This window comes from Macrosteles quadrilineatus, unplaced genomic scaffold (genome assembly GCF_028750875.1).
Source record: "Macrosteles quadrilineatus isolate MER2022 unplaced genomic scaffold, UCM_ALF_1.0 Scaffold_9__3_contigs__length_116548681, whole genome shotgun sequence".
Lineage (NCBI taxonomy): Eukaryota > Metazoa > Arthropoda > Insecta > Hemiptera > Cicadellidae > Macrosteles > Macrosteles quadrilineatus.
In genome coordinates, this window is record NW_026542602.1 from 40,531,612 (window position 1) to 40,675,790 (window position 144,179).

Here is a 144,179-nt window from a genome sequence, read left to right on the forward strand (position 1 = left end):
TACTCCGTTCCGCACGGTAACGATTACAGTCATCCGGTAAACAACTATTTTCAGGACTAGTAACGTAATATACTATTCTTATATATATATATTAGTTTTTATTTTCCGACTACGTTTGGCTCTTCTACTAAACCGATTTTCATGATCGAGTTATCAAATTGAAGGTATGCACGCACAGATTTGCCATCAAGCATCGGCATCTAATTATCTATAGTATCACTCGGTTTATACGTACACGAAATTTGCCCTCCATGTATTTCTTATGGGAGTTAAATTTGGTTTGTCTTTGCCGAGTTCGTTTGGCTGGTCTACCCATTATACATCGATGGGTCTACCCAACCGATTGTCATGTTTGAGGTCTCCAATCGAAGGTATGCACGTACAGATTCGCCATCAAGCATCGGCATGTATTTATCTGTAATCCCACTCGGCATATACGAAAACGAAATTTACTCCCCATGTATTTCTTATGGGAGTTGAATTTGGTTTTTCTTTTGCCGAGTTAGTTAGGCTCTTCTACCCGACCGATATTCATGATTGAGGTCTCAAATTGAAGGTATGCACGCACAGATTTGTCATCAAGCATCGGCATGTATTGATCTATAATCCCACTCGGCATACACGTAAACGAAATTTGTTCCTATTTTTATTTCTTATGGGAGTTAAATTTGGTTTCTCTTTTCCTAGTTCGTTTGTCTCTTCTACCTGACCGATTTTTATTATTGAGGATTCAAATAGAAGGCATGCACGCCAAGTTTTCTCATAAAGCATCGGCAAATATTTACCTACTGTATTACACGACCATTACACATAATTTGATTTTATTCTAATTCTTACTTTAATTTAAGATGTACCTTCACCAGTTATAATTTTATAATCCTTTATATTTTAGTCTAAGAACTTTTAGTGAAATACCAGCTTTCATCTAAGCTATTATTTATTCAAATCGTACGTGTTTCAAGCAAGACAAATTATTAAATATTCACTCTGAAATTTGTGTTTTTGAGTTTTGTTAGTTTTATCATTAAAGGACAATGATTTTAGTTTGACATAATCAATGCATGTATATTATATCTCTCTTGGTTACGAGTTATTAAAATAATCATTCTACTATTCACGATAATATTATTTATTTAGTACGGTAGGACTACTATTATTATAAACGAGCTAAATATTTTGCCACAGTAATATAGTTTAAGTGGAGTGATCCACCAGGCAGCGACCACATAGTATAAATGTACAATGTTGTTTGGAGGCTTACTATGTGGTGGCTGCCACCAGGGAAGTATTATTCAAAGTAAATTATATAATTTTATTATTCCAAGCCATTTATAATTCATTTCCAAGTAAATCTACTATTCCATTATTCCACTCCCAGAGGGGAGGTAATTGCCCGGTGTTGGAACCGGCACTTCAGGTAGACCACAAGCTATGGACGACTGGACAAGCCAGCCTCTTTGGGTTTACCCAAAGTGAGAGTACCCAGTGACATTCCCTCCATTCAGGGTGGTGGGGTGTTCAGCTCTGCTAGTGTTGATTAAGTTCATAGATCTTTCACCTGCCTGTAGCTTGTGGTTGTGACTGAGTCCTACCTGTCGTGTACGACTGACATTTTGTGAGGCATATCCTCGACTTTGGAAGTAGCCTCGTCCTGGGAGGTGAAATACCTAGCCCCCAGAGGGGAGGTAAATGCTCCGTGTTGGTATCGGCATTTTCAAGTTGGCCACAGACATGGACGACTGGGCATTGGGTCCCAGTGACATTCCTTTGTCCAGGATGGAGGGGTGTTTAGCTCTAGGAGAGATGGAAGTACATCATAATCTCTAACCTACCTGTGTCTGTGGTTCTTTGGGCTTCGGCCTGCTTGTTGTGTGCGACCAGCATTCAGTGGGCAAATCCTCGACTTTGGAAGTAACCTTTCCTGGAGGTGAAAACGGGCAAGTACCCGCAGCTCACGGGGACACTCAAGGGCAACGTAACTTTCCGCAGTGTGAGGGCAACGGTTTGTAGGTACTTATGCAAACCAATCCCTGTCTCTGAGCACGGACGGTATGGTTATCTTGAGTGTGGGGGGTTCTTCCCGGAACCTCAATTGAGTCAAGGGTGTCGCCACCTCTGGTGGATAGGTTCATCCGGGTGGGTCCCACTTCTATACCTGCCTCCTTTTGGGAAACCCTGATGGCCTGGCAGTGATGTTGGGTCTGACGGGCAAACGAAGTAGATCGGGTGCTGGGTCCGAGTCCGCCAGGGGTATCTGGGGATCTATCGCTCTGGTTATCTCTGGTTTCCCAGCAATGGGTAAGGCCTCGATCGGGCAGCGGTGTAAATGGGAGGTTGGGGTTCCCCCCGAGCGTGCTGACGGTCCCCTTCCTCCTGGCTATTGATGGCGGGTTCTGCCTGTCAGGGATTAGATAGGTCCCGAGTGTTGCTTGCACTAAATGCGTCAGGGCGCTCTACCATGGACCTCTAGGTCTCGACCTAGTGGAACCCAGGTGGAGTGACGCTTAAACAAGCAGCCGGAATCCCTGGTTAGGATTGAGGGGCAACCCTCCTTCCGAAGGGTCTGCTTCGGCAGCCGGCGAGCCTGATGACCTTAAGTCATCCGCCCATGATGTGCTAAAGGTTGATGCGTAAGCTTCGGCCTACATCATGGGGCCCGGGTATGTCCTAAAGGATAGGTACCGGGTATGCAGTCAGGGGGCTTCGGCTCTCATGACAAAACGAAATGGAAATGGAAAATGGAATTCCATTATTCCAAGTACTACACTCGGTACAAATATCTAAAGGTGGGTAGAAACTACTAAGTTGGTAATCCTGACAAACTTCCAGCAACCATTGAGGTGGACTTGTCATCACTGCTCCTGAGGCGTGCCGCAGGGGCAGGGTATAAGAGGGGCCAAAGACAGATTATATATGTACATGGAATTGTCTTCGTCCATTCTCATACGCGAGTTCGGAGCGTACTCCAAGTTTTATGTAAATTGGAATTCAAAAAAACATTTTCAATCAGTTGTTTTAAATTTACCAACTGTCAAAACGACATTCAAAGACAGACCATTATTCACAACCACGAATACTAGAAAAAACCTTCAAGTATTCGTGTAACAACAATTATAACATTTTAGCATTGACTTTAAGTAGTGTAAATAAACATCTTATATTGTCATAAAGAGCAAGTAATGATAAGTGTTTCGTGTTGATGACTCAATGTTTCACTTTTATTTAAGGATAAATTTTACAATTTTGTTTTATAGTTAACATAACAATTGCCAGGTTTAAATTTAAATCATACAACATTGAAATTCCTTTGGAATTAAAAATAAAAGCCAAAATTAGTTGTAAATAAAACGTAAATTTCCCTTATATTGCCTCTTATAATCGAAATAAGCCATACCGAGCAACTTGGTGCCCTGCAACTTGTTCTTAAATGTGGGAAAAGCTCATTTTTTTTATTTTTAGTTTCATAATAAAACCATCAAAATGTGACAGAAGACAATAAGGAGCTTACATTCCACTCCATTGGTTCTCATATTTCGTCGGGGAAAATCTAATATCCTACACATGCGCTTTTGATAACACTTGCGTTGAATTTGGTGTTTTTTTTCAATAGTCAGTCTGCGACTGAAACATTAGTTATTTTGAAACAATTTCAATGTTCCTTGTCACGGTGCAGTTTCTTCTTTGTGGGAATACTATTTAACAGGTGGGTAAACAATTCTATAAATTGTGTTCTTGCATCATAAGTGAAACAAAATTGTAAGCCTGTACGTTTAACAGACAATTTAGGAAAATGTGTGTTCAACTGTTCTGCAAAGCTCAAATCGTCCGTCTTGTTAGGAATATGCTGTTTTACAAGTTTACAAAGACACGTGTGAAGGTTTTTTTTGGTCCTAGGACGCTAGGTGCGAGCCCGGAATTGTTTTTCACATTACTTTAGGCTAGATCTAGGGGTTGTGGCATTATCATATAGATAAAATCCATTGGTGATTTGGCGGCATTTGAACCTGGGACCTCTGGAACCAAAGTCCCGCGCTTTTAGCACTAGACCAGCTCGCTCCCCCGAATATCTGCCATAGTATTGATGTACGTTTGTATATTTACTAAGAAGCTATTAATTTGTACTTCGTTTTTTGTAGAATTCACTGAAAGTAAATAATGATTAACAAATGTATCGTATTATTTCTAATCACTTATATGATGTCTCTCATTACAAACCTTGATGCGTAATATTAGTGCACACGTCCCGGTAATTGTGTTATATCCATTATAAGGTAGTTGTTGATTAAGTTATTGCTAATTATATTATACAAAGCATCGCACAGTTATTTGATTCCGCGCATGCTAATCAACAAAGCAATATCATGTAAATTGATACTTGATATGGAAGCATCAACCACCATTGGGAACTACACACGTTTAATTGTAAACTCAGATTATATCACTTCAAATGCTTATTGGTTGATTAAACTATTCCATTCTCAAATTACTTTTACCATAATAATAGCTGATATCCCATCATTTTTTGGTGTTCATAATTAACATTGACTTTACATAGAATATACTTCCCTTGTAATGTAAAAAATTGAAGCCAAAAACCTGGTGCAATCTGTTGAGATAGTCAACTAATGACAATATTTTGTTTCAAGTGATAAATCAATTAGCTGTTTGCTATAATACTGCATTGATTTTATATTTAACCTAATACACTAGTACCCTCTAGTGAGATGGCCCGAACGTCTATTTTATTGGCTTAAAATTATAACAAAACATGGGAAGTCTATTCTGTGTATAATTTAGTCAATGGTATCAATCAATAAGTAGGCTAGGAACACATTGTTATCATCAACTCAGATACAGAATCTTAGGGTCAATACTGTCGTCTGCCACTAATCAGAACAAATTACGATCGTTATTACCGCCTGGGAAGAACCAGGCTGATAAGAGTTCAAGGTCAACATCAAAGACTTTGCTCTCATGTCTTGGGTTTTCCTGGTCGGGAACCTCAGTATAATCGTAAACTTACATTGACGCGATGTCCAGTGAGTCTTGATGTTGTGGACAATGCTGCGATCGGTTTACCCGATTTTCTGTTTAGTATTAGGTAGGCTTTTATGTCAATTTTGCCACATTTTACTACAATAGTCACAGTGATAGATTTAAAAATTGCCTTATAACATTATTATCATACTATGCTAGATTTGCTAAGCTGTGTTTATTTCCTTTTGGTTAAACTGAATGGATTTTAGGTCGATTTTGCTCCCTTCTTAGTGGATAAAATTGTGTTTGAATTTGTCAGTTCAAAAATATTTATAGGTTAGGTAAAGATATTATTTTTTAAGGTAAATATTACACTGTAAAGAAGTAAAATCAAGGTAGTCTAACAATACTGTGCTACAGCAAACATGTCAATCTTTGATTTTATTACGGATTTTATTGTTCTTTCCATATACATCAAAATGCATTGAGTTTAAACAAGCTTACTGTTTTAAAACTAATTATAAACTTAACAATCTCTTTTGTTTATGTGTGTTTATGTGTGATTTTTATCAGTGGTAGCAGAACCGAACTCAACAGCCTCTAAGCATGGATTTATTAGGACCAAGAGACAAGGGTAAGTAAATCAATCTATTTTTAAATAGCTTATCAATCTTGAAACACACTACTAAACGAAGTCATAACCTTTGAAATGGATTATTCAGTGGTTTATCGATAGATTTTTAAAGTTTCTCCTCGTATTGCGAACACTAAATCAAAATGGTTGAGACCCTGGTTTTGAACATACACATTAAATTATTAGGCGCCTTAAAATAAGAAAATAAATAGCAAAACCTAGAAATAATTAGAACACAGATGAAACCATTGTTGTTCGATAGTGAAAAGTATTGTGAATAACATATCAAAAGTCTCCAAAAATATCTTTGGTGGAACACCACCATTTTTCCAAAATGGCGGCCAAATCCAGTAGTTTTTTGCTTTTTATTGAAATTCTGACTTTCCAGTCAATATTGGTGAAAAGTCGTCAATACATTTAATGTTCCTCCTGAAAATACCTTTAAAATGATACCAAATACATGTACCTACAACAAAAAATAAACCCCGTAGAAATAATAAAATATTTCAAATAAAAATATTTGTTATAAATTAATGTAATAGTCCATAAGCAAACTAAAAATAACGTACACAGGGATCGTATAAAAATTTGCAAGTAAACATTTTATGGTTTTATTTTTATTGTTGTGGTGTGCAGAGTGACATACCAAAAGTTGCAAAAAATCAGTCCACCGGAAACCCCTATATTAAGGAAAAAATGGCGGCTTATCCCAATATTGGACAAATTTTGCAAAAAAAAGATATCACATGTTTTTTGCACATTTTTCGAGATATTGACTTGGAACCACAACCGATATTTTTTTGGATGGTCCGTACTTAATTTCAATAGGGGACGCTTTTTGGGCCACCATCTTGGATCAGCCATATTGGATCTGCCATATTGGATATAAATATTTTTAAATGTAATTATAGTGTGACACATCATCATGAACTAGATTTCCACGCTGATTTCAATGCTGAAATCAGTTTTTAAATGGCGTTTTACGATTTTAAGATATATAAAAACGAAAACTCTCCCCCATACATTTCTTATGGACGTTTCGTACTTTGACAATTTAAAAACACATTGAAAACTACCACGGCCTAAGGGTGTACCATCAGGTTCAAGTATGGCGTGGAAACAGTTCACCAGCAGATCCAACAGATTGGGAGTGGTGTTGACTGATGGTACCTATAACTAACTTACTTATAAATAACTGTACTTATAAATAACTGTAACTGTGTAACTTGGAAATTATATTTAGATAAACATAGGATATGGCCTTTAAAAAATTTCAACAAACGTTTTATGGTTTTATTTTGTAGTGTTGTGCAGAGTGAAAAGGGGAAAAACTCGCCATAGCTATTCGTTCAAGTATTGACATTTATTTTAGCTATGGATTCCTTATTGGGAGTTATTTAGAATTGGGGATAAATGTCTTTAACTAAAGACAAATTTCAAAATAACAATAATTCATTCAATAGTTCATTGAAGGTAGGCCTACATGATTCGTTTTAAATTTGTCATGTGTCATTTAATAATCAATAAAATTAAAGCCAAACATTTACTGAGTATACTTTGATACCAGAACGAACTTGTTAACATATTAACAACTCATATAAATCTTTTAACAGAAACTGATAAAAAAAGTTAAATTTAATTTTGTGTTTGGGTTTGTGCCTCGTCTACAACTAGTCTGTTTTAACTATAAATAAAACAAAATGAAAGCTAACTAAAATGACAGCTCTTTTATCACTGAATATTTTAAGGCTAGAACGAACTGCAAGCATTAATAATACATGGAGAAGAATAATCCGAACACATTTTCAAAGTACGATACGTCCATAAGTGATGTATAGGGGAGAGTTTTCGTTTTAATATATCTTAAGCAACGAAAAAACCTATTTAAAAACGGATTTCAGCATTGAAATCAGCGTGGAAATCTAGTTCATAATGTTGTGTCACAACACTATAATTAGTCTACATTTAAAAATATTTAAATCCAATATGGCAGATCCAAGATGGTGGCCCAAAAAGCGTCCCCTATTGAAATTAAGTACGGACCATCCAAAAAAATATCGGTTGTGGTTCCAAGTCAATATCTCGAAAAATGTGCAAAAAACATGTGATATCTTTTTTTTTGCAAAATTTGTCCAATATTGGGATAAGCCGCCATTTTTTCCTTAATATAGGGGTTTCCGGTGGACTGATTTTTTGCAACTTTTGGTATGTCACTCTGCACACCACAACAATAAAAATAAAACCATAAAATGTTTACTTGCAAATTTTTATACGATCCCTGTGTACGTTATTTTTAGTTTGCTTATGGACTATTACATTAATTTATAACAAATATTTTTATTTGAAATATTTTATTATTTCTACGGGGTTTATTTTTTGTTGTAGGTACATGTATTTGGTATCATTTTAAAGGTAATTTCAGGAGGAACATTTAATGTATTGACGACTTTTCACCAATATTGACTGGAAAGTCAGAATTTCAATAAAAAGCAAAAAAATACTGGATTTGGCCGCCATTTTGGAAAAATGGTGGTGTTCCACCAAAGATATTTTTGGAGACTTTTGATATGTTATTCACAATACTTTTCACTATCGAACAACAATGGTTTCATCTGTGTTCTAATTATTTCTAGGTCAAACCATATATTCAGGGGCCTATATATGAGCCTAAAGTATCGTTGCATCTGATATGAGGTGTAACTCACAATTAATCAATCCAGCTTGACAACATTCACAGCTCATGTTAGTAGGCCAGGAATCTCTCATCAGGCTTGCTAATCAGACCAGACGGAGACGGAGTTTAAACCCTCAATCCACGAAACGCAACACATTACTCAGTCATTTATCAGACCTTACGGTTTAACAGCACTAATTTGTGTTTCTAGGACATTAGGATTCTTAACATGTTTCATAACAAAACCGTCGATGGTTCTGGACAACCGCAGTTCCCCGTTGGGTGTTCTAAAACTCTTACACGAAGTGTTCTCCTATGAAGCATAATTTATAACTCTTAAACCTGGTACACCATACCAATGCAAAGTTTGAACTCCAACATCACCGATGGAATTCGAATGAATGATAATTGTTTAACTGTCCCACCTTCACATCCTAGAACACTAGGTTATAGCCCGGAACTGTTTTACATATTACTTCAGGCTAGTTCCAGAAAGTCGAGGTATTATCAAATAGATAAAATCCATTGGTGATTTTGAACCCGGGACTTCGCGCTCCAAAGCCCCGATCTCTACTCTTAGACCATCTCGCTTTTCAACAATGAACAACAATCAACCTTGGAGCTTGAATAATGATACTGGACTAAGTAAATTGCATTGAGTGGGAAGTATTCACAGGATTGAGTTAAGGTCAGCCGATTTTGATCACTACCTAAGCTTTCTCCGCCTTAATCCGTATTTCCAAGAATAACAAAATAAAAGTTTCCTACTTGTGTATATCGTGCAATAGGCATAAAATGCATGGTTTACATTTACAAAGGTAACACAAGAACTTGTAATCCTGCGTCCCCAACTAAGATTCTGATGTTTCCATACATCAATCATAATAAAAACATTAAAAAAACCGCTGATATAGAAATATCTGTTATCAGTGAGTAGTATATGGTTAGAGTGAGTGGAGTTAAGCTTTCTTTATATAGCTAGTTTAAAATAAGATAGGGGCCAATAAAGGACATTATAACTATAAAGTAACACATAAACTATAAAACTATAAAATAACATTGAGGACGGGTGATATTTCTTATCTAGTTTTTTACTATTTAATTGTACTATAGGGCGTCCAGTGGTCGAAAACTCGACCAAAAATATCTAATGTACAGACATGTCTATTTTCACCCCACGCTGTAAATGAAAGATGTGATTGAAATTTCTTCCATTTGTTTTTATTGTCTATTTATATTTCGTTGATATTTAGTCTCCAGCATGGCAACCCATAAGTCCCATGTTATTTTTTAAAATGTTAAAATCATTTTTTGTGTTCATTTTCAGCCTGTTTTAATTTATAAAGGGATTCTGTACACCTACGGGAAATATCTGTCTAACAGTATGCCTAGATTTTGCCTATGATGCACAAGAGCTGAGAAAAAAGGTTTCAAATAAACATGCTTGTCTATTAATACAGTACTAGTGGTCGTCCAGTGGTCGAAAACTCGACCAAAAATATGTAATGCACCCGTATTTAGAATTGTATACTGAAGTAGAAATTCCATTTATATGGACCAGTTGTTGCCATTTTTTTAAAATTAAAAACATGTAGTTAAGTGAACCAATCACAGTATGCGTGTCTAAAATTATATTTTTTTCTTATTTTTTTTTCTGACAAAGTTGATGGGTCATAACAGTTTGCTATAGCTAACTCTTAATAAGTCATTCCATAAATTTTACTTGGTAAAAATCGTCGTGTGTTCGAGATAAATTAGTAATTTAGATCAGCGCAATCTGTTGGTGGCCCACATCAACTACGACGAATTTAATTAAAACTGGTGACAACTTTAACATGGGGAAGAATGTCTAGTTGTTAGTCAAAGGTAGAGGCTTCTCTATTTTCACCCCACGCTGTAAATAAAACATATGATTGTAATTTCTTCCATTTGTTTTGATTTTCGGTTTATATTTCTTTGTTAATTCGTCACCAGCATGGCTACCCCTAAAGCCAATGTTATTTTTTTATTTTTGTGCTTATATTTGAGCCTATTTTAATTTTAAAGAGATTCTGCACATCTAAAGGAAAATATCTTTCTAACAGTAATCGTAGATTTTTACTGCGATGCACACATGCTTGCCTATTATTATATAGATAGATATAGATATAGCGTTAAGTTCTGAAAATATACGTTTACCGGATGAGTGTGGTCGTTCCCATGCAAAATGAAGTCGAGGCCCTATAAGTTAAATGGGAGTTTATTTGATATCTAGTCCTAAACTTATAGCCATCTTAAGGCAAACATAACTAAAACCTAACCACGGAGATATAAATATAAATTATATAAATATAAACACTCATCCTCTGTAGGCCTAAAGCTACTTACTTATATTTTTTTGGGTTAGGATTAGTACTTTTTTGAGAGAGTGTCATTATGTACTGAACACACTTACTTAGATGAATTAGGGTAATTAGTGATCCATGAAATTATTTATTTATAAAAAGCAACCTAACCGAGTTACCTTAATGATGCATCCAGTATTTAATACAAAAATTAAATCTTATGCCTATGTATATTAGTTTTATAACGGAGTAGAATAAGAAACTTATAATCTAGATTAGGCATTTATTAGTGTTAATAAACTAAACATGGATGAACCACTAAGTCAAGCTACCAACTCAGTTGTTTAGGCTAGGCTAAACTGAGTCCTGAAAGCATCCATTTTAAAACGGCCAAAACTTAAGAACAGATCCTAGGGTTTGATTTATTTTAAACCTTCATTTTTCTAAAATAGATAGCTTATCTGTCCAGTGCAATCATCCCACACTGCTAATAGCAACACTTAAACTTAGTTAGGTAAGCTAGTGGTAGGTTACAACTAATTATTATATCTGTGACCGATTCAGTGTAACATCTGCCATCAAGGTCGATTCACACATATCAGTTCAGTCACGGTTCCGTTACAGTCCAGTTACAGTTCAGTCTCAGTTGCGTCCGCAATTTCTCAGTCAATTGTCCGTCAGTTGGTTTCAGTCAATCTTCCGTCTCTAATATTTACAGTAATTTACAGTAAAAAGTTTTAAATTATAAACCTATATTCTATCAAATTACCTTTGTCCATCTTGTTTATTGTTACAAACAGTGCTCAAAATATAAACACAACCATTTAAATAACAATAACACTATTTTCTAAACTCAAAAAGTTCCGGCATGCGTCCGAACAAACAAAAAATATCGGTGGAAAGAATTCTGAAATTGACTGACGGATGCCGGCATAGAGACTGACGGGACTGCAACGGATGAGTGTAGATAGCGTAATAGAAAATCCTTTAAAGAATATTTTTGTTAACTGTGACGTGCCTGAAGTGGCTGGACTGGGACGTGCCGTAAAGCCGGGTTTTCCTAGGCGCGGAATCGGCGAGCGGAGAGAGGAACGCGGAGAGCGGACTCCACTTGTCTTAAGGCAATTTAATGTTACTGTTTTCTTAGAAGCGGAGCGGAATGCCATGTTAATTTCAATTCCGCTCTCCGCTTCCGCGTCTAGGAAAACCCAGCTTAACTGATGTCTGTGAATCGACCTTCAGTCAGAATCAAACGACATTATTGACAACGACACGACTCGACAACCAACGAAAAGAGTAATTTAGTGATGATAATTATTATTAAACAAGTTCATGTTTCTTTATAGATCTTGAATATCATATTACGTTTTTCCAATTCACTAAGAACTGGTTGCAATTGACTAATACCCCTAATGTTTCTGGTATTTTTAGATCACATACTCAATTAATTACGTAAATAATTTTTAATTTGCGCGTGTGGTTTGAATAACACTTTGTAAATGTTTTCTAAGAAATATTTCCTGTTATTTTAAGAGATAATAGCAGCCATATTTCATTAAAAACTTATTGTTTAGGATGTTTCTGGATGTTTTATCTGAGCACGTCATCAATTAAGGAAGTCCCTAAAATACCAAGATTAGTACACCAGTTTACCAGGTTTGCTTTGGCTGGGCTTGTACTAATCGTGTTATGTTTCAGTAACTTTCTTGCCTCAAGTTAGAAGATTCCAGATCCCAAAACGTCACGAATGCCTTTGTTTTTACTCATCTACTAATAAGCTTACCATTACCAAAATATTAACTTTGAATGACAATGATTGCAGCAGCCCAGACGAGAGGAGCTGTATTCTCCCACAGCCAATGGTCAATGGCAGATACTCACCCAACATCAATAGATGCCCTCCCCACGTATCCAACGCCGCTTGCAAGATAGTCCCCGGGACCCCAGTACCCTCGGGGTGGGATCTCTACTACGAATGTGATGATGGGTTCTTCCTCAACTCTACCGATACTGTGTCCTTCTGTACGGATGGGAACTGGTCTCCGTCTCTGCCAGAGTGTATAGGTAAGACATGGTGTGGAAAAGATCAATAACTGTATTGCGTGGACTTTTTACTGTCTCACCTTTACACACTACTACTACTACTAGGCTAGGATACTACGCTCTATCACAGAACCATTTTACATATGTTTAAAAGATAGGCTCATTAGGTAGCGGCTTTATTACTTAGATACAATCTATTGGTGACTGTTGAGATTCAAACCTTTGACATCGGGGACCGAAGTCCCACGTTCTATTACTAGGATTGCTCGTTCCCCCATAGCTCTAGACAGATCTGACTGCAAGTCATAATTTCAATTTTGGTTTTGGAATGTTTACACATCTTTAAACCACCTTAGATATCACCGCTTACTCTTGTTATATCGTCGATAATGTATATACATATGTTTAAGATCATTTAATTTGTCCGCTTTGCCTCACGTAAGCAACGTTCATGCCATCGTACGGTCACTTACATCATGTATTATATTCAGCAGTAACTGAAAATTGTCGTTGCATTAGCATTGTTCACAAACTACTTTAAAAAGTTCGTAATTTAACTTTTGGTTTTATTATGATTAATGAACTAGGTTTGGATATAGTTTGGACCTGTAATTCTTTAGTTTCTAAAAAAAATTGTTAAATGGAAAGATGAGAGATTTTCAAAATATAAAGAAATAAATCTTAAAATGTTATTCACGTGCCTTTTGTGAAAAATGCCCTTTTTAGTGAATTTCCCTATAGGGAAGTAGCTATTACCGTAGGTCTCATGGTAAGACCTATAGGCCTACCCGGGACTGATTTACTTTTCCGTTTTTAAGTCCCTAGAGGCCAAAAGCACAATCCGTTTATTATTTTATAATACATGTATTTTAGAATAGATATTTAAAAGTACTCATTTTATTTTATATATCGTTTATTAATATATCTATAGGCCTATACATGTTTATTTACCTATTTATTTGCCCGTTAGCACGATAACTCGAAAAAATATCCGATTTTGATGAAATTTGGTACAAACGTGTAAACCTACGTTTATTCAAACGAGTTCACGAACTGGCATAATGGGATGAATGGAACGGGGGTTTATGAGGGGTTTAATGGAGTAAAAATAGATTTTTCCCATTTTTCACCAAAAAAACACAACATTTCATAATTTATTTCCAAACCATTTTGTAGAGCTTAAAAAAATAAATAATTTTGAATATTGTTGTATGCCTAAAGGTTACGGAAATAATAAAATAATCGTAAATTTAAAATGCCCATGTTATTCTTATGGAGAATAAATAAACTGTTGTAGTTGGCTTGTTTATCGATGTATTTTAATCAAATGTAGCCAATTTGTTTATTTCAAACACTAAGCTATCAACATTACAATAAAAAAAATAAAAAAAAACACCTCAATACCTTCCCTGTAGCGGCAAACTTAAGTACTCACTAAATTTAATGTCATTTAAAGCTATATAAATAAAATTCGTTTTTTTCTGTACATTGCTTAGAATTAGGTATATATTTATTTTTGGTTATTTTTACGTTTTATACAATTGAAACAAGTTTCATCTCAATTTCTGTCTGTCTGTCACGGCCCAGAAGGTATTTTATGCGGCCTTCTCCTGAAAAACGAGAGTATCTATCAAGATTCAAATCATTTTAATGTATTCATGAGATTGGCGAAAGTATCTTTAGTCATTAAAATATGGCCTCACTACTTTGTAAATAAAATGATGGACGCTCAAAAACCCAATTTTGTGCGTTTTCCCCCCAATTTCCCAAGTTTTGTAATAATATTTATCATATACGTCATCTATGAAATAACGAACAGCTGTTAGTTTGGATCAAGGTTATTTTTTCTAGCTGTCACTGATATGTTTACATTATGTTGTTTACAAATACCGCAAACATTTCCGATTACGTTTTGAAAGAAAATCCAAACCAAGTGAGATAAAAAAAAGTTGTTCCTTACATAACGGATTTAATTAATTGCAAGTGCAATAATGTGTAACCGTAAATTAAATTAAATAACTAGGCATCATCCAGGTCAGAAACCGGAAATTCTTTGTGTCTCACAGGGGGCACCTGAAAAAGCCAAAACATTCAGGTACACGCTTGAAAAGAGCCCGGTCTTTCAAGGTTCCTCCCAGGACGGTCTGAAAAGGGCCCGGGCTCTTTCCTAGAACTTTCACAGCGGTTCGTCAAAGGAGAAATAAACAATAACACAGTTGAAGTACACTATTTTTTATACAAAGATATTTACATTATTGAAAGATAGGCCTACATTTGAGGTGGGGATTTATGTCCAACACATTTTGTAAATGTCATAAGATCGATCTGACATATTTTAACTGCCATAGCTTGTTAGTTATAAATTCATGCTGGAAACATTTTTTTATACTTCTGTTACTTCCAGCTTGATAAGCACTATCACTATGTACTATGTACTTATCTATGAATCCACTTGAATAGAATAGAAGTAACAGTTTTGACAAAAATAAATATATTTGGGTGTAGCGACGGGAAGAGTTGGATGGCAACTTTCGTTTGTAGTACGCCACACATCCGCCGAATCTGCAGCCTAAATTTGCTGGGCGGGGGGAGAGGGAACCATGATCAAGATGATTTTCCGTTAAATAATCCGCAAAGCTGGTTACTATTTTAAGACTAGGCATGCAGCCTCAGGTCCGCCAATTGAGCGGAGTAAGCAAGCATCGATATAAAAAAATAACCTTCTTTAAAAATACAATTTTTTTTTTCAAATATATTATGGATTACAACATAAAAACAAAAGTGAATTTTATTGATCAATATAAACCTCATTATTCAAGTCTACAGTTATAAGCAATTTTCTTGAGTCTTCCAATCTCTTTTTCTTTGCTTTCCATTTGCTGCTCTTATTTATGCTTTCGACTCTCTCTATAGAAAGTGTATCGATCAACAAGCCCTCTATGGTTACTTATAACTCCTAATGCTACATAAGTCAAGCCGAGGGAAAATTATGACTTTCCTAGGTCCACCACAGCCTGATATACAGTACCAGTATGCAGCTTGGCTGCGATGTACCGATATCGCACAGGCAAGATTTAGTGGAAATTGCCTTCGAGAACGTTTTAATTTGACACCATTCAGTTTAAAGAAAGTAGTTGAGTTGTTATGTTTATGTAAAACCTGTTGGATTGTAGTGAATATCCAACCTGACATCAAGATGCCAGCATGCTTGTTCTGTTGGCTGCAATAATTAATCTTACGGGTAAAAAGAAAAAGGAGGAATATCGATTATCATATGACGCTTTAGTTATAACTGTACTCCCGTACAGGCCAAGCAGTCTAGGCTAATTAATTAATGGCCTACTTTTCTAATCGTACTTGAATTTCTTTACAGACGACTATTTATTCATTAGAGCTAAAAATAGACCTAATACAAACTTAGTTAAACATTTACTTAAATAGTTTTAACTACTGAACTTCTGTACAGGCCTACTATTCTAGGCTAGTATGCCCAAGTATCGTAATCGTAACTGTACAGGCCTAGCCAATTATTTGCACACCTTAGTTAAAAGTGGACTTCTATATAAGCCTAGTTATTTATTTAATAATTACTATAGTCGCAACTTGACTTCTGTACAGGCCTAGCAACTGTATTTATGTAGGATAGGCTACTGTCTGTTTATATAGGATAGGCTACAACATCCACCAGCATAGACGGCTGCTATACAAATTTAGAACTAAATAGAATAAAAGTTTCAGCTCTCGAAAACCCAATATCAGATCACCACACAATTGTATGCGATATATTGGATAAGATAACAATTCAAGGATCCTTGTACAAAAGTAGTAGAAAATACACCGACCATAATCTAGATGAATTGGAGAACCTACTAAAACAGATTGACTGGAAACCCGTTTATACTTAAAACCAAATTGACAACAAATACAATGAATTCCTAAAAACCTTGCTAATAAACCTTGACCAAGCTATCTCCAAGACCGTCAGAAAAATACAATACAGGAAAAACACCATATTCTGGAACGAAGACACCATCTCAAAAAGAAAACAACTGCAATATGCGCAAAACATATATAAACAGTGTGGCTGTACTCAAGATAAAGAAAATTATTATAGGATAAAAAAAAGAATACGACCAACTCATTAGATCACAGCGCTAAAAACACGCAATAAATAAAATTGAAAAATCAGACAACAAAACCAAGGAGATATGGAGAACCATAAACGCAGAAAGGGTGAAGACAGTTAGAAACCAAACCAACATAACCCAGTAGGGTTATAGTCCAGTAGGGTTTACAGGACAACATGAAAATTACAAACCCAACTGAAGTTACAAGTATTTTAAATGATTTCTTTATAAACCCAATAGAAGAACTAAATCATAACAAGTGAACTGCACTACAGACATTGAACAAATTGAAAACACAACCAATACACCATCTCTATCAAAATTCAAATGCATATCAGAAGATAAACTAAAGAAACTTTTTCCCCAAATCAAGTCCAACAATGCTGCGGGCTACGATGAAATCACGGGAAAGCTGCTTAGGTACTGCAGAGAAGAAGTAACGGAATCTTTACTCCACATAATCAACACCTCACTCAACAAAAATCAAATACCTAAAAACTTAAAAATATCTAAGATTCACCCAAAATTTAAAAAAGGAGACAAATAAAATCCTGGAAACTATAGGCCCATATCTAACCTACCAACAATATCCAAACTATTAGAAAGAGAAATATACGACCAAATCATTAATCACCTAGAAACAAACAACCTACTCACAAACTGTCAACATGGCTTCCGGAAGAAACGAGGAACAAATACTGCAATTGCAGAACTCTGCGAAGACATAACAACTATCTGGGAAGACAGAAAAAATGCATCGGGACTTTTCTTAGACCTTCAAAAAGCGTTTGACTCATTGGACTGGGATATACTTCTACAAAACTCAAAAAGTACATATTGAAGGAGAAGCATTGGCACTAATAAAGAACTATCTTGACCATAGGTACCAATATGTTGAAACCGATCAGCAAGTGAACAACGTAATAATAGCATCCAAATCACCACTTAAACAGAATACAAAAGGCATTCTTTAAGGCTCCATACTTGGCCCACTTTTCTTCCCCATATACATAAATGATGTACCGGAAAAATTATCAAAAGAATTTAAATGTATTTCATTTGCAGACGATACCACCATAATGGTACCTACAGATAGAAATCAAAATAACCAACAACTCATAACCGCAGTAGTAGAACAAGCAACAGCAATATGCAACAACCTAAGTCTAAAACTTAATACCAGTAAAACTACACACATCAATTTTAAACCAAACAACAACCTAGAAGATAAAAGCGACTAGACCAACATCAGTATCACAACGCAAGAAACCAATAAATTCCTGGGAATAATTGTTGATACAAATTTATTCTGGCAGCAACACATCGAACATCTGTGTAAAAAACTGGCCTCTGCACACTATGGCATCAAACGAATTCGCACCATAACCGACGAAGAAACCTCCAGAATAGCCTACTTCTCGCTTTTTGCTTCTCACCTGAGTTACGGAATTGCAACATGGGGATCATCATCTGCAAACAATATGGACAAACTACTTATCCTACAAAAGAAAGTACTACAAACGATATGCCCGGACACACTATCTGGAACATTGTAGACCCCTATTCATCCAGCTCAAAATCCCCACCGTTTTCTCACAATATATCCTAGAAACCATAATTCTAGCAAAAAAAAATCAATCCAACTCTCCGGTCACATTATCACAATCACAACACCAGACACAAAAACAATATAAACCTGCCACAACACAGACTAAAAAAATTCAGCAACACCCCAACATACACAGGATCTAAATACATAAATCTTCTGCCAGAAAAATTTAAAAATATTTCAAATCATACCACATTTGTAAAGACACTAAAAAATTACCTTATAAACAAAACATATTACTCAACAAAGGAAAACATACAAGAACACACTTATACACACTTACATTTGGCTAGCTGAAAGGCTGCCAAGAAGATGAAGAAGGAGACATTTTGACGACTCCCCGATCTGAGGATTGTGGCGAAGAAAGAAGAGGTAAAAGGTGTTATCAACATTTAAAAATACTGAATACCTAAAAAATACTTTTTATGTATGTAAATGCAAGATAAATAAAGAAATTTGACTATGACTATGACTACATGCTTTGGAAATGCAGTTTCTATAATTTTCAATAATGAAGATTTTATTTTGCTGTTTTAAGCAATATTTGCTACAAAACTAATAGAAATAAGAATCAACAAAAGAAATAATTTGCTTGTATAAGGCTGACAGTAATTAGTAATGCGAATCTGTGTACTGCATTATTAATCAATGCTTAATGGTATTCATCGAACTGCCCTTTTCTTTTGTACTGTCTTTTGTAATTACAAGCAGTTACCCCAGGAACTGCACCTAGGCCATCTGCGCATGTGCAAGCTGAGGTGCCCATGGGTACACAATGTCGAGTCGCATACGCTACGATTCTTTGTTTACATCTACGTTGTTATCTCGTAACCAACATGGCAACCCATAAGACTAATGTTAAACATTGCAAATTTTATGTCAGTCTAAAAGTGTACAGTATTATCAAATTGAAATTTGTTTGTTTAGTAACATCAAATATATTTGTCGAAATACCCCTGGTAGGTTTGGATTCAATATGTTCAGCCGTTATTGAGTTAATTGATTACATAGTTTGCATAAGGTCCGATCTCAAAGAGCTTCGCTCGCTCCGCTCAACACAACACTATTTACTACAACACTACCATATTACACACTATTTAAAAATTAACTAACTCTTTCAATCCCGGTACCGATATCCGATACTGTTATGAAATTCAAAGAAGACTGCAGAGTATGTATAATGTAGAGGGAAATAACGATGGTACAATGTATATACAACTACTAACGGGGTGTGGTAGCTGCCAGTTGCAAAGTCGCATGAGTCAGCGACCTTCTCCTCAGGTACTCTCGAGACCCGGGCTCTTTTCAGGCGTAGGATTAGTAAACCCTTTTGAGGATTAAAATTTCGGGCTCTTTTCAGGTACTCCGGTCTCAAAATGTACTTGAGTTTTGATAACCGGGAAAAAGACCTTGATCAGTGTTGTTTATGGCTGGGAAATTTAAGTCTTTTTTTTAAATCATTGTCGACAATAGCTTACAAAAATTAGGTTTCCACTAATTGACGGCGCTTACTAATTTTATGTGTACATTGCTATGGTAAAACCGTAGCAAATTCCTTACTAAATTAAATTCTGTGTTTTTTGGGTGTATGTCTGTTGGTGACGCATTAATGTCTTTATTTCTCAGTGTTTCACGAAAAAGACAAGAGCCCTTTTGTTAGTAAAAATGTCAACCAGAAAAAGTTAATAATAACCACAATGGTGAGGTCGAGGTAGTATTTTAACCAGTGACTTCAACTGACTACACTATCCCCGTGCGTAGAACGGGCACACAGCTAGTAATATATAGATTTGAAGGGAATATTTTTGTAAAAATCCAGCCAGGTAAATGGAAATTTGCTTAGTTTGCAGGTTTGCTTCGGTGGGGTTATTCATTTAGATACTTTATCCAATAATTGCTGATGGTAAGTTACTTATGAAAACATTTTCTGATAATCGTTTATTTTTCAGCTGGTGTGCCTTGTTTACCATTGAAGTCTCAGTACCTCAACATCAAGTGCTCGTTCCAAGGCAAGATTGTGTCTTGCGACCAGCCTATGAAGCCAGGAACGATAGCTTCACCGAAGTGTAAGAGCAACTACAAGCCTGCCTACCAGATACCATACTCTTACATTACCTGCCTCGACGTTGGATACTTCGACAACCCTTTGTTCTACTGCATTCCAGGTATGTAGCCAAATCAGAGCCCCATGATTCTTTCTCCAAACATTTAATGTGCAAATAAAAAAATGCTTAGTACACATATATTTGTCTGCAATCTCTTACGCAAAACATAAGGATAAACTGATTGTGGTCATTCAATGAAAAATGTTCTACAAGTAGACGAGGTTATCAATAGACTCAATCAGAAAACCCACTAGTCCAATGCTCTCCGACACGACACGTTACGTCAAGTCTCCGACACTTTCCGACGCCTTCCGCAATTTTAAGGCATTAACCCATTGGTCCGACGGGCTCCGACAGTAGGCCTCCGACGAGAAATACACCACCACTCCAACAGTGCCAGTTGCAATGGAACATGTGATCACATACTGTTCACAAGCAGTAGTTAGGGAGACAAGAGCAAATAATAAAAAAGTCCATAACATTTACGACGATCTCTGTTAGTATGAGAGTTTACAATGGTCAAGGACCGACCAACCTTGATAATTCCGGTTACAATTACTTTACTACAGGGAAATTTGCAAAAAGTACAATACACAACACACACAATAATACCTCCGGGGCCGCAGAAAACCTGCCGACTAGGCGAATTTCTATTTACCTGAATTGACTTTTAAATTAAATGTATTTAGGCTAATTAACATTAGGTTTTATGAGTAACTAGGCTTGCTGCTACAGGGAGGGTAAGCATGTGGTTTTTAGTAAAATATTAATCACTTAGTATTAAATAAATAAATTTACCAAGTTTGATCAAAATATATCTATCAGAAAGCAAACTACAATATTTTACAATATTCTCCATGAGAATAACATGGGAATTTTAAAATCACAATTTTTTGAATTTTCTCCGTAACCAATAATTGTACAAAAACATCACACATTTGTGATCACTTTTTCCATATCTGTTCCACATATTGTGATCACACACAAAGCTAGACAGTGACTAAATCTAGGCCTGGTGCACGCAGAGTGGAGAAATGACGGATCCGACATCCGACAAGAATTAGGCCCATATTAAGGTCGATTCACACACATCAGTCCAGTCACAGTTCCGTTACAGTGCAGTTGCAGTTCAGTTACAGTCCAGTCGCAGTTGCATCCGCAATTTCCCAGTCAATTGTCCGTCAGTTGGTTTCAGTCAGTCTTCCGTCTCTAATATTTACAGTAATTTACAGTCAAAAAAATTAAATTTTAAACCTATATTCTATTAAATTATCATTGTCCATCTTGTTGATTGTTACAAACAGTACTCAAAATACAAACGCAACCATTTTAACAACAATAACACTATTTTCTAACCTCAAACAGTTCCGTCAGGCGCCTGAAGAATCAAAAAGTATCGTTGGAAAGAAATCTGAAATTGACTGACGGATGCCAGCAGAGTGACTGACGGGACTGCAACGGATGAGTGTAGATAGCGCAATAGAAAATCCATCAAAGAATATTTTTGATAACTGTGACGTGCCTGAAGTGACTTTACTGTGACGTGCCGTAACTGATGTGTGTGAATCGACCTTTAAGCAGGAAACCCACTAGTCCGACGCTCTCCGACACGACACCTTCCGTCAAGTCTCCTACACCTTCCGACGCCTTCCGCAATTTTAAGGCATTAACCCATTGGTCCGACGGGCTCCGACAGTAGGCCTCCGACGAGAAATACACCACCACTCTAACAGTGCCAGTTGCGATGGAACATGTGATCACATACTGTTTCACAAGCAGTAGTTAGGGAGCAAATAATGAAAAAAAATCCATAACATTTATGACGGTCTCTGTTAGTATGAGATGTTAGTATGATATTATGGTCAAGGACCTTCCTAGACCCACCTTGATAATTCCGGTAACATTTACTTAACTGTACTACAGGGAAATTAGCAAAAAGTACAGTACAAAAAAGTAAACAATAATACCCCCGTCGCAGCAAACCTGCCGACTAAGCAAATTTCTATTTACCTGAATTGAGTTTCAATTAAGTGTATTTAATTAACATTAGGTTTTATGAGTACCTGGGATCGCTACAGGGAGGGTAAAAAAGTGTGGTTTTTAGTAAAGTATTGATAACTTAGTATAAAATCAAGAAATTTACCAAGTGTGATCAAAATATATCCATCAGAAAGCAAACTTACAATATTTTATAATATTCTCCATAAGAATAACATGGCAATTTTAAAATAAAAATTCTTTGAATTTTCTCCGTAACCAATAATTGTACAAAAACGTCACACTCTTGTGATCACATGTTCCACATCCGTTCCACATATTGTGATCACACACAAAGCTAGACAGTAAATCTAGGCCTGGTGCACGCAGAGTGGAGGAATGACGGATCCGACATCCGACAAGAATGCCCCAGAGAGCAATGTAGTCGTGACGTGTCGATCGGAAGGTGTCGTGTCTGACTAGTGGGTTACAGTCCATTTAAAATAATGCAAAGTAATTTTGTCGGAAGGTGTCGGAGCCTTGACGGAAGGTGACGTGTCGGAGAGTGTCGGACCAGTGGGTTTCCTGCTTTAGACGAGGTAGCCTGGTGACGTCGCCAGCGACCAAACTGGCTACTCAGCTTGTCAAGGGTCATTGATTCTTATGGATGTTATTACACGAGGGTAGCCAGCGACGCAGCCACACTTTGGCGACCGACTGGCTACCGAGCCCCGTCGCCACTGCGGTAGCCACTGGCTACCCATATTGGCGACGCTGCGTTGTAGCATATGGAGCTTATTACACTAGGTCGCCAGTATCACGTCGCCACTCGGTCAGTTCATATCACGGGGGTACTTGCACACTGTTGTGTTGCGTTCTGTTGTGTTGTGAGTGTGTGAATTGTTCACTTCAGTTGATAAAATGTCTATATCATCCTTTATGAGACCTAACAACTCGAAGAAACTGGATTGTGACATACGAAAATAATTGAAACATTTTGTATTGTCCGCACAGAGCTCATCAAAAAGGGTGTAATATAACACTTTCGATTCTCTTGCACTAAGCATTGGATGAACGTATATTTTTCTCTTCCTTTGCCTCCTTTTCTTCAGAAGTAACAGAAGGAGAAGATACTTATAATCACTCATTATTCACTGTAAACATACCGCTCATAAAAAGTACAAGTACAAGATAAGCACTCACAACAAAATGAGTAACAGCGGTAAAATTCTAGCTACTCAACTGGCTACTAGGTTTGGTGGCCAGTGCGTCGCCAGCTACTGTCGCTGGCGACGTCGCCAGGCTACCTCGTCTAATAGGGGCCTTAGAAGGGATTCGTAAACGGGTGGTTAAACGGATATTGTTGCAAATGCGGCAGGCAATAACCAAGTTAAAGCTTGTAGTGTAAATGATGCAGAAAGCGGATTTCTTGAGATTTGAACCAATGTAAATAGCGTAAGTAATGTAAAGTCTTTTTCATCACTATATATTCGAAAATAGCCCATTTCTATGCAGCTGAGATCTTTGAAAACCTTCAATTTCTATACACAAAAAACAAATAGTGATCAGCTGACTTTTCCTGATACAAAAATTACTTTCGCTACATAAACATTACTTTCGCTACACAAACAATACTTTGCTTGACATAAAAAAAGTTACAACTGAAGTTTTTAAATTTTTTAAAGTTTGACGAAGTATAGTTTTTTCAGCGTTATGAAAAGTTTCGTTCAATACAAATCACGAAAGTCCCATTTCGGGGCGAGGTAGTGTTTTACACTATCGAAAACCCGAAACGGGTCACTTTCTTGACTGGTAGTGAAATATACTATTTCCTACCCCTGCATGGAAATGATAACATTGCTATACCTGTAAACATTACGCAAAATAGCTCATTGCTGCTCTAGCCCTTAATTTGACAGCGTGTCATTATTGGCACATGAGAATTCAAAAAAATGTCACATCCACCTGTTAACTTCTTAATTCCAACAAACGGCGTCCAAAGGTTCTTTGCCTATTGCTATTATGGTTTAGTGCACTATAGTGGATGTTTTGGAAATTACTATCACTTTAGACCAACGTATAGAAAAGGAAGTATGGAGGCTTAGTGTAGAAGGTTAGTAAATTACTTCTTATTTCAATATTTTAGGCTGTTTACTTATATATCTAAGTGATTTGCACAGATTAAAGATGAGAAAACATAACCCAGGTCAGTAATTAGCTTAAATATGAATATTGATTTTTTTATAAACCAAACAATTTGAGTGTGACAAAAATGGCACATTGCCAAAGAACCAGGGAACTATGAAAATGTTTGGGCGTGCCAAAAATGGCACATAACCAAAGATGCAGTTATTTATTTTAGTTTATTGAGCACGCCTAAAGTGGCACACTGTTTATAAAACAGTGAAAGGTATTTATATTTGTAAATGTATGTCTCTTATTTCCACAAATTGTAAAATAAAAATGTTTTTGTGAGGAAAGATTTTGCACTAGGCTGTTTAGAAAAGACTTTGGCTTTACAAAAAATCCCGACCATCCATGGCAACAAATATCTACCAAAAAGAGTTTTCCTGAAAGTGAATCTTCTTATATGAAAGTTGATTGTGCATTCCAATAAAGACTTTGGTATTTACAAATATTTGCTCACCGTATCGACATATCGTGGAATAACGCATTGCTGCCACGTTGAACATAATTAAACTGAAAACCAACAAGACAATATGTCACTAAAAAATTTTAGTTATGGGATTTTTGAATCGCTAACCAAAGAAAGGAGTAAAAGACAAGATCTAAAAGACAAGGATTTACTTCTTCTCACACCAGCTGCTCTGATGTATGTTGAAGATGTACACTTTGATGGTGCTGGACACTACCCTTTCTTTGTATTCATCAAGAGGTCGATGCAGATTTTGCAACAATAAAAAAATCGTCGATAGAGTGTTCAAAGTGCAATGCGAGGCTGTAACTGAATGAAAATAGCAATTGTTTTGTGGGGTGTCACCAAAAGTAGATGGCGTTTCTTGATGGGCATACTCTAATGAAATTTCAAAAGATTTTCCTGATGGACATGACTAATGAAATATCAATAAATTATACAATAATGTATTTTTTTTTTGTAATCACATAGTTTTGTAGAGGTTTTACATGTGTATACATTTTAGTTCATTTTTTATAATGACGTTTATACAATTTTATATTGGTTTAATAACTTTTGTGGAGAAATTGATTTTTTTATATCTTACATATAATTATAGTTATACAATTTTGATATCCAATATGTGATAATGTCGACTTATTCAACCCCTAAAGTTTATTTTTAAGTGCTATACAGATAAACTTGTTGTATTTAATTCAACATGAGATTCCTAGAGAAATCTCCGCATCTTTGGCAAAGTGCCAAAAATGGCACACATGAAAAAATTGTGAAAAATAATTATAAGAATTTTAAAATTATTTTTTTGAAGTTCCTTTGGACCATTTTGATTGAAATATTGCAAGGAAAATGTAGTTTTCAAAAAAAGATTTGTTTGCCAAATTAAGGGCTAGAGCAGGAATAAATCATTCCCGCTTGCTAATCAGCTGATTTCATCGTTGGTGTTACTGTCCAAGTTTCTGGACAGCTGTGGATCCGGTACGTTAATAACCAACCGGTAAGCAAATATCATAACCTTAAAAAATCTAACAAAGAATAAATGGCATTTTACATACATTTATAAAGTTAATCTTTGTGTTATTATAAGTTAATTATGGTGGTAGAAACAATATTGTGTGTATTACGAGCACAAACATTCATTGGCACTCTCGAAATGTATGGCCTACCAATTCTCGAGCGGCAATTACGTACTTTGCACTCTTAATACACAAATAATAATGACAAACAATTTATAAAATTGGTTTAGTATTGAAAATGCTAGTCAAATGACCACGATTTAGTTTGGTTCAATTAGATTCCCTTTCCAAAGGAGGGGCTGATACGTCAACGTGTCTTAGGCTCAGAAGACTTGAGAGCTCAGAAGTGTCCTTGATCATGAAAGATGAAGATAATTAAATACCGTTACGTAATAAGTCACATGTGGTGATAATAATGACAAGATAATACACTTGATGGTCTTATACCAGCAATGAGTTGCGTATAGCCTGTATCAATGCCATTATTGTGGTGTTATCTGCCAAGATATCTATATAATCAATACGATACATGAAACTTTCTCGGTTGAACTCCTCCGCCATTTCTAAACCGATTTTATTCTTTGATGTCTCATTGGAAAGAGCGTGTCGCGTAGATTTAAAAACTGACCTTACATTTTTAAAACAGTCCCTTGGGCTCTGCCTCAGTGGTTGTTAAAGGTCCCATGTTATCCTTATGAGAACATAATTGTTTACATTTTGATCAGCTGTATAATTTAATTGCTGTTATTTATTTTTTAATTCAATGAAACGCATTAGGTACAATTACTGATTTTGTTTAAATTAAATATTTAATATCTTAATTACAATGTAAAAAATCGAGAACGTCTAAACGATTTAAATTATTTTACCAAATAAGAAAAATGAATCGACATAGTACTGTATTTCTTTAGAGATCATTGAAAGGGCCGATTTGTTAACCATGGAAACATAGCAAAGTCATAGAACGCCACCAAGTATAAGAAATAGAGATTTAAAAAAAAATACTATCGTTATCATCCTATATAATGAAGAACACCTACAATATGAAGATTCCCACAAACAATGAACAAAGATGTTAGCCGAAGTGCTACTATTTTGTAGGAAACACGAAACACGGACTTAACTTTACGATGATTGGCAAAGGAAACCCCTCTAAGGCTGAATCAAACCGGTACGGCAAGGACATTAAATATTTGCTTTCATAAAAGTCAAGTGATTTTAAAATAATATGACTACATCCAAGAAACCTTATTGAAACTTTCATTGAAGGATTCGCATTATTCACTTGATTATTCACATTTAAGGGAAACAAAAAAACATCTGAACAACATTAGGCCTTTTACTTTTGAATTTTTTCAGGTAAATATAACTTACGTTAACAGTAACTAGCCAAATTAATGCCAATTGAAGCAAATAAAATTGTGACAGAGAGGTTATGGAGAAAATCAGGCAGTTCTTAAGTAATGTAAACAAAATGTTATTGCTATAAAAAATTACTGAAATTTGTAAACGTAGGTACTGGCGACAATGGGTAGTACCATGCAGACTACATTATCATTGACGAAGATCAACATGGACAACCTAATGCGGCCATAATTGGGCAACATTTGTAGAACACTATAAAATAAAACCAGATCAGCTTTTGAAAAATTATAAAGTATTTACAAGAAATGTTGATTATATGGAACTGTTAGGTACGTAATCTATGAGTTAAGTCTTTTAAACTCATCGGAAATTATGACTTTTATTCGTTTTTAAAAAAGTTATTTGTTTTAAAAACTACTTTAATTTTTTGCAATTGCTCGATTTCGAGCAACATGTTCACTAGTAGTATATTAATCAAACTGTATATTTATTTCAGAAAAGCTATGCCCGCCACTGAAGGCGCCGAACAATATGAAGGTTCAGTACATCTACCAAGGCAAAGTCGTGAGAGACGATCAGTTGAAGCCCGGTACCATTGCTATACCCAGATGCAAATACAACTACAGACCTGCCTACGAACCGGGGTACACCCACTTGACTTGTCTAAACAGTGGCTCATGGGACCAACAGCTGTTCTATTGCACTGCAGGTAACTACGCTATGTGTACTCTCTAAACAATCATATGTTTACGGTATCGTTTTAACAATCAAAACATCAATCTTTTCAAAATTCTGAATTACACTTTGTCATCTTCATTTCAGAGAACAACGCATAAGTGTGGTGGTGTGGCAATTTTCGTAAAGAACACAATTCAATTTGAACCTTTAAAATCGAAAATTGTATAAACCTTGATTTTGAAGTCACTGCAATTAAAGTAGAATAATCCTTGTACGGACAAGTATTCATTATAGGTCTAGGTCTATACAAATCTCTAAACAGCAACCATGATCACTTTTTTTGAAAATCTAGAACATCTCAATCAATCAATCAAGAAATTTATTTACACAATAATTACCAATACATAGGTTACAAAAGTGCAAACAAAAGTCTACAAATGGTTTGTCTGCACTAAAAATATTGTTTCTTATATACCATACAGTGTTGTCAGTTTAAATCAGTAGCATGCAGTTTTGTGTGTCCTTAATTGTCTCTTGAGCAATTAATAACAAAAAAGACAACAAAGATACATATATCTGTAAAAATTCAACAGTAACAAAAATAAATAAACTATTGGAATAAATAACAATAATATATTACTTGAACTTCAACTAAAAAAGTAAATAAATTACTGCAAGTGCATATTATTGTAATACATTAAATTTGTAACAAATCATTCCAAACAAGTTCTTTTAAATAATTTTTAAACGTACTATAACTATTTACAAAAACCATATGACTTGTGAGGTTATTACAACATTTGGGAACAAAAACTTAAAGTTTTCTACTTCCATACTTATTCCTGCGGTGGGGCACACGGAAGATTTCTCAGGTGCCGTTTGACGTCACTAATTGCTGCGTCTGAAGAAACAGACAATTTTATAATTTTCTATTATTAAATTAAACTGTCATAACCTAACCAACAAACTAACCAAACGTGCTGATAATGGAAAAATCGAATAAAGGTTTACTAATCTAAGAAATAGTTTTGTTCATAAAATAAAATTATAATTGCCTAAAATTCAATTTTATAATTTTTTAATTATAAAATTAAACTGTCATAACCTAACCAAACCAACCAAACTTGCTGATATGAAAAAATTGCTGATAAAATGTTATTGCCGCCGGCAGGATTCGAACCCGGAAAATTCGGATTAACAGCCCGCAACGCTATCCATTGCACCACCGAGGCCGATGGCTCAAATCGTATCGTTGCGGTATTGGTGTTCCCTCCAAGTGACGTCAGCAGTTAGGGACGTCAAACGGCACCTGAGAAGTCTTCCGTGTGCCGTTTCGCTTATTCCTGTGCTTTGGTACAAAATAATAATTCCTTCTAACATCATATGGGTGATTATTGACTATTTTCAAGCTGTCATCAAATAAATGATCAGTGGGTATTTAAAAACATACAACTTACTAACAGGTTGCAGTCTAACAAAATGAAAATTTTTTATTACTGGTAACTGCATAATGTGTATTGGAACAATACATTTGAGCGCTTGCTCCTGCAGATGCTAAATTTTCCTCAGACAAGTCTTTGAAGCATTGCCCCATGCTCTCACGCCATATCATATAATGGATTCACCCAATGACTGGTAAATGACTGGCAGAACACTTCTTAAATAGAAAATTATGCAAACGCATACCCTGATTTTTTTACAAACATAATGAACGTGTATATCCCATTCAAAATTGTGGTCAACATGAACCCCTAAATATTTAAAATCATGCACATTCTCTAAACTCTTACATTGACAACTTTTTGGGATAAGTGAGGGATGAGTTGGGATTGCTCACTGTACCCTGTCTCTACATCTTGGATGTGGCCATGTACTTTAAGTATAAATGCTCACTAATGCAGGGCCGAGACGTCCATGATTATGATACTAGGAGCAGGGACGATTACCGGACTCTGCAGCATAGAAGTGTGGCGTTCGAGTCTTTGCAATCGCATATTGGTATCACAATACTCAACAAACTTCCTGCCAGCATCAAACACGCCGAATGAAAAAGAAAATTCAAAACTCGGCTAAAACGCCTTTTGAAATCCTATTTGCTGTACTCGGTTGACGATTTCATGATCAACCACTGGGATATCTAAATTGTAGGAAATACCGCGGAAAAGATTCAGGCACTGGTGTAAAAAAAACCTGACAAAATGTAAATAATAAATTGTAATGTTTTTTTCACAAATATTATGCCAACTGACGTTTGTAATACAATGTATTTTGTCGACTAGAATAAAAATATAATTACAAACTATTATTGAAAGACGTAGACAACAAAACTTGTACTAACTTTCAAACACAAAGTTCAAGTGGTAGTTAGTTAGATAGTTACTATAGAGTGTTATAGAGTGTTACTGCCATACTACCATCGATATTTCACACTCTTTCTCAAATTTTGTCAAGTTGATTTCGTTGTTATGTTGTAAAATCTGACAGATTACATAAAGTAGATACTCGATACTTACTTTCCGTGTCCGGAAATAAGACTTCGCTTTTCAAAAAATTAGCTACCGATATGGCTTCGTCATTCGCTTGTAAAAGATCATCTAATGTGCATGAATGGTTTAGGCGTGGACAGATCAGCAGATGGCCAGGATCCTGAACAGCACCACACGCGCACAAGATGTTTTATTCGTCTGGTAAGAGACCCCATTTCTGCATGTGTGTCTTGCATTTTGGTACCTCGACCCTGATTCGATTTAGGGTCTTCCACACCGTGTAATGAAGGCCTCCCCCAGGAGCCAGTTCCTCCCTGGCTGGTATGGGAGGGCTAGTTAACGTGGCCTCCCACCTTGCCACCCGATTGCTTGAGAGTGATCCATCCAGGACTCGTGTCTGTGATAAAAAGCTCTTTCTGGACCGAAGCCGTCGCTCTGCAGGTTGGTGGCCGTGTAATGGGTGACGAGGGTATGTCTCTTGCTTCGTCCTTTCTGCGTCGGCAGCAACATCACGTCGGATTGATGGAGGGGCGATCCCTACGATAGGATAGAGTTTGTGTACTGGGGTTGGTTTCGAACACCCAGTTACAATCCGAGCAATGTCATTGACTGCAATATCAACCTTTTTTGCATGTGACGAGGCATTCCATACTGGTGCAGCGTACTCCGCAGCCGACACACTGAGCGCTATAGCTGAGGTTCTGAGGACATTAGGATTAGCACCCCAGCATCTCCTGGTGAGCTTCCTGATGATATTATTCCCTGCTGAGACTTTACCTCTTGTCGCAATACAATGCGCCTTAAATGTCAGTGTGCGGTCCAGTATGACACCAAGATATTTGGGTGTAGGACAATGCTTAAGACGGTCTCCCCGCACCACACATTCAACTCGTGGCCTGCTTCTGTATTGTTTAGGTGAAAGGCACAAACTTGGGTCCTTAGCAGGGTTCGACTTGAGGTGATTTGCGTCATAGTACTGAGGAAGTTCATTTAGAGTCATAGTCAGCTTCTGTTCCACCTCTTCAAAACTCCTACCTTGTGCCGCCACCACCGTATCATCGGCATATATATACTGACGTGTAGCTTTTGGCAACGGTTGGTCGTTAGTGTAAATGTTATAAAGAGCTGGGGCTAAGACGCTACCCTGAGGCAATCCATTTCTTTGATTCCTCCATCTACTTTTCTTGCCATGAAGGGACACGAAAAACATACTCGGTGGTATGATGGGACTAAAGCGGGGTTGTTTGCCAAAGTAGCTGTTCATTTTCGTCCATTGAATCGGTGAAAAATTCTAATTCCTATATAACATCTCCCTATTTTTCTTGCAGTTTATGATTTGAATCTATAAAAATTATTCATGATGATCACCACCGATAATCGTCTAAAAGTAAACGCCTTGCTTTAAGAGGTATTTTAAAAAAAGATTACGTCCTTGAAGAACTCAGGCTGATGTAATAATTTTTAAAGTCTTCAACTGCCGTCCTTGAAGAACTGTGGCTGATGTAATAATTTTTAAAGTCTTCAACTGCCCTTTACATTGACTCCAAAGTACCTCATAGTTTCGTACCACATTCCCCGTCCAGTAGTGCAAAACTAAAACAAACTCTTTGACTAACTAACTGTCCAACAACAATATTAAGGTTAGTCGGGATTGAAAATTGACTAGCTTTGAAATACTACACAGCCTATTATGACAGCAATTTTTTTTTTTTTTTTTTTAGCAGAAATCATGTAGCCCATGTTAATGTCAATTATTGTACAAATGTGTAGTTTTAATTTCTGTTCAATAACTGTTGAAATAATCTATCCTGTTATTATTGTTATTTAGGTTTGATTTATTTTACTTGTTTCAATTTTATCCATACTGGAACTGTCGTGTCTACTTGTTATTTCAGTGTGTGGTGCGTCGAACGAGGTCGGCCAACTGACTCCGCTGATCGTGGATGGAGTACAGGCCAATGTTGGTGCCTTCCCTTGGCACGCAGGTCTCTACTATCGTGATTTTTACAAAGGAAGAGAGATATGGGACCAACGATGTGGTGGAAGTTTGATAAATGACCAGTTTGTGTTAACAGGTAATGATACAATTATAACTTTTAAATAAGAGTCTTTTACAAAACGGCATCCTGTTACCAGAATCATAGTTTTCTTTTTTACCGATTCATTTAGTTCCAGGCGTTGCTCCGAAAGTCACTGCTTTGAAACACATTCTTAGAGTAGAGCGTTTTAAAGCAGTGTCTCAAAGGTACAATTCTTTTAGGACATTGTTTTCTGACAAACGTTTTTCGAAACAATTGCTTGCACCCATTTATAAGATTTGAGGAATTGTTGTAAATGTACGGAAGTCATCAGTACATCTCTATATTCGTCCGTTGGCAACATTTATGTATATGTGTTAAAACTAAGTAAACTTGATATTATTCTTAAACATATTTTGTTTTACTGAGCAACTTTATCAATATTTTTAACTTTTTAGCGGCTCATTGCGTGGCAAGGGTTCGAAATGTGGCCGATCTACGAGTGGCTTTGGGCAAATATTTCAGGTCATGGGATATCCATGAGCACACTGAAGAAAGACGCAATGTGAGTAGACTTTGTTCTCAAGTTCAATATTTTTTTTATAAACTTTGGCCTAAAATTTTATAAAAAGGTTGCATAAAAGATACATGACTTGATAACTTAGATTTACGTAGTCAACTGGAGGTAGAGTCAGTAATAGTGGTAGCCAATCATCATATTGCATGGCAATATTATTGGTTTGAAAACCCTTTGGTATTAAAATAAGTGTACCTTGTTATACATACAAGAAAGCAACTTTAGTTTGAGTAATTTTGGTAGAGAGTGTATCCTCTTAAAAAATACTATAAGCATATTCAATCGTGAAAAAAATAGTCTTTAATATCCGTAAACTTATCTGTTTATAAAGACAGAGAAAGACAGAGTTTGTATCCCCTAAAAAATCGTTTAATCAGGACTAATATAACTGGTTAAATACGTAATACTGTTTACAAATATAATCTATATAAATAAAATTAGAGTTTTGTCTGTGCATTGCTCAGAATTGTATATTTTTAGGTTATTTTTACGTTTTATACATTAAAGAAGCAGAAACGAGTCTACAACGTACGCTCTATTTCTGTCTGTCTGTCTGTCTGTCTTTCTGTCTGTCTGTAACACTCAAGATGGCATTTTACGCCATCTTCTTCAGGAAAACGAGAGTACATATCGAGATCCAAGTTATTTTAATGTATTCACTGGATTGGCGAGAGTGTCTTTAGCCATTAAAATATGGCCTCACTACGTTGTAAATAAAATTACGGACGTTCAAAAATGCAGTTTTGAGCGATTTTTGTCAAGATTTGTCAAATTTTTATTACATTAATCATCTATGAAATAACGAACAGCTGTTTTGATCAAGATTATTTTTTCCAGCTGTCACTGATATGTTTACAAATGTTGTTTACAAATACCGCAAACAATTTTGATCACGTTTTGAAAGCATATCCCAACCAAGTGAGATTAAAAAGTTTTTCTCACATAACGGATCTAATTAATCGAAAGTGCAATAATATAGTGTAACCGTAAATGAAGTTAAATAACTAGGCATCATCCAGGTCAGGAATCAGAGAATCTTTGTGTATACAATTGTTCTTGAGTTTTGGTAACCAGAAAGAAGTCCTTGAATCAGTGTTGTATACGGTTGGGAAACTTAAATTTATAAATGATCGTCGCCAATAGCTTAGAAACAAGGTTTCCACTCATTGACGACGCTTCAATGGTGGTTTTGTCAAGTGTAAAGTAAGAAATCACAACTGCAGTGGGTGATTGTAACAGAGGTTTACGGATGATGCTAAACTCGCTTTTCTAAGGTGTTACTTTCTGTTCCTACCATTGATTATATATATATTTAGTCCATGAGTCAAATTATATATAATTTGTATATATAGGCCTATAGTCAATAGTTAAATCGTCTATAGTAGGCCTACTTCATTTCATATAGTAAGCCGTCATTTCGACAGCATTTTGGGCCACCTTCGGTCCAAGCAAATATTAAATTGTTATGATAAAATTTGATGACATTAACAAAGATTTCAAATACTAATTTTATATATACTTTGTTATGCTTAAAGTGTAGCAAAGTCCCTGGTTAAGTTCTGTATTTTTGTGTGTATGTCTGTTGGTAACGCATTAATGTCCTTATTTCTCATTGTTTCATGAAAAGGACAAGAGCACCTTGTTAATGAAAATGTCAACCCGAATAAAGTGTTGAATTGTGAGGTTGAGGTAGTACCTTAAATACCTTTAACCATAGCGGAAAGTAACTTTAAATTATAGGCCTACCTTAGGGCTATTGATCATAGATATATAAAGCATCTTTTAGTTTATTCATTGGATTTAACATATAGACCAACACGATCCGGGTGACATTAAATTGCGAATCCATTTGTTTTGGCTTAAAAACTTTTAGATATTGTATTTGCGAAGGTTTATATGTAATAGTTTTGTCAGCATATCTGAAAATATGCAAACCAACTGATATTTTAAATATAAAAAAGGTTTCAACTGTCTACGATAAGATCCCCGTGTTTAGAACGGGCACACAGCTAGTTTGAATAAAATATTTCTATCCTAAGCTGATTGAAAGAACATAATTTATAGAAGGTCACAAAGCTTTTATATTGGTATATAAATAAATAGTGCTGTATGTAACATTTCGCTACACTACTGTGAAATTACCTGTTTTTTTACATGTTTATAACCTGTGAAAATTCATCATTACATTTTTTACTACGGAAAACGAACTTTTACTATGCGAAAGTAATGTTTACTATCCTTTTTGGATTTTCCCAACGCAAACAAACAAAGATTTGTTATTGTTTTGTCAACTGTTTATTTTAAACAGCCATAACTGTACAACCAGAGTAAAATACAAGTAATAACTTTGAAGGAATAACCTAAACAATTCTATGAGTTTTGTAATGTTCCTATCTTTAATAAAGAAATATCCAATGTCTGTTTTAATTAAGAAAATAATTAGTCTTTGTAGTGTAGCGAAAAGTAAAGTTCACAACACGAGTGAAAGTGGGTCTATACATACTCTCGACCATTTAAATACTCGATAAATCTCGCACTTCCAACATGGTCTCAAATATCTAATAACTCACTTTCTACTCTTGTTATAAAATATACTATTTTACATTGCATGCCTTTTACAAACCTATCCTTGTACTTTCTTTATAGGGTGTGATAGTTTTGTAGGTCTATATTAATGTGAAACTTGATTTTTACAGGTTTCGATGATATTATTCCCTTGGGAATTCAACGAGATAACTTTTATTTTCGACATTGCGCTTTTGATGCTGGATGTGAAAATTAAACCAGGAGGATTCATAATGCCAGTCTGTCATGGATTTTTAGATGGTTTAAACTACATAAAAGACAAGAATTTGTTTGTAAGTACAATAGAAATTAAGGTATACAGTATAAGATACTATAAACCAATTTATAAATTAATCTTTATTGTGGCAAGTAATAAAACACCATTGCAATGTACAACTTGGCTTCTGCCAATGCGTGATGAGTTCTCACTGCCTCCATATTGCATAGATGATCATGCAGATTGTAGCCACATTAAAACTGCTTATACTTCTTAATCTGCTTTAGGAATTATTACATCTATTTGAGGACATTTTACTTATAGAATAAACGGTACAAATTTGATACATCAAAATTATAGCCAGTTGTTAATATTTCTTTTAGCTTTCGGACAGTGGCAAACACAAATACTTATTTTGGTCAAGCTATCAGCAATACGTTGTCATCAAATATTCCCTCCTATTTTCTTCACACTGTTCTCACCGTAAAAGCTCATCTTTATGGGTCAACTGTTAATAATACATTATTTTATAGGGTTTATCCTTTTAAAATTCATACTAATGAACTTAAAGTATATTTTGTTACTACACTAAACCTTGTGTTCATTTAAGCATTTTAACGAATAATACAGGGTATCCATAAAATAACTGAAACATTTTAAAAGAAAATACTGATACCAAAAAGAGACTATGTTTATTGTTTTGTATATGTATTTAAAGCTAAAATTATTCTCACTTTATTGGAAACTTAGTAGAACTCGATATGAGCACCATTAGTAGTCCGGCATAAATCCAAGCGAAATTTGACCTCCTCCCAGGTTTTGGTCAGTAGGCCTACATCAGGGGATATTGCACCAACACATGCGATTATTCTCTGTCGGAAGTGATTCAGATCCCGAATCTGCATCGTGTAGACACCATTCTTTACTGACCTCTAAAGGAAAAGGTCCGGAGGAGTCATATCTGGACTCCAAGGAGGCCATTTGATGGGCCCTTCCTTTCCAATTCACCAATCTTAAAAACGAAAATCTAGCGCTTCTCGCACACGCAAACTGTAGTGTGGTGGCGCTCCATCCTGTTGAAAATAGACAGGACCATTTTCCATTTCAATGGCATGGCATGGCTCCTCTAACATGTCACAATAATGTCACCTTTTATATCCCCTGAAGTACTGATAAAAACCTTGGAAGAGGTCGAATTTCACTTAGATTTATAGTGGAATCATTTTATGAGAAAATTTGACCTAACCCCAACAAAATTGCAACACAAGCAATTTTTTTGGTAATGATAGCTATGAGTGTCTTTAATAACCCCTCAAAAATCGCCATCAATCGTACCTTGGCAACAAGCCCAAAAATTCAAAATGGCCGCTAAGAGGGATGCCAAAATATATATTTTGGCATATATCTCGAAAACGGTTAGTTTTATCAAAAACGTTATTTTAGCAAATATGTAGCTCTTTTAATGCCAATCAGTTTTTATATATGCATTTTGTCTGTCAGACGTATGGTATGGCCGCAATTTGAAGAGCCGTACTTCATTATAATCTGCCTTTTTCAAAAAAATTCAGAATTTTCATTTTTTTATGACTTAATGTTAGAAAATACAAATTGTACGTCAAAATAATTTAAAAGTTGTTTGCTATGTGGTTTCCTACTTATTTTCAGTTTTACTTGGGATTTTATGATTATGAACAATTTTTTTGCATGATTTAAATAATCTCCCATTTTAAGGGATAAGTAAGAAGCCAGGATATGGATATGTAATAAAAAAATATATGTTATTTAAATCATACAATTTTATTCAATACTACTAAAAAAAGATCCCTACATACAATATGTATAACATGAACATATAAACGTAGTTTTACCATTGTGTTAACATAATTTTGCCAAATGATTTAAAAGTTAAGTCAACATTTTCAAAAATACTAATCTCATCGTCTTTTCTTTGTCCAATGAAAACTGGAAACTGTTTTCACTATTGTTTTCTAAACAATGACCACAGGAAATAGTGCAGTTAAATCCATTTTTTTACACACACATCTCATTGAATTACAAGCAGTCTTGCAATTGCATCTAATCATTTTTAACAATGTCTCTGGTGTTGCTGGCAAATCCATCGTTTGGGGCACATACATGTTGTCCTGCAAAGTCCATCATCAGTCTGTAGTTATCATACTATCTTCTGCCCTTTTCCATATTTGAATTTGTAAATAGGCACGCAGACTGTGAAACTTTACTGCTGACTCTGTTGAAGGAAGTTGCTGAGGCTTTTCAAAGCTTTTAGCTTTTTTTTTAATTTTGACAAAATACTTTTGTATCTACATGTGTTCATTGATTTGTTCTTATTCCCATTGAACAGACTAACCATTAGTTTCAGACCGATTTCTTCAACTTGATCTGGACTCAGATTTTGTGAGCTGAAAGATGACATCAGACCCTGAAAATACTCGTCTTCTAATGTTCTGTTGAATACAGATAGTTTTCCGATGTGAAAAATCCTCGAAGTAGTGTCGCACCCTGTATAGGCGTGCAGAGCTAATAGAGATTTAGCTAAATCTTCTCGAAGTGAGGATCTAATTTTTTTAATGGTATAAACATGATCTGAAAGTCGTTTGTCACTTCTGAATAGCAAGTTGTAATTTGTTGTAATATTACACCAATAGATAAGTAAAATAAGAAGCTGTCAGCGACTCTGTAAGACTAAAGGAAAGAAAGCGACTGTGTAAAAACTAAAAATAAGTAGGAAACCACATGGCAAACAACTTTAAAATTATTTTGAGGTACAATTTGTATTTTCTAACATTAAGTCATCAAAAAATGAAATTTCTGATTTTTTTTGAAAAAGGCAGATTATAATGAAGTACGGCTCTTCACATTGTGGCCATACCATACGTCTGACTGACAAAATGCATATATAAAAACTGATCGGCATGAAAAGAGCTACATATTTGCTAAATTAACGTTTTTGATCAAACTAACCGTTCTCGAGATATATGCCAAAATATATAATTTGGCAGCCATCTTGGCGGCCATTTTGAATTTTAGGGCATGTTGCCAAGGTACGATTAATGGCGATTTTTGTGGGCTTATTAAGGGCACTCTTAGCTATCATTTAAAAAAAAAATTGCTCGTGTTGCAATTTTGTTGGGGTTCAACACTAAAATGATTCCACTATTATGCCGGGTGCTCATATAGAGCTATACTAAGTTTCTAATACAACTTGAGAATTTTTTTTATTTAAACACATATATAAAACATAGTTTTTATTTTGTATAAGTATTTGACTCTCAAATGTGTCAGTTCTTTTGTGGACACCCTGTATAAGAGATCAAAATTGAATGTTGGGTACTATTCAAAACTGTTGAACTAGAATTATAGAAAAAAACCTACTGTGTTTGATTGATAAAAATAAATAATGTAAATACTTTTCAATGATTTGGTGTACCCACATGCATATTGCCAGCTTAATTTCATACTTGATGGAATACCTGTAATATTAAAAATCTAAAACTGAAGATTTATTTTAATAGTTTGATATTTTGACATACACCGGTATATCGTTTTTGATAACTCTATTGTTTGAAATGTTTTTATGCAGGTTGTAGGTTGGGGAAAGAAGGAGAACGGGATGATTAGTAAAACCCTTCTGTACAACGATGTTACTCCGGTCCCGTCTTACGAGTGCAATCAGCGAGCTCCTTCTGGTTTCCCAACCTTCGAAAAGTTCTGTGCCAGTAAAAACAGTTCAGGTGATTATTTAAGATTAACACATTTTTAGGTAAAAGGCTCCCAAATAATCACTAATTCTGCACATGCACGACTGCCTGTTTAAATTACGGTGGAATTTCGACTGAATGGATAGATATAGAGGGATGGTGGATAACTGAGAACCGGTTCAACAAGATTTCAGTAGCGGCAACTCAAATTCTATGTTTAAAACACAGCCCGTAACTAGTCTTTCAATGATTATGGCTACAATATGGAAGCATTTTGACATGACCAGGCTACTAAACAATGATTACCTTTTAGCATGAAAATTGAGTCGTTTTATAATTGTCATGCTTTAAACTCTGGATATGTTTCAGAGTTATCAATCGCTCAACCAGGCGATAGTGGTGGGGGAGTTACGGCTGTCTACGAAGGACTTCACTATCTCTTTGGCTTGATCAGCGTAAAATTTGAAAAGACAACGTACTTCTCCAATATCACATGGCCTTATAACATGATATGGATGGAAGGCGAAGTAAAAAAGTATCATCCAAGCTTTACGTGGGTTGAACATGAATTTTTAGACAATCCTGATCAACCAAAGTAAGTAAAGGTTTTTATTTACTAAATTTGTGATTCATGATACATTCATGATTTTTAAACAAACAGTTTCATTAAGTAAACATGATCATTCTTCTGAGTCATTTACCCAAAATATTTAGATAAATGTATTGCCCCAACAGTAATTTAAAAAAATAAACATTATATTATATTAAAATTTCATTCAAAGACTGTTGATTAGCGATATAAATAAAAGTAGGTTTTAAAGAGCTTGTATGATTTTTATTGATGGATTGTTTATTCATTTACAGGGTGACCAGATTCCACTTGGACAAACTTTATTACATTATTCAGGAGGTCAAAACAAACAAAAAATGCAATAACACTTCTGTACTATCTCAAACAGTTTAATCTGTATGTGTTTTTCCAAAATATTAATAGCCCCTTAGTTCACTGACGACTTTAAAGTATCATGAAGTCTCAGATGATAATAATACCCCCGCCGCAGCAAACCTGCAGACTAAGCGAATTTCAACTTGTCTGATTACATATTTACTAAAATATTTCCATAAATAAGAAATATTTATTCCCAATTTAAATAACATTAGATTTGACGAGTGCTTAGGTTTGCTGCTACAGGGAAGGTAAACAGTGTTTTTTGACAAGATGTCAATAGTATAGGATGAAATAAATAAATTTACCAAATTTGATCAAAATATATCCATAAACAAGTCAACTACAACAGTTTTCATTTTCTTCATAACAATGACATGGGAATTTTAAATTTGCCCTTTTTTGAATTTTCTCTGTAACCATTAGGCATACAACAATGCTTCAATATACTAAATTATTTCTTTTTTTTATGCTCCACAAAACGGTTGGGAAAGAAATCCCAAAATGTTATGTTTTTGGGGTCTAAAATAGGAAAAGCCAATTTTTACCCCATAAAACCCCCCATAAACCCCCGTACCCATGGTCCGATGATGCTGGTTCGCGAACGCGTTCGAATAAATTTAGGTTTACACGTTTATACCAAATTTCATCGAAATCGGATGATTTTTGTTCGAGATATCGCGCTAACGGACACACACACACACTCACCCACACACACACACACACACATATATATATATATATATATATATCTAAATATATAAATATACATATAAATATATAAACATATAAATATATAAATGAATTTGAACGGATAGTGTTTTTGGCCTCTGGGGACCTCAAAACAAAAAATTAAATCGGTCCCGGGTCCAGGTCTTACCATGAGATCTACGGTAATAGCTTATTCCCTATATGGGAAATTCGCTAAAAGGATGCTACAGTTGATCAAAACATTAATTGAGATCCATCATTGAATTGTTGGTATTAACAGTCAAAGGTTCCATGAAGAAGAATATTTTATGTAATATTTTAGTCACCTTGATAAAGGTTAGTCTACATTTTTTTAATGACTGGTTTAATGCATTTGGAGAAGTTAATTTCATTTTGTTGCTGTGTTTTTAAGGAATGTAAAATGACAAACCATTCTGAAATAAAACCATTTGATGTTCAAGGCATAAAAGTTGTATGCTGCCGAGAGACTCTGACAACAGGAAGTTTTGTTCCTTGGCAGAACATTGTGACAGCTGTGACGCAAGATGCATTATTCCGGCGGGATCACAGGCTACTAGAGTCAGAGTCGTCTGCAACCCAGGCTACAGTCTGAGAGGAGCTGTTGATGACGTGTACAGTGGAGGAGACATAGCTACATGTTTGTCAAGAGGCTCCTGGTACCCTCGCATACCGGAGTGTATAAGTATGTTGAATAACATCAACCGTAATTTATACTGTTTAGGGGATTTTAAAGTTTTATTTTTAACTTGTACATAAACGAATTACAGTTCCAAGGGCTTTTGTATAAATAAACAAAGGAAGCAAACCAGAGTCATAGGCGTCACAGGTCCTGTAATTATATTGCCCTGCACACCAACATCTTGAATAGTTGCCACCAGTTTTTCAGGATGTAGTTTTACGATCTCGTCACTCTAGTCACCAAGTGGTTGAACCATTGGCTCATTATGGATGAGGTAGTTTCGTAATTGTAGCAACATCTCCTGCAGCAACGGTCATTGCTATACCCATCCTTGACAGTCATTTGGTGATAGTCCAATTAAACTTACTAGGTATAGGAACTTCAAGTCTGTGACTCTAAGGGATCACACCTCGTGGAACATGTTGTTGACCATTAGGAAAGTTGTTGTGGTGACCCACTACTCGCCTTGGGCTGTCTTCCTGGACTGGAAGTAGTGCTGTAATGGCATAGGCAGATGGAAGGATAGTTGATCTACGATCGACAATGGTTATAGAGCCTGTTACGTGGAGCTAAAGGCTCTCGCCGTGTCCCCAGTGAGGCTCGAGGGCCTTCTTCGAAGCTGTCCAAAGGACCTTCCAGGATGAACTTGGGCATAAGCATATAAGGGCGATTTACAATACTGCCCCTATTAAAATAAAAAGGAGGGGGAATTTAGTACTGGTGTGTAAGTTAGAAAGAGCAACATTTTCAAATTTTCCAAACGTTTTGGTCTTCAGACCAACAACCACGAACATTAAATGATCTAGAATTTATATACCTGAGCCAGTAAGTAGTTTCATAAAATATAAAATAGCCTACTTTACATTGCAGATAAAATGATTTTGCGTAACATTCTAAAGAGTGTGTGATAAAATACCGTCTAGAACAGGTTTAAATTAGGTACTCCTCGATCTAGTCCAGTTGCTCCCGCATGATGCCAGTCTTGTGGAGGTCAGGTAGATTGATGAGGTACACTACTGTAAGTTGAGAGGACATATACAGTGGTGGATACTGGCCAATTTTCAATCTTGAGGCTCCTGGTACTATCGTAGCCCGGAGTGGATTAGTACGTTATAATATACACAACAATCTGCAGCCTATTTCATATACACTCTAAATAAGTCGTTCAAAATAGGATATCAAAAGTCAATACTTATAGGGCAGCTTCTTCCTAAACTCTCATATGATGTTATAGGCGTACAGCAAAATACACAATTTGTATATAACACAAAACATCCCATATGAAACGGTTGTTTGTTCTGTTTAATCTAAGTACCTGGGGACCGAGCTTTGCTCGGGAAACTTTATCACTACACTATACTCTGAGAGTATTCTTTGGTCAATGTAATTCTATCCCAAAAATAATAATTTGCGGTAGGTATATTTTTTCTTGAAACCTATTTAACTTCCATAAAAATAATAATATCATAGTTTAATGAAATGATGAGATAGAAGAGTTTTTAAATTTTGTTTGGTTCCCCTAAACGGCCCAAACTATAGAAATTACCCAGTATTTTTCACGAATTGAATGAATTCGAAAAAGGCTATCAGCAGTAAGAAAATCTTCTCACCTTCCTTCCTTTGAAGTATTGGGTGAGGTGAATAAAAGGTAGTATTTGGTAGTACGTACTTCTTTTCGAAGTATTTACTCGGTTTTCGGTGAATAAACATGCTAGTTGGTACTAGCCTCTAGTACAAACTACGACTTGCAGGTGAATAAAATGCTAGTTCGTACTACCCCTAGTACATACTACATCACATAGGGAAAGTAGTATCTACTAGGCCTTTTCGGTGAATAAAAACCAGTCGGCGTAGTAGTTACTTCATTTTTATGTAGTACGATCAAGGGCATGCTTCAGTTTGGTCGTTTGCGAATATGGCGATGTTTTTACAAGTCCGTAACAGGAAAACATACCTTGAACGAAGAAATATTGGTAACTGTAAGCAATTACTGCGATTTGAGAATGATAGTGTTGATTTTTTTACCAACGAGTTTTTGCCTGGCAATGGTGAAGTTGAGAGAAGAGGAGGGGCACTGTCATCTCGACAGAAAATTGAAGTTTTATTTTGTTATTTTGGTGATCCGGGTAAGTTGAGCTATTTTTAGTACAAATTAAAATACCTTCTTATCGGTCGTAAATAAGATTTAATTATATAATAACAAAGTGTTTAAATAAACGATATTTTTTAATTGGATTGAACATTAATTGCATATTAGGAATTATGTAAAATTGCAAATTAATTGTTTATTTTTTATCTCGATAGGATTGTTGCGTTTGGTTATTTTCTCTTTTTAGCGAATTTCCCTATAAGGAAGTAGCTATTACTGTAGGTGGCATGGTAAGACCTAGGCCCGGGACCGATTTACTTTTTCATTTTGATGTCCCCAGGGGCCAAAACACCACCATTCGCTCAAATTTGTAGCAATGCTACTTACTACTCACTCAGCACGTCTGATACAACTGCAGGCGCTGTCAGGAATTACCAACGGAATAATGACAAACAGCTGATTATCGCCGCGCGCCTGTTTTGGCTTGTTTATTAGTGAATAACTCTAGTAGGTACTAGGGGGTAGTAAGTACTAGGCAGGTAGTACTTACTACATCACATAGGGAACCCCTAGTACTTACTACCTAGTTCTAGCTAATTCTTATTCACTTCGATTTGAGCAAGTGCTAGAACTATGTAGTACGAACTATGTAGTATGTACTACATTTTATTCACCTCACCCATTAAGTATTAGTCACCGCAAGAACTTGGACTCGCTCCGAAACCAGAACCAAAACCTTTAATTTACCCTTAATTTTTAAAATGTAATAAGTTACAATTTTCCGGAAACTCAGGACACTTTCTGTCTGAAAACAATTACGGTTGATCCTTGTTGGTGAGGACCAAAAAGGAAACTTAGGTATAAACATGGTTGTATATTCAAGTTTGGTTGTCCTCGATATAATTGCACTATTTCATTGACACTGACAAATTATAGGCTAGGCTGCCGTACAAGTTAATTGGGAGTTTATTTGATATCTAGTCCTAAACTTATAGCCATCATAAGACAAGCATCACTAAAACCTAACCACAGAGAAGTAATATAAATATAAACACTCATCCTCTGTATGCCTAAAGCTACATACCTTTATCTTATTTGGGTAAGGATTAGATTAGTACTTTTTTGACAGTGTCATTATGTACTAAACACACATAGATAATGTAGAGTTTTAGTGATTCATGAAATTATTCATTTATAAAAAGCAACCTAACCGAGTTACCTTAATGATGCACCCAGTATTTGATACAAAAATTAAAGCTTATGCCTATGTATATTAGTTTTAAAACGGAGTAGAAAGGTACGTATAATCTAGATTAGGCATTGATTAGTGTTAATAAACTAAACATGGACGAACCACTAAGTCAAGCTACTAACACAGTTGTTCAGGCTAGGCTAAACTGAGTCCTGAAAGCACCCATCTCAAAACGGCCAAAACAGATCCTAGGGTTTGATTTATTTTAAACTTTATTTTTCTGAAATAGATAGCTAAACTGTCCAGTGCAATCATCCCACACTGCTAATAGCAACACTCAAACTTAGTTAGGTAAGCTAGTGGTAGGTTACATTGTTTATTATCCCTGTGACCGATTCAGTGTAACATCTGACATCAGTCAGAATCAGACGACATTATTGACAACAATGACAACGACAAGACACGACAACCAACGAAAAGAGTAATTTAGTGATGATAATTATTATTAAAACCTTTAAAAATATAAAAAATACAGATATATCGCTAGTTTATATTGGCAAAAGTATTGAATAAACAGTAATAAAGCTGAGGATAATATAAGAATAGTTTTTTTTTAATGGATTAGATACTCATTTGTGCCGTGTGTATGTGCTCAATGCTCAACGGCACTGTTAATTTGTTGCGTGGTTGGTACTACTGGCTGCGTTCTGCTGGACGTTTCGTTCGTTTGACGTTGTGGCTCCCGTTTTCTCCGATTTTGGGTTTGAGATTGTTCCAAGGCTACGGGGTTTTCTTCCGGAAGAGTTTTCTTTTGTGATCCCTGAAGTTTTTACCTTCATAGGCCCCTTTCCATCATCGTCAGCATGACGTACTTTGGCTAAGAGTTTTCATACCACGGGTAAGTTGAATTCGCCAGGCCTAGTCCTCGCTTATTTCATTTTGTTTCATTTTTCACTGTTTCACTATTGTTCAGAAATGTTTTATAGAGTCATTTTGATGTTTATTGTACTGTTTTCTGAGAGTTTCGAGTCCACTAGATAACACAATGTGCATGCCTCGTTGAGTTAACTTGGTCAGTACAAGTGATATTAAAAGTTGAGCCAATTTCCATGTTTAAGGTTAAAAGACCAAGTTAAAGTGTTAACGTAAATTCTGTGTAATTTTTTGAGTCATTTTGTGTAATTTTTGTGTTTAACTGTGAGCTGGTCTGGACCCAATCATGTTAAAAGTTTCTAGGCTAGTTATAATTTTGGTTGTGCTAGTAACTTTAGCTAGCCTAAATTGTTGCTCTGGTCAATTACAGTAGCCTAGCCAAGATAATAACCTTTTAAATATCCATTTTGTTTGTCCTAAACTTGTGAATAGTAAGCAAGCACATTCATGCACTTTTATTCATGTGAGATCATGTTACTATTCTTTAGAAAACCATGTTTGATTAGGCTAGACACTAGAACAGCTTTTGTAAAAATGTGGTCGCTGACTGCAGGTAAAGAGAACGTTTTACGCCCTTTTGATTTATTCAGGCCTAGTGCAAACTGAATATATGGACTCTGAGACATGTTAGCCCTAATTAGGCCAGGTCAGTGATCTATACTTTGTATCAGGGTTGGCGACTCCACCTGAAGCCTGCCACCATTAGATGCTGACTGACTTAACATGAGCATTCTCCTGGACTGCACCGCTGAGACTGATGCGCCGTGCCACTGCCAGTCCTCGCACTTCCACTCGCATGCGGTACTTGCTGATGGAATTACCTACACATCTAGGCCTACGCCCACTCCGGCCTAACGCCGTGCTGCCATGTCTGGGGAGCGGCCATCCTGTACTCGGCCCTACTTCTACTTCTGCTTCCTGGATTTCAACAAGGTTTACGGTCAGGTCAGTCCAGCCCTTTTGGAGAGTCTCATCCACCTGAAGAAATCTAACTCCACATCAACGTTTTCATTTAACTTATAAAATAAAACCTGTAATCTTTTTACCTGCAATTTTATTAATTAGGCTTTCATTCTCTAAATTTAATTTAACTTTAACTTTCTTTCAAATTTTTAAATTCCATTCTTTTATTCTGTTTCACACCCCTTGATTGAGGGTAAAATCTTTTTTTCCTCCCTTGACGGTTATTTTACCGCTTGGAATATATTTTGGAATATATTTTATAGTCTTTGCGAGGCGACCACATTTGTTGATAGTGTAAATGTTTTCATGTTTGTAAATGTAAATAAAAATATTTATTTTAATGTAGGCCTAGGACCAAAGGTCTTAAATTAATTGTTTTTAAATGATTTTTATAAGGTGGCCACCTAACCTAACTTAAGTTAATTTTGTTTTAAAGGTACATTTAAATGTTTTCGCTTTATGGCAATTTTAGGCCTAACTTGAATTTCTAATTTTTGAATCAAATTGTTTTTTTAGTTAAAGAAAATTTTATACTTTTTAAAAGCTTTAATTATTGTCTTGGCTAGGGCAATGACCATTCATTATTGTTATTTATCGTTGTTTATATATATATATATATTTATTGAAATGAATAAACTTATATTTGTGTCCAGCCAGCTCTTGTGTTGTCATTGTTGGTCCTCCACCTCAGCAATATTGTGCCGGAATCCCACCATTGATTTTGCGCTTCCAAGGGCTTCACCCTTTTGATCAATGGAGTTGGGAATTCGGTCACAAATGGTAGCAGAGCGTGGTTGGTCCAATTTACTGTGCAGGAGGTTGATTAAAGTAGTAAAAAAAAAAAAAAAAAAAAAATTTTTTGCACAGTAAATAAAGTTTGTAATTTTTCAAATGAAATTTGTTGAGGTTAGGAGGACATGGCATTTGTGTTTAATCATAGTGGTTCATTTGTTCTTTGCCTGTTAGTTATTTATTTGTTTTTGTGGTCGTCTTATGATTCTGATTTTTGGCCTGTTGGTGGCAGGCTGATGTTGATTGTTGGCCCCGTGGTTGTGTTCTCATCTGTGAATTAGAGGTCTTAGGTAGGTAATTGTTATGTGTAGTTTTGTTTTATTTGTGTTCATTGTCCTTTCAAATGTGTAGTCAACATGACTGGTCCACACCGAACTTCGAAATTTTCCCCTCAGACCCACATCTCCCAACTGAAGGCTTTTCGGGGACAACCAGATCTTAGGTTAGGTTAGGTTCCTGCCCTGTAGGCCTGATCACCCTGCAGTGTAGGAATGTGAACTGCTCTGTTGTGTCGAATTTGTTTCTTTGCCATTGCTGGGCCCAGCAAAATCATCCCCTGGAAGTGAGTTTTCCTTCCAGAAGACAGAGTCGTTGACCTGGTTTTTCTGTTGTTGCCCCGGGAGGTTAGGTTTTCGTGGGGGAGGTTGTGCCGTGTGTATGTGCTCAATGCTCAACGGCACTGTTAATTTGTTGCGTGGTTGGTACTACTGGCTGCGTTCTGCTGGACGTTTCGTTCGTTTGACGTTGTGGCTCCCGTTTTCTCCGATTTTGGGTTTGAGATTGTTCCAAGGCTACGGGGTTTTCTTCCGGAAGAGTTTTCTTTTGTGATCCCTGAAGTTTTTACCTTCATAGGCCCCTTTCCATCATCGTCAGCATGACGTACTTTGGCTAAGAGTTTTCATACCACGGGTAAGTTGAATTCGCCAGGCCTAGTCCTCACTTATTTCATTTTGTTTCATTTTTCACTGTTTCACTATTGTTCAGAAATGTTTTATAGAGTCATTTTGATGTTTATTGTACTGTTTTCTGAGAGTTTCGAGTCCACTAGATAACACAATGTGCATGCCTCGTTGAGTTAACTTGGTCAGTACAAGTGATATTAAAAGTTGAGCCAATTTCCATGTTTAAGGTTAAAAGACCAAGTTAAAGTGTTAACGTAAATTCTGTGTAATTTTTTGAGTCATTTTGTGTAATTTTTGTGTTTAACTGTGAGCTGGTCTGGACCCAATCATGTTAAAAGTTTCTAGGCTAGTTATAATTTTGGTTGTGCTAGTAACTTTAGCTAGCCTAAATTGTTGCTCTGGTCAATTACAGTAGCCTAGCCAAGATAATAACCTTTTAAATATCCATTTTGTTTGTCCTAAACTTGTGAATAGTAAGCAAGCACATTCATGCACTTTTATTCATGTGAGATCATGTTACTATTCTTTAGAAAACCATGTTTGATTAGGCTAGACACTAGAACAGCTTTTGTAAAAATGTGGTCGCTGACTGCAGGTAAAGAGAACGTTTTACGCCCTTTTGATTTATTCAGGCCTAGTGCAAACTGAATATATGGACTCTGAGACATGTTAGCCCTAATTAGGCCAGGTCAGTGATCTATACTTTGTATCAGGGTTGGCGACTCCACCTGAAGCCTGCCACCATTAGATGCTGACTTACTTAACATGAGCATTCTCCTGGACTGCACCGCTGAGACTGATGCGCCGTGCCACTGCCAGTCCTCGCACTGCCACTCGCATGCGGTACTTGCTGATGGAATTACCTACACATCTAGGCCTACGCCCAATCCGGCCTAACGCCGTGCTGCCATGTCTGGGGAGCGGCCATCCTGTACTCGGCCCTACTTCTACTTCTGCTTCCTGGATTTCAACAAGGTTTACGGTCAGGTCAGTCCAGCCCTTTTGGAGAGTCTCATCCACCTGAAGAAATCTAACTCCACATCAACGTTTTCATTTAACTTATAAAATAAAACCTGTAATCTTTTTACCTGCAATTTTATTAATTAGGCTTTCATTCTCTAAATTTAATTTAACTTTAACTTTCTATCAAATTTTTAAATTCCATTCTTTTATTCTGTTTCACACCCCTTGATTGAGGGTAAAATCTTTTTTTCCTCCCTTGACGGTTATTTTACCGCTTGGAATATATTTTGGAATATATTTTATAGTCTTTGCGAGGCGACCACATTTGTTGATAGTGTAAATGTTTTCATGTTTGTAAATGTAAATAAAAATATTTATTTTAATGTAGGCCTAGGACCAAAGGTCTTAAATTAATTGTTTTTAAATGATTTTTATAAGGTGGCCACCTAACCTAACTTAAGTTAATTTTGTTTTGAAGGTACATTTAAATGTTTTCGCTTTATGGCAATTTTAGGCCTAACTTGAATTTCTAATTTTTAAATCAAATTGTTTTTTTAGTTAAAGAAAATTTTATACTTTTTAAAAGCTTTAATTATTGTCTTGGCTAGGGCAATGACCATTCATTATTGTTATTTATCGTTGTTTATATATATATATATATATTTATTGAAATGAATAAACTTATATTTGTGTCCAGCCAGCTCTTGTGTTGTCATTGTTGGTCCTCCACCTCAGCAATATTGTGCCGGAATCCCACCATTGATTTTGCGCTTCCAAGGGCTTCACCCTTTTGATCAATGGAGTTGGGAATTCGGTCACAAATGGTAGCAGAGCGTGGTTGGTCCAATTTACTGTGCAGGAGGTTGATTAAAGTAGTAAAAAAAAAAAAAAAAAAAAATTTTTGCACAGTAAATAAAGTTTGTAATTTTTCAAATGAAATTTGTTGAGGTTAGGAGGACATGGCATTTGTGTTTAATCATAGTGGTTCATTTGTTCTTTGCCTGTTAGTTATTTATTTGTTTTTGTGGTCGTCTTATGATTCTGATTTTTGGCCTGTTGGTGGCAGGCTGATGTTGATTGTTGGCCCCGTGGTTGTGTTCTCATCTGTGAATTAGAGGTCTTAGGTAGGTAATTGTTATGTGTAGTTTTGTTTTATTTGTGTTCATTGTCCTTTCAAATGTGTAGTCAACATGACTGGTCCACACCGAACTTCGAAATTTTCCCCTCAGACCCACATCTCCCAACTGAAGGCTTTTCGGGGACAACCAGATCTTAGGTTAGGTTAGGTTCCTGCCCTGTAGGCCTGATCACCCTGCAGTGTAGGAATGTGAACTGCTCTGTTGTGTCGAATTTGTTTCTTTGCCATTGCTGGGCCCAGCAAAATCATCCCCTGGAAGTGAGTTTTCCTTCCAGAAGACAGAGTCGTTGACCTGGTTTTTCTGTTGTTGCCCCGGGAGGTTAGGTTTTCGTGGGGGAGGTTGTGCCGTGTGTATGTGCTCAATGCTCAACGGCACTGTTAATTTGTTGCGTGGTTGGTACTACTGGCTGCGTTCTGCTGGACGTTTCGTTCGTTTGACGTTGTTGGCTCCCGTTTTCTCCGATTTTGGGTTTGAGATTGTTCCAAGGCTACGGGGTTTTCTTCCGGAAGAGTTTTCTTTTGTGATCCCTGAAGTTTTTACCTTCATAGGCCCCTTTCCATCATCGTCAGCATGACGTACTTTGGCTAAGAGTTTTCATACCACGGGTAAGTTGAATTCGCCAGGCCTAGTCCTCACTTATTTCATTTTGTTTCATTTTTCACTGTTTCACTATTGTTCAGAAATGTTTTATAGAGTCATTTTGATGTTTATTGTACTGTTTTCTGAGAGTTTCGAGTCCACTAGATAACACAATGTGCATGCCTCGTTGAGTTAACTTGGTCAGTACAAGTGATATTAAAAGTTGAGCCAATTTCCATGTTTAAGGTTAAAAGACCAAGTTAAAGTGTTAACGTAAATTCTGTGTAATTTTTTGAGTCATTTTGTGTAATTTTTGTGTTTAACTGTGAGCTGGTCTGGACCCAATCATGTTAAAAGTTTCTAGGCTAGTTATAATTTTGGTTGTGCTAGTAACTTTAGCTAGCCTAAATTGTTGCTCTGGTCAATTACAGTAGCCTAGCCAAGATAATAACCTTTTAAATATCCATTTTGTTTGTCCTAAACTTGTGAATAGTAAGCAAGCACATTCATGCACTTTTATTCATGTGAGATCATGTTACTATTCTTTAGAAAACCATGTTTGATTAGGCTAGACACTAGAACAGCTTTTGTAAAAATGTGGTCGCTGACTGCAGGTAAAGAGAACGTTTTACGCCCTTTTGATTTATTCAGGCCTAGTGCAAACTGAATATATGGACTCTGAGACATGTTAGCCCTAATTAGGCCAGGTCAGTGATCTATACTTTGTATCAGGGTTGGCGACTCCACCTGAAGCCTGCCACCATTAGATGCTGACTTACTTAACATGAGCATTCTCCTGGACTGCACCGCTGAGACTGATGCGCCGTGCCACTGCCAGTCCTCGCACTGCCACTCGCATGCGGTACTTGCTGATGGAATTACCTACACATCTAGGCCTACGCCCAATCCGGCCTAACGCCGTGCTGCCATGTCTGGGGAGCGGCCATCCTGTACTCGGCCCTACTTCTACTTCTGCTTCCTGGATTTCAACAAGGTTTACGGTCAGGTCAGTCCAGCCCTTTTGGAGAGTCTCATCCACCTGAAGAAATCTAACTCCACATCAACGTTTTCATTTAACTTATAAAATAAAACCTGTAATCTTTTTACCTGCAATTTTATTAATTAGGCTTTCATTCTCTAAATTTAATTTAACTTTAACTTTCTATCAAATTTTTAAATTCCATTCTTTTATTCTGTTTCACACCCCTTGATTGAGGGTAAAATCTTTTTTTCCTCCCTTGACGGTTATTTTACCGCTTGGAATATATTTTGGAATATATTTTATAGTCTTTGCGAGGCGACCACATTTGTTGATAGTGTAAATGTTTTCATGTTTGTAAATGTAAATAAAAATATTTATTTTAATGTAGGCCTAGGACCAAAGGTCTTAAATTAATTGTTTTTAAATGATTTTTATAAGGTGGCCACCTAACCTAACTTAAGTTAATTTTGTTTTGAAGGTACATTTAAATGTTTTCGCTTTATGGCAATTTTAGGCCTAACTTGAATTTCTAATTTTTAAATCAAATTGTTTTTTTAGTTAAAGAAAATTTTATACTTTTTAAAAGCTTTAATTATTGTCTTGGCTAGGGCAATGACCATTCATTATTGTTATTTATCGTTGTTTATATATATATATATATATTTATTGAAATGAATAAACTTATATTTGTGTCCAGCCAGCTCTTGTGTTGTCATTGTTGGTCCTCCACCTCAGCAATATTGTGCCGGAATCCCACCATTGATTTTGCGCTTCCAAGGGCTTCACCCTTTTGATCAATGGAGTTGGGAATTCGGTCACAAATGGTAGCAGAGCGTGGTTGGTCCAATTTACTGTGCAGGAGGTTGATTAAAGTAGTAAAAAAAAAAAAAAAAAAAAATTTTTGCACAGTAAATAAAGTTTGTAATTTTTCAAATGAAATTTGTTGAGGTTAGGAGGACATGGCATTTGTGTTTAATCATAGTGGTTCATTTGTTCTTTGCCTGTTAGTTATTTATTTGTTTTTGTGGTCGTCTTATGATTCTGATTTTTGGCCTGTTGGTGGCAGGCTGATGTTGATTGTTGGCCCCGTGGTTGTGTTCTCATCTGTGAATTAGAGGTCTTAGGTAGGTAATTGTTATGTGTAGTTTTGTTTTATTTGTGTTCATTGTCCTTTCAAATGTGTAGTCAACATGACTGGTCCACACCGAACTTCGAAATTTTCCCCTCAGACCCACATCTCCCAACTGAAGGCTTTTCGGGGACAACCAGATCTTAGGTTAGGTTAGGTTCCTGCCCTGTAGGCCTGATCACCCTGCAGTGTAGGAATGTGAACTGCTCTGTTGTGTCGAATTTGTTTCTTTGCCATTGCTGGGCCCAGCAAAATCATCCCCTGGAAGTGAGTTTTCCTTCCAGAAGACAGAGTCGTTGACCTGGTTTTTCTGTTGTTGCCCCGGGAGGTTAGGTTTTCGTGGGGGAGGTTGTGCCGTGTGTATGTGCTCAATGCTCAACGGCACTGTTAATTTGTTGCGTGGTTGGTACTACTGGCTGCGTTCTGCTGGACGTTTCGTTCGTTTGACGTTGTGGCTCCCGTTTTCTCCGATTTTGGAAAGTTTTTTCTCACATTACTCTGGAAAGTTGTTTACTCTGGAAAGAAGTAACTAACCTCGGAAAGTACTTCAAGAGTTTTCTGCGCATGCGCAAGCTGAGGTGCCTGTGGGTACAGAACGTCAAGTTATGTCTTAAAATGTAAACAAATGACAAAAATGACGGAATGTTTTCCTAAAAGGCCCATGTTAAATTTTCAAAAGTTTGTACTCAAATTATGGCGAAAATGGATTTTTCCTGGCTATACCACTGGTCTAGAACTTATTTTCGACACAGAACTTAGTTATTCCGTAAATATAAACGTTTTTGTTAGGGCCGATTCCCAGATCGAGTTGACAATTATACAAACTTTACTCGTATTATATATAGGATTATAAAAAATATATGTGCATGTTTTTTTTGTTTTTTTAAGGAGAGGAGGGAAAATGCTTTTAGGCACACAGGTAGCCAGCCTTGTTTGTCACATTACTTCAAGTCAGGCCAACTCGTGACCTAAGCCCTCAGGGCTCTCACCGTTTCTGGCATTTAGATAATTTATGACATATGCCGCATCCCGGTCAAGGTCGAGCTTTTTGGCGTGGAGAATAGCCTTGGATGTAATGTGACACACAGGTCCAATTGTCCTCACTAATTGTCATAATCGGAATGACCGTGTCCACCGACAGCAGTCCTACTAACTGTTAAGCCTCCAGGCGGGGCCTTTCCCAACGCTGGCAGTGTAGAAGGGTATGTTCCACGTCATCTGAAATTGCCTGGGCAGTATTATGCAATCGGGTGACCTATCAGAAAATGGATGAGGTAAAAGGATTGACTTGCTGTATCAGTCGTCTGGTCCTGCGTTCCCATTTCTTCTGTTCCTAGCTCTCCTGCCACAGCTGGTAGGTGCGGGCGCGTTCCACTGTTTCTGCCTGGTCCTCCCAAAGGGGCTGATAAATTGCCTTCCTCTCCGCCGCTAAAAGTTTGACGAGGATGACTCCAGCAACGACCAGGACGGCGGGTTCGGACACTGTTCGGTAGACGGATGCAACTCTTAGTGCTGCCTGACGCTGCACTCGGGCGAGTTGCATCCTATATACCTCCTTATTGAGAGCGTCTGCCCACACCTCCACACCGTACAAGAGTACGGACTGGACAGAAGACATTAACAGCCTTCTACGGCTGGACCGAGGCCCTCCGATATTGGCCATCAACCGGCAAAGAGAGGAAACCACCCTAGCGGCCTTGTCCACCGTACGGAAAATCTGATCCCGCCAGCTAAGCTTGATGTCCACCATAATTCCAAGGTACTTGGCAGAACGAACGGTCTGGACTTCGACGGCCCCTACCCTCAACAGGACGATGGTGTCAATCCGTTTTTTTGTTAATATAACGATCTCAGTTTTGCTCAAAGCGAGCGAGAGACCGTAGTCTGCCATCCATGCGTTTATGGTACGCAACACTCGGTTCAACTTTAGCTGAGCCAGCTCAACGCTACGCGCAGCTAACAAAACTGCAACGTCGTCTGCGTACCCAACCAAAAAAGTTTACTCAGGCATTTCAGACCTCGGAAGGCTGTCATACGCGACAATCCCGAGACCTGGGGCGAGTATGGAAACCTGGGCAGCATCGGAAGTGACACTCATCGTCCGTGGGCCTTCTGTAGTGTCATACATGAGGAGGTGGAACTGGAGATAATCCTCTATGATACGCATGAGGTATGCCGGAACGTGGAAGGTGTTCTCCAGAGCATCCAGCATATCGCACCAGATCGCGGAATTAAATGCGTTTCGAACATCAAGTGTTACGATCAGAATAACCCTACGAGAGTAGTGGTTAAAATCCTCAGTTCTCATCACGGCTTGCTTCACCTCCTCAACAGCGTCAACCGTAGATCGCCCCATCCTGAATCCATACTGACGAGGGGACAGATACCCCGCAGTGACCACGGTTAAATTCAGCCGGGAACGGATCATCTTCTTGAAGACTTTGCCAGCCATATCCAACAAACACAGAGGTCTGTTGGAGGATGGCAGGTCTGGGTCTCCATTCCACTTCCCAACAAGCACAAGCCTGTCTTCGATCACGAGGGGAAAACTCATTCGGCTAGGCAGGCGTTGTAGGCCTACATGCGCAAAAGGATAAGGTGTTCGTAGTCAAAACCTTTTTGAGGACTTCGCCGGGTACCCCATCGGGTCCAGGAGCCTAATTGTTCTTCAGGGGTAGGACGGACACCGCTATCTCTCCAAGACTGAAAAGTGGTACGTCATCCATCCTTCCTAAATCTTGCAGTGGGCGCAACGCGTGAGCCGGGAAGAGGGACTCGACTATCCTCTCCATAGTGGTCCCAACCATGACGGAAGGTGGAGAGCGGGTTACAAGTTTATTGGTTACAAGTTTGTAACCCATGTCCCAAGGATTGGAATCGACATCGTCCCTTAATGTATCCCAGCAACTGCGTTTACTCCGGTTGATGGCTCGACGAAGAGACCTCCTAGCCACTCTGTAAGCATCCGACTTACGACGTCTGTCAACAGGTTCTCTGGCCCTGGTAGCAAGTCTTCTGGCTCTCAATGCTGTTTGACGCAATTCTGCTATCTCGGCAGTCCACCAGTACACAGGTCGCTTATTGCACCGGGATCTCCTGCGAGGCATAGACTCATCACAAGCCGAGACGATCAGTCCCATAGTGGATGTAACTAACGCCTCTGCATGAGCCACGCTAGTTGCAGGAGGAACCACCGGCGTCCCTCGTAAGATGGATTCATTGAATTTTGCCACGTCCAATTTTTTTTAATATTTCATCGAACGGGCACTTCACGAAACGCGGATTTGTCTCTGATGACCATTAACCTTTATTAGTTAATTAGTTAACTAATTAATTATGTAATGGTGGTCACTGGCCGTGTAATCCTCCAGGACTCTTCAGGCTCTGATCCTTGGCAAAAGAGACTCAGATGCAAGGGTAATGTCTGGGATCGTTCCCCGCATCCCAGGGCACCGGAAAGTGTTGGCGTGTTGCCCTCGTTGACGACAACGAGTCCGGCTCTGGCAGCAAAATCCAGAATGTACTTGCCCCGGGAATTGGACGTGTCCTGTGGTATCGCTCACGCCTCTTCCAGGCGGTCTATCTAATGTGCATGTTGTAATCATATATACTATTAAGGAAATCCTGTGATAGGAAAGCATGTTTCTAATTAGTTATGACATTTAAATATTAAAAGATTCGCAGAGTTAAGTAGTGATCACTATAACAATCCTTTGTTTCAGAGGTGACTGGGAAGAGATACATTGCAGGCGATCCTTGGATCCACGTAAGTAATTTGTCTACGGCAATTTTATTCATGTCTACATGGAAACGTGGTTGATACTCTTCAGGGAGTATGTAATATTCATTGTAGATAATGGGGAAAAGTGTTTTTCTTTAGTCTTTAAATTTTTAATAGAAAACGGTTGTATAATTGTATATTGGTATTTCAGGGGTTTGGAATATTAAAAGAAACTTTTTTTATTTAACATAAAACACATTTCAGGTATCTTGGGAACAAGCCAAGCAGAACTGCATAGCCAAAGGAAGACAACTAGCGGTTATCAAAAGTGAAGATCAACAAAAAATGTTTGAAGATGCTGCCAACGAGAAATTCGAGGAAAATAGTAAGATGAGTTTAAAGCAATAAGAGCAATAGTTTATTCTTGATTTTCTCCTTATTTGACCCAAGGAATCACTCCGTAAATTATGCTCCCATCAGGGGCAATATGGCAATATGAAGTCACTGGAGACGTTTTTTCCCATAGGAATAACATGGGGATCATTTTTAGTCACTTTTTCAAAAAATCCTGATCTTTGCCTACATATCCCTATATAATTGTCCAACCTTATTCCTCACTTATTCCCTATAAACGTAGTGTGTAGTAGTGTAAAAACGCTATTCACTGGTGCAGGAGGAGGAGCAATCCTAAATTGTACCATAGCACCCCCACCATGTATACAGTTGATATATGTTAATTGAAGTTTCTGACGAGCTAGAGACATGAAATTTAAAATATAGCTCACAAATGGATGACAATACAATATTATATAATTTCATTTTCATATTTCCCTTGGGCTTCGCCCCATAGGCTTCCAAATTTTCCATGTTTACATTTTGAAAGAATATAAACATATCAATAAATTTAAGTCAGCTGTAAATACTTAAATTTGACAGTCGAAGAGCAGAGGTACAGGTTATGCTCCCAAGAGATTCTTTATACCAACAAACATTTTTAATAAAGATAAACAATCTGATTGCAGATATAAAGGTGTTTGTTAATAATGCCAATTGTTATTTATTTAGTACTAGCTGTAACCCGCGGGCTTTGCCCCGTTTAAGTTCTTAATTTTCAAGATTACTCGTTCGCATGGCTCAATCACGTCCTGGTTGACGTTCGTTCGCTACGCTCACTCACCTTTAGGTTGGAGCTCGTTCGCTGCGCTCACTTGCCTTCGGGTTAGCTCGTTCGCTACGCTCACTTGCCTTCAGGTTAGCTCGTTCGCTACGCTAACTCGCCTCCAGGTTGAAGATCGTTCGCTAAGCTCACTCACCTTTTGGTTGCAAATTAGCTGTCGTCATAAATCTAAAAAAAATTATAGTGCTGTACCCTGTTGGTAATCCTTGTAACTTTAATGCTATTGAACATCATAGAACAGAACCAACTTGTTTAATTGAAACAGCTGTTAAGATTCATTAATTCCATTTCTCATAAGGTTAAAATGGGAAACTCCAGAGCCACTGGGGCGGAGCTGATTGGACGGATCACGAAATTGATGGTGTATAAACCTATTCCATGAAATTCTACACGTATGTACCAAGTTTCGTGGCAATCGGTTCAGCGGTGTCTGAGTTTATCACTGCCAAACAAATATATATACAAACAACCTTTTTTTATACTTATAGATTCTATAAAGTAAACAATAAATTAATTAAATAGATTGGTATATTTATTGTTAGTAGGTAGGCCATACATTCAATCTAATACATAATTATATGAAAAGAAACTCAAATAAACCTTAGATTTCCCACATGCCTCTGTCTTAATCTGATATAGATGCTTGAAATAGATTTAACATCTACACACATTAAAAACTTAAAAGTAGAAAATAATTTATAAATATGTGAAGAGTAAAAATACTTGTAAGATTTAAAACGAAAAACGTGGGGTGAATGCAATAGATAATAATATATTAGTTCAATAGGTGAAGGTAATTGTAAATTCTATTGCATGCACCTCACGTTTTTTGTTTTAAATCTTACAAGTATTTATACTCTCCACATATTTATGAATTATTTTCTACTTTTTAGTGCGTTTAAAAGAGGTTTGTTTTAAAAATGTTTTTATTTATAAATAATTTAAACAAGGTAATTTAAATTTAAAACGTGTATATCACAATCATGTTGGTAATGACTTTTCATTTGACCAATTCAGAAATCCCTGTCACCGAAGTTGGGATGAAACTAAATATGGTTTTTTTTTGTAATAGACAAAGAAAGGAAAAATATTTATATTGACAATTTTATATTGACCAGTAGGATGGAGTGAAAGACTCATGTTTACAACATTTGCATTTATTTAGCAGCATTGACTATATCTACACATACAATTTATTGATCCTGGGTCCGTAGTCCATGTCTCCGGGTGTGGCAGAGGCCGGAGCAGTCCTAGCATACGTCCTTACTGGCTATGTTTGATCAAATTTATAATGACCAATAGCAAGCGCATTGATGCCATCTTCTAGAAAAAACCTCTTATCATCATCAAAAGCTAGTACTTGTTTTATTCATGGTTAAGGTTTAAAAGTGATGGTTTGTAGATTTAATTCTTGTCACATTCTCGTAGTAATCTTGCCCAGTTGCAAGACAGTTCAAATAATGCTGATGTCTAAGGAGATGTTTAACTGTGGCACAATCAGCTCCTTTAGTTTTCTTCACCTCTAAAGCTTGCTTTTCATCTTCATATAACCATTTTAGAGGAATGTAAGAATATAACTTTGGTCTTAAACCACAATATTCATACATAATATGACCATCTAATTCGTCTTTAAACTTGCCAGTGCATTTTTATTTTTACCAGAGTATAAGAAATGGTCTGTACTATATCCAGACGTATCGAAATGGTGCAATTCACATTCTATTTCCTTGTAAAAGTCCTCTGTAACTATAGAATACATTAAAGAATCGTGGTCTGTCATTAGAAATCTTTTGTACTTAAATTTTGACAATAATTATAGTGAAAATCATACATCATTACTTTACTGATATCCAAAATGGTAAGGCTTAAATATAAAGGGTTATTAAACTTTACAACTAATTTATTTAAATGTATAGCATGTAAATTGTTATTAAACTTTTTACTACAATCAAACCTTGGATTAGTGACATATTTTGTTAATAGTGACTCATCCTTGAGATATATATATCACGAAACTTGCTATGGTTCATAATTGTTTGACAGAATAGACTATTATTTAACAATTTGTAAAAGTCTTTTTCGAAATCATTTTTAGCACATTCTCGTTTTTCAATATCAAAATGAATATAGGGCGCAAGCCATTTAGTCTGTCAAAATTTTAAAATTCTGTGGTTTTTGTAACAACTAATCCCAATTCCTCATATTTTTGTAATGCTTTATTATGTAAAATATAGTTTTGTCACTGAAATTAGGTATTAATTTGCCATTCATTTTCCCTGGCGCTAATGGATGGTCATTGTGTTAATCATGTAAGCTTTTATCACATTTTAAATCAACTTCTAAAATGTATCGAAACTCATCATTTTAATTATTTTTGTAGTCTATATCATTCATCCAACGGAATTCATCCACGGACGATGGCTCGAACATTACAGTATAGTATAGCGAGTTACAATCTAAATATATTAAATACAAACTCTCTTGATTGGGGTCATAGTGTTCGCCCATATACTGTATCTATTGTTGGATTTATTATAGCGTGTAGAAATCATACTGACTCCTCCTCTTATTGAATTTTCTATGAACAAATGCATGTCAATATGACGAAATAGCTGTAATTTTATACCGTTCATTCTGAGACAGGCCTCCCATGTTAGCCCAGGAAGTGAATACACATGTACGGGGTCAAGTTTGTAAACACAGGTCTCTAAAGGTCTCAAATACATCAGCCAGTAGCAATACATCTGTTTTAAGATATAAATATGATATTCTTATAAATATTTTCTATTAAAATGGCTCTAGACATGTTTAGCATGTTCATATTCATTTGGAGAGATATGTTCTTTAGTTAGAGTACTGTAAAATGCTTCTATTGAAAAAGAGACTCTGCAAGCTTATCTGGTCCCGTCATGTATTCATAGAGAAATACACCTTTGCGTTGTAGTAGTGGATTGTCTATAAATCTAAATGTATTTAAATTGGAAGCTAATTTGTATATTGGGGCTTTAAGTTGCTATTTATAATATTTAAATTGTAATATATTTTGTTTAGAAATTTCCCCTCGTTGGGCATCAAAGGTTTTACAATATGTTGTGTGACGTTCTAATTTATCATTAGTGTAAAAATTTTGTAAACACAATTTACAAAAATACTTCTTATGTTCGTATTTTATAGAGTGTAGCATTAGCTTATCAAAAATTACGAATTAAACAGTAAAGTGATTTACTACCTTGTTGTAATAATAATAGACCAATGTGAGTATTACTATTTAGTTTGGTTATTCTTAATGGATATATGCATTTCTCATCTTCAACCCCAAATACATTAACACTTATATTATTTTGGTTTTCAAATTTATTGATAACAGAAGATATTTTCACGGGATACATTATATTTGTCATATTCAACCAACCTTCATAGGGTACATAATTAGAAACCCTGAAATCATTTTTTGACAAGCTAAAATTGACCAAAGGAAGCATTTGTTATCAACATTTTTTATATTTTAAACTGCTTTTGTCAATTTAATACTTTCTGGTGTGGGGATATATTGACTTTGGAGTTAGAGGCTTATATTTATAAACAAGCAGCTGCCAATATTTGGTATGGTCATATATCCATCCACTACCTTGGGCTTCATATTTGTGCATTGACGTGTCAATCTTAAAAGAGCATTTCCAATTTGGGGTATTAAATCTATTTTCTCAATAGTTATAGTGGTAAGGCTTCTAAAATCTACAATACATTCTTTCTTTCCATTTTGATCCACTGAATATTATATATAATTAGATTCTCCTTATTAAAGTCCATTTTATCGGTAAAGGACAATACTGAAGAGTGTTTTTAAGTTCAGTTCTAATCGATTCACCAACAAATTTAATCATTGTATATGGACATTTGTTGCAAAAATTTACGTGTCTTTTAAAATGTCCAACAACATTTGTTTTACAGAAATTGCAAGTCTTGTGACGTTGTAATATCAGCGATTTTAGAACCATCTTGCTATCACAGATCAAATCACAAACTTTGCACAGTTTCAGCTTCATTTGATGTATTAACTTGTAGTGGCGAATCAGGTTGCTTTTCTTGGAAAAAGAAGCAGAGCACTGTTGACATGTGGTCTTCATTTTTATATATAACTAAAAAAATGTTGGTGTCACCTCTACATATAGACTTTTTGGAATTTTAGAAATTTAACAAGATAATGCCCACCCAGAACTCAATCAAGAGTGACCACTGGAGACAAGAAGCGAGGAACAAGCCTAAGGGGGGGGGGGAATTCCCTGCTCCCAATCACAAGCTATCATTAGAGACAAGAAGCAAGAAGCGGGAGCATGGGTTGGGAGCGCGCCCGAGTTCGCGTTCAAACCTCACACTGTCAAGTTGATGATTTTGAAAATATACGTGCGAATGGGTGTAATCCCCTGACATGGAGTAAAATATCCTGTACACATGGTGGAGTGCTATGGTACAATTTGGGGTTGCTCCTCCTCCTCCAGTGAATAGCGTTTTTACACTACTACCACATGGTGGGGTGCTATGGTACAATTGGGGGTTGCTCCTCCTCCTCCAATGAATAGAGTTTTTACCCTACTTCATCTATGCTACTACTACAGACAAACATATATCCTACTGTAATGGATCCACCAAACAAGTTACCTTTAGTTGCTGGCGGTAAAATATCAAAAACTATAAACTGTATACACGGTGGGGGTGCTATGGTACAATTTGGAGTTGCTCCTCCTCCTGCACCAGTGAATAGCGTTTTTACACTTTTGTCCCCATATGGTGTGTTTTGGTGTAAAAATAAAATTTTCTAATTTGTTTGTTTGTGTTATTTGATGTGACATTGAAAAAGCAATGGTAGAAAATATAAAATCTTTTTAATTAATTAACGTTCGGATAAAATTTGGCATACTCACCAGAAAGTAATCATCTGAGCACTCTTTTGGTGGTGCAATGGAACAATGACAGTTTTAATACTGAAACTGGACGCAGTTTTAACATTCGAATGTTTTGTAAATATTTTATTGGTAGTTAATAATATTAACCAGAAGGTACACATTTTAACATAACGCATTTGATTTATTGTGTATCTTTTTTCAGGAGAACATTCCAGGTCTATTTGGATCGGTCTGAGGGACGAGGCTGGATACAGAAGTTTGGCTCTAAGGTTTGTTTGGATCGACGGTCAGCCGTTGAGGAAGGATGATTTCTCACCTTGGCGGGAAGGAGAACCTAACAACGCCGGCTGGCACGAGGATTGCGTAATAGCAAAACCGGAAAATGGCAAAGACCCAAACACCTCATATAAGTGGAAAGACGTTTGCTGCTACCATAGGAACTTCTATATATGCAGTAAAGGTAAATAGTCCAAGTTCAAATATGTATTCAGATATGACATGGCTCCATACAATTTCCATACGATTTTTATAAGAGGGATGGAATTAAATGTTACAACGCAGGAATATGGTTCCAGTATTTCCTATATCTATCTTGTATTCTATCTTGAGGTCTATCTGTGCTACATTTGTCTTTGTTGAACAACGGATTGTCTTTGCTAAGGATACCAAGAACTAACAATTTCAACAGGCTATTGCCATTGTTAGATCATGGATCCAATGTGCATCTTATAAACGCGTAGCCAAGAAAAGTTGTGCATCCATGAAGAAACACTAATTCAGTTAATGTTTAAAAAAAGGTTGGACCTCAAACACATATAAATTAACAAGAAAGTGTGCAGTAAGAATCGGCTTGACCTGAAACGCATGTTGATTCTATTTGAACTACATTTTGTATGAACATTTAGCTAGTGTAGCCTAACAGTTAAGCTCTAAAAGGCTATCGGCCAATAACCGCGTATGTAGCCGTTGGTCTTAACGAAATAAGTCTAATAATTATTCAAAAACAAAATATCACTCTTGATTTAACTTAAATTAATTAACAAGTTAATTTTTAACATTAACTACAATTAACAATTGTAGTGGGTTAAAAATATCATGTTGCAGTAAGTTGATATTGTGGGAATTTACAATAGGCATAAATTATTGTAATTCAACTTCCAATACTCTTAAAAAGGCAAAATGTTTTTTGCTAGTTTTTTTTTCAAAGTTTGAATGGTGCTTAAAATAATACTATGGTTTTATCCCCAACCAAAAAAATACCAACTTAGCTACTCTTTGGTTTAGTCATTCTTACATCGACACCGTTTCTCGATTATGCACACCTTGTAAATACTGTAAATAATTTTTAGATGGTACGGCTAACTTTAACTCAAAATAAGTAGGTAAACATTGTTAAGATTTTTGGATGTTGGTCTCGTACATCAAAACAAAATCGATATATTCTTGGGGTTTGAAATAAAAATAGCTAGTGGTATTTTGTAGTTGCGAAAATCAAATATATTGTAAGGCAGGTGGTCTAAGCTTCTCATAGTTTTATTAATATAAAGCTTTATTAATATGACTATTATTAACAATAATCAAACCCACCCCTCTCGCAGCAAAGCTCGAGACGTCAACCACTAAGCAACAAGGGCGTTTGTTTACATCTTTAATATTTTTACTTACAACCATACTTCTATTGTTTACCAAAAGGACAACATAGCATTATATTAACCATGAACCACTCACTAAAGTTCTACTTTACTTTGTCACACCAAGGTCTTATTTTGAATTTTTGATAATTCATTATAACTATCAAAGACATGAATTTATAGTAGAATTTTGGCAATTCTTTCCTTTAATTCGTGTTCATTCATCAAACAATAACAAAGGTAATGCGTTACGTTTATTTACATGTGCTCATGGAAGTTGTTGTATTGCTAAAATAATAGTTTTTGTTTCAGGTAATTCAGCGAATGACTATGTTCCTGGTGAACCTTGGGTTAAGGTAAGTCGAATTATTACTTTCTTCTTATCCTGTATTGTATAAGACTATATAAATACCCCCACCGCAGCAAACCTGCAGACTAAGCGAATTTCCATTAGCCTGATAGGATTTCACATAAAAATTCCTCCTTAAAAATATCATATTTACTCCCTATTTAAATAGAATTAGTTTAACGAGTACTTAGGTTTGCTGCAACAGCGAGGGTAAAAAGGTGTTTTTTTTATTTGTTAATAGTTTAGTAAGAAATGAATGTATTTTCCAAATTCAATCAAAATATGTTCATAAACAAGTAAACTACTACAGTTGACTTATTCTCCATAGGAATAACATGGGGATTTTAAATTTACAATTTTTTGGAATTTTCTCCGTAACCATTAGGCGCACAATAACGCTTCAATATACTATATTTATTTGTGCAACTAGTGAGCAAAGTGAGCAATTGACTCACTCAAGAGAAATACTTACTCACGAGCCGTAGGCGAGTGAGGAATGGTTTCTCGAGTGAGGCAATTGCACTTTGCACTCGAGTTGCACATTATATTTTTCCTACAGATACCATAAAACAAATAAATTGGCAGAGAAACATAACATATTTTTACACAGAAATGAACTTTTAATATGACATTTAATGATACAACAGTACAACAGCTGACCAGCTGATTTACAGCCAGTGCTGCCAACGTATTTCGCACGCATACGACCTTGTCTGCATATGTTACACGCTCACTATTTTGTGCCTTCACGTTGCAAATCTGGAGTAAGACAAAGTAAGTAGAGTGAGACAATGTTAACATTGTCTCACTGATGAGCGAATTGGCCACTTTGCTTTCTCAAATCAGACATTGTTAGGTAACTGTAGGAAAAATTATTTGTTTTTTAAGCTCTACAAAATGGTTTGGAAATAAATTGTAAAACTTTTTGTTTTTAGGGTCAAAAATGGGAAAAACCTATTTTTACCCCGTAAAACCCCCCATAAACCACCGTTTCCATAGTCCGATCATGCTGGTTCGCGAACTCGTTCGAATAAATGTAGGTTTACACGTTTGTATCAAATTTCATCAAAATCGGATCATTTTTGCTCGAGTTATCGTGCTAACGGACATATATATATATATATAGGTATATATATATATATGAATTTGAACGTATGGTGTTTTTGGCCTCTAGGGACCTCAAAACGAAAAAATAAATCGGTCCCGGGTCCAGGTCTTACCATGAGTACTACGGTAATAGCTTATTCCCTATATGGGAAATTTGCTAAAAGATTTTAGAATAAAAATAATATAAATTTAATAATGAGAACAGATTTTCAAAGATGAGCGTAAAAATACAAAATTATCTCAGGTGTTTAGTATTGTAGTATAGTTTAGTAATGTATAGATTTTAAAACTCATTTTTTTACTTCATACTGTAGTTGTTTTTCTAAACCACGTTTAGCTAATCAATAAAAGGTTACAATTCCTGCAGACTGCCTTGTGGGTTTTGTTGCAGGTATTGTAACCTTTTATTGATTAGCATTTTCTTATTATTTTTGTTGGTATATTGACATACGTAGTATGACGGGAATAACGGGTGTTTCAATCTCCTTTTTAAACTTAAAAAAAATAATGCTAACTTAAAGATTTACAACAAGTACCACGATTACAAGTTGTTTTCGTAAAATGTGGTTATCTGATTAAAAAACAGTAAAATGTTTTTGAAATGTTAGGATAAGAATTTGAATGGTGTTTAACGTTGAGGTTTCTTTATGACAAGTAAAGTTTGAAGAAAATTTAAAAACTCATCTACTATTTCAGGTAACTTGGAAAGAAGCAGATGAACTATGCCATATGAAGGGTCACCAATTGGCTATTATAAGTAATGAAGGACATAGTCAAGCGTTTGCTGCTACTGCAGCACACAAGTTTAGAGAAACAGGTGAAGTGATGATTTTTATTAACAAATACATTATCCCTTAAATAGTTCCTACCTAAATTATATTCATTTTAAACGATAATAGTTTTAACTGTGCAATAAGGAAACACGTAACCAGTAGAGGGGGCATTAGGATCAAACACATATTTTATAAAGATTGCAAACGAAAACAACCCCTAACTTAAACTTTGTCGAAAGACCAACAATTTCTTGAAATATTTCATCAATCCATTACGATTTTTTAAAGAGAAGAATACTTCGCATCCGCATTGATAGATAAGTTAATTATTGAGAGAAGAGGAGTGTTACATCCACAACTATTAAGCACGAGGAATTATTATACACCAAGACAGAATGGCAGATGTTTGAATTATAAACGAAATGAGAAAATCTAAAGGTAAATAAGTAGTCAATGAAAAAGACTCGGTCAAAGTATCGTGCTAAACAGGAAATTGAACTTACTGCAATAAGGAAACACGTAACCAGAAGAGGGGGCATTAGGATCAAACACATATTTTATAAAGATTGCAAACAAAAACAACCCCTAACTTAAACTTTGTCGAAAGACCAACAATTTCTTGAAATATTTCATCAATCCATTACGATTTTTTAAAGAGAAGAATACTTCGCATCCGAATTGATAGATAAGTTAATTATTGAGAGAAGAGGGGTGATTCAAATGATTCAAATGATTCAAATGATTTATTTGGCCATTCAGTTCATACAGGACAATAGGCTACGTCAACAATACAATAAATAATAAATAACATGCCAAGCTTCTTCTAGCATTCTTGACTGACAAAATAAAATTAAAAGCTGAAAAAAAAACACATGCAGGATCTCAATTAATATAAAACATGCAAAGCAATGCATGCAACTAAAAATTAAAAGAAAATTCAAACTACATGCTCCAAGCCATGCAAGGCAGAGAAAAATAAATAAATTTACATTTTTGTAATACCTCTACTGGACTACTGTGGGTTCAACCCAATAGTAACAAGCTGTGCATTCCAAAACTCTTTTATGGAATAGAATGGATTGGCAAGCATCCAAGCTTTTAGTGTGGTCGCAAACTTGTTCGGTAAGAGTTGTCTTACAGTTATGGGTAAGGCATTGTAGAACCTTATTCCTGCAACAGGAAAGCAGTTGAGAGTTAAATCTAGTCTAACTCTATCTCTAAAGATATTTTCATTGTTCCTAGTGCTATAATGATGAACATTATTAACCAATGGAAAAGCTGATTCATTGTTCTTAATCTCTAACAGGCATTGGTAAATAAATACATTGTGTACAGGCATTATACCATGCTGAACAAACAGAGGTTTACAATGCTCAAGCTGATGGACTCCACACAAGACCCTGACAGCTTTCTTCTGTAGTTTGAGGACTTTTTGCACTCCAGGGGAGTGACCCCAGAGCCTAGTGCCATACAGAATGTGAGCATGGAAAAAAGCAAAGTACGCAAGTCGAACAAATTCAAATGGCATGTCAGCCTTCAACCGTCTGAGCAAATGGATTACACGACTTAGCTTACCACACAGGATTTCAATATGATCGTTCCAATCAAGCTGAGGGTCAAGGGTGAAGCCCAGCAGCTTTACAGTGTTTTCTTCCCTCAGTTCCCTAGAAAGACTGAAAGTGATGTTTTGAGTTTTGGCTTGGTTCAGGCATAATTTATTGTTGCGAAACCAGATAGAAGCCACATCTAATAATTCCTGCACAGCAACTTTAGATACAGAAAATTCTGAGTGACTAGAAAAGAGAGTTGTATCATCTGCATATAGCAGGACATTGCCTGCAACACTGTGATACAAGTCATTGATTGAGATTACAAAAAGGAAGGGACCCATAATAGACCCTTGCGGGACTCCATTGTTCACCATCAGAGGACTGGAAGAGTTACCATTCCAAGTCACAACTTGAGACCTCCCTTCAAGATAAGATTTAATCAATGAGAGAGCATCGCCTCGTACCCCGTACCTTTCGAGCTTTGACAACAGGAGACTATGTGACACACAGTCAAAAGCGCGGGATAGGTCACACATTATAACAGAAGTAGAATTTCTAATCTCTAGACCATTTAAGATTTCTTGAACAAGACAGTCCACAGCCTGAACGGTGGACTTTCCTTTTTGGAAGCCAAATTGAGCGGGCACAATAAGGCGATGCCTCTCAAAGTAGCTGTACAGCTGCTCTAACATGACTGCTTCAAGCACCTTACCAAAGATGGGGATGATAGATATTGGTCTGTAACTTACAGTACTGTCCTTTGGTCCCTTTTTGTACACAGGTACAGTCCTACTAATCTTCAGAGCCTCAGGAAAGACTCCTTCTCTCAGAGATTTATTTTCAATATCTACAATGATAGGCGCAACTACATAGGTACATATTTTTAAAAGTTCAACAGACATGTTATAAAATGCTTAATAGTGTTACATCCACAACTATTAAGCACGAGGAATTATTATACACCAAGACAGAATGGCAGATGTTTGAATTATAAACGAAATGAGAAAATCTAAAGGTAAATAAGTAGTCAATGAAAAAGACTCGGTCAAAGTATCGTGCTAAACAGGAAATTGAACTTACTGAATCAAGGTGACCCATCATGTGATCCCTGGTTCTCTATGTTAAATGCTTTAATTGGTGAAGGAAGCGAGCTGGTCTAGTGGTAGAGCTTTAGAGGCCAAGGTCCCAGGTTCAAATTCCGCCATTCCTCAATGGATTTGATCTATGTGATAATGCCGTTACCCTCTAGACTAGCCTGAAGTAATGTGTAAAACAGATCCGGACTCGGACCTAGCGTCCCATGTGGTACATACAAATATTGGTAGGCGTAAAAGTCCTTAGAAAAAAATTGATCTAAAAGATTTTTTTATATTTTCTCATCAGGTAGTGAGGCAGAGGAGCTGTGGATCGGTCTGAAGACGCTAGAACGGAGGTTTAAGTGGGTTGACAACTCTCCTCTGGGCTCCTACACCAACTGGCTGCCTTCAGAGCCCACCAATGCGGGGGGTGGAGAGCTTTGTGTCAAAGCGGAGGGGAGGAGAGACGTGGAGCCGTTGTGGCCAAACGCTAAGCCATACCAGTGGAACGGCGTGTGGTGCACTGCCAAGCGATCGTACTTCTGCGAGGACAAAACAGGTGATTAATATTTCAATTAGGACCATTAAATTTGGTGCTCTAATTACATAATGCAGAATGTAACTGTGACATTTATTTAACATAATGTATATGTGACATAACCTAATGGGAATTTGAAATTTTAATTAGTCAATTTTTGAGGCAATGTTAATTGTGGCCGACACGGTTTTTTGTAATTTAATAAACATGTTTATTTTTGTATTGACGTTGGCCCTACTTGCAACATAAAATTCGTAAAAAAAGGATTTGTTTTAAATTTGCTGTTTAGTTTATTGAAAAAGTGTGTTTTGATTCGATGTGAGGGTTAAAGAAACAATCCAAGGAAGGGAACTGCATTTGATTAGCCACTGCACATTGATATGCTTTGTGGAACTATGCTATGAATAAAACTATGGTATAAATAGAACTATGGTTTAAAGGTTGAACTATGGTTTGCTCTGCTCCTGGAACTGATAGGTTTTGTAGCATATTCTCGGATTAAAGTTTGAATCAAAAATTATATACACCCAACAACCTATGGAGCAGTTGCGCTTCCAAAGTTATCCTCTTAATTCATAAACAAGTCTCACGAGAACATATTGGATTCGCTAGTAAATGTTTCACTCCGTAATATTTTATTATTTTGGTATGTTTGCTACTACTTTTTTCCACCGTTTGGGTGAAATTTGCTTCAATTATGTTTATTATTTGGATAAAGCTTTTGATTTCCAATATATTTTAAAATTGAATAGTAAATTTTACAAGCTGCTTGTGATTATTGTTTATGTTTGTTTAATCGTTACGACTTGTTATTGTTCAGCTATTGAAATTTATATAATTTATGGTGTTACATAGTGTTGTTTATTTAATAATACGAATGTGAAAATTAGGACAAGAGGATATCCCAGCAAAAAAAAAAACATAAATAGATCCATCTAGGACCACAAACACTAGTGCTTTAAGAATAAATCATTCAACCAATTTTTTTCAGATTCCACAGAATCCAACATTGCTCCTGGGGACCCATGGACTAAGGTATTCAGGACTATAAGTGTAAACTCATTTAGTCTCTTTTTAAACTACATTGATTACCTAAAATCATTCTAAATACACTAAGAATGACCTGTATCTATATGAATGGAAGGCTACTTTTAAGATTGGTTTAGAGTTGGTAATTTATGTCTGTAATAAACCAAAAGCCCCTATAAAATATGATAAGTTTTAAAAATATTTTATTATATTTCACTAGCCCTAGCTATAATTAATGTTTAAATTTATAACGTAGTATGGATAAATAATTTGAGAGAAATCATTCCTTAATAGTAATAAATGTTGACATATCTTATTTGAAATAAGAATACAATGGAGTTCTGGCAATCTTAAACACGACTGAATTATGTCATGTAAAGTAGTGTATTATTTTTGTGTCTTTTTATGTCTCCTATAAAGGATTAGCTTAGCTCAACTAACAATTACTTTGGGATATTATAGATCATAAAGATACTTAAAGTTACAAACAAGATTCAATTTACCTGGCTAAATGTTCTTTATCTTGTAGGTAACGTGGCACGAAGCGAGAAAAAATTGTGATGAAATTGGAAAGAGACTCGTCGTATTAAAAACTAAGGAAAAGATACAAAGATTTAAAGAAGCTGCTGTAAATATCTTTAGAAGCAAAGGTAATTGATTGTATAAATGTTATATTTAGTTTGCATTACAACGATGGTCATGGCATTCTTCAACGCTATAAACTGCTAGATGTTATGTTGATACAAATGTTCTACAATATTATTATACTGCATTTGAATAGTATGAATATATAAAAGAACATAACCTACTATTTCATTCAAATTCAATTAGCTTTGGAATAGTTTATGCCTATATATTTATCTCCTATTTATTTATATAAATAATCTGTATTTACAGATTATTTTAATTCTAAAACATATAACAAAAACATAAACAATACTGGAGCTATTGATTTTTTATCATAGAAAGTCCTTATAGTAATAATTTGTATGTTGGTTGTTTACCTCGCGTTTGCTTGAAACTCGTCTGATTTGAATAACTAATAGCTTAAATGAAAGCTGGTATTTCATTTAAGTTTCTTAGTCCTAAACATATAGGATTATATAATTATAGCTCGTGAAATACTTCCTAAATTGGAGTAAAAATTTTGAAAAAAAATCAAATTTATGTATTTTGGTCAAGTAATACGGTAGATGAATATATTCCGATGCTTGATGTGAAATTTGTGCGTGCATACCTCAATTTGAGACATCAATCATGGAAATCAGTCGGGTAAAAGAGCTAAACGAACTCGGAAAAGAAAAACCAAATTTAACTCCCATACGAAATACATAGGAAGCAAATTTAGTTTACGTATAAGCCGAGTGTTACTTTAGATAAATATATGCCGATGCTTTATGTGAAATCTGTGCGTTCGAGCCTTCAATTTGAGACCTCAATCATGAAAATCTGTCGTTTATAAGAGTTGAACAAACTGTGCAAAGAAAAACTATTTTTTTACGTATACGATACTGTGATTTCATCTCTAGGAGAATCTCCAAGTTCGACCTGGATAGGACTAGCAGACTGGGAGTGGGAGGGTCGCTTTACATGGCTGACTGGTCAACCTCTGAGGGGATGTGACTTCTCTGCTTGGGGGACCAACGAGCCCAACAACAACGGTGGTCATGAGAACTGTGTACACGCTATCCCTGAAGCCTACAAAAATCTATATAACCTATTTTTAAGCCTAATAAAGCCTAACGACGCGATCACCTGGAATGACGACTTATGTCGGCTCAAGAAATTCTACTTCTGCTCTGAAGGTGATAAGATTATCATTGTTAAGGTTGATTCACACTTCAGTCCAGTCACATTTCCGACACAGTTCCGTCACAGTACAATCACAGTTCAGCCACAGTTCAGTCACATTTCAGCCACAGTTCAGTCACACTTCTGTCATAGTTCTGTCACAGTTCAGACACAGTTCTGTAACAGTTCTGTCACAGTTCTGTCACAGTTCTGTCACAGTTCAGTCACAGTTTTGTCACAGTTCTGTCACAGTTCAGCCATAGTTCTGTCACAGTTCAGCCACAGTCCTGTCACAGTTCAGCCACAGTTCAGCCACAATTCTGTCACAGTTCTGTCACAGTTCAGTCACAGTCCTGTCACAGTTCAGCCACAGTTCAGTCACAGTTCTGTCACAGTTCAGTCACAGTCCTGTCACAGTCCTGTCACAGTTCTGTCACAGTCCTGTCACAGTTCTATCACAGTTCAGTCACAGTTCAGCCACAGTTCAGTCACAGTTCTGTCACAGTTCAGCCACAGTTCAGTCACAGTTCTGTCACAGTTCAGTCACAGTTCAGTCACACTTCTGTCATAGTTCTGTCACAGTTCAGACACAGTTCTGTAACAGTTCTGTCACAGTTCTGTCACAGTTCTGTCACAGTTCAGTCACAGTTTTGTCACAGTTCTGTCACAGTTCAGCCATAGTTCTGTCACAGTTCAGCCACAGTCCTGTCACAGTTCAGCCACAGTTCAGCCACAATTCTGTCACAGTTCTGTCACAGTTCAGTCACAGTCCTGTCACAGTTCTATCACAGTTCAGTCACAGTTCAGCCACAGTTCAGTCACAGTTCTGTCACAGTTCAGCCACAGTTCAGTCACAGTTCTGTCACAGTTCAGTCACAGTCCTGTCACATTTCTGTCACAGTTCTGTCATAGTTCAGCCACAGTTCAGTCACAGTTCTGTCACAGTTCTGTCACAGTTCAGTCACAGTCCTGTCACAGTCCTGTCACAGTTCTGTCACAGTTCTGTCACAGTTCTGTCATAGTTCAGCCACAGTTCTGTCACAGTTCTGTCACAGTTCAGTCACAGTCCTGTCACAGTTCTGTCACAGTTCTGTCACAGTTCAGTCAAAGTTCAGCCACAGTTCAGTCAAAGTTCAGCCACAGTGTAGGTAAAGTTCAGCCACAGTTCAGTCATATTTAGTCACAGTTCTGTTACAGTTCATTTACAGTTCTGTCACAGTTCAGTCACATTTCAGCCACAGTTCATGCACAGTTCTGTCACAGTTCAGCCAAAGTTCTGTCACATTTCTGTCACAGTTCTGTCACAGTTCAGTCACAGTTCAGTCACGTTTAGCCAAAGTTCAATCACAGTTCAGTCACAGTTCTGTCACAGTTCAGCCACATATCTGTTACAGTTTTGTCACAGTTCATTCACAGTTTTGTCACAGTTCAATCACAGTTCTGTAACAGTTCTGTCACAGTTCAGTCACAGTTCTGTCACAGTTTAGTCACATTTCAGCCACAGTTCAGTCACAGTTCAGTCACATTTAGCCAAAGTTCAGTCAAAGTTCAGCCACAGCTCTGTCACAGTTCTGTCACAGTTCAGTCACAGTTCTGTCACAGTACAATTACAGTTCAGCCACAGTTCTGTCAAAGTACAATTACAGTTCAGCCAAAGTTCAGTCACAGTTTAGTCACAGTTTAGTCACAGTTCAGTCACAGTTCTGTCACAGTTCTGTCACAGTTCAGCCACAGTTCTGTCACAGTTCTGTCACAGTTCAGTCGAAGTTCAGCCACAGTTCGGTCACATTTAGCCACAGTTCTGTCACATTTAGCCAAAGTTCAGTCACAGTTCATTCACAGTTTAGTCACAGTTTAGTCACAGTTCAGTCACAGTTCTGTCACAGTTCTGTCACAGTTCAGCCACAGTTCTGTCACAGTTCTGTCACAGTTCAGTCGAAGTTCAGCCACAGTTCGGTCACATTTAGCCACAGTTCTGTCACATTTAGCCAAAGTTCAGTCACAGTTCATTCACAGTTTTGTCACAGTTCAATCACAGTTCTGTCACAGTTCTGTCACAGTTAGTCACAGTTCTGTCACAGTTTAGTCACATTTCAGTCACAGTTCAGTCACATTTAGCCAAAGTTCAGTCACAGTTCTGTCACAGTTCAGTCACATTTAGCCACAGTTCTGTCACAGTTCTGTCACAGTTCAGCCACAGTTCTGGCACAGTTCAGCCACAGTTCTGTCACAGTTCAGCCACAGTTCTGTCACAGTTCTGTCACAGTTCAGTCACAGTTCTGTCACAGTTCTGTCACAGTTCAGACACAGTTCTGTTACAGTTCAGCCACAGTTCTGTCACAGTTCTGTCACAGTTCAGTCACAGTTTAGTCACAGTTCTGTCACAGTTCTGTCACAGTTCAGTCACAGTTTTGTCACAGTTCTGTCACAGTTCAGCCATAGCTCTGTCACAATTCTATCAATTTGTCATCATCCATCTTGATGATTGTTATAAATAATACTTAAGATATAAAGATATAAAACACAATTTATGTATTGATAGTCAAAGGTCAAACACATACATCGCACAAGTGTCAGGGGTTCGAATGTGACTGAATTGTGAGGTGCAGAAACTGATGTGTCTTAATAGACCTTAATTCATTTTGGTTGAACTTATCATAACGTCTGAAAGAAATATTAAATTTTTCACGACATAGTTTAAGTCATTTAATAATCTAAAATTGGCCTAAATGCCTATACAGTATCAGCATTTCCAAATCTTAAAATTGTATTTCAAGGGACAACAATTTTATCATATCAAACTTAACATACAATACAATGTTAGTTTCTTGAAATACTTCAATTGTATTTATTACATTCAAACAGACAGCATTTACGACAATAATTATTTTAATTCTTGTACTACCACAAAGAATAGTCCCAAACAGAAATAAATAAATATTTTTAAATTTAAACCTAACCATCAAAATAGCCAACATATGAAATTGTATGCAACAGAAGTATGAATATTCCGAAATAACTTTTTATTGTTCAGATTTACAAAATATAAATGAATGTTACAGGAGGAACGGTGGATGGTAATTATGTCCCAGGAAATCCATGGACTAAAGTAAGTTGTTACAAAGGTTAATTAATGAGTAATTGATGTGATTAAAGAAAATAAATTCTTTAGCATTCGAAATATTAGTTATAATATTTGTCAAGCAACAATATTGTAAGCATAATAAAAGGATGATTTTTTTTCTATAAAGGAAGATGGTTTTAATTGTTAATTTATTTCTAGGTCACGTGGCAAGAAGCAAGTGACAACTGCCAAGCTCAGGGACACAAACTAGCTGTTGTAATCAATCAAGAACAGCAGAAAAAGTTTGAAGAAGCAGTCGCAAGATATCTAAAAAGTTTGAGTAAGATAAAAATGCTATTTTATTTTTGATTAGTAGAAGTGTTAATTTCAAAAGCTAGTCTAGCAGTTACATATGACTAATAACTTAGCTTCTGAGCGAATTATAAAACGATACTTTCAATGTGGTATCATAAATTTGATATTTTTATTACCCACCCCTTTTAACATATTCTCTAGGTAATCTTTCAGGTATTGAGTATTCAGAAATATTTATCAGTATTTACTAGCAGGGGCACCTAGTTTTATTCATTGATCACAGAAAGCTATCTGTATACGAGTACACTATAAACATCACGATGATCGGTAAACATCGATTTATCAATCATTGGAAACGATTTCAGGTAGACAGACAGACTAGGTATTAAAGCGATAAAAATGTAAATTAAATTTCAGTAAATATAACCATATCAAAATAGCCACTGATGGAGGATTCTTCTTTGACAGTCTAGCCAACCAAGCGTGTTTTGATCCAAAATGCAAGTACTAAACTTTACCTCCGTACTTATTTAGCCCCATGATAAACGTTATACCGTTGTGGTTTATCCCTACAATTTGTTCCAGAAGACTGCACCATTGGTTTATCGCTGTGGATTGGTTTATCGTCTGAAGACAGAAAGTTCAAGTGGATGGATGGAACTGAGCTGGAGCTGCCTGATTGGTTGCCTGGAGAGCCTAACATTGTGGGAGGAAGTGAGAACTGTGTGGAAGCCATACCAGAAGAGAGCAACCGGCCTAATTGGCCCGGCGGCAAACCGTATCAATGGAACGACGGCAACTGCCCTGAGAAGAAACGATATTTCTGCCAAGAAGAAATCCTCGATCGTTATTAAAATTTGAAATCTTGTTTTTACTATTTCAACGATGAAATAACCTATAAAAGATGAAAGCGTAATTAATTAAATGTATTAAACATAGCAATAAATAGTTGTTTTATCTGTGATTTAATTTTATCTTTTATCATTGATCCTATATTTATATGCACATGTGAGATATTTTTAAAATTTTTGAACTAATTTTGAAAATATACATAACTCAACGTTTCAAATATGTTTGAAATTTCCCGCTTTGAATTTGCTTTACTAAAATGCTTCTTTCCAGCTTAATCCGTAACTTAACTATTCCGACTATACCATTGGTTGTATGTTTTATTTTAACGTTCTGTCTATTACATATTTCAACAGTCTTACACGTTTTTGTTTTGTAAGAGAAGCGCAGAAATCGTTGTATATTATAAAGAAATAACATATACTTTTTTTTTGCGTAAACCAGTCTTCCTATACGATTCAGTATCCACGTGTTCAAAACCTATAAAGTGATATAGTTGGAATTTCGATCTAAAAAATGTAAATTTACAATATTAATACTGTAACTGCATTCGTTTTTAATTGTTTTGTGTGTTTATACGCCAGTGGCATTTTTAAGCTTTGAAAGGGAACGGTCCAAACGCTGGTCTTGTTGCTACCTACGTCAAACGTTCTGTTAGATAGCATCATTCATAGCCCAGTTACAAATAGCATCTGGGTCTGGAAACGATCTCGCAAGGAATCGAACCAGCGACCTTCAGATTTGAAGGCGAGCACTATAACCACTCGGCTACCCAGACAATCAATTGCAAGCCTGGAATTAATTAGTTTGTCCATCATTAGTAAAGTTACTTTATATTGTATTAAAATTTCTCAATGTTTTTTATCCTTTTGTTTAAATCTTTATGAAGACATTTTCCAAATATAATTTACTAAGTTGGACGCACATTAGATTTACGATTATTATAATAATCATAATGCAAATGGCAATCGAGCAGTTAATATTAATATGCCTATATTGACAACAAAAAATAAAACTGATATGTACATCCGTGATAATTGGGTTAGGCAATTAAATTACTATACACTTAATTATATGCAATCTCGTAGCCATATTTCAGATTGCTTCGATATGTCCTGAGCTAATCTCTTACTTACACTAATATTATACTTTCCGTGTCCGGAAATCAGACTTCGCTTTTCCAAAAATTAGCTACCGATATGGCTTTGTCATTCGCTTGTAAAATATCATCTAATGTGCAAGACTGGTCTAGCGTGGACAGATCAGCAGATGACCAAGATCCTGAACAGCACCACACGCGCACAAGATGTTTTCTTCGTCTGGTAAGAGACCCCATTTCTGCATGTTTGTCTTGCATTTTGGTACCTCGACCCTTACACTAATATTATAATCTGTCATATATCTCAAATTTATCAAAGCCTTTTTGGATCACAACATATTAAATAGTGAAAGTATGAATTTTACTCATACGTATCTCAATTCTCTCGAAAGTATCTCATGCCACACATACGAGTATAACACTACATAATTATGCCTATGGTTTGTAGCTATGGGAAACATATTCATTGAAAAAGTAAGATTGCCAAGTATTGCTGCTTGTGTTGTTTTAAACTCCAGGAATGTAATATTACAATTTGGTGCTCACTTAATCCCTCACCTCGCCTTGTAAAGACTCAGTTCTCAAATTAAAAACAATTAGTTAATTTAAAATGCTTATGTATATTATATAATCTAAAATTAATCAATTTTTTACACAAACTCCATTTAATATTTAAATAGCCCTAACCTCTTATAAGGATCATTCGTATTATATAAAATTAGAAATTATCAACTCCCAAGAAAATGTCTATACCAACAACTTTCAAATGCATTAAACCTTAGCTGTGTAGTTTATTATAAGAATACTATTGAATATTTTTATATTTTATTATATACTATTATTATAATTATAATATTACTGAATATTTTATAATGTTCTACTATGTAGAAACGTACTGTACTTATAAACACTGAACACTCTTCCTCCATGAAAACTTCATTCTATATCCTACTCGCCAAGTAACAAAATTCACCAAATTTATATATTAGATATTTAATTAATCTATATATTAAAAATATCGGTTTTTCTTTTCCGAGTCTGTCCGCCTCTTCTACCCGACCGATTTTCATAATTTTGGTCTTAATTAAAGGTATGCACGCGTAGATGTGCCATAAAGCATCAGCATTCATTTATCTACAGTATTACTTGACCAAAAAACAGAAATTAGATTTTTTTTTTTGTTACTTCAATTGAAGATATATTTCCTCAGTTTACGTAATATATCTATTTATACTATTATAAAGAAGAGGTGGTGTCTGTGTGTGTGTCTGGGTGTGTGTTTGTATGAGATAATCTCAAAAACTACTGAACCGACTGGGCTCAAATTGCACACAAATGAAGCTACAGCTCTGAAGATACATATAGAACTATTCCCGCTTCGATATTGTCCTAGGGCTCTGCCCCATGGGCTTTCAAAAATTTGAGGTGAGAGATTTAAAAGTAAATATTGATTGATGGTATCCATGGTAACAAAGAACAAACCTACAAGGTTTAAAAATGTAAACAATCAGAACTAATCTGTCAATTGCATTTTGATTTCACTATTCCACACAGCTGGTTCGAACATTTATTTAAATACTGCACGAATATTAGAACAGAGAGGGTAAGGATCATATTTAAAATAATGACGTCACTAGCCTGAATGTAAACATTATTTAACATTACTTAAATGGAGCTGTCAAACCATATGTTAATGTCATTTCATTATAATAGGATTCTTTCAGTTACATAATTTGTTTATGTCTATAATCAATTATACTGAGTCCCTTCTAATATTTGTGATACGCTGTAATAATATTTTACACTGAATATTTCATTGTAAAAAGGAATTATTTATAGATATAGGAAATAATTAAGATTCTACAATCATTGCCGTATCAACCTAGGCCTTTATCCTGAGTTGTATGAGTATTATGTTTTGGATTTATTTTTGAGTAAACAGTAATTTAATATCCCTGCTGCAGCAAACCTATAGACTAAGCGAATTTCCATTTGCCTGATTGTCATTTCCCTAAAATATGTTAGAAAACTACACTATTGACAGGTTTGGAACTATTGTGATAGCTTTTCGTTTACAGTCCAAACCATTAAACAGGTTCTTTTATTATACCTTAAAATATATCATTGGTTTTGTATCCTAGGTAGCCTAAATAAGTATTCACAGTATGCGTTGAGTATATAAAAAGTACTAGACCTATTACTATTATCAAGCTAAGTAGGCTAATACAGTTCAATTTCGTTTCTAAAATAAATGGTAGGGAATGAAACCATTTGGCATTTATAAAGACCCAGCATTAACTCTTTTGCATACAGACCCCGTTGCAAGGCACGGGTATATCTGCTAGCGAATACGAATAGTAGCGCTGGTTGCAGTAGCACCGGTCAAATTTTTAAGCGACCGACGCTACTACTGTATTTGGGACCGACGGGATTGATTTTTTTAGTATCTTATATAACTTAGAGTTAATCATGTACTACCTCAAAGTCTATTTCTACATAAATTACAATTCCATAATACCCCCGCCGCAGCACACCTGCAGCCTATTTTCAATTTTTTAGTATCTAGGTTATGCTGCTACAGGGAGGTTTACGAAGCGTGATTGTAGGAAAATACTATTAGCTTATTATAGAATAAATAAACTTGACGAATTTGATAAAAATATATCCAAAAGGAATTAAAGAATTTCGTCAGCTGTTTCAACTGCACAAGTTAGTTCTATTATAGCATTAACAGGTTTTAAGGTTTACATACAGGGTGCAGCACTGCTATTTTGTTGCATTTATAACAACAGCTAATTTGAACCAACTGTGGTACACAATGAGACCTTTACTTTTTTCAATGGTTCAGGGGCAGTGGTAGAACAAAAGAACCAAACTTTCTTAAACCATGTCCTCACCCATAACTGCAATAAGCATTTTATACTTATAACCCAAAACCCGTACGAAGGACGGGTACTCTGCTAGTCCTATATGTTTTGGTCTAAGAACCTTCAGTGAAATACCAGCTTTCATTTGAGCCCTTGATTATTAAGATCGGACGTACCTGAAGCGCGCTGCTGAATTCCAAACAATAAAAAATGTAATTATTATTATCAATAACCCCATTTTTATTTTAGTTTGTTTATATGTTTTGTTCTTAAAATACTCCTAGAAATAAAAGCTTTCATTTGAGATATAGATCGTCCGTATCAGTTATGTTCAAAATACTGTATTACTCAATCAAAAAACATCTTATATATTTAAAAAAATTGGTTTTTCTTTTCCGAGTTCGATTGGCTCTTCTACCCGACCGATTTTAATGATTGAGGTCTCAAATTGAAGGTATGCACGCACAGATTTGCCATCAAGCATCGGCATATATTTATCTATAATCCTACTTGGTTTATAGTACGTAAACGAAATTTACTCCCCATATATTTCTTATGAGAGTTAAATTTGGGTTTTCTTTTCCGAGTTTGATTGGCTATTCTACCCGACCGATTCTCATGATTGAGGTCTTTAATTGAAGGTATGCACCCACAGATTTGCCATCAAGCATAGGCATGTATTTATCTATAATCCCACTCAGGTTATACATAAAAGAAATTTGCTCCCCATGTATTTCTTAAGGGAATTAAATTTGGTTGTTCTTTTTCGAGTTCGTTTGACTCTTTTACCCGAAAAATTTTCATGATTGAGGTCTCAAATTGAAGGTATGCAAGCACAAATTTGCCATCAAGCATCAGCATATTTTTATCTTTAATCCGATTCAGCTTATACGTAAACGAAATTTGCTCCCCATGCTTTTCTTATGGGAGTTATTTTTTTTCTCTTTTTCGAGTTCGTTTGGCTCTTCTACCTGACCGATTTGCATGATTTAGGTCTCAAACTGAAGGTATGCAAGCAAAGATTTCGCATCAAGCATCGACATATACTTACTGTATTACTCGACTAAAAAAATAATTTGATTAATTTTTGTATTCTTACATCAATTTAAGATGTATTTCGCCAGTTATAATTATATAATCGTATATATTTTGGTCTAAGAGTTTTCAGTGAAATATCGGCTTTTATTTAAGCGATTAAGATACTGTATTACTCAATCAAAAATCATAAATTTGATTTTTCCCCGGATATTATATCTATTTAAACGCTGCAGAGCAGCATGGGTCCTCTAGTTAGGTTTTAAAATACTTGCACGCATTTAAATTATTTAAATGATTTAAATCTTTAAAGATAGTCTTGACGTTTATAAAGTTGATTTGGTTTGTGAATGAAAGACTTAGAAGTTAGACGCTTTTCACGATTTCTTTTACAATGTCACATTTGCATTATAATTTGAATATTATGTAATTACAACTTATATTATTATTGAGCTATATTCATCCATTAGTTCTCTAAGAATTCGAATATTTATCGTACAAACAATAAATAAATTTGTAAAGTCCCGAGGTTAACTCTAACAAACACTTGAAGTCAGATTTGGAGTTTATGGTCAAAGCAATTTCGTACAAATGGTTTTATTAATACAAATGGTTAAGAGATTAGCATAGCTAAAGTTCTGTCAAAAGCTAGATAATGCATAATATTTGTATTGTTAAGTATAATTCTATATCCCTAAGTTTACATGTATTTGCCTCAAATGTTGCCTTTCCTTAGCACTGGCTAAACTAGTTTATTGTACTGCGGTTAAATATTAGTCGGAAAAGCAGTGATATTAATATTATCTATTTATTAATACTCTCAATCCATTATCCTGTAAGAACTAGCAAACATATTATATAAATATTGAGTCAATACTAGAGCTAATTTAGATACCATTTAATGAGTAGTACAATGGATACATGAATTAATAATATGGAGATCAACATTAGATAGAATTTATACTATATTTTGTTGTGTAAAGATCATGCATTGCATGTTAGTATAGAACGTACTTTGATTTTTAATTATGATTCTGGGTTCAATCACTGGCTAAAGAATTTCAAGAAATATATAATAAATATATTTAAAGTAATTCTGAAATTAGAACAGGTATAAATTACTCCTAAGCTAAAAAAAAAATCAAAATAATAATAACAAATCTTTATTGTCAAAGAGCAATACCAATAGTACATGGCATTTCTCATGTTGAGAATGGAAACCTCATAATACAATGACAATCGTGTAGTCTCTAATTTATCAACAGCCATAATTCTACGGAAAGTTTAAGCTTGGTAATTCAAGCATATCTTTGCCCTTCTAAATGTTAAAATCAATTTTCACTTACTAGCTTTGTACTGTATGCTATTTCAAAAACCAAATGTTGGCCAAACGTTCCATTGAAGTATTTTGTTGAAAAGCTGGGTTGAATTCCAGCCGTTATTGAACCAATCATGTGACAGAGGACCTGTAAAATGTGACGCCATGCAAAAATACTGTCAAACGAACTGTGTTGTATAAATTACTTTTTAACTATCAATGATTTATTTTCTTTGTGTGTTTATACACCTTTGGAATTTTTTTTCCGTTTTTATATCTTCAGTTTATATTTTTGACAAATATGTATTATAAATGATATTTTGGTCCATGAAAAAATACAGCGGACATTTGGGCTAAAAAAAACTACTTTAAAATACTGTAAAATTGTGTTAAATATTGTAGGTGTGTATTGCATAGTGCTGTTAAAATATTAAAAACATAAAGTGTTTTTTTTTGTTTTTTTTATAAAAACGTGGTTTTATGCTATTTATTTTACTGTGTGCGTTATTAGCTGGATCAATGTGTGAATAGATATTTATTATGGTATGTTACTATATTTATACTCGCAACTAAGATATATACCAGCATAAGATTAAAATTTTCTTTTACTACACCAGTTTTTCTTAGTACAGTAATATCTGTAAAACTAATTCGAGATAGTTTGGAATTATTTAAAACTGACAACTAACTGTAATGGTTAAAGTCAAGAATGATTAAGAACAACTTATAATATTAAGTGTGTGGGATCGGGTCTTTTTAGCGAATTTCCCTATAGGGAAGTAGTTATTACCGTAGGTCTCATGGTAAGACCTAGGCGCGGGACCGATTTACTTTGTAATTTTGATGTCCCCAGAGGCCAAAAATACCATTCGTTCAAATGTTTATATATATGTACATATATAAATCTTACCTATGGTAATATATATATATATATATGTAATATATATGTATATGTAATGTATATATATAAATTATATAAGTAGAGTGATAAGGCCCAGTATAACACCCTCAGTTGGCTCGTCACAATCACATCACGTTTGTTGGGAAATCAATGAAAGCTCTTGACATAATCCTGCTCCATGTGACACACCTGAAAACACTGCATTCTCATTTGTAATAAAGACAGGGACTGAAATAATAAGCGCATTTAAATTGTTTAACACTATTTAATGTTATAGGGTTTCACACTAGAAGGCACCATTTCATTATTATTCTTCTTTTTACGTTTATGACTGATACACAGTTCACTTACCAACTTTGATATTTTTTTTCTGGTCCACTGCTATAAAGTGCAAGGTCCCGCCCAAGTTTCTCCAATACTACCCCAAGCCCGCAGATGAGGGCCACCCCAACTGCTATTTGAGGATAGTCAGTCACAAGAGCTTCTACCCCACCAAATTTCCCTTCAACGAGTCTCCCAGCAGCTAAATCTGCCCCTTTTTCTTCTGAAACCACAATACAAAGTAATGATTTGATGTCACTGATAAATTCAAGCGCTAACTATATGTTTATAGACATGAGATAAGCCCCCAAATATTTACTTTCTTGCCGTTTGCATAGTGCATGCAGAAAGTTTTGTTTCCGTACAAATTTTCGAGTTTGAGTTATGGGTGTAAATGAATTGTTTATTATAGAGACCGTATAACCAAAATTCTTTTCGATAATGACTTTTTAGTATATTAATATGAGTAAAAATTTTATATCACTCCTAGCGCAAAAAAAGAAGATGAAATATCCTGTTTTTCAACACTAATATGTTTAAATTTTGCCTCTTTTAGGTCAACTTTCAACATTATGGAGATTCTTCGAAGAGGCTGACTAGAAATTCATACAAGTGCGAAGGCTGTGTATCCGAAAACTCATCGACGAACAGCAAGATTGGTCTCGATCGCGATACGGCGACTATACTAGATGCGATAGCCACGCTACGTAAAGACACTAATGAATCTTTCATCGGGCTACGGAAGGAAAGTTCTGAAATGTGGCAGCAAACACAAAATAAATTAGATACAGTCGAATGTGATATAAATATCCTAACAGCCTACAATAAAAAGCCTCGGTGAAGTTAAACTACTATGATGAAGTGAAGAGTAAAATAACAGCTACAGACATAAATGTAGAGAAACTACAGGAAGAAAATATAGAACTACAAACCAAAATACAAGATATGCAGACTGAAATCGAAGAGATGCAGATTTAACTTAACAAAAATTAGTAGTAATAGTAATATAACTTGCAATATAAGTAACGCATTAAACACAAATTTGCATTAAATAATTATTTACAATAGTACGTAGTTATAAATGTAAATGTTTACCCTGATAAAAGGAATGTGTTAAGGATGTGTTTTTAGATAAGACTAAGATAAAATTATAATTATCGGAAATTAATGTTGGTGATTTTTCCAATCTCCTTGGCATTGGAGGATTATATGTTAATTAAATATGTTTATATGAGTGTATTCATAGCAGAACATTCCTATATGAACAATAATTAATATTTAGGTTCGTAATAAACAATAAAGGAACACGACTTGAATCTGTAAAATTAATTAGGCTGGATGGTTTCGCGATAGGGACCGGGTATGGACATGTTTAACGAGAAAGATTGTAACGAATTTCCAATTAAAAAATGTAATGTTTATAACGATATAAGTACTCTTAATTCTTGTTTTGATTTATCTCAAAGTATTTTCGGGCCAAGGCTTAGAATAGTCCATCAGAATATAAGGAGCTACAATAAAAATGTTGACGAATTTTGTGCGTTTCTCCAAGGAAAAAAAACACATTTTAATTGCATAGTTCTAACAGAGGCATGGTTAAAAACAGATTATATTTTAGAAAGTATTCCGGGTTACAATATTTTTAGTTCAAGCAACAATCTTAATCAAAGCGATGGTGTAGTTGTGTATCTGGATAACTCTTTATCTGCAACCTGTAATCAGCTGTTGATCGGCGGCGTGGCCACTGCCTTATCTCTGACCTTCGACTGGGACGGACAACCTTGTGAATTACTAGCAGCTTACAGGAGCGCTAATTCTAACCCTCAATTGTTTCTTGATGGTGTTTATAACTATTATAATTCCACTTCACATCCAGAGTATGTTCGTATTTTCTGATAATTTCCTGGACAACTATCAAAGAGGTATCAGGTAGACCACACATCCCCGCATCGTTCCCGGTGGAGGCCTTCTGTGACGGAGGCACTGCTACTCCTGACATAAAAAATATCAGCCAACAATTCAATGACTACTTTGCTAATGTAGGCTTCAACCTAGCGCTATTAATCCAGTGGGGCCGCCCGAGGTGGAGGATCATCACCATGCCTTCCATTCTGTATTTGAGCTGAAACCGATCAATCAAAAGAAACTAATAAATATAATTAATAGGATAAAAGGATGCTCTGCTCCAGAATGGGATAACATCCCTGCAAAATGTATTAAGACCTTCTCAAATTATCTTGTTCAACTCCTATTAAATCTGATAAACCTAAGTATCCGTTCAGGAGATTTTCCTGACCTTTTCAAAATTGCAAAAGTCCCTAAACTACAAATCTGGTGCCAAAGCTGAAATGAGTAATTTTAGACCAATATCTTTACTAACCACCATAGATAAAATTCTAGAAAAATGTGTAAAGATCCAATTAACTAATTATCTTGAAACAAATAAAATTTTATCTGAATCACAATCTGCATTTAAGAAAGGGAAAAATACTTCTGATATTTTATTTGACTTAACCAAATTAGTAAATGAGAAAATCAATGGAAAAAATAAAATCATGTTAACTTTCCTAGACTTAGCAAAAGCATTTGATTATATAAATAGATCTAAATTATTACAAAAACTTGAATTAATAGGGACAAAAAATAACACACTAAATTGGTTTTCTTCCTATTTCAAAAATTTTAACAATATGTTTGCATTAAGGGCATAAATTGTGACCCAACGATTGTTGACTATGGCGTGGTTCAAGGAAGTACAATTGGACCTCTTCTCTTTCTGGTATACATTAATAACATATCCAAATTAAATATAAATGGATGCTTATTTCTATTTGCTGACGACACAGCTTTGGTCTCATACGGAAGCACATGGGATGAGGTTTACAATAAGGCATCCTCTGACCTCATCAAAATAAAAAACTGGTTTGATCACAATCTACTTTCTGTCAACGTACAAAAAACTAAAAGTTTGCCAATAACTATTAGAGATAATTATGGTCCAGGACAGAGAATCCTAAAAATGCACTGTTGTGGTGATCCGTATTCCGTCAACTGTGGATGTGAAATCATTGAAAAGGTTTTAACTTATAAATATTTAGGTATAGTCATAGATCAAATATTATCATGGGTACCACACATACAGTACTTAAAACAAAAATTAAGATTAAGAAATTAAAATGATATATGCTTTTGGGTAGTTGAGCCATGTGCTCACTCCGGAGCACTGCAGGAGTGTGTACCTCGCCTATGTGCAATCTGTAATGCAATACGGGGTTCTGGCTTGGGGTGGTGCCTCCTCCGCCGTGCTGGAGCCACTGGGGGTGACACAGCGCTCTATAATAAAAACCATTCTAAAAAAGGGACAAAGATATTCTATTGATCTGCTATTCCACGATTTTCTTGTACTCAATATTAGACAACCATTTATTAAAACCCTTCTAATAAAGACAACAAACACAATATTTTCACACAGCCAACTCACACGTATATAACAAGAAACCGATTAAACTTTGGATACACAATACCCAGATTAGGTTACAGAATAGAGCTTTCTAATCCTTTTTATATTGCACATCAATTATACCGAAATATTCCAAATAATATCATTGAGGCAGAGAGTAGCAGTGCAGCCGTTTTCGGGAGAATGGTTGGAGAGTGGCTGTTACACGTCGGCCCCACGGCATCTGAAAATTTAGTTCATTCACCATCCGTTTGAATAGTAATAAAAAAAAAAACAATAAAATCTACATCTTATCCGCTAACACATGCCTATGTCAAAATTGTTTAGACCGGATTGATTTTAGTTTTTAAATTGTAAAAAAACATTTTATTTTGAGGGGTCATTACATTACATTTAATTAGCTCTAACTTAACAAGTGTTTATAACTTATATTCTGATGGTTCTATGTTGTCCAGGACTAAGATATTTGATTTCATTTTTAATTTTAATAAATTTGTTATATTGTTAACTAGAAAAGTTGTTTTATGTAAGTGTATACATTTTTTAAAAGTGACGTCAGCGAGTGCCATGGACTCTTCCTCACACACAGACGTGTAGTCTTGTGAGGAATATTTTTCCTTTCATACCATATGTCACCTTCTTTTTATTGTACATAATTGAAAAAAAACCTAAAATATTGATGATTTTTTTTTTTAAATATGCTTAAATTTCCATAAAATTGTCCCCATAACAAAATAATTTTAAAATATGTCAAAATTCCAATATTTTATTCAAATTATTCAAATCTAACCAAAACAGTTTCTTTATCTTTAAATGTTTTAATTTTAGTAATAATTAAGTTCTAATATTTTTTATTTAATTCTTTAGTTGTTTTTTCATTAAAAATACCAATAAATCTATGAGGTAAATGCATTTTAAATTTTTCTAATTCAACAATAATTTTATTATAGGTCCATATTTATCTTTAAATTTTTCAAAATTTTCAATCATAATTTTTTATTTAATTCTAAAATTTTATTGGTTTATATTCTTTGAATTTACATTCTCCAATATTATTAACCTCTTCTTGTAGATCCATTTATTATAAAAAAAACTTTTAAAAATTTTATATACTAGTTAATAATTAAAATATATATAAAAATATTTAATTAGAAAAATCACACACCAGTTTGTTAGAAATGGTGTGTGATAGATGAAAATCTTATTTATTTAATAATATCTGATGTAGCCTTTATGTTATTAGAAAAATCATTATGTTTATTTTTTGTAAATGGATCATTAATGGTTGATAAATAATTTACCAATCTTAAAAAATCAATCAAAATCTGGGTTTATATAAAAAACAAATTCTAAAAATCATTAGTAACAATTTCTTAAATGATATATTTCTTTTTGTAAAACTGAAATATGCATTAAAAATTATTGTCATTTTTTCCTTCCAGGTACATTCTGTGCCTAACCAACACCTCACCCTTCACCTAGTACCTTCTGTACTAGGATCGTCAGATTTTTTTCAATCATCTTAATTTGTTCTTTCTTTCCTAACATGTTTCCATTTAAAATTCCAGCCTGTCCTTCTGCATTTTCAAATTCACGCTTTTTCTTTCCTAATGTGTCTAAGGAATAAGTCAGCCTTAGTCACTAACAACACTACAAGATCGCGTCACTCATCCTACACTCATCTCCATTCATACTTGGCTTAAAATACCTACTTTGTATGGTCACCATTTCATTAAAATGTATAAAAGTATAAAAGTATCCTTCGGTACAATCTGGCAAACGTGGATTCTTTACTTCACAAGAAGTTGATCTTCTCCCAAGCCCATGACTTTTGTCGAAATAATTCCCTCATACCACTTTTTTCTTCTTCGTAGAAACGTGTTGTGACGTCTCTAGTTATCCTCAATGAGTGCATCGATCATCTTTGACGACATTGACACTTTTTAGCTTGGCCTTAAAGTTACCGTGTCCGCTGACGAACTGTGTTGCGTAGTGATCGGTTTCCCAATGGACTTCCTTTCTGAACCTCACATCCAGAACGAACGCAAAGGTTTCCCATCCTTGTGTGCTTGACTCCCACCGTCTCTGCCAGTCAAATAGTGTTTCTTCTCTTTTTATCCTCTTACTATCCTTGCTGTCTACACCTTCTTCTCTGTCCCTTCTTCTCTTAATTCTTTCCTTTAACCATCAAGTCTAGTGGGATTACCCCAGCAATCCCTCGAACAGCGTCGTGAGACATCGTGCTGTATCCCTTGATCACACCCAACAACAGTCTTCTCTGCAGACTCATCAACTTAGACTTCTCACCCTGTCCCCTCATTCGATGACCCCACATCTTACAGCCGTACATCACCATTGATTCAAGCGCAATGATGTGCAATCCTCTTAAGTTCTCGCATCTAATGCCGTTGTTTGCCTTGACCAGTTCCTTTAACTTCCCGAATGCTTTCATGGACCTGTCGATCACTTGGTCATAATGTCCCCTAAACTTCAATCCACTTCTTACTACAACTCCTAAATACTTCGTCTCATTTGAACACAGGATTGTCACATCCTGCATGTTTATACGGATGAACCTTTAACTAACCTTATTTTCAGTAGAATCATCACTGCCTCTGCCCTCTAGAAGGTCATCTTCCTGTCTTCCCTCTACTTAGTCACCAGGCTCTTGGTGCTTTCCTTATTAGATAAGGGTATTGGACTCCACCAAAAGCAGTCCGTCATCCGCATAAGCTCTCGCGGAGATACTTTTCTCAAAAGGCAACCGCAAAAACCTATCGAACAGGATGGTCCACAACAGAGGGCCCACCACAGATCCTTGGGGCACCCTTTCGTGATGTTCTTGTTCACCTCTCCGTTGCCAGCTCTTAACGTCACGGTTCGGCCTCGGAAGTAGTATCTTACCAATCGGTAGATGTTATTCGGACATCGCCATCTTCTCAGAACTCTCAGAATCACTGGCCACCAGGCGGAGTCGAAAGCTTCAGAAATATCCGGGAACAAGCCTACTACGTACTTTTCTTCCGTCTCTTCAAATTCTCTTCTCATATTCAGAAGTGCGTCTACAGTTTTAACCCTTTCCATGAATCCATACAGAAGTGGATATGCCTTATTTTCCCTATCCATCCATTCTTTCATCCTTTTTTACAATAGGTATTTTGCCTAGCTTTCCTAAAGCCGGTAAGAGGGTCACTGGCCTGTATGATTAACCTTAATTGGACCCTTTTCCTCGCTCTCCAGAAAAACTTTGACGTAATTTTTTTTCAAACGTCAGGTGACCTGCCTTCTCTCAGCATCTTGTTGCATGCACAGGTTCAAAAGCGTCCCCTTGATCCGTCCAAGCATTCTCCTAACCACTTGGTTCTTAATTCCATCGACACCTTGGGCTTTCATATCCTTCAGCAGTGCAACGCTTGCAGTTAGCTACCCTTCCGCGAAATCTTCCTCATCTGTTCCATTGCTTTCATCCGTCATCTTACTTCTGATTCTAGACTTTTACTTTTTCTCTGTATAATCCTCTTCCCTATCGTGTGGCAGCAATCCTTGTATCATTCTCTCTAGGGTCTCTTGCACTGTCTTAGTCATTGTACTGTCTTCTGTTTCCAGGCTAACCAGCACAGTATCCTTTTCAGCTTCTCTGTAGCAATCTTATAAACCTTTCCCTAGGGGTCACCCTCTTCCTCCGCAATTAACTTTTCCCACATCATCTTCTTTTTCTTCCTGATTCCCCAAACGTAATCTGTCCTTGACCTATCAAACACTCTCTGGTCGTCTTCCCTCCCTGTCCTTCTCCACATCCTACCGTTCCTTCTTATCTTTACTCGTAATTCATTTAGCTCCTCTGTCCACCAGTATACCTTCTTTGTTCCTACTATCGCTTTTGGAAAATGCTCATCCATCAGATTGTACGTCATTTTCGTAATCTTTTTTAATGCTGTAGCAATTTCAATATCCATCGCTTGTACACTCATTTGTAAGGCTTCATCAAATCTTGCCCAAATTACCTTCCTTAATCAGCATGACCCTTGTTCATTCTCATGTCTCCGATTAATTTGATTGTTATAAGCCCCTCACAATTTCATTGTTATAAGCCTATGATCAATCTTCATGAACCATGCAATCCTCTATTCTTCCCGTAAAATCCCTCGTCATAATCGTCGCGTCAATGTTTGATTTTCCTCCCTGCGTGTTTTTAAAAGTCGTCCATCTACTAAATTTGTTCACCACGTGCAGATCTTAAGCAAATACGACATCTTCCACCTTTGACCCTCTCTCATCCTTTGAACCACTGAGCTACAGTATTGATCTTGCATTTAAATCCCCTCCACAAACAACTTAATTTCTTTTCTTCCTTATTGTATCAGCAAGCCGTGCCAAGTGACCTTCAACGGGTTCCGACGGCATACAATAAAGTCTGATCACTTGCATTGACTTCCTATTCTGGTCTAATCGAACACTAACACATGTTCCGCTTGTTTCCTGAGCAACCACTATGGCCCCGATGCAAACCCCCCCCCCCCACCGATACCCGAATCATCACAATAACTGCACTCCAGATCTCTTCTCTTCCGCTCCTGTCATGAAATACTCTGCAACCAGCTATCATCACCTTTCTCCCTACCACGTATAGCTCTTGGACAAGGAGGACATCTAATTTTTATTGTATACATCTTCGGAGTGCTTCATCTGTAGCAGCCTCTTCCTAGATCCATTGACCGTTTCTACAATCAATAATCTATTTTTCATTTTGTCGTCTGATTGCCTTCTCATAGGCCGGACACTTCCTTGATCCAGCATCATGCTTGCTATTTTCCTTTTTATCTCTTATGCAGTTTATACATCTAGCCTTTTCCTTCTTACCCTTGTCGAGGCACCCCAGCAAAGTGGGGGCAAGATATAAGACCAGATCTGGTTGGGTCTTGGTGGTGGGTCTTGGTTGGGGTTGGTAGGGGTACTTTGGTGAAAAAATCTTCGTCTTACTACTCACTCGACCCTACCCCCAGCACTGCAACCGGTACCCGTATGTTTTATAGTTCGGCTAGTAGCGACCCGTCTGCGCGAACAGAAGTTTTGGCCGAAATGTACGTGTAGTGTTTCTCTCACTTTCCAGTCCGTGCAGCGCTTCCGACGTTCCTGAGTGATAGTAGCGTTGACGTAGATGACCCAAGCGTCGCCGTTCATAAAACCGATGTCTCTCGAGTTAAGATTGCGTTTTATTTTCATCTTTTTGGTAAATCTTTCCAAATCTATCTTCCGAACAAATTTTACAACAATGCCTCCTGGCCAAACGAGAAGTTGAGCTGATTTGATACGATAACAAATATCGATCATTTGGTCTTGGAAATCAAAACCTATGGGCTAACTACCTCTCCTACTGCCTCAAATGGCGTATCACCATCAACGCCGCTAAGACCCAACTTTGCTTCTTCAATTTCAACTTCCGTAGGATTCAAAGAACAAAATCTGAGCCCATTCATTTCAACAACGTCCGCCTGTCCCTCGAGAAATCCTGCACCTACCTCGGAGTCAAGCTTGACTCCAACCTATCCTTTGGTCCTCATCTCCGTGAAGCCAAGAAACGAGCCACTACTCGCCTCCGTGTGCTCCGAGTCCTAAACAACCGCCGCCGCCCCTGCTCCACCTCGACGCTCGGGCGTCTGTACTCCTCCGTCATCCGTCCCGTTCTCACCTATGCCCACCCTATTCTCTTAACAGCCCCTGAACGCCTTTTCTCCAGCCTGGAGGCTACTGAAAGGCGTGCCTTGAGGATAGCTTCCCACCTCCCCCCCCTTGGACCAGAAACCAGGATTCCTACACTGCCCACTCCATCCCACCCTTTGGGGATTTCCACCTTAACCTGAAGTACCTTGACCGTGCCCGCACATCCGAGATGCTTCAACAATTTTGCCAGCCCTATTTCACCAATCGCCCAAGTCTCAGCATCACCCACCTCACCAATCTCCCTGATCAATAGTCCCTAACACGCCCACCCAAACCGTAAACAACGACAGGCATTGCTTGCCGTGACCCACTACCTCAGTCCATCCACAGTTTGCAATAGACAGTAGTGATTAGTTTCACATGTTGTATGTTTTTGTGTAGGACAATAAATTAAGTAAATGGTGTTACCCTGTTAATGATTTTGTATATGGTATTGCATTAATAAAAATTCAGTGAACCCCCCCCCCACAACTCATGATAATATGTAAACCCGCAAAACCCGACCCAACCAAAACCAAACCTCCCTTTCCGAAAACCACACTCCAACCGTAGAACTATCCTCAATAAAACAAATACCACTCAACCCAACCACAACCGGCAGCAGTGGCGGAATAGCGCTTCGTAGTTACACACCCTCTCGTTATTTACACGTCTCTGCTACTGCTGATATTCTATCCTTTCCCTGGCTGAAGAGGACTGAGTCCTAAAACAGCCTCAGTCCGGTAGGGTTTCAGCTCTCTGGATTGGAACATCACGAAGAACGAAGAACGAAACCTATGGCACGAGAAATTCTAGACACAATATCAATCACGCTCTCGTTATGCTCATATGGCACACCATGAATTTAAATAATATTCTCCTTTGACTATTGTTCCAAGTTAGACAATTTCATCTTTAGATAGGCGACTTGTAATTTTAGATTTACATTTTCTTGTTTGATTGAGCTTATTTCATTGGTAAATTCAGTAACCTGTTTAGCAACTCCATCTAGCTTTTGACTTAACTATTCTACCCAATCATAGTGTTTTGCCATACTATAACACAAGTCTCGATTCGTTTTCGCTACCTCGGCTCTAAATGACCTCATTTCAAACAAGGGATTATGACGTCAACAGGAGGATCAACCTTATCGTCGTGCGTTATCATTTGGGTAGCAGAAAGCTTATTTCTTCGAGCCTCTTCAGTACCCTTTTTTGACCCTGGTCAGGATTCTTAAAACAGTCTTTTGCATGAGCAGTCTTGACTTTTACCATACTTGAAATAATATTGTTCTTTTGTTGTTGCAATACATTTTAAATGAAAAATCGCCTTACACATATTACAAGTAGCTCGATGAGCGTTGAACGAGAAACCCTTATTGCATATTTTACAGTTTTTGGGCAATACTAGACTAGGAAATTCAATATTCTTGTCCCTAATAGGTGTCAGAGAACGTTCATCATATGTCTTGGATTTTTTACAGCCATCGCATTTCACGGTACATTTTAAATTACTAAATAATCATGATCCCTATCTTTCATGTCATTGATACATTTAAAATGAAAAATTTAGAACACTCACCAAACTTAAATTTTTTTCCGATGTAATAATTTCTGCTTTACACAGAAAGCACAATATTTTAAAACACAAGTTACGTTTTTAAGGCAAATATGACCTAGAATGTGAGTGAGAGGGGGGGGGTGGAGAGAGAGAGAATTGATAATTTATTTTATTTTGTCTGCCACAGGTTCCACTCTTCCACTGCGACAGGCTGAAAAAAATTACAACTTTTACAAATCTCTTGTGGTTCTAACTTCTTGTTAAACACATGATAACTATCACTACTTCTTTTGTCATCGGATAACTTATTCATAAGCCTAATAGAATAACATTATATGTATTATATGTGATCGAGCCATTTATGTTTATATATTTTGTAGCATTATTGTAGTTTCGCTAAGAGTTTCGAGTGAGTTTTGTCTAGAATCGCAAGGGAATAAGTGATGCTTTGATTTGTGTTTTGCTTTGGGTGTTTGGCTACCATTGATGTTTACCGTAAGAGCCTGGTGATCAATCGCTATTCTTACGGCCGTGGTGATGAAATCTCAAATTAAGGAAATAATTTGCTAAAATATTTCGGTCAAGTGGAATTATGTCTACAATAGTTACTTACCAATTGATCGGTAGGGAGCACGGGCCTCGTCGTTCTTGAGTAGGAGGCCATTTGGTGCACCTTTAGCTTGGTAGAAGCCCTGAAAGTCGCCAGGATACAATTTTTAAGTACCGGTACTGACTGTAGTACTCTATATTAATTATTATTACTAATATTTATTTGCTCTTTAGTGAAAAGAACCTTATTTAAATAGGAGAAATACCTTAAATAAAAGTCTAGAGGTTTCCACTAAATATTATTGTTTAATTTATCATACTTTTAAAAGTAATTAACAATTAATTGTTTAGAGCAAATAAAAATGAACCGATTTGGTTGAAAAGCCTAAAAGAAAGTCGGTGGGGCACACGGAAGATTTCTCAGGTGCCGTTTGAGGTCACTAACTGCTGCGCCTGTAGAAACAGATAATTTTATAATTTTTCTATTATTAAATTAAACTGTCATAACCTAACCAAACTAACCAAACGTGCTGATAATTGAAAAATCGAATGAAGGTTTACTAATCTAAAAAATTGTTTTGTTCATAAAATAAAATTTTAAATGCCTAAAATTCAATTTTATAATTTTTAAATTATAAAATTGAACTGTCATAACCTAACCAAACCAACCAAACTTGCTGATATGAAAAAAAATTGTTGACAAAAAGTTAATGCTACCGGCGGGTTTCGAACCCGGTACATTCGGATTATCAGCCCGCCACGCTATCCACTACACCACCGAGGCCGATGGCTCACAAACGTATCGTTGCGGCATTAGTGTTCCCTCAAAGTGACGTAAGCAGTTAGTGACGTCAAACGGCACCTGAAAAATCTTCCGTGTGCCGTTTCGAAAAGCAAGTCTCTTTTGTTTATTTTTCTCTTCCTAGCAACCAAAATTCAATAAAACTATTTAAAACATCTGTCAGCTGATAGATTTGTCAGCTCACTACAACTCTATACCTTGTCTCTAATAAAGATGCATCATGTGTGCAGTTTTTTTTATGAATTTGGCATTCTATAAAGTATATTTTATATATATTTTATCCAGGGGGTGGCTAATCTCTCTCAAGTTGAAGCGCCCTGACGGTTATAACATGGCATCAGTAAACATTCTAGTGAAAACAAATAAAAAAACAACACGTTGGTGTAATTTACTGTATTTATTTTGTTTGCGTATCTATCTCAATTATGGCGCCTTAATAAAAAAAAATCTAGCATGCATTTTAGAATCACTAGGAAAATAGTATTCTTGCGTTTGCTGATGATGTAGGGGTTTTTTCACAGAACAGAAATAGTTTTGTGACCCTAAAGAGTTTTAAAATTGACCTTGTTGATGAGTTTTTTTATATATATCATAATATATATAATCACAGACACCACAATAAAAAATATAAATGAAATCCAAAATAATTTTGGCCTTATAAAACCTACTGGCAGAGTACCCGTCCTTCGTACCGGGTTTATTTTTTTAAGCAAGCATTTTTCTTGGCGGAGTCATAACTCGATAACCGCTGGATAGATTTTAACGTTTGAGGTGTCAAATTAAAGGTTTTTAACGTATATGTGCAATATGTATCAGAATATTAAGAAAGGGCATCACTTAAGTACAGTTAATGGCAACATATTGGGACGGTGGCGCTATTCGTCTACATTAGATCAAACGTTATAGTATTATTTATATTAGCTTATAATAGTACTTTGTTTACAACTAAACGTGTGGGCATGGTTTGAAATAGTTCTTCTTAAGATTAATCACAGATTACAACAGGACTCATTACCAATGAATACAACCCCTTTTTTAAGGGTTTTTATCCATTTTCATTACTTCAATAGCAAAGTCGGAATTTTTATTTTTATTTGAACATCTGTTTACTAAGTATCGTTCATAAATAAAGTATCTCCTAGCAACACTTGACGGACAATTGTTTTTGATAGTTAAATTTATTTACATTACATCGTATTTTACAGAAAAAATATGTAGTGTTGGCCATACGGTACCGTTCGGTACCGTATGATTAAGTGAATGTTTAAAAGTGCTTATTCACAGTGCAGTTACCCCGTTACCTTACCATTTTATCATGTAATTTACAATGTGTATCAACATTTCTTTGTAGTATTGTTTTCTGTTCTTTGGTTAACTTTCGTATCTTAAATAAGACGAAGAACCGTGAGTGGCCGGAGGGAACGCGGACGTGACTGCTTGCATCAGTGTCATACACGGACAGACGTTCCAAGTAGACTGCGCTGTAAGAGCACGATATTCCACCATTTTCTGGTTCGTTGTATGAGCACGTAATCCTTGCATCACCCTCCCAATGGAACATTTGACGGATACAGAGTGGCAGTACAGTATTGGACCACCGTGGTGCTTCATCCAACCTCGGGCAAATGCATGTTAAATATTTACATTGTGCTGGCTTACGTTTTAATTTCTTAAAAAGAAAGGAATACTTTCGAAAATACTGGCCAAGAGAGTTCAGTTTTTACTCTTTGTTGACATAAAGGAATGGTTCGTTTACCTCATTTGAGGAATTCACCATACTTGTTGGAAACTCCTAGTCTGAAAGCAGGGCTGCGATACCTGGATCCAGAATATTTGGATAGCTTTCGTCAATTCAATTCCGCCAATGCTATTGTCAGCTCCGAGGCTCATTTAGAAGAGAGAATCACGCATGGGATCTACAATTTCAAGATCCGTTACACATTTTACTATTGAATAGGTTCTCTGATTCCTCAAGAAGGTCATGATCTTAAATACGCAGATTTATATGTACGGCGGATACACTGGAACCCAACAGCGCATGAAATATAATGCAAACAAAAAATGTAATGGCAATCTTATGCAGGAAATAGGGCCAGACTTTGAAAACACCAACCCATTTTACAATTTTTGAGAATGTGGCAGAGATTTTTAGGGAAGTGAGCTTATTTTAACTGACTGTAGAGTGACTATCGATTGAGGTCTAGCTGTTTTCTTTATTCATTTATTACAAGTTGCAGTTTTGCTCGATTTCGAGCAACAGGTTACCCTGTATTTATGTTATACAGCAAGTATAACATGCTTATTTTGCAGTTACACTCATGCTTTGCATTTGCAATGGGGATCGACACGGTTTGAGAAAAACTGCTTCTTTAAATTTATGGAACGCTATAGTATAACACTTATACTATAGCCATAATGTTCTACCACGGTAACTAAAACAATAAAAATAAAACCATCAAACATTTGTACAATAACACAAATTATTTATGAACAATCCTACTTTGACAGTTCTCATTGTGTATCACAGTTTTTGTTGCTGCTTAGTTCAAATGCGAAATGCTTATGGTAGTCAGTCGCCGTTTAATTATACAGGGTAAACAACTTTATTGTGCTATAATAGGCAATGAATACAGAACCTTATAAGAAGCGAAACTTCGCTTGCCATAGGTATCTCAGAAACTATTAGATTTTGAGAAAACATTAAATTGGGGGACTCAATTCGTTTCATAATGATATTCAAAAATAGGAATTCCACTTTATAAAAAATGACCAGTTAATGCGTGATTGAACCCCAAACAAACAAATACACAAACGTTCACATTTATAATAACTAGATGAAACCGGTCGAAATCTTAATAATGAATAAATCAATTAAAATATGGAGTTTCAATGAAGGTTCTTAGAAAAATATATGGGATAACGCAATTCCAATTGAGTAGATATATCTAAAATTCAATTCCAAATTCAAGAAATAATAAAATTTATGTTTTTGATCGAGTATTACAACTCTTGAATTTAACTGATCCAAACAATCATTATCTCAAACGAAAGCCGTTATTTCTAGTATTTTAAGACCAAGACGTATAAAATAACTAAAATAAAAATGGAGTTACGTTTAATTGACTGAAGATAAGTCCTAAAACGATCATTATTATTGTTGATTCGTGATTGAGCAGCGTGCTGCAGGTACGTTCAACCCATCTTATTAATCAACAGCTCGAATGAAAGCTGATATTTCACTGAAGGTTCTTAAACCAAAACATAAAGGACGAAAGAGTTAGAACTAGTGAAATACATTTAATCTGAAGTAAAAATTGTACAAAATATATATAATTTGTATGTTTTGGTCGGGTAATAGTGTAGATACATAAATGATGATGCTTGATGGCAAATCTATGCGTGCGACCTTTAATTTAAGACCAAAATTGTGAAAAACTGTCTAGTAGGAGAGCCAAACCGACTCGGAAAAGAAACGCCAATAAATGTTAATACGCAGATTTATAGAATACTAGCAGAGTACCCGACCTTCGTAAGGGGTGGCATATAAGTATAAAATGCTTATTTCAGTTATGGGAGAGGACCCGGTTTAAGAAAATTTGTTTCTTTTAATTTATACGGTATGCTATAGTATAGCACATCGACCAAAGCCATAATGTTCTACCACTGCACTTAAACCAAATAAAAAAGTAAAGTTCTCATTGTGTACCACAGCTTTTTGTTTCTAGTTGGTTAAAATTAGCTGTTATTGTCATAAATGCAAAAAAATAATAGTGCTGCACCCTGTTGGTAAAATTTATAACTAATGCTATTTAACATCATAGAACCCACTTGTGCAGTTGAACCAGCTGCCACAATTCTTTAATTTATTTTAAACTCATAAAGTTGACATGGGTTAACATTGTTAACAAAGTTAACAACAAACAAAGTTAACATTGTTGAAAGGATTTTTGAGATAAGAATATGTCTAAGTTAATCGGGAATGTGAACTATCATCCTACCAAATTTCAACGCTGTCGGTTTAGTATTTTTCGCATTTACTTGCCACAATACTACTCACAAACACCAATCCATACATCCAAACTTTCCCACTTATAATATTAGTAGGATAAGCTACTCTAGTCAAAACTACGTTACGAGTGCTAACACAAATAAAATCATCCAATAATTCACCTAGTACACTGTATCGATTATAAATTTGAGCAATCAATAGTCAAGGGGTGTGAACGAGAACCAATAATGGTCCAGTAAATGATGAAGAAGGCTGGAAAATCAGGAAAACCCGAGAATATAAATTATCAGCATATATATATCCAGAATGTTTTGCGTTTTGCTAAAAACAGAATGCTGAAATGGACAGGTTATGTATGGAGGTAGGATACTACTTCCATTATTTAAATAAGGACAAACATTCCAGAAAGCAGTAGACTGCTTGGCAGTCCGAGGCTAAATAAGAAGTAAAATTGCTAAACGATACTGAAACATTTAGACAACACTTGAAGTAGACGAGAATAGAGAAGAATGAACGGTTACCGTTTACGTGGCAAAATAATGATCATGTTTCATGTGATGTTAGTTAAGGTAAGTTATAATGTATCCAAATCCGTGCACAAATTTTAACTATAAGGTTATGGAGTGTTTAAAAATTTAGCAATTCAGTTTACATAAATTACTGACACAAGAAAAAGGGTGGATAAGTATAAACTATTTAAAGTATTCCAAAAGCTTAATCATTATCTGTAAATGTTTTCTTTTTAGCGAATTACCCATATAGGGGATAAGCTAAAGTAGGTCTCATGGTAAGACCTGGACCCGGGACCGTTTATTTTTTCGTTTTGAGGTCAAAAACACCATCCGTTAAAATGCATATATATATACTCGCCTTTGGCTCGCTGGGGGCTCCGACTCCTAGGCCCCAAGGGAAATGCCTCGGGGGCAGGATGTTTTACGGGAATGTTTTCTGCGTTAAAAACTAATGATAGCTTGGTAGTTGCAAAGTATTTCATATGTGAGTTGTTTATTTATCGGGGCATCAAACAAGTCTTGACAGAGTCCCGATGTGAATGTTATGCCATTGACTATTGGATTAGTCAAATGTATGCTCTAATACTTAAATTCTCTAAGGCACTAACTGTAAAACTTTTTCAGTTCGACTAGTATAACAATAATGATACAATCTCAGGGGTTAGGGTAGTAACAATATTTTAGATTGTCTGAGGCCCCCTTGGTGGTGAGGGGGGGGGGGTAATATCATCGGTATGAAGAAGAATGGGCCTCCTTTGGGGGCTGACTTCGCTGCAACAGAATTTTTAAATATCTTGAACGTATATGAACAGTTAAATATATTTTTTTTAAGGGGGGGGGAATCAACATGGGATTCGTCACTATCTATTTGTTCTATTGATTTATGCCCATGAAGACTCACTTTATTACCTCCCCTGTAGAAGCTGATCTAAGTACAGTACTCATAAAATTAAATACTATTTAAATTGGGAATAAATCTTGCAATATTTTGAACAACAACAATAAAAAAAATATATAGAACGTCTAGAAACAGTTAAACACGATTTTCTTTAAAGGGGAAGGGTCTAAGATGACGTCTAACTTGTTTCTGTTGATGAACGGCCATAACCAATCCACTCTCATAATTTTATCAAGTCTAGTCTGCTTGTCACTGCATTCATATTCTCCATAAGAAATAAGTTTAAAACACACCCAAAAGAGAAATAAACATCAGAAAAGAGAAATGGGAAATCTAAAGGATTTTTTTAGGGGATTGAAATATGAAAAGGTATCTTTTTTGAATTTTCCGGGTGGTTTGGGACCAAGACGGACCTCCACAAAAATTTCAGATCCCTACCTATTCTATAAGTGTGTAAACATTTGTATACCTGATCAGTGAGTTACATACTAAATGAGTGACATATTAGATATATATTTCTGTTAGCACGATAACTCGAACAAAAATGATCTGATTTGGATAAAATTCGGTATAAACGTGTAAACCTACATTTACTCAATCGAGTTTGCGAATCATCATGATCCAACCATGGGAACGAGGGATTATGGGGGTTTTATGGGGTAAATATGTTTGTTTTCCATTTTTGACCCTAAAAACAAAGAGTTTTGCACTAAACCATTTTGTGGAGCTTAAAAAAATAATAATTTAGTGTGATGAGGCGCTGTTGTATGCCTAACAGTTATAAAGAAAATAAAAAAGTGTAATTTAAAATTCCCATGTCATTCTTATGGAGAAAATGAAAACTGTTGTAGTTTACTTGTTTATGGATATATGTTAATAAAATTTGGCAAATTTATTTATTTTATTCTATACTATTGACGTATGGTCAAAAACACGTTTTACACCTAAAGCAAACCTAAGCACTCGATAAATCTAATGTTATTTAAACTGGCTGTTACCCACGGATTTCACCCCGGTTGACTTCATAAGTTTTAATAAAACTATTGATTGGTTAAGTCAAGCTGAAATAATAATAAAAAATTAAATAAAATAAACAGAATACGGTAATACAAACAAATAATCACACCTGATTTTAATAAGTTGTAATTTTAAAGAATAACAAACAAATAAGTACAGCCTGGGTATTTTTAACATTAGGTATATGTAATACAGTTATATGTAAAGTTCCCTTTAGAAAGTAGTTACAATCTTAAAGGGCAATTATTTATGAAATAATGGATAGTATTGCGCAAGGTTTCTTGTCATGACGAACATTTTAAGTATATGGTTTATAGGGGTTTGACTCGTAGTTTTCTCAAAAGTCCATAGGTACTTTGAGATTTATATATGGATTGTGAATAAATATGTCTTATTTATGGAAATATTTTAGTTAAAATTTAATCAGCCAAGTTGAAATTAGTCTGCAGGTTTGCTGTGGCGGGGGGTACTTCACTTCTAATCTACTACAAAGATTTTTTTCTTTTTCTAACTAACTATAGTTAACATAAATCTATGGCTGTAATATTTACCAAGATCACAACGAAAGAAGAAACTAGAACCAAACGAATCATCTTGTTTTGGTGGATCCAAGACTTGTACTGTGGAAACTTTTTTTAATTTAGGTTGAACAATTATTGACAATTTTTGCTCACACACTTGTCATGTTCCTATTGGTTGTAAGAGGTAATACACACTTGTTATGTTCCTATTGGTTGTTAGAGGTAATCGATCACACTAATCATTCAACTAAACTGTTTTGTTAATTACTGTTATGTCATTTGCAAACAACATGACAGTTTAAACTGCCTGACTATCTACTTTTCATAGAAAAATAAATTTAAAAACGAACATGTGAAAAATATAATTTTTTATTTTACTAATAAAAGTTACATGTATAAAAAATACATCTATTAACACTGTAGATGTAGGCTATGTTTCAAGAGTGATGTTAGACGTATCATTAATTTCTCTTTGCTTGAAAACGTTTGTATTAAAACGAAAATTTACAATGTTCCATGTTTCATTTATCATAAACTCTATCAAGACCTCCTCAAGAATAATATATATATATATATACGCACGATAAATTGAGTAATTTTTGTCCGATTTTGATAAAATTTTGTTTGAAGGTGTAAGGCGGGATAAACTTGAATGAGTTCGCGAACCAGCATGATTGGACCAGGGGAACGGGGTTTAACGGGGGGTTTTATGGGGTAAAAATGGTGTTTTCTCATTTTTCCCCTTAAACACACAATTTATAAATTTTTCTCCAGATCTTTTTAAAGAGCCTAAAAAACTAATAATTTAGTATATCAAAGTGTTTTTGTACGATAATTGGTTACGGAGAAAATTAAAAAAAAATGTTAATTTAAAATTCCCATGTTATTCTTATGGAGAATATTATGTTGTAGTTGGCTTGTTTATGGATAAATTTTGATCAAACTTGGCGTTTTCATTTTTTTCATACTAAGCTATTGATATTTTAATAAAAAACACACTTTATTAGTTTCCCTGTAGCAGCTAACCTAGGTACTCGTTAAACATAAATGTTAATTTAATAGATTAATAATTAAAATTCAATCCAGGCAAATGGAAATTCGCTAAGTCGGCAGGTTTGCTGCAGCGGGGGTATTTTAATTTATGATTTAGGTTAGGTTTAGTTGAAAAAGTAATTGAATACCTCAGCTCCAGAAATGTATTAATGGATCATAGGCTACTGATTCGAACGCTGAATTCAAGCAATGACCAAATATTTTCTCCTTTTTCATGTTGACAAAAAATATCTGTATCTCGGACAATAATTTCAGTATTTCTTGGCACAAATAATCTACAATATTTTAAAGTATGGTTGTGTTTTTCAAATGCATGTATTTAAGGTTTTGATACAAGTATTAATTTTCTTTGAAAAGCACAATGTATTTGTAAAACATTATTCACTACTTGCCATAAGCTTGATGTGGGATGAGTGATCTACTTGATATACCCTGTATTACCTGGGTCGTCCATCATTGCACGAATGACAAGCTCAAGTATGAAGTTACTACACACACCCAGCCACAATATTAGAAGCTAAAGGGTGGTTTTTATAAGAGGTTTTACCAAAATATTATTGTTATAAGGATTTGTTAAACAACCTTATACATTGGCACACTTACTTTAGCATATTTCTTTAATCTATGTCTGTTATTGATTTCGCTGTAAATACATAAGGTTTTAGTATCTTATCTCTTTGAAAGGTAAAAGTACAAAAAATGTATTTAGCTAAATATTCATAAACTAGAATTTGATTAATATTTTTTGTGCTGGTTACCTAATGCAACAAACTAAGCCTAAAACTGCAATGGAGCTTGGAAACATAATGTATAAATTGTTAAACGTTCAACTACTAATTTTAACAACTATTCGATGGCTGCCACTAAAGAAGGGCAATAATACAAAACAATTAATAATGGTCTACATTTTTAGTAAGAAAGACAATTTGAAAATTATTACAAAAGTAAATTGAGTGTTTATTTAAAGCACTCCATTATTTCGCTAAGCAATATTTATCACAGTACAGAAATATTTCCGAAAAATAGTTTGATGGTAAATTTTATGTGTTGAATGGCATAAAATTCCACTACTCATCTAGACTGAAGTTAACTGAGATAGAAGCAGATTTAGTGATAGCCCAGGGGAGTGCTTTGTGGACAGCAACCACGTCTGTCCCTTATCGAAACCTCTGGGCTTGTCGCTATAATTTCCTTTATGTGGATATTACAGGAAAGGTGAAAACAAATAATGAAAAAAACATTATCTTCTAACTAATGTATAGAACAAGATTTTAGTTTTCCAACAAGAAATATACTAAAATAAATATATTAAAAAAGTTTCTTCGAGTTTGTTATCGACATCTTCATGACTTGTACAAAGAATAAACAATACGAGTCACCATTTGTGTATTTTTTAATGTAAAACATCTTACTATTTGTTTACTATTTAGTAAATTTAGTTGTCCTAAATAAGATTTGTATGATAATAAGTATAATAAAAATAACAAGGCAGTACTATCCTGATAATTAGACTAATTCGTAAATTACAAGGAAAAAATGTGGTTCGGATTCCACTATAAACTGTAGGTCCCTTAGTTGCCATTAGCTGTATGGGCTATTAATTAACAGCTGTGTCTAAGGAACATGTCGGCCTTAGTCACTAACAAGACTACAAGATCGCGCCACTCATCCTACACTCATCCTTCACTCATATTTGGGTTAAAATACGCACATAGTAGCGTCCCCATCTAAAATAATTGATAATTGATAATTGATAATTGATAATAATTGATTATATACCAATATAAGGATCGGTAAATTCGACAACGAAATGAACACTTTGAAGATGGTTTCAAGATTATTGAGCAATCGTTGTTAGTGTGAGCAGAGTTTTTAAGCAATTCAAACATAATTACATAATGTTAAATTTGAGGCAAAGATATCTTTTTTGACATATTGCTGTGGTAATCACAGGGCTAGGAGACTAATATTGTTTGATTAATGTTTTGTGTGGTTTGGTTGGATAAATCCAATGGGCTAAGCATAACTGCTGTGGAACAACAGAATGTATGCATTGTTAAACGTTCCGTTACTAATGTTTCCAACTATACGGACATTCAACGCCACTGAAGTGTTCTGACAGTAACAATATCTTTGTTAGTTTGATCACGTAAAAAGCAAAAATATTCTATATATTATTCAAGAATCAAGAAACTTTATTTCCACAATATGCAAGTTAAGATTAAGGGAAAACGTCATGCTTAAAACAAGAAAAAGCGTGCAAGGTTTCTTACCAATATAAACAATTGCATGAAACTCTCCATGCAGAGTAATAAGATCAAACGAAACAGCACACTTCAGTCGGTTTGAAAACAACCAAAAATCTACTTACATAGGCTTCTTCCAAGTAAAAAAATTATCCTGTACAAAGGGTTTGCCAAAAGGAGCTCCTCAACCCATTTCCTGAATTTTGGGTCTAGCAGGTTCCTAGCCTTAAAGGGAGTTTAAATGGTAACTAAATTCCCTCACCATTAGAACATAAAAAAAAGTTTGTTGTTTGTGTAACCAGTGCTCGTGTTACACATTACATGTTTTCCTACAGTTACTACAAGGCATATAAATAGATGTCTTTCAAACACTAAAAAACACGTATTAGGTTCGTTTAAATCCAAGCGTTGGACGAAAATAGAATGTTGACACAAAACAACAGATTAAACCGTAGAATAAATACTCAAAGGCTGTGAAACACTGAAACAGCTGATAGTAGTCGTAGTATTTTTAAGTGCTGCGGTAGATATAAACTCAATGGTGCTGCCAACTTATTTTCAAGCGTACATGTATTACATGCCTTCAAAAACCCACTGTCTTGTGTTGTTTGATTGGAATACCGTAATGCGGCAAAGTAAAATGAGTGCGTAAAAAGTAAGTAAATGCAACAATTAGCTACAAAGGGGTGCTATAATCAGTGCAAGGAAGCCTGCTTTGTCAGGCAACTTTAGGAAAAGTTATTATAGTCTTAAATATAACATGATTCGCGTACCTTGCTTGATATTAAGTGTATTTGCATGACACTCCAAGCTTACTCATAATGCCTAATAAAAAATCTACTGCAACCAAAAGTAAGAATTTGGTAGAAAGAAGTTGTTTAAATGCATCCACAGCATTTGCAGCCGGTAAAGACAGAATAAGTTTAAGATAAAGAGATTTACCAGATTGTGAGAGCAGACGAGACGGGACTACAGAATGAGCTTTTACTTCTCGTGGAAGTGCCCCTGTGGGTATCATATTTATGAATCTAATTAGTATTTATGATTTCGTTAAATTGAATGAAAAAAGCCAGACTGTAAAAATAATTCACGGTTAATAGAAACATATCCCTGTTTCATTTACAATTATTTTTAGTTTGTATACTCGTTGTACGTAATTCATTCATTCACGAGCATAAATAACGTCTCCAAAAATAAAATAAAATAGGGACAAAATGAAAATTTTAGAAAGCTGTTTTTAAAATTTGCTGCGAGCTAAGGCGAAAACTTAATTAATTTACATCACAGCTTGGTTAGGTTCCATAATCCTTATATAATATATTTTTCGTTGATAATAAACAATATTGGCCAAAACACTTTATTAAAATAAAAAATTTAACATATACTCGTAATATTCAACAATTTTATTCTAATGTAATGTACGTACAGGACAGGGTGGCTGAAAAGTAACTTGCACCCCTCCCCCTTAACTTTTCAACCATTTGAGATATTTCAAATCTGTTTGTGGCAACCTTCTTAGCTATGAGGGGCTACAATAATTATGGTCAATTTTGAAAATTTTGCCCTTAGGGGTAGCGGGGGTAGGGGGTAGCTCAAACTTTTCAAATGACAAGTATAGTCGAGTTTGGTATCATTTTACAGGTCTGGACAAAACATAACAATTGACATAAAGAAAATCAAAATCAGCCCACTAATAACAAAATGGCACCCTACAACGTTTAAATGTTAAATGTTTGTTATTAATGGTCCGATTTCTACTTTCTTTAAGTTAATTGTTATGTTTCGTCAAGACCTGTAAAAAGATACCAAACTCAACTATACTTGTTATTTGAAAACTTTGAGCTACCCCCTACCCCCACTACCCCTAAAGGCAAAATTTTCAAAATTGACCATAATTATTGTAGCCCCTCATAGCTAAGAAGGTTCCCGCAAACAGATTTCAAATATCTCAAATGGTTGAAAAGTTAAGGAGGGTTCCAAGTTACTTTTCAGCCACCCTGTATAACCTGTGTATTATTATCCTTCATCTTATATTTTGTGTTTTAAATGTCAAGTTTCGTCTCATAGTGATTTAAGTCAAATAGCTTACACCAGGCTATAGCATGGTACAGATGCGGATTTAAGTAAAATGTATAATTAAAAATACATAGTAGTAGGATCATAGTCGTAACAGTATTTTATCCAGAAAAATTATCTAAAAATGACCAATTTAACTGGTATATAATGCCAAAACTATTTGGTGATAATGATAAACTAACTTGGTTATCAACTTAGAAACTAGAGAATCAAATCAAATAGTGCCTAAGAAACTGCTCTGCATATCTTTTTATCTCGGGGTTAAGGTTTCAATTCAAGTTGTTTTCTTATATTACCATCTCTTTATCAAAAACCTACACCAAATTTAACGATACAATGCACAAAAAAAAACTATTTGATTTACAAATATAACCTAAAGTTTTACAATTTTAAATGTAACAAAGTTAAACAATTTCTGGGAAAATAGATACACAATTTCTGAATAATAATGCTTAATTATGTGATTTCTGATATGATATAATATCCTTGTGTTTGAAATATAAACCACATTTGTTGAATAGAACATAACGTATTTGAAATTCTAAACCTCAGTTCCCCAGACAGCCACAAAACACCCACACAACAAAGACTTGGATACTACACTGGTGTTATAAGCTCTGGTTGTATGTGAAGAGCCATTGTTTGTGGTAATTTAGAGACAATATTTTAATGGTTTCATATAAAACTAGAATATTAAAGTCCACAAAATACCTGAATTTTTTATCTCTTCAAGCTTTAATGACGTTATTCAAAATTTATTTATAATTACGAACTCAGATTAAGCCTTAACCACAAGTAAATAATACATTACTAATGTTATAGTACGCTTCAAGTTCTTGGAATTAATAGTAACCACAATGGAACATATCATGTTTCACCGCTTGTCACCGGAATTGAGTATCAATAACAATATATCAATGGAATATCACTTATGATGATTCATCATAAAATACAATACAATAATCAGAGTGTTGAAAATTCATAGGGGTACAGGAATGGCAGTAATTAATAGAATATTCGTTTATTTATTATTATCTTTTTATTGTTGGGAATAAAACACATGTAAGATTTTATTTTGTAATCCGCAATATAAGATGGATATTTTACCTGGTAAATTCGTAGATATGCATTTGGACAACTTGAATTGGCTATATGTTACACTCGGTTATTCCAGATTTATAACCACTCAGCTACCTAGTATATTCAGATATAGAAACTATGTATTTTGATTATGTTGTCCACTAGACGATGAAGTTGTACTTGAAAAATCGAAACACACAATAAGACAAGTAATTTGATTAAAAAACTAAAAGTAAGACTTTAAATCAGTAATTTATTCAAAACAATATTTTAAAAAGGTGTTATTATTATTCAAAAACGACTCACAGATCTAAAAACTAATTGAAATAGTGACTAGCACATATTAAATACCAGAAGTAAAACAGTTTCTATTGACCTGTATTGTAAGAGTCATCAAAAGTTAAATAAAGAGACAACATAACTCCAGTATCAGCTAGAGCAGCATGAGTGAGTGTTAGAATGTTTATGCAGTGAACGCTTTGTTGACCCACGTCCAGCGTTTGTAGAACTTTCCGCTGCTGGGAGCAAAATTGGGCCAATCGTGCAATGCTTCGGCATTTCTTTACATGTATTATCAGAGCTATAAAATGTGTCATTTGTGGCAGTACAGTGACAATTAAATTTATCAAATGCATGCGTTTATTAACTTGGACCGGTGGTATAGTTTTTTATTAAGTTTCAGTGAAAAATGTTAAAAACCGCATTAATCTATATATATAAAAGGCAAAGCCCTCACTGACTGACTCACTCACTCACTCACTCACTCATCACTAATTCTCCCACTTCCCATTTACCTAGGAGGCTGAAATTTGGTACACTGATTCATTAGGCATTAAATAGGAAAACTAAGTTGTTTTTATTCTGATCGGACTCTCGGGCTCCGCCCCAGTGCCTCTGGAGATTCCCATGTTAACCTTAGGAGTACTCATATTTAAATGGAATAAATGAATCTTAACAGCTGTTTCAATTAAACAAGTTGGTTCTGTTCTATGATGTGCAATAGCATTAAAGTTACAAGGATTACCAACAGGGTGCAGCACTATTTTTTTTTTTTTTTATTTGTGACAACAGCTAATTTGCAACCAAAAGGTGAGTGAGCGTAGTGAACGAACTTCAACCTGGAGGCGAGTTAGCGTAGCGAACGAGCTAACCCGAAGGCAAGTGAGCGCAGCGAACGAGCTCCAATCTAAAGGTGAGTGAGCAGCGATGGAACTTCGTGATTGAGCCATGCGAACGAGCTCATCTTGAAAATTAATAAGTTAAACGGGGCAAAGCCCGCGGGTACAGCTAGTGGGAGTATAAATTTATTTTAAACCATCGTTTGCACAAACTACAAAAAGTTGTAATATATTTTATCCTCTGATGGCCCTGGGTACTAAAATATTTATGAACAAAAATTTCTAACAAACGACGAATACAGTATTAATGTTATAAGGTCTTCCGAGAATGAATATAAAAAATCAACCTCATGATAAAACATTCATTTGTAAGAATACAAACAAACATCCACCACTCAAATATTTGTCTGAAACAAAAACAATCATTGCAATCCTTGGTAATCCCCAACCAGATTGTGGTTTCAAGTGATTGTGTTGGTGTATTGCCTCTCTGGATTCCGATCTCAAAAAAAGTTAAATTTCGAAACTTTTATGTAATTTTAAGGAGTTTTAAGGCAATTAACTGAATATTTGTACCAAAAATCCACGATTGTAGTTCAATATTTCTTTTTTAGATAGTTAAGGTAGATTTTTTGTTTTTAATTATAATGGGCATTGGATTTATATTGTAAATTCAAAATGTTATGCTATCATCATACGTAACAGCCTCGACAATTTTGTCTTTTTAAACCTTAGAGAGTGCAGATGTGTGAGTAGATAAAGAAGTGTTTATGTGTTTTACGTAGTTAAAATAGTGGTACAGGATTGAACTATAATATCTATATATTTAGGGTTTCTAATCAATTAAACTACCACTGAATTAAGGTATATTGAATATATTTTGTAAATGTTTTACCTAAGCTTACGCATTAGTATTATCTTTATCCATAATTCATACAATTTTGACCATACAATACTGATTATGTGGTTTGTAAAATTAGGAATGTAATAAAATTAAATGATTGTTGTAGTTAATTGATTTTATATATTCTATAATTTCATGGTAAAAAACGAATCCTTTTTGTTCTATATTACTTAAAATCGTTTTTTTGGATGAAGTTCAGATGATATTTATCTCTTAACTTAAACAATTTGGTGGTTAAACTTTATGGTCATCTTAATATTTTTACCTACGCCGTTTTTTTTTTAAAGTAGCTATTTCAGTTCATTTCTTGGAATTGAAAAGTTTCCCTTAACAGCGGTTTTCTTTCATAACAGCATAGTTTTTTTTATAACAACACGGGTAACGGACCAATTAGGTTCAAGGATTGAGAGAAAAGAAGTAAAATTGTAATCCTTCGAACGCCAACTAATCAGCTGATCAGTTACCAATTTTAATTGTTGATCCGACTTGTTACTGTTGATACTCGCGTATTCTTAACCTAAGTTGGTGGAAGTTAAAGGAAGGTAGATCAAACTGATTTAAGGATGTCAGTTAGTGAAAGTATAGTTGACGAGATGGAAATGAGAGCACAAACTGTTTATAATATTCTATAATATTCGATGCTGAGATCTGTCTGTAAATTAACTTTTCACTATTATCATTCAGTTGTACAAAAATGCAATATTTCCCTAATTGTACCTGATATAGTATTTATGGTAAGAATTCTGCTAGCAGAACCTATTCCCTGAATAAGGTAACGTATTTTTGGTACTTTCCTGTTAAAGGGAACATTCATTATTATCGATGATTTTTTTCTCGATATATCGATTTTAACAAATTGAAACATATCAGCTGACAATGACGAAAAATATTGTTCAGTATCAACAAACATTAATGAAATGAAACTGTTCTAAAATAAATAACCTAACATAACTAACCAAACTTGCTGTAACATTTAAAAATTTCGCGTTTAAAACTTGCCTTTTATATTCAAACCCAAAGGGAATTTTTAAATGGTACAGCAAGTATGGTTGGTTATGTTAGGTTAGCTTAGAACAGTTTCATTTCTTGTTGTCAATTCGTAATTGATCGGAAAACAAAAACATCGATATATCGAGAAAAAATCATCGATAATAATGAATGTTCCCTTTAACAGGAAAGTACCGTATTTTTTAACGAAGTTTTACAAACACGTAATTACAGGAAATCAGCTGATTATACAATGAGTCGTTGCATCACTTTCAGTGGCACTGACAATAAACGAAAACATGACCTCTATAAGAAGTTAAGAGTAACGATTGTTAGTACGGTATTTAAAAACCAGATTGTTAGTAATTTAAAAAAACTGTCGTAGGTAAAGTAGTGTACGCAACTCGCGTTAAAAGCCTTTAAACTCAATCGTTGCGTAAACTTCTATGACGTTTAAAAGAGCCATAACGAATACCACGTTCTTAAGAGTTGAATACATTATTTTTAGCAGAATCTATTACCTTAGCCCTAACAACAACATTTGTACGAAGAAAAATATTTGCCAGATGATGAAACATTGTACGCGCTGTGGCCATTAAGTTTTTCTCTCAGCCTATGAAAAGAATCTCAAAAGCAAGATTTACATTTGTTTCCTAACTGGCCTTTATATCTGCAGTCAGAGAACGCGTAAGAGAAGAATACGTGCATTTAGATTATATTTTTGAATTGTTTATGTTTATTTTGTAATTGGAATTCATTTTACCTCTTTTTTTATAAACATTTCTTTCTTTGGTTTCATTTAGTTATTTTTGATTACTTAGGTTACCTAGTAGTGTGTATAATATGGCTCTAATGTACGTTTGAAAATTGAATATCTATAGTATTGAATTTGAGATGGCAGGTTAACATATAAGTACGTTTACTTTTGAATTCCTACTTATATTAGTATTAGACATACTAAGCAGTGCACCTTTATATGACTTATTTTTATTATAAATGTATGACACATCGACATCACAGAACATATCACAGAAGTGGAGGGACACAAGCATGGATTGTGTGTAGCTCTTAACAAAGATCAAATGCTGAGGGTTAAATCAAATCATGTCAGGACAATGTCCAATTTGGAGAATGCCCAATACAAACGAAATGGCCAAACATTCTGCTCCTGTTTTGCTGATCTAATCTGCTGGAACCTATTACCTACGACCACGTAGTATTAATGACGAATATAGTTTTTCAAGTCCATTTTTGAGTTATATGATACTTGTTGTAAAAATGCTGGTTCCTATTTTTATGATCTTCTTTACGATTATGCAAAATTGTTGAAAACTGTTTTTTCAAAAGGGGTAAGTGATAATTGAACATAATAGATGCCTGATCCCATCATATTGCATTAATCTCTCTAGAGTAAAAACCAACAAGAACACCTATTTAATTCTCATTTTAAATTTGTATAAAAAAAATATTCTTGCTTGCTGTAGTTTCTACGCAAAAGCATGATTTTTCGTACAATTAATTACCACTTACACAGACTTCCAATTTCGTTTGACAAAAATTTGTATCATTTGCTCTATACACATAAACTAACACATTAAATAGGTTAGTTTCTGTTATGCCACTCTTTTCATGTTTCGACCTATGAAACAAATAAAAAAAAAACTTCTAAACTAGGTGGTGTACAACTTGTGCAAACTCTTTATGATATAGCTACAATATATATTCTTTATGTAATAAAATGTATAAAGGTGCTACTCCCAAAGATGCTACTCCTAAAGAAGTACTCCCAAAGAAGTACTCCCAGAGTAGTAATCCCAAAGTTCTACTCCGTAGAACTACTCCCAAGGTTGTACTCGCAAAGCAGTACTGCCAAAGTAGAAATTCCAAAGCAATACTCCCAAAACAGTACTCCCAAAAGAGTACTCCCAAAATAGTACTCCCAAAGTTGTACTCCCAAAGTAGTACTCTCAAAGTAGTAATCCTAAAGTAGTACTCCCAAAGTAGTACTCCCAAAGTAGTACTCTTAGAGTAGTACTCCCAAAACAGTCCTCCCAAAAGAGTACTCCCAAAAGAGTACTCCCAAAAGAGTACTGTTAAAGTAGTACTGTCAATGTAGTACTCCCAAAGTAGTACTCCCAAAATTGTACTCTCAAAGTAATCCTCCCAAAATAGTACTCCCAAAGTAGTACTGCCAAAGAAGTACTCCCAAAGTAGTACTCCCAAAGTAGTACTCCCAAAGTAGTACTCCCAAAGTAGTACTCCCAAAGTAGTACTCTTAGAGTAGTACTCCCAAAACAGTACTCCCAAAACAGTACTCCCAAAAGTGTACTCCCAAAAGAGTACTCCCAAAAGTGTACTCCCAAAAGTGTACTCCCAAAAGAGTACTCCTAAAAGAGTACTCCCCAAAAGAGTACTCCCAAAAGAGTACTCCCAAAAGAGTACTCCCAAAGTAGTACTCCCAAAGAAGTACTCCCAAAGAAGTACTCCCAAAGTCGTACTACCAAAGTAATTCTCCAAAAAGAGTACTGTTAAAGTAGTACCATCAATGTAGTACTCTCAAAGTAGTACTCCGAAAGTAGTACTACAAAGGTAGTACCCCCAAAAGAGTACTCATAAAGTAGAACCCACAAGTAGTCTGTATAGTAACTTTGGGAGTACTCCCAAAGTAGTACTCTCAAAGTAGTACTCCCAAAGTAGTACTCCCAAAGTTGTTCTCCCAAAGTAGTACTCCCAAAATAGTACTCTCATAGTAATCCTCCCAAAATAGTACTCCCAAAGTAGTACTGCCAAAGAAGTACTCTCAAAGTAGTACTTCCAAAGTAGTACTTCCAAGGTAGTACTCCCAAAAGAATACTCCCAAAGTAGTACTCCCATAGTAGCACTCCCAAAGTAGTACTCCCATATAGTAAATAAGTACTTCCAAAGTAGTACTCCCAAAGTAGTCCTTACAAAGGAGCACTTCTATAGTAGTACTCCTAAAGTAGTACTGCCAAAAGAGTACTCTTATAGTAGTGATCCCAAACTAGTACTCCTACATTAGTACTCCCAAAGAAGTACTCCTAAAAGAGTTCTCCTAAAGTAGTACTTCCAAAGTAGTACTCCCAAAGAGTACTCCCAAAGTAGTACTCCTAAAGAGTACTCCCAAAGTAGTACTCCCAAAGAGTACTCCCAAAGTAGTACTCCCAAAGAGTACTCCCAAAGTAGTACTCCCAAAGTAGTACATGTAAATTAATACTTCTAAAGTGGTACTCACAAATGAGTACTCCTAAAGTAGTACTCCCAAAGTAGTACTCACAAAGGAGTAATCCCAAATAGTACTCCTATAGTAGTACTCCTAATGTAGTACTCCCAAAGTAGTACTCCCAAAGTACTACTCACAAAGTAGTACTCACAAAGGAGTACTCCCAAAGTAGTACTCCCAAAGTAGTACTCCTAAAGTAGTACTCCAAAAGTAGTACTCCCAAAGTAGTACTCCAAAAGTAGTACTCCCAAAGTAGTACTCCCAAAGTAGTACTCCCAAAGTAGTACTCCCAAAGTAGTACAGCCAAAGTAGTACTCCCAAAGTAGTACTCACAAAGTAGTACTCGCAAAGTAGTACTCCTAAAGTAGTACTCACTAAGTAGTACCTACAAAGGAGTACTCCCAAATAGTACTCCTATAGTAGTACTCCTAATGTAGTACCTCCAAATTAGTACTCCCAAAGTAGTACTCCCAAATTAGTACTACCAAAGTAGTAGCCTACTATTAAAGTAGTACTTTAAATGTAGTACTCCCAAAGTAGTACTCCAAAAGTTGTACTCCCAAAATAGTACTCTCTAAGTAGTACTCCCAAAATAGTACTCCTAAAGAAGTACTCCAAAGTTGTACTCCCAAAATAGTACTCCCAAAAGAGTACTCCCAAAAGAGTACTCCAATAGTAGTACTCCCAATGTAGTACTTCCAAAGTATTACTTTCAAAGTAGTACTTCCAAAGTAGTACTCCCAAAGTAGTACTCCTATAGTAGTTATCTTAAAGTAGTACTCTTAAAGTAGTACTCCTAAAGTAGTACAGTCAAAGTAGTACTCCCAAAGTAGTTTTCCTAATGTAGTACCCCCAGAGTAGTAATTCTAGAGTAGTACTCTCAAAGTAGTACACCCAAAATGATACTCCTAAATTAGTACTGCCAAAGTATTATTCCAAAAGAAGTGTTCCCAAAGTGGTACTCCGAAAATAGTACTCTTAAAGTAGTACTCCTGAAGTAGTACTGTTAAAGTAGTACTGTCAATGTAGTACTCTCAAAGTAGTACTCCAAAAGTAGTACTCCCAAAATAGTATTCCTAAAGTGACAAACAATTCCAGGTCTGTGTCCAACAGAGTAGAGGGGTTTTTTATTGAGTATACTGTGATAGATTCAGGTGTTTCACACTACAGGCTGGCTACCTGTGTCCTTAAAAGCATTTTCCCTCCTCTCCCTTAAAATAAAAAAAAATACCTGGAAAAACTTTGTATTTGGTTTCTAACGTCGAAATGTCTTTACTTAAGTCTTTCTTTAGCTTGATAGAAGTCTTTAACTCAAGGGGTTCAAAAGTTAAGGATAAATTTCTAAAAATCACATACAGACTCAGAAAACCAGACATTTTAAACAAAATGTTTATGCGACTTTTTTAATGTTTCGACCTAGGACACAACTTGTGTCGACATCTTTATGATATACAATATGCCTTCTTTATGTTATAAAATGTATACAGGGTGATAAACTCAAGGAGGCCACCATTGGGATATCAGAAACGGCAACAATTAGAGAAAACTTTAAATGGGGGACATTCCTTTATTTTTGGTGGGAGTTTAAAATATGATTTTGGTTTTTCAAAATTCAGCCGCCATTTTCCAAAATGGCGGCCAACTTTGAAATTTCTTACGGAACACCCTGTATTTTATCATGTTTTCGGATAGAACATGCAATTTAAACACTTGTTTATAATTGACATTTTTTCGATAAACCCACTCGTTTAGGAGTTACAGCCTATGGAAAAATTACTTCCGGTGTACATTTTACATCATGTAGCACCAAAAAAAGTAAGTTTATAGCGAAAATGCGAAGAGAAAATAAGTCAAATAAGTCATAAAATTGCATCCACATTCCAAAGAGTCCATAAAATTCGTTAAAAATATGAATTCTATTATTTAAAAATGGCGGCCATTTTCCAAAATGGCGGCAAACTTGAAAAATGGAAAACTGTGTATTTTATGGTCTTAATGAAATGTGGATGCAATTTTAAGACTTATTTGACTTATTTTCTCTTCGCATTTTCGCTATAAACTTTTGGAGCTACATGATGTAAAATGTACACCGGAAGTCATTTTTCCATAGGCTGTAACTCCTATACGAGTGGGTTTATCGAAAAAATGTCAAGTATAAACAAGTTTTTAAATTGCATTTTCTATCCGAAAACATGATAAAATACGGGGTGTTCAGTTAGAAATTTCAAAGTTGGCCGCCATTTTGGAAAATGGCGGCTGAATTTTGAAAAACTAAAATCATATTTATATCTGCCACCAAAAATAAAGGAATGTTCCCATTTTAAGTTTTCTCTAATTATTACCGTTTCCGATATCCCAATGGTGGCCTCCTTGAGTTGATCACCCTGTATACATGCGTATATCAGGTAAATCAACTCCAGTTTGTTCGCGTTAGTGTAAAAAAGAGATAAAGAGACACCACCAGCTGATTGACATCTGAGCACAATAAATGTCGGGTTAAATAACGGCCGATGTAATTTGAAACTATATTTAACCTACAGTTACTCGTAAGCGGAATACTTTGGTTCTTGATTTTTCTGCCGATGTAACATTATAGTGGTTAACACAAATTATAGAGTAATTAGGATAACACTTTGTAAAATATCGTAGAAAAGCTATACTTAAATGTATTTTTCCATCACTTTGTTGGTTATAATAATTAATTAATTCAAGCAAAATGATAAAGCAAATAAACGAAAAATCTGCGATAATAGGCTATGTATGCCTACAGAGAAACATGCTCGTCGATTTATTTATCTCTTTTACTATATAGACTCATATTCTTAACTCAACAAATAATTATTTATGTTTCCTCGTAATGACAAGGTGTTAAAACTCATTGTTCATTGTTTCCTTTTTTCGACGCATATTTATATATTTTCACATATTATACCTACGTTTAATATGAGCTAGCTGTTACCCGTCGGCTTTGACCGATATAGTTTTGTGTTTTATTAGTACTAAGATCCCACTAAGGCTAAAAATGCCTTTTGCATTAATTTACTGTCTAACTGTCCTTTTACCAGGTGCTTCAAATTACTCCCACTGGAATAACCTGCATAATGTTTTCGCCAAATTCCCGTTTCTTTTACTTAGAGTTATTATAGGCCTACCCTTAAACTGAATTTGAAGACTATTCCAACTATTATTTCGATATGAATGTGTTGGGGCTATGGGTGTAGCTTCGTTATAAGACTGTCTTCCTTTTAAAAATATATTTATTGATATTTAAAATATCAGTGACACGATACGTGTGTTCTTTGAACAAAACACTGTGAAAAATAAAATTTTGTACGTTAAAAAAGAAAGACGAATTTCTTAACATGTTAGGCCTCTTATTTGTGTGGTGCGTGTTACTACCTACACAAACAATGGCTTCCATATTTTATCAAGTTAAATATATCTGTAAAATCACAAAAATGTTTAGCACTTACTGAATAAAAGATCTTGATGACGTAACTCCATCAAGTTTGTAGTTGTAGTTGCAAAATCACCAGCCATATATTATTATATTATTATATCTAATTTTATATGGGATCTTTTATATATGGGTCTGTGCATGAAATATTTTAAAATATTTAAATGGTTAAGAGGTTTTGGCTAACATCCATGACTTACGATAGTTAATGTTAACGACAAAAACCAAAAAAAAACACGTTTTTACTTGTAATTAATTTTTCACTTTATACTTTTACAAATAAGTTAAATTGTTGTTAAATTTATTTAGGACCCAATATTTTAATCATGCACATTTTCATTTTTACCAAACGTGTTTTTAGAGAAGGATTGGGTTTTTTTTTCAAATTGATAGCGATTTTAAGTTTTGCACATAGTTCTATTTATAACGGATGTTAAAAAATACAAATATTTTCGAATTACCATTACAAGTTTGGCTATTGAAATACCCAATGATTAGAAAGTTTATAACCATTTTCCTAAAAATTTTCCTTATCTAAACATTTTATGAATAATATAAAATCCTATTTCTCAACTACACTGAAGATATTCAGAGAGAATTAGATTTTGTGATTGCCCAAGGTGCGGGCTTGTGCTCAACCTTGCTCGTCCCTTTATTGAAACTTCTGGGCTTGACATTTTAATTTTCTTTTGTGAAAGAGGGATTTAAAGGCTGTTTTTGAAAGTTTTATGCATAAGGATAAGTTGACATAATCCCTTTCTTATTGCCTTACTTTAGAGACTGTTTTTAGCGTTTCAAAAAAGCAATTTTGAAAGGATACAACAACCCATCAGACATTTACGTCATGATTAAAAAATGAGAAAGTAAACACAATTAATCGGTGCCTACATTATGGATCTTAATTATAATTTATTTATTTATATGTGTTTTTGCTACTAAAAAGATTTTTTTACTTGATACTCTACAGATGGATCAATTAAACATTAGGATGGATATTAATTTCTCAAACAATTTATTTTGGATCTTAGTATCTCCAGGTACTGTACCTTTATGTCTATCTGAAAATTCCATAATTTCCTTACTTAAATATAAAAAATAACTTACTTGAGCAATACTTTACACTTAAATATTCCTTTAATTGGAGAATTTTATATCAAGACCCCCAAGGGATCAATTACAAGACTAAAACATTTTTTAGTAAATTTATTATCCTAATATATACAATAATATTACATAGAGAATACATTATATAAACATATAGAAATACACATTAGATATTGTCTAAAATACGTGGGTGTGATATGTTAGGATCAGAAGGAAGGTTTCATTTGGATGCAGATGGTGGAAGAAGTATACTTAGAAAACAAACGTCTCTACTGAGAAGAATAATGATTAGATGGTAATACAATTTGTTTGTATTTTATTTAACGGCAAAACTCTGAATACACAGTAATTTCCAATAAACTTAATTTGATGGGTGCCGTAGTAGTATTAAATACAAAAATAATTAAGTCCTTTGTTTCACATTTTATTCATAATCAAAAGAATAATTTGTTAGAACATTACAACTGATTAAACAAAACATAGTATGTATTTTATACATTTTACATTTGCAACAAAATTATATAAAGTTCAAATGTATTGTGCTAAAATTAAAAATAGCTGTTTAAATTTCATAACTGACTCTTAAATTGTTTTGCAGTTAAGATTTGAGTTCTAAATATAACCACTAAACGGTATCCTTAAATGTACACCACTTTTAAGAAAATTATTAAACAGCCTTTTACATTTTGAAAAAGAACTAAAAGAAATATCAATAAATGATCCCTTAGATAAATATTGTTTGCAAAACAACGATCAATGTTTAAAGTTTCTTCTTCATTGTCTCCTTGATTTGTTTAACTTGAATAAAACATCAGTTTATTTGAAAACGAGACAGCTTTCTAGATATAATTCAATATATTTTCAAGTTGAAGTAAATAGTCATTATAAATAAATCCATACAATTTCTTTTACATACGCTTTACATTATAACTTTGCTTATACTTCTATAAAATTTCTTGATATTTCTTAAGTTTAATAATTAAGGAAAGTTAAGGAACTTTGATAAAGCTGATTTAATGTGGAGCATTTTGTGTAATTCAATTAAAAATTTAATTTGTAACTTAAATGTCTTCTTAACACCCCTAAATGGGCTCTGATATGAATCTTCGCTTAAAATTAACTTTATAGGCCTGTTCAAAATCCTTTAAACACATCCTTGTGTTTATTCGTATCCCTAGGACGGTTGTTTATATAAGTAATGATAAGACTTTCTTGTTTCATACGGGACTCCTCCGATAAATTAAATTTGGACTAAAGAGTGAACAATTACAACGTTGAACAATGTATGAACAGGTAACAGCCTAGGTGGATCTTCTTGCAAGTATTTTAGGCCGCTATGTAGACAATGTTAGGTATTATACGACGAATATGTTTGGTTCTCAACATCTAAGGGCACTTATAGCAATTGGTAATGGGGATACTGAATTATTATTCTGACAGTTGCCATGATTGTTATGACACAAATAGTCATAAAAACCAGATGTTTAATGTGAATATTATTTTTTTTCTGAAATAAAAGGTAGAGAATAAAAAAAATTTACAGCAAATACAAGTAAGATATTTGAGCGAATAAAAGAGTCGCTTACTTTACAGTTTTGCTATTTGCAGCTTAACGCAAATTTGAAAAGGCTCGTTGATTATAAAAATGGTTTTGTATTAACCCCCCTGTCACCATGTTTTTAAATAAAAATTTACTAATATCGTAAACCATTTAGAAAAGCAACAAATATATGTTTTTAAATCGACTGCATACCTTAAAGTTCTTATAAATATTTTTAAAAAACTTTAAATTTTAAAAATATAATACAAACTTAGCTATATCTATTTTACAGTTTGAGAGTACATGTGGGACAGTTTGTATTCAATACTATGACTCATCGCCATGTTGTATTATATTTTGTGAAAAACCCCTGATTAAGAAGTATATAAAACACATTCGAATTAGTTAAACATAGAAATCTATAAAAACATGCATCTTTATAAAATATTTAATACACAAAACAAGATCATCCATACAGTGATAGTAAATTTGTTGAACTGCCTGCATTTTGAATTGGACTCACAAGATATACAGTAATCTTTATTTTTAAATTTCATTTTATTTGTGTTACAGAGACATTAAAGATAACATTAAAATCGATAGATTTACATCCTGGAAATCGTGGCTTGGAAAAGCTTTTCTACGATGTAGACAACTCTCATATTAACAGACAGTATTTACAATACCGCACAGCGGCCAATACATTCTTATCTATCCTACTACATACAAAATATAGCCGACGTCTACGTATTAAAATATATGTTGGTCTCTTTGGCAAACAAAGGTAAGAAATTCTTTCATGGTATTTTTTTAGGTTTGGGCTTCTAAGTATGGCTTATACTTCCACTAGCGGGAAAGGTTTTAAGATCCGTCAATATTTACGTCATTATCAACTAAAACTCTTTTTGTCGATAAAGCTATGGATATCCCCTTGGATTTTATTCCTTATAGCTTAGATTACCTTAAGGTAGACATAAAATACAGAACTTATAGTGATTTAAAACCTCTAGTATCGTAGGAAGACACAGATACTTCTATATTATAAATGTGGACAATTACTAAAAACTGTTTTTAGTACTGAAAAATGTTCCATATTTGAAATTGTTTATATGTATTTAGCAATTTCGTTACTTGAAAGTATATTTCCTTGATTACCTGACTAAAAATCAAATAAACTCTGAAGTCTTTTTAAGTAAATTTTCTCTATAACAAAACAAGACTTTTAACCTTTTTTCAAGGCTTAGCTTGATATGGATTTGCAGGTGGATATGCATTCGAGGTTATCTCTCCTAATAATTCGCAGCTTAATTATTCGTTTCTTATTGAATCCCTATTCGTTAAGTGACTTGTTATTGGTCTTATTAGTGGAATCCATAGATCAAGATTAAAATATATATTGTTTTATTTACAAATTATCCTAAGAGTTTCAAAACATAGATTTTTGTTTTAATCCCATCAAATGCCTATGTTACATGATAAAAAAAACGGTTACTAAGACTGGGGGGAAATCCGAACAATCATTTTTATGACTTAAACAAAAGTATAATGACAGGCAATCAAGCCACGGAGGAGAATTGGCAACAGCGAATCTTATACTTCCTACATAGGTAGATCAAGCGATGATGTTGGTCTTAACGTGATTGATTGCTGGCCTGCGTTGCAACGTTGCCAAACTTCCGTCAGTCTCTTCAGCTCCCTGTGGTGTTCGTCCCATCTCTTCTCTGCGATAGTTTCCAAATCACTTTGCTTTCTTCTACAGTAGCCGTTCCATCTCTTCGCTAGTTTCTTCGCTGCTGTCGTCACTATGGTGATGAGGTACTAACATACTTTCGTCCCCAGACCAGTGTTCAAACTCCTCTTTGTGATGTTCCAAGGCCATCAAAGTCTGGAAGAGACTATCGCACGCTGAACACCTGCAATGCAGAGGGATTAAAACATAGCTTATGTTGAGAAGTGGACTAATATATATATATTTATACTTATATAAGTATATATATATACTTATATATAGTGTGTGTATGATTTGGATAGTTTAAACATCGTTTTGATTTATCGGAAGACGCCCTAGGCGTTTTTCAAATAGTTACTTATAAAATAATTGATTTATTTATATGTTTACAAAAACAAAAACACTTTTGGTTCAAGTGTTCAGATAAATAATAAGAGTTCGAGATCGAGGGTTGATTTGTAATAAATAATTTGCTTTACTTTTATGAGTTCATTATATTGACAGGATCCAAAATCAGAATACCCAAAGCTCATATTTCAGATCCCAAGATCCAAAAATATTAGCTCACTAGGCCGAAAGGATGTTTCTTTATATCCTATGATCAGAATATCCAAAAGTATATTTATTACCAGAAAAAAAAACATTCTCAATTTGAAGGTAACCTTTGAAAGATACTGTCATTTGAACATTGTATCTTGTGAAACTGGTGATTGAAAGAAGATGAAAAATTAATCAATAGCTCCAAAGATGAGAAGATGAATAAAAGTATGAATAGTTGCGTCCCTCAGATCGAAGGACTATAATGCTACTGAACCATATATTTTGCATTAAGGTAATTTACTGTGTGGCTACTGTGTAAATTCCATCAAAGATTGTGTGGCTATTCTTCAAAACACTGTTTGGGTTATCGACAAAGATAAGTCCAATATATCAAAAAGGAAAAAAGTCACAATGTTTTTTTTTAGTATATGTGTAACTTTAATCATGATACATTTAACACCTTTTTTACACCCTATATACAATATTGTGCTGACCATAATTTTATTTTGAGTTTTTACTAATCAAGTTGTTATTTTTAAACAGTCGCTAAACCAAGAATCTAATGACATGATGTAGTCCCAAAAATTTATCAGTTAGTTCCTTATAATGCAATTTCCTTGTTTCTTCTGGTAATCCTATCATGTGAATTATTAGAATAAATTGACTTTAAACGATTTTTTCTTCACAAAACCCACCCAAAATGCCTCTTTTTCTGCTGGTGTTGTGACAACGCCCTGGCGCTGCTGAAACTGCGATCACAAACATTACACGTCAGAGCCTCGTCTGCAACAAATTTGGATAATTACAAACTTTGAAAGCTATGGTAAACAGTATGTATATATAGCCCATTAGAGCCATTACATGTCTATGTATTTAAGATAGAAAATACCCTATGTCTAATTCCAAGTTGAAAATCAGCGATGTTTCTTAATCGTTATGATTGCTACTGCATCAGGTATTCAAAGACTACCAAATCTTGGTTTTTCAAAAATTTTCGGGTATTAAAAATAAAAAAATATACCTCAAAGTACAAAAATACGTCAAATAACACTTGTAATAGTATATGCACGTGTACCAATAGATCTAAAAGATTCGCCAATTGGGTGAAATAGATCACCACTTACAATATTTTATATGTATTTACCGTCTTATGAGTAAACAGAATAAATGTAAATATAATATTGCAATTGTTATATGACGCATTTTTGTACTGTCTAGACATTTAATAACACCTACGAAGCTGTTTAAGAAGTTATTAAATTAAAAATATACTAAACGAAGTTTCTGGTCATTCCAGTTAAATTTTACTTTTAGCCTAAAATATAGATTTTTGCAATACATGTAATATGTCAGACACTGTTTTTGCCAGTTGAATGACATGGTATCTTCTCGAATACTATTAATCGGAAATCATTCAGTTTACTAGTAAAGATTCCGTAAAGATAATTAAAGCTAAACCTTCAGCAAAGAGACCCTGAAAAAAATAAGTCACATTTGTACGTCGCTAGCAGATCACCAGTTAAATTGCCTATGCATATCCCCACCTAACAACGCTGTAGAGGACTGAATATTAGATAACTGCTGTAAATATTATTAAATTGTTTTGTCATGGGCCAATAACTGAACATTTCTCCAACTTTTTTCAAATGCCAGACATATTTTTACCCATGAGATCACAACCTAGGTTCTTCCATCCTGTTCACTCTTACAACGAGGACTTACCCGTTAAGATAATAAAAAACTGTCTAAGCATGTACCTAATAACTCTATAATACCTCAATTTACATATGCAGTACTCCTCACATTAATATTCTGTACCATCACATTTATAATCATTTTCATATGAAGAAAACAAAGTTCTTTGAAAAGTATGAATATTTCTAGATCTGTAATTCTTTCATAAATATATTTAGGAAAACACTGATACGATTTGTTTAAAATAAGAGGCAATGACAAAAAAGTTATGATGTATGAATTTACTTAAAACATTAATGACTTAACAATTTATGTTCAGGTGAATTTATATACTATACATTTAGTTCATTAATGTAAGCACGGTTGAGTTGAAGTCAGAGTGTGGGATTTATGTTTCAGGAACCAGGGTTCAATTCCCACCAAAAACAATGATTTATTTGTCTTTCAATGATTTTTTTTTTAATTTGTCTATGCATATTGGTCTTTTATGAATCTGTTGTTCTATTCCCTCCTTTATATATATTTCCACCTAATAGACCAACTGAGGAAGATGTGTCATAGTCTCGAATAACTCTTTTCACTAAGATAAATTTAATATTTAAAATCCTTATTCAATATTTCAATACAAAAGAATTAGATAACGAAAGTTTGTCACTTTTGTCGGGGTTTAAATCGACGAAAATTCAATAGACGTCAGTTGAGATCCAACGATTGTGCTCAGCGACAATGGCCCTTTGATAAATCAAGCTCTTAACTTGTGGAAAACTTTATAGGATCATGACGCTCTCAGAAATCATCTTTATCCTATCATTCACAATTCACAACTTTCCACTTAACTAACATCCTCAGTGTACAATGTAAATCATGCTAAATACTGTATGTTTGTAAATAATAAATAAATAAAAAGGTCTTTATTAGCAAGCATTTTGCAGAAGAATACATTCTGTTTTTCAAAACAACTCTTGTCCTTAATCCTAATAAACTATACATATAAAACAATCTATATAAATCTTCCACATCTTCCTTGACACATAAGGTTGTCAACAAATTCACGATTTACCAAATTAAATCACCAATGTGCAAATTATTAGTATTAACATAATGTATTAATTAGGTTCAAACTACTCTTTCAACTTTAGTTTTACAAAATAATACTATAATTTAAAGAAATACTGTAATTTCAGCTAATAGAGAGAAGATTTTAATGATAAAAAGCTGGTTTTAATGTTATAGTCTTATTCGTATCATTCGTGTAAACATAACTTATATTTGAAATTATTTTTGACAAACTGACTGTAGTATTCATTTTTGCAATTTCACTAGAATTACCACAACCATGAGTGTAAAATTGTTATACTTCAGTAAACTAATAATCAGCTTCACATTCCTTGCCATAACCTCATAAGTAAAAATATTTCAGACAAATATTGTTGTCAGTTGTAAAGAGTATTATGTGTTATGAGTTTGTTATTTTTTATTTCCACATTTACTGTAGTTGTCAAGTGAGTGTTAAACGAGTAAAATGTTAAGTGAATTACAATATTATATTTTATTATAATTTTAAAATTTTTTGGTATGCAAGATTCAACGAAAATCAAAATAATGTCGATTGAAACCATTGTATTTTTTTAGTAATGTAATCATTAAAATTAAATTGAAGAATTTACTATGAATAATTTTTATATTAATACAAAGTTGTTGTTAGTGTCTTATTAACAAGAGTGCAAAGACATTGATGTAAAATAAGGTAAAAAGAAGCTATTGAAGTACAAACGCATAGCATTTGCAGCCGGTAAAGGCAGAATACGTTTACGGTAAAGAGATTTCCAGATTGTAAGAGCAGACGCGATGCGACTACAAAATGAGATTTTATTTCTCAAGATAGCACAGTGGGTTTGACATTTGAGAAACTAATTTGAATTCATCATTTCGTATGGTATTGCGTTTAAATTTGGATTATAAAATAAATTACTTTAATTTGGAAACCACTTAACGATGGCCTGTTTTTTTTTCAAATAAAAATATTGAGTAAACTGATTACTCTTTTCAACGTTAAAAAGGGAACGTTTTCATACATAACCAAGACATTATTCTATTTAATTCTTGCAACAAACTAAGAGTAAAATATTCATACAATTGTATAGCTTGATTTTCAATTTTTCCCAAATCAACGTGGTTACCAAACTATAGATTCTGTAAAGCTAAGGGTGTCACATTTGTAACCAGGGGGTAAATTGAATATACAAATACCATGTACAAAATGTGTTAAAAGCACGGCCACCTTTAACTCCAGGCCGCGGCCTTCAAAGTGGCAAAATGGCAAGTAGTGTTGTAACAGGTATTTGGTTTGAAGGCAGCTAATGGTATTTGTGTATTGTTTAAGAATACGAAAGTTTGGTTAAAGGGTTATGAAAATATTAACTCCAGTTTAAATGTAGAACAATAGATTTTCAATTTAAAAATTGTTTTTGGGTTCAATTTTATAGGTTTTATTTTCAATCTTTTATTAAATTTGTGGTAATAAATTCAAATTTGAATGAATAATACGCAAATTATTGAGATGATACCACATGTCCACCATGCTATCTTATGGGACATCTGGTGCTAGAAACACTACTTGCAACGTTGCCAATTCTACCAGTCCGCGGCTTGGAGTTAAAGGTGGCCGAGGTTAAAACAGTGTATGGCATCAAAAAATAAATAAACCGAAATTTTCCCCAAGAGAAAAATATGTCTTGTGTTTAAGGTCTTTCAAAACTGTTTAAACATTTTTTTCTAGCAAGCAGTGTCAAATCTTTTAAATTTTAAGGGAATTTTTATTGAAAAATAAATACTAACACAAATAACGAGAAAACAACAAGCACAACATATTTTATATTTTAATTTGAATAGGGATAATCCTAATCGACAGAGAGTAAGCTGGTCTAAGATAGAGTGCAAGGCTTCGAAGCTTGAAGTCCCGGATTCAAATCCTGCCAATGAGTTTTATCCATGTGATGATATCTTAACCCTCTAGGACTACCATGAAGTAATGTGTTAACAGTTGCAGGCTGAACCTAACGTCCTAGAATGTGAAGATGGGTCTAAGCAATTCAGAATTTAACACTTCACAGCACTCGCTATTTATATGAAACCAAAAACAAAACAAAAGAAACAAAACAAAACATAATATTTTAGTGCATTTCAACCACACGACGTTAATACCAACATAAATTCATTTTTTCTCCTACCCTTGTATGGAAATGATCACATTGACACTCCTGTAAACAGTACGCAAAATATCTCTTTTGTGCTTTATTCATTCCCGCCCGCTAAATCAGCAGATCTCACTGTTGGTGTTTTTACAAAACACTTACATCTGATAAGCAAATAGCATAACAAAAAAAGGAAGTATAACCTAAATGGCATTTTATATAGCCTACAACTAAACGTTTTATCTTTGTGTTATGATAAGTTAGTTGTAGTGCTTGAAATGGCGAACGTGAATGGTGTATTTTCGGTCCTAATACACAAATAGCTATTTAAGTTTCACATTATAGTTTTACTTACCGTACTCCGAGTCGTCAGAAAACTCGTCCTCTTCCTCCAGATCAAAGTCGCTCGCACTACTGGACTCTGAACTTTCCCCCACCCCACCACCACCTCCACCGTGCACTGATGACGTCAACGGACTAACCAGGTTGTTGAGGTTGGCGTTCTTGTGGTCTGCAGAGGCGTCCTCCCCACTCGACAACTTGTTGTATCCGGATTTCTTACTGGCACCTGAAATATAATTAATTAGTTACAAGTGGCTTTTTATAGAGTTTAGCCGGGATTTTGACATGTTCAGACTAGATAGAGTTTGCGGAGTTATAACTGGATAAAATACATTGGTGACCGGCGGGATTTGAGCCTGGGACCTCTGGGATGTAAGTTACCACTGGACCAGCTCGATTCCTTAGTCTATAAGATAGTCAATGTGTACAAACGATTTCAACCACCCAAAAAAATAAAAAACTAATATAACTTATATTTTTGCAATACTCATAGCAAGGAAAAGAACAAGCAAATTGTATAAATTAACTCTAATGAAGCATGTCTTAAATGCATATACTAAATTAACCCCTAAATTAATGGAGTAGACATGTCTATTACTTTAATCTATCCTGAAACCGAAAGATTTATACCAAAAACATTATGAGAACTTAAATGCTTCATGTAACAATAAATAAACAATGATTTTAAAAAAATTACAAAAGTCTTTAGTGTTATGGGTGTAGACTTATAGGTGTAGTTGAAACAATATGTTGGCCTAGTTAAATTTAATCAAACAATATTTTCTTTTTATACGAAAATTTTAAATTTTGATTTCAGCAAATTTTATTTGAAATTACAAAGACTAGTGAATGATAAACCTAGAAGGTATTTGGCAACCATCTGTGTTGATAAGAGGTAAAATTTGGATTTTTATGCTTGTTGGTCAGTTAAGAGCAAGTGGCGTTGTCTTATAAGCCAAGATAGGAGTCATGGTTTCACCATCGATTATTAACTACTCGTTGACTTGTGTTCTTTATTTTTCGTTGGTTTATAAAAATGCTACCGTCAATTTCCTTAATAAATCCTTGACTTCATGAAGAAGATGAAAAATGAAAACATAAGCATACGAGGCCTATCACTTTCATTATCACACGGTAAATTTGCTTATTGTACTACCTGAGCTGGTAGGTCACAAATGCACAACTAGGTTACGAGCAATTCACAGAAAATGTACTCTGGTTTCAAACAAAGAATTAAAAAGTAATTTATTAAAAGAAAAATAGAGTGAGTGATTTTCGTGGGTTTATCAAGATCAAGGTTTGTTGACGCACGTCTTGGATCTAATTCTCTTAAATAAATTATCATCTGTGTTGGCGAATGGTTCTATCCTACAAAACCTGTTTGGTATTTATGAACTTTTGAAGAGGTATATGTTATTTCTAAGGCCTGCTTTTTGACATCAATGGCATATTTTACTTTTTTGTAAGGGGTCGGTCTAAATCCTGATCCATCACATTCACAGGCATTACTTTCAACATGTTTGCGAAATCGAGAAGGTGTGCTTGTTACGAACATGTATCATACAGAAAACTTATGAAGCTGTTTATTGTCAAAAATGTATAGAGTTTTATTTTTTCCTGTAAAAGCTGTATCTTTTGGGTTTAAAAGACAAAACCAAATTGAAAAAATCTAAAATAAATTCAAGAAAGATTGTTCAAGAATAGTACAAACTGTAAAACTATAAACCATGCAAAAAGGTCATCTAAAGAGCAATCGATGATGGGATTTTAAACATTTTAAATAAACTAATAATTTAAATTGCAAGCGAAATCACACCATTATCAATACAATCACGGCTAAATACCACAATTATTTTAAAAAGTTCTTTAAAACCTCTTATGTTAAATACTCAACATACTAATATTCATGCAATGCAATGTATATGACCATTGCATTACTTTATACGATATAAAGAATGCAATTGTTAAAGTACATTGGAAGAAATTGTTAAAGGCTATTGAAAGCTGTAGACAAACTTTTAATGTGCAAAAAGAGAGTTGACTTGTTAATTTCACTATTTCCTTAAAAATTAAATCGATTCATAACTAAGTGTACTATAATTATCATACTTTTAAGGTTGACCTCCCTTATAATTTGCAGAAGTAAAAATAAATACGTAAATAAGTAATCTTTTATTCACTATACATCAAAGCCGTATATCAAAATATTATAATAAGTGTTATATAAGGTTTATCTGTATGGTTGCAAATATTTTTTTTAATAATTTAATTCAAAAGTGTAAAGACGTAGAATTGTATTTATGAAATTCAATATCGGTTCTGTTATAAAATCGTTGAACAACGTCCAACAAAGTTGAGCACCGTTTGTTAAAACCAAGAATATATTAATTTGAATTTCACGTCCAGACCATATCGGTTATTCACAGGAAACAATTACACGAATTATTTACAGATAAATTTAATTTATAATGTAAAAACTAGTATTAACCACTCAAATATTTGTCTGAGACAAAAGCAATTATTTCTCGGTATTCCACGACCAGATTGCTACATCAAAGAATTGTTTTAAAATACATTTATTTTTGAAATACAAAAAAAATGTGTATTTATTGCAATTGAAAATATTATCATAAAGTTTATTAATTTGACCAGAATGATGCAATTTGCGGAAAACCTTTAAGTTGGCTTCGTTGTAATTAAAGTAATTTAGTTTCATATAGCTTCAATTAAAATACTTAAGCCTATAGGTGCATATAGGTGCAAATTTAGAATGTAAAATTGTGTTCAGTTATATTTCGTAAATGTGATTACTCTACATCACATTTACTATACGAAATAGGTGTTGCAGAAGTGAAGTTGTGTGTTTATTTTTCCCTTCAAAAAATTAAGTTGTTGAATTTAATAGTGTAAAACAGAATTACATTTTACACAGAATACGAATAAATCAATATTGTTATTTCAAATATTATTTATACACTTTAAGTATTATGTTTCACTAAAAACCTATTTGGATAATTTAAAACTAATCAATTCTCCACACAATTACAAAATATTAGATACTATATAGATTTACTTAAAACACACCAAATACTCCAAAATTTTCAATAATCTTCGTTTATGATTTATAAACCCTTCATTAACTTTATTTATAATGTATTTTACACTCGTTTTATAGTGATATAGTTTAAAGATTCTTAATTTTGGTATGTTACAAAAAAATAAGTTAATTTTAACAGTTTCAATAATTTCTTTTATGGTTGCCTAACTAGATATTTTAGAATAAATCTACTGTTCTCTTAATCAGCCAAAACGTATTATTTATCAATAATATTAATTTGTGATACAGGTTTTTCCATGGAAAATTAAAAACAACTCAGTTAACTTAATTAATAACAAAAGTATGTATGATATTAGAGTAGATATAAAGTCTTATCAACAGAAAAATTTTAAAAATCCGTTTTAGCTATCGTTATATTTCATATTTCAAGTTAAATTTTAACAAACACCAGGTGGAGATTTTAATTAAAGGAAAAACCGAACACTTCCCCTCCCCTATCTCTGGAGATACCCTTCATTTTTTCACCCTCTCTTCTTCATTACTAAAATCACTCTTTCAACCCCTCATTCCAAATGGCACAATGGACTTTTCCATACCTCTCATATTTCCATTTTAGTAAATAAAATAAATAATTTTACCTCTTTTTTCATAAAGTAAATTGTCAAATCTTTTTTGTTATTTTGAGGTCTAAGGAGTCTAAATAGTAACAAACAGTAAACAAATTATCCTTACAAATTTACAAATCTTTGAGACAGTATAAGATCTACGAGTTTATTAAAAAATTCTTTTAATAAATTTAATATACATATAATCAATGTAATAATCATTAATATTTTGATATTTACAACAACATAAAAGATCTTTTTGACTACAACAAACTGTTATTTAAGTGTTAATTATAAGGAAGTTGTCTTTGAAGACAGTAAACGTAATTTGACAGCGAAAAGCTCTGCTGGAGTATCAGTCGAACTTTCCCAACTGTAATCTCATTCTGACACTAACAAAAAATGAGACTTATATAATTCAAATGATTTTTAAAATGAGATGTCGTAATCTTTTTTTGGTCAAATAGAGAAAAACTAAAAAATAATCCACAGTTTTCATGTTACAAAACTATCGTAATCGTTAAACTATAAGGATGTTTAATGGGTAATAGAAATTAAGGTTATTGATTTTGTAATCATAAAAAACCATTTTCAAAAGTCTAATTCCATTCAGAAGAAATGTATGACGATTCCATAGAATATGTCATTTCAATAGTTGGCACCTATGAATACTCTCGTATCAAAAATAGTGTGTACTTTAATCGATAATACATTAACAAATATAAATTGATTATATAAAAAACTTAGACGGTTTGAACGAAATTGTTGATTGGAAAAAGAACAAATAACAAACAAATTGTTGTGCGATTTAGAGTGTTCTATGCTGTGACAAACTTTCATTACGAGAAGACCTGAACATGTAGTTGTATTGAAATCTGTTACGCCATGTTACAAAACAAAGTAAAGGGTGTTACATTGATTGCTGATTGTTTAATACCGCGAAAAGATCAAATGCTGAGCGATTGAAATGTCGGACAATGTCCAATTATGGATAGGTCAATACAAACCTGGGTCAAACCTGCTGATCTTGTTTCGCAGAATTAAACCGTTGCAATAAATATCAGCGAATATCTTTTGAAAGCAATTACGATAATCACTTCAGTTAGTTTCTGTTTTATATCCCAAACGTTTTAAGGTGAATCATTGATACTATTTGGAATAAAGTAATATTGGTATGATTTGGTTTTGAAAACATAAATTCATTACAAAAAGTGCATTTATGATTATTGTGCAGTAAAATTAGGTAGCAATGTATTAGGATTGGTCTATTGAATACCACGATTATCCTATTGATAGATTTACCGAATCAAAACCCATAAAAGCAATAAAAACACATCAGCAGAACTTGTATATTGCTATCATTATAGAGTTGGTCACGTGTTGGTTTAACGTTTTCCATAGCTTAATCATTTTTTCTATTAGTTTAAAAGTTAAATTTTTTATGTTAATAAAGGATCATGTTAATATTATGTTAACAAAGGCCAAACAAATTCATGGAAGATTTAATTTAATTTCTCTTATAACACCATTAATTAACAAGTGAGTGGACAGAATAGGCCTAAACAACTCGCCAACCAATTAACATACATTTTCATTAGCTGCGTTGTCAAACAGTTAAACAAACAGTGCAAATAGTGCTATGTTTGCGTTGTGTGTTATTCTCGCCTCAATATATTACAGTGTAAATTTGGTCAAGTAAACTACACAATAGCACTCTATCCATATTTATACATTGTTTTATGCAGTCATATTATCTTAATATGTTTTATAGGATTTTGAAGGGATTGTTCCATTTTTTATGAGTATTGTTTTGAACCACTGTTCTTTCTTGTGTTTCAGTAATCCAAAATAGTGTGTTACGAGTTATTTTCGAATTTATGGGTTCGTATGCACGAAAGCCCCCAGCATTATTGTTTAAATATTTTAAAGTATTTCGATCAGCTTAGTACAACACTTTCAAAAATCGTATTTGCTTTGTAGGATACAACAATACACGTAAATCTACATATATGTGTAATAGCAGCCAAAACTTGAAATATTGGCTGAGGTTGATATATATCATTATCATTATCATATTTCTGAAACATCAACTCAACGACCTATTATTATAACTAGATAACCTGTTGCTCGAAATCGAGCAAAACTGCAACTTGTAATAAAAATAATAAACAACAAAAACGTAAACAGCAAAACCTCAATCAAAGAGTAATTCTAAAGTCTATGACTGATTATAGAAATACGAAAAATATTATGTTGTAACAAATTTTATAAAACTAACCTACAATATTTAATATAGATCCGCTCCCATACTGCTTTGGTCATCTCTTATGTATTGTAGGTGGGTCCCCACTCTGAGAACGTAGATGTCAACCACACACTGTAAAGTGAGCTTTACCGACCTAATGTTGCAATCCAAATCCCTCTCTTGGCGCAAACCAGTACGACACGTAATATGGCACTGTTAAATTATTTCTACGATAGGTTCTGTTTTAGGAGTGTTTAAATTAGGGGCCCCAACCAAAGTCTCCAGTTGGGAACATCGGGGGGCAAGCAAGTGGATCTAACGACGGATCTAGAACGGATTCGCAATTAACATTATTAGTTTATGAAAAAAAAAGAAACTAAGATTTGCTTAAAATGTAAGCCACCACAATTTAAACATTTAACGTTCATTTGTCAAGGTTAGATGTATACCACACGATGGTTGCCACTCTGTAATCTTCAAATGATACATTGGGAGATTTATGCAAGCGGCCACGTTCACGTTTCCTCCAGCCACTCACAGTCTTCGTTTTACTGGTAGCATATTATTTTAAATTTAGATGATTTACGAAAGTTAACAAAACAACAGAAAACACTACAACGGAATTGTTATACACATTGTAAATTACATGATATTATGATGTAACTGCACTGGAAATAATCACTTTCAAACATTAATTTCATCACACCAAACTGTAACCAAAACAACACAATAATTCAGTAAAATATGATGTAAGGTAAATACATTCAACTACTTACAAACAATTTGTTGTCAAGTCTTGAAAGGAAACTCTTTATTTAAGAAACAGATATAGTTAACTGATGTTTAGATAAAAATATAGAATTCCGGCTTTGCTCTGGAATAAATAAATCCTGCAGTCTGTGGTTAACCTTAAAAACTATTTCAAACTACGTCCATATGTTATTTGTAAACAAAGGAAAATGAGTTTAATCAAATGTCAACAGATGGCGCCGCCTTCCAAACTTTAGCCCTTAACTGTACTTAAGTGATGCCCTTTCTTATTATTTTGAGACGTATTTGCACATCTACATGAAAATACCTTTAATTTGACACCTCAAACGTTAAAATCCATCAAGCGGTTATCGAGCTATGACTGTGAAAAGAAAACCGCTTGCGTATTAATATATAGATGAACAAAGGTACATAATTTATTTTACTTTGAACAAGCTAAAGACTACACCTGTGGTCCGATTTCGATGAAATTGGGTATGTAGGTTCTAATCCATGGAATCTCCAGGCGTTTTTTTTTTTATTTTTTTAATTTTTTTTATGGGGATTTTCCCATAAAAACCCATAAAAACCGGAAAAATCGGATTTTCTCGAAAATGGCCCGACCGATTTTGATAAGAAATTTGTATGTTGTAACCCTTTAAATTTTGAATAAAATGGTACAAATTCCATTTCTGTAAAAATTGTGGTTCAAAAGTTATGGTCAAATATGTTATTTTCCCATAAAAACCCCAAAAAATAACGAAAAATAGGATTTTAGAAAAAAATCCGTATATCCGTTTTGATTTAACATAGTATGTTATGGTCCATACAATTTTGATGGTTTTTTCTTAGACATTTTCATTCTTAATAAGGATTTTCCCATAAAATAACGGAAAATAGGATTTCCCCAAAAATATAGTCCTTTCTATTCTGAACAAAATGGTACAAATCCCATTTCTGTACAAATTACGGTTCAAAAGTTATTGTAAATTATTTCATTTTCCCGTAAAACCCCCATAAAATAACAGAAAAATCGGATTTTCCCAAATATGGCCCGAACGATTTTGATAAAAATTTAGTATGTTATAGTCCATTAAATTCTGAAGAAAATTGTACAAATCCCATTTTCGTATATTTACTCTCACCGCTTACACATGATAAAGGTTGTTGACAAACTTATGGGAGAAAGTATGAGTCAGAATGCTGATACCGTTTCTTTATATTATTTAACGTATTTATTTTGTCACTGTACAACCATTTTACATTACGTATAACCTTCATTTATGCCAAAGACATTCTACCAAATTAGGCCTATTCTTGAACATTTTTTGTTATTTGCGTAATAGATTAAAATGAGTGCATTTCATTCTGGTACAATGAAAAGTTATATTGCTGCATTTTGAGTTAAACCTAGGCCTAATGGTGAAACCATTTTTGGCTATATTTCACTTAAATACGGTAGTAAAAGTTATTTTTACATCAAGTTGACTCACCTAGTATCCAAATAGGCAATACTTTTATTTTTAATCGTGTAGCAAGGTCAGAATCTCGTCAGCAAACTAATCTTTCGTGTGCAAAGTGAATTTGACTTTAAAGTTCAATCCTGGCAAACTCGCAGTTAAGTCTTCTCAGCATGCGATGGCGCAGGCAGCTCATCAAACTTTTCTGTTCACGAAAATAAGGTACAAGTAAACTTACAGATTGTCATTTTTGTTTGTAATTTATCATTCATACCACAAAACCATTTTTCATTACTAGGGTATTTTTGACTGGGCTTCGTGGCACACAGGATTTATTATATCCAGTCCTTTTGGTCTCGATTATTGCTGATATTTAATCGAATAAAAAAGTGTATATCAAAGTATATCAAATTAATCAAAGTATATCAAAGTGTATAAAAACTACATGTGAATATAAAAAGTGCCCATATTATTTTATTTTAACCTAAAATAACTTACAACTTTTTAATTTATAGTTGTGAATATAGTTATCAAAATTCGATAGTACGTTGATGAGTTTTTTTTTTTTTTTTGTACTGTAAGAAGAGCTAATGGATCGTTATAATAAAATAAAACGGTTTTCTATAGTTACATTAAGTATTCTTTTAAATAGGCTACATAGACCATGCAAAAGATGTAAATGATGACGAAATTTAGTTTTTCCACAAAAGAAACAATTTCTTTGTCTGTCAAAGCATCCTTGCCCATTCTGGCTTTCCATTTAGACCGTTAAAGGCTAATGTATACAAATTTTATTAAACTTTTTATGAATTTGTATCATCATTAAGACTTTGAATTAGAACGCTGTTATACAGTTTTTCTATGCGAAATGAAGATGATTTTATTTCATTTGATTAATTTTACCTTAACATGAGAATGACATTCCTTTGCCCAAATACAATTCCCTAAGGTATTAAATATTAATATATTACCACTTCTTTTTACTGAAAGGCTATACATTATTTATAAATAAAAACGAGTGGATATCAGTGTAAGCTGTAGAAAAATTATACTTTGAAAAGATTGTGCAGTATTTTAATTATGCCAAAATCATTTAGAATTTTGTATTTATTTATTGTATATTTTTGTTATGCTTGGTAATAACCAATTATCTAATGTAAAGTGAAAACCTTATACTAATTAGTGATAAATAGGAGAGAAAAACAAACTGACATTCTGATTGATGTACGAGAGCAATAAATGTCGTGTTTTATCATTGTCACTGTTAATTTATCCATTTTACTTTGAGATTGAAATTTTGACATCAATGTAATACAATTTAGGCATATGTAGAAAACAATTATCCTTAATATTTTAGTGCATGTATTGAACCAATATCAAAACCAGGAGAAAATCTGTTTGTGATACTTAAAACTAAGGTACTTTGTTGGTGCTAAATCTCATCTTACCTTTATTATTTATTGGGGCTAAATCAAAACAAGATCAAAAGTCGGTTTTCTAAAGAGATAATTTTAAATGGGTTTTTGATGACAGGCATATTTTTTTATGAGTAATAAAAACAGTTTAAACAAATAATATGACCAATGAAATAATTTAAATTGCAAGTAAATCTTGGGTGTTTTTGAATGCATATGTATAAAAAAGTAATCCATCGAGAAAATATCAATTAGTACATAATTTTCTTTACCTAGAAAATTTAGTAAATAGTTAAATAATATTCTGAACAGATTTTTCTTTTAATCTTAAGTCTTTTTTTGTTTCTTCTTAAAATGAACTGAAACTTGAATAGTCTACAAGGTCTTGTGAAATCACAGTAATAAATATGTGTGAAAACCTATAATCTTAATTGTGTTATATATTTTAATATTGATTCATCAACCTACAAATGTTATCGCTGAACAAAATTTTAATAGTGATAATGCCTAAACTCGCATAATATTAACACTCCATCTACTCATGAACTAATGAAACGTTTGACTCATGAATTATACAAGGTGTTTTGGGTGTTTCGCCCTAGATGTTACCAGAATTTGACTATAGCTAAGATAGACAAACTTGATCGCATGTCAACGCTAAGTTAACTGACTAGTCAATACTGATCTTGAACTTGACGTGATTGCTACGTATTTTACTAACAGACTACGGTATGAATGATCAATATATAGCTTTCTGTTAACATTACAGCTTTATTAATTTCATATTGCACAAAACACAACCGACTACGCATGACCAACGAAGTTATCCAGTGTGTAAAATAATATGTAATAAACTATAACATTGCGTTTCCTTTTAGGTACACGTACACAAACAGATTAAGTATGTCTGTTATAATGAATCAATATGTTATTGGAATATTAGTTTTTATACTAATTTGTTGGAGGGTTTTTCATTTGAAAAGAACATAGTTGAATGACTCTCTCTCAAATTGTGTCACTGTTAAACTATTTCAACACTCATTTTTCGATACTTTGATGATTGCAGAGTAGTGAAAGATATTAGTTACCGGTAACAATACCTTGACCTTTCAGTTTTGCTTGATTAAAAGGTATATACAAAAAAAACTAGTAACGGACACTAGCACACCCCCATAGCTCAACTTCTGATTGTAAACCTATAGCTGTCAAATCCATTCGCCATTCACTCAACAATTCTCAGTTCATCGAAGCTGAAATAATTAAGCTGTTAAATGATGGAATAATTGAAAAGAGCAATTCACAATGGCCCAAGTGCTTGTTACATCTCCACAAAATCACAAGAGAAGGATGGTCATAGATTAATCTTGTACAATAACCCGCTTCACAGAATTGGATGCCTACCCCTCCCCCCAAAACCATATTTGGGAAGAGCTACGGTCTCTAATATTCTACAATTATTTGGCTACATTGTTAACATCGTTATGGATATTTACACTGCATGGTTATTGATCTATGCACTGTAGATGCGATACTCCCTTATGTGGATTATTGTCCACACTAGTGAGTACTACGATTTTCTGCATTACTATCCTGCTAATTAGACTAATTTGGGTACTTTCCTGTTAAAGGAAACATTCATTATTATCGATGATTTCTTCGGTATAACGATATTTTTGTTTTCCGATCCATTCTGACAACAACTAACTGATCTTGTTTAGGCTAAAAAAGTCTATAATATGGATTAAGAAATGAAACTGTTCTAAGCTAACCTAACATAACCAATTATACTTGCTGTACCATTTAAAAATTCCGTTTGGGTTTGAAAATAGAAAAGGCAAGTTAAACACGGAATTTTTAAATGTTACAGCAAGTTTGGTTAGTTATGTTAGGTTATATTTTTGGAAACATTTCATTTTATTATTGTTTGTTGATACTGAACAATATTTATCGTAGTTGTCAGCTGATATGTATCAATTTGTTAATATCGATATATCAAGAAAAAAGTCATCCATAATAATGAATGTTCCCTTCAACAGGAAAGTACCCCAATTTGTTAATTACAAGGAAAATGTGGTTCGGATTTAACTATAAAACTGCAGGTCCCTTAGTACCCTTAGGTGCCATTGGCTGTATGGGCTTTTCATTAGCTTTTCATTAGCAGCGGTGTCTAAGCAACATGTGGGCCTTAGTCACTAACAAGACTGCAAGATCGCGCCACCCACCCTACACTCATCCTTCACTCATATTTGGGTTAAAATACACACATAGTGATATCCCCATCATAAATAATTGATTGAATTGATACAATTGGATATTACTGCCAATAGTTAACGTTTTGAGGTTACGGACTTGGTAAAAGTTTATCTGCCATAATAAACTGTTTTTATTTCCTAGCTTACCAACTAGCTAATAATCGATCTAGATCTTTACATACTCTTGTGGTATATTTTACCTGTAACGTGCAGAGGGTTCACATAGTCGTTTACTGCACAGTTAAGACTACAAAGCTTGGTGATGCAGCATAACTTAATATCACACGATATTGCATGTTGACGGTGTTGTATGTCAACATGGTTAAGTAATTTTAAATTCTTTGGACATAACATCACATCTTTTGTTATAATTGTATTACAATCGCATTCATTTATTAAGCCTTCATACATTTTAAGGTTGTAAGGTATTTTTATTGAGGTAATAAATAAAATGCTTTCCTAATTTTTCACTGTACTAAATTAAAACGGAAATTCAAATTGTATGGTAAAATCCACTCCGATTTATTCCCGATTGTTTTAAATTTACCACAGGCCTATTGGATACTAAACCTAAAACAGAATATTCTTCTATTACTAGTTGGATCTAGGCCAGTTGAACATAATGAAAGAAATACTAACGCTTGTAACCTATTTATGCGGGAGAGGAGGGAGTTTCGGAAGTTTGAACCCTTGATTTTATAGGCCGGAAATGAAACCACCCCCCATCGTAGTTAGACCCAAGTCATTAGGCTGGCGACACACCTCTCTATACCTGACACATACAGAAGTTGGCACTCTAACTTTTCCAATTTTCACGAGAGCGGAAAACTCAGAAAAGTTGATTGATGCTAAAATGTTACGAAATAAGAGATGGGAGATTTTCCAATATGTTGCGTAAGATGAAAATCAAACAAAGATAACCGGACAAAAATCGTAATACAACGTCAATAAAATATTGAGCAAATATGACATGTTGCGACAATGAAAGCAAACTTTTAGCGAATTTCCCATATAGGGAATAAGCTATTACCGTAGGTCTCATGGTAAGACCTAGACCCGGAACTGATTTACTTTTTTCGTTTTGAGGTCCCCAGAGGCCAAAAACACCATCCGTTCAAATATGTAGGCCTATATGTGTAGATTAGCAATATACATGTGTGTGTGTCCGTTAGCGCGATTACTCAAGCAAAAGTGATCCGATTTTGATGAAAATGTTGGTACAAACGTGTAAACCTTGAACGAGTTTGCTAACTAGCATGATCAGACTATGGGAACAGGGGTTTATAGAGAGTTTTATGGGGTAGAAATTAGTTTTTTCCATTTTTTTCCCTGACAACACAAAATTTCGCAATTTCCTTTCAAGACATTTCGAAAGACATTAGAGCTTAAAAAAGAAATAATTTTGTATATTGGAGCGTTGTTGTATGCCTAGTGGGTTAGGGAGATAATTAAAACAAAATTTTTAATTCCCAAGTTTTTCTTATGCAGAACAAATAAACGGTTGTAGTTTGCTTGTTTATGGATGTATTTTAGTAAAAGTTTGCCATTTTAATTATTTTATACTAAGCTATCAATATTTCAATAAAAAACGCACCTCAATATATTCCCTGTAGCATAAAACCTAAGTACTTGTTAAAACTTATGTTATTTAAATAGGAAATAAATCTGACAATTTTAAGGGAATGTTTATTAGATATCCAGCCAGGTAAATGGAAATTCAGTTAGTCTGCAGGTTTGCTGTGGCAGGGTATTTAATTATACTGTCTTTTTGAGATAAAATGGATGATGTTGTTACAGAAACATATGCGGTAGAGGTAGCACTAAGCGGATGAGCGCTAGCTTGACGGTAGGATCAACTTGG

At 34.7% G+C, this 144,179-nt stretch overlaps 3 protein-coding genes across 6 annotated transcripts in view; 1 reads left to right on the forward strand and 2 right to left on the reverse strand.

Moving 5' to 3' along the window:
* The first annotated feature begins 4,997 nt into the window (after nt 1-4,997).
* Nucleotides 4,998-77,773, forward strand: LOC129002645 (macrophage mannose receptor 1-like). 3 transcript variants are annotated; one of them, XM_054430603.1, is made up of 23 exons: nt 4,998-5,101; nt 5,551-5,611; nt 12,432-12,673; nt 20,338-20,553; nt 28,001-28,213; nt 32,564-32,743; nt 33,145-33,251; nt 35,960-36,121; nt 39,647-39,797; nt 40,134-40,359; nt 41,883-42,124; nt 57,507-57,550; nt 57,770-57,890; nt 63,789-64,046; nt 65,530-65,573; nt 67,370-67,490; nt 70,380-70,631; nt 71,602-71,645; nt 72,169-72,289; nt 73,169-73,444; nt 76,493-76,539; nt 76,714-76,834; nt 77,395-77,773. In XM_054430603.1, exons 1-23 carry the CDS (start codon nt 5,050-5,052, stop codon nt 77,661-77,663), a joined length of 3,570 nt encoding a protein of 1,189 aa, XP_054286578.1. In that variant the 5' UTR covers nt 4,998-5,049; the 3' UTR covers nt 77,664-77,773. The 3 variants fall into 3 exon arrangements, with proteins under 3 accessions (XP_054286578.1, XP_054286579.1, XP_054286580.1); XM_054430604.1 differs by having other exon boundaries at nt 77,398-77,773; XM_054430605.1 differs by having other exon boundaries at nt 12,435-12,673.
* Nucleotides 77,774-85,137: 7,364 nt separating this feature from the next.
* Nucleotides 85,138-104,397, reverse strand: LOC129004115 (uncharacterized). 2 transcript variants are annotated; one of them, XM_054432544.1, is made up of 3 exons: nt 104,258-104,397; nt 96,533-96,611; nt 85,138-85,419 (listed from the first exon to the last, which is right to left on the reverse strand). In XM_054432544.1, the coding sequence occupies exons 1-3, from the start codon at nt 104,297-104,299 to the stop codon at nt 85,226-85,228; spliced, it is 315 nt and encodes a 104-aa protein (XP_054288519.1). In that variant the 5' UTR covers nt 104,300-104,397; the 3' UTR covers nt 85,138-85,225. The 2 variants fall into 2 exon arrangements, with proteins under 2 accessions (XP_054288519.1, XP_054288518.1); XM_054432543.1 differs by having other exon boundaries at nt 85,138-85,422.
* A 17,189-nt stretch (nt 104,398-121,586) lies between these two features.
* Nucleotides 121,587-144,179, reverse strand: part of LOC129004418 (dnaJ homolog subfamily C member 21) — a 24,379-nt gene continuing 1,786 nt past the window's right edge. The window contains exons 2-4 of the mRNA XM_054432996.1: nt 130,547-130,759; nt 125,998-126,085; nt 121,587-124,946 (exon numbers count right to left, since the gene is read on the reverse strand). Of these exons, the coding sequence (XP_054288971.1) occupies nt 124,787-124,946; nt 125,998-126,085; nt 130,547-130,759 (461 nt within the window). The 3' untranslated portion in view covers nt 121,587-124,786. The remainder of the gene's footprint in view (nt 124,947-125,997; nt 126,086-130,546; nt 130,760-144,179) is intronic.

Excerpts from the sequence above, each read along its gene's own strand:
- LOC129002645 (XM_054430603.1), top strand. The coding sequence starts at position 5,050 with ATGTTGTGGACAATGCTGCGATCGGTTTACCCGATTTTCTGTTTAGTA. Across the intron at positions 32,744-33,144 it reads TGACCAGTTTGTGTTAACAG|CGGCTCATTGCGTGGCAAGG; the intron begins GTAATGATACAA and ends TTAACTTTTTAG. Across the intron at positions 39,798-40,133 it reads TGCCAGTAAAAACAGTTCAG|AGTTATCAATCGCTCAACCA; the intron begins GTGATTATTTAA and ends GATATGTTTCAG.
- LOC129004115 (XM_054432543.1), bottom strand. The coding sequence starts at position 104,299 with ATGATTCGTTTGGTTCTAGTTTCTTCTTTCGTTGTGATCTTG. Across the intron at positions 96,612-104,257 it reads CTTCTTTCGTTGTGATCTTG|GGCTTCTACCAAGCTAAAGG; the intron begins GTAAATATTACA and ends GGCGACTTTCAG. Across the intron at positions 85,423-96,532 it reads TGCTCCCTACCGATCAATTG|AAGAAAAAGGGGCAGATTTA; the intron begins GTAAGTAACTAT and ends TTGTGGTTTCAG.